Below are 144,179 nucleotides of genomic sequence, written 5' to 3'. Positions count from 1 at the left end.
ATCTTCATAAGGGTGACGAGACGCTGGCCTTAAGGTCGTTTGGATGGGAGAATTATCCCTTAATGTACGAGCGGATAAAATATGTTGCCCTCGATGCCCATGTGAGTTTCGAAATAGCTGCAAGGTCCAAAGAGCTTGTTGCGAAGCCGTCTCCCACAGAAAATGAGAAGAATAAAAAGAAGAAGAAGAAGAATAAGTAGAAGAAGCTGCACCAGCAGCAGGGCATTATGGATGGATGAACTATTTCCCCTCTTGTAAAAAAAATATTTCCTCTCTGTGTATATTGATATAGATGAACTATTTCGATGGTGTGCATGTCTTCGGAACAAGTAGCAGCGTAGGTCTGTTTGACTATAAGGAACTATTTATCCGCCTACTTTGTCTACTACTCCTTCCAGTGATCGGTATGCAATGCATGTGTCAGTAGACATGATAGCTTGTCCATGGAAGTTGAACTACGGCGACCATCACGTTTCATACACTGCCACTCGCGATTCCCACGACAACGCTCCATCCCACGGGACCACGTTCCCCGACGTGTCCCTCACCCCTCTCGGCTGCACTGCCCCTCTACCTTTGTGTGCATGACATGGGGGCCAGCTGAAATGCGGCGAGCATCAAGTTTCTACCACGGCCACAAGCGATTCCCATGACGCCGCTCGAACCCATGACACCACACGTCCCCCGACCTGTGGCTCACCCCTCTAGGCCCCACCGCCCCTCTGCCTTCGGGACCATGACATGTGGACCAGCCACATATTGGGTCCACTGAAGCTTAGTCCCGTGGGCCCTAAGAGGGAAATGTAACTCCTGCGCCAGGCCATGTGGTGCTACCGTTGCACGAACTCATGCCAAACTCGAGATTTGTTTCTTACTAGCAAGATGCCCGTGTGTTGCACGGAACATCAAGATGCATTTGTATGAGCAGTTTATCTTGTGGGAGGAAAGGATGAACGAGGGAAGGCCTTACTTGCAAATGTGGAGAGGGGTGTGGGTAGCTTTTTGCAAAATTGCCATAGTTTCCTTCCATGGACATCTACGCCTCATAATACCCCGACGTCCAGCTGTGGCACCCTTGCCACGGCCAGGCCACCACCAGCCGGTTCAACTCGAATGAGTGAGTCACGAACCCCACCGATGTCGCTTCCCTGTAGCTGACCTACGCTGGCACATGGCTGCATGCCGTTGAGCCGCGTGTCAACGTACGACGACAGGAACGCATCCAGGCTCACTGGCTCAACTATGTCGAGTACATCACATTCGCAAACCGGTATCCGTTGAGTAGGTTGCTCCCGCCCAAGCTCACGCCTATACGTATCTAGCATTCCAGCCTCGTCGCTGAGTGGTACATCCTCGGGACGGTGCAAGCGGTCGGAATCTCAAGCCCAAGTCGAGCTATGTGCCCCGGGTAGATCACTGGATCCCGCCCGAGCTCCCACCCGGCTGTCATAGCCGTCGCACCACTGACGATCGGGAGTAGCACCCTGCTGCTCATCCATAGCGCAAGCTAGTAAACATCGTGCGGAATGTCACAATAGTCAAGCACCTCGACATGCATCGGCCGGGCATAGACTTTCCTTGGCCACAAGCTCCATGGTCTCATCCAAGATCGGTGTGGTAGTGTAGTCGAACATGCGGGTAATATACTACGGGAGCAGCGGCATGTGCATGGCCCAGACATCGATGTTGGCATGGAGGAGGTGGTACTCGCTGGCGCCGCAGTGTGCTACATGGCTTAGGCAGGCTCCTATTGCGACTCTCTAGCGTTGGCACCGACATTGTCCACGCAGCTGATGATCCGGAGGAGGCCGAGCAGGAAAGGAAAGGGTCTTGCATGAGTGTATAGATTCATGCAGGAAATTATTTCCTGGAAATATGGCCTTTGTTTACCTTTCTTTGAGGCTATAAATGACCCACACGAGGAAATCTATTATAACCATTGGATGAAAATTAGTGCTGCGGGAGTACGGATCGGAGCATGGGAGGGGAGCAGGCAAGCCTCGTCCGCCGACCTGTGCCTCACCCCTCTAGGTCCCACCGCCGCTCTGCTTTCATGGGAATGACATGTGGGCCAGCCGCATTTAAGGTCCACATGTCATTGACTCATAGGCCGGTGCACTAAGCCAGTGAAGCTCGGTCCCGTGGGCCCCGAGAGGGAAAGGTAACTCCTGCGCCAGGCCTTGTGGTTCTCCCGTAGTATGAACTCATGCCAAACCCGGAATTTGTTTCTTACTTCTACCAATGTGCCATCCCATGCATTGCAATGGATCCAAAGTATCTATTTAGTGGAGTGCACTATTAACACGTTATCTATTTATTTTTCTCTAGCCTTTCCTTGCCATGCAACCAAGCCACATAAGCTTCATGGGTGCTCCCACATCATATTATTCATACTACATTGATAGAAAAAAGATAAATCACCCAAAATAAGATCTTCCCTTTTTTGTTCCTACGATGCCGTGCCGTGCATGTACCTAGTTGTAGTACAAACTTCATACTAGTAGGAGTAGTAGTACGGAGTGCTCCTACTCTATCAACGAGCCCGATCTGACACCAAATTTAATGGCTTCCGCGCTACAGCTACATCTTCCCCTCCTTGTTTCTGTTTTCCAATGTGGCGGGTGGGGTGCTGTTTGCCGATAGTCGGTTTGCTCAACTACGGTCCCATATGAAAATGAAAATGCTAGGCAACACGCCTTCCCTAGCTATGTGGCGTGCCGGACGGGCCGTGAAGTACTCCCAATTCCCGTGTGGGGGTGCGATGCGAACGTGGCAGGCCTTTTTCTTTTACTAGCAATGTGCCCGTGCATTGCGATAGATCAAAACTAGAATAGTACTTGTTCACAAACTTGAAAGGAAACACTCTTGTTTTGATATACAGATATACCACTAAAAATATATTACTTTTCACTCAAAATATATTTCTCAGGCTGTTTTGATGAGGCGAGGGAGGAATGTGGTTTCTTTCAAGATAATAAGGGTTTTCTGCAAATTGGAGCAGAGAAGTGGGCTATTGTTGCAAAAATGCCACTACTTGCCTCACAACCGTTAGATGCAGATCTAATGGTCAGAAATGGCGGATGGCAGACACACCACCATCACCAACTGAGTCTTTTATAGGAGACTAGCTAGATGCCCATGCATTGCACGAATCATCAAGATGCATTTGTATGAGTAGTTTATCTTGTGGGAGAAAAGGATGAACGAGGGAAGGCCTTATTTGCAAATGTGGAGAGGGGTGTGGGTATCTGCTACCTCTTGAGCTTGCGTTGGTTTTTCCCTTGAAGAGGAAAGGGTGATGCAGCAAAGTAGAGTAAGTATTTCCCTCGGCTTTGCAGAACCAAGGTATCAATCCAGTAAGAGACAACGCGCAAGCCACTGAATACCTGCACAAACAAACACCAACTTGCACCCAACGCGATAAAGGGGTTGTCAATCCCTTCACGGTTATTTGCAAAGTGAGATCTGATAGAGATGGATAAACGGTAAAGTAATATTTTTGGTTTATGGAACGAAAAGTAAAAGATTGCAAAGAAAGTAAATTGGAAACTAAAGTTGTAGATCAGAAACTTGTATGATGGAAAGTAGACCCGGGGGCCATAGGTTTCACTAGAGGCTTCTCTCAAGATAGAAAATATTACGATGGGTGAACAAATTACTAGCGAGCAATTGATAGAAAAGCGCAAAGTTATGACGATATCTAAGGCAATGATCATGAATATAGTCATCACGTCTGTATAGTGTAGACCGACTCCTGCCTGCATCTACTACTATTGCTCCACACATTGACCGACTCCTGTCTGCATCTAGAGTATTAAGTTCATAAGAACAGAGTAACGCATTAAGTAATATGACATGATGTAGCAGGATAAACTCAGGAAATATGATGAAAACCCCATCTTGTTATCCTTGATGGCAACAATACAATACGTGTCGGTTCCCCTTCTGTCACTAGGATCGAGCACCGCAAGATTGAACCCAAAGCTAAGCACTTCTTCCATTGCAAGAAAAAAAAATCTAGTTGGCCAAACCAAATCGATAGTTCAAAGAGACTTCCAAAGATATCAAATCATGCATATAAGAATTCAGAGGAGACTCAAATAATATTCATAGATAAGCTGATCATAAATCCACAATTCATCGGATCTCGGCAAACACACCGCAAAAGAGTATTACATGGAATAGATGTCCAAGAACATTGAGGAGAACATGGTATTGAGAATCAAAGAGAGAGAAGAAGCCATCTAGCTACTAGCTATGGACCCGTAGGTCTGTGATAAACTACTCACGCTTCATCGAGGAGGCAATGGTGTTGATGTAGCAGCCCTCCGTGATTGAATTCCCCTCCGCCAGGACACCGAAACAGGCCCCTAGATGGGATCTCACCGGTACAGAAGGTTGCGGCGGTGGAAAAGTGGTTTCGTGGTTCCCCTGGAAGGTTTTGGGGTATTTGAGAATGTATAGGCGGAAGAAATAAGTCGGTGGAGTCACGAGGGGCCCACAAGGGTGGGGGGCGCGCCCTACCCCCTGGGCGCGCCTCCCAACCTTGTGGCTGCCTCGTGGCTTTCCTGACGTGTACTCCAAGCCCTCTGGATGTCTTAAGATCATCACGGAAGTTTCATTCCATTTGGACTTCGTTTGGTATTCCTTTTCTGCGAAACTCAAAAACAAGGAAACAACAGGAACTGACACTGGGCTCTAGGTTATTAGGTTAGTCCCAAAAATCATATAAAATAGCATATTAACGCATATAAAACATCCAAAACAGATAATATAATAGCATGGAACAATCAAAAATTGTAGATACATTGGAGACATATCAAGCATCCCCAAGCTTAATTCCTACTCGTCCTCGAGTAGGTAAATGATAAAAACAGAATTTTTGATTTGGAATGCTACCTAACATATTTATCCATGTAATTATCTTTATTGTGGCATGACTGTTCAGATCTGTATGATTCAAAACAAAAAAGTTTAATATTGACATAAAAACAATAATACTTCAAGCATACTAACAAAATAATTATGTCTTCTCAAAATAACATGGCCAAAGAAAGTTTATCCCACCAAAATAATATAGTCTGGCTATGCTCCATCTTCATCACACAAAACATTTAAATCATGCACAACCCCGATGACAAGCCAAGCAGTTGTTTCATACTTTTGATGTTCTCAAACCTTTTCAACTTTCACGCAATACATGAGCATGAGCCATGGACATAGCACTTTATGGGTGGAATAGAAGGTGGTTGTGGAGAAGACAAATAGAAGGAGATAGTCTCACATCAACTAGGCGTATCAACGGGCTATGGAGATGCCCATGAATAGATATCAATGTGAGTGAGTAGGGATTGCCATGCAATGGATGCACTAGAGCTATAAGTTTATGAAAGCTCAAAAAGAAAACTAAGTGGGTGAGCATCCCACTTGCTTGCTCATTAAGACCTAGGGCATTTTGAGGAAGCCCATCGTTGGAATATACAAGCCAAGTTCTATAATGCAAAATTCACACTTGAAAGTGACAATATAGGAGACTCTCTATCATGAACATCATGGTGCTACTTTGAAGCACAAGTGTGGTAAAAGGATAGTAACATTCACTACAGGAAACAGCTATTTTGCCGTCCGCCACGGCGGACGGCAAAAGGCTCCGGCAAAGTAGGCTACGGTAAACAGCTACTTTGCCGTCTGCTTCCTGGCGGCTGATGGCAAAGCCCCTTTGCCGTCTGCAGTGGACGGCAAAGAAAGCGGACGGCAAAAATTGTGCTCTCAGTCCGTTAAGTGGCTAACGGCAGGCCTTTGCCGTCTGCCAGCGGACGGCAAATTTTCTAGTGCCTTTGCCGTCCGCTTCTGCCTCGCCCGCCGCATCGGCCGCCCCCGCTTCCGCCTCGGCCTGCGGCGCCACTTCCGCCTCGGCCGCCGCGCCGCGTCGCGTCGGCCGCCCCCGCTGAGGCGCTGCCGCCTGCCCCCCCTGCCCGCTGCCGCCTCGCCTGCCCCGCGTGCCCCGACGCCTCCTGCCCCCCGCTTCCCGCTGCCGCGCTGCCGGCTGCCGCCTCGCCTGCCCCACGTGCCCCGATGCCTCGCGGTCAACGCCGCCATCTCGTCTTCCGCACGCCGCCCTCTCGTCTTCCGCGCGCCGCCGTCTCGTCTTCCGCGCGGCCATCTCGTCTTCCGCGCGGCCATCTCGTCTTCCGCCCGCCGCCCTCTCGTCTTCCGCGCGGCCATCTCGTCTTCTGCCCGCCGCCCTCTCGTCTTCCGCGGCCCGGCGCCTCCCTGCCGCATTAAATCCCGGCGCTATAAAACCCGCCCTGCGCGGCGAGTTTGGTCACACCGGCCACCTCCTCCACCTCCCCCGGTCACTAAAAAAACAGAAAAAAGGAAAAAAGGGGTAGAGCTCACCTGAGGCAGGGCCGGTGGAGGAGGTCGCCGGTGGAGGAGGGGGCAGGGCGGTGGAGGAGGTGGCCGGTGGAGGAGAGGTGCGGGGCGGCCTGGGGCGGCGGCGCCGGGGGGCCGGGGCGACGGGGCGGCGGGGCCCCGGAGCGGTGGGGCCGGGGCGCCGGGCGGCGGCGAGTGCTGGGGGCGGCGGCGGGCGGCGGCAGTGGGGTGGGATGTGTGGTGGGATGTAGTGCGCGTCGGCGAGGAGAGAGAGGGAGAGAACAGAGAGTAACGGGCGGGGGGTACGGGCCGTTAGGTAGTCTCCTCTTTGCCGTCCGCCACTATTTGCCGTCCGCCCTTTTGCCTCTTTGCCGTCCGCTGGCAGACGGCAAAGAGGTGGGGCGTTAAGTTTTCCCCAAACGGGCAGGGGGTGGGGGCCACCTCTCTCTTTGCCGTCCGCCAGCTGACGACAAAGAATCTTTGTCGTCCGCTGGCGGACGGCAAAGAGCCCACAGATGGCAAAGAGCTTCTTTGCCGTCTGCCACTTCTTTGTCGTCAGCTTCTGGCTAGCTGATGGCAAAGAGCTTGTTTGCCGTCAGCTAGCAGACGGCAAAGAGCTGGCAGATGGCAAATTAGCTGATTCCAGTAGTGATTGTCCCTTATCTCTTTTTCTCTTATTTTTTGGGCCTTCTCTTTTTTATATTTGGCATTTTCTCTCCTTTTTTTTATTTCCACACATGGGACAATGCTCTAATAATGAAGATCATAACACTTTTATTTACTTACAACTCAATTCTAGAACAAAATAGGACTCTATGTGAATGCCTCTAGCGGTGTACCGGGATGTGCAATGAATCAAGAGTGACATGTATAAAAAATGATGAACGGTGGCTTTGCCACAAATACGATGTCAACTACATGATCATGCAAAGCAATATAACAATGATGATGTGTGTCATAATAAACAGAACGGTGGAAAGTTGCATGGAAATATATCTCGGAATGGCTATGGAAATGCCATAATAGGTAGGTATGGTGTCGGTTTTGAGGAAGGTATATGGTGGGTGTATGGTACTGGCGGAAGTTACGCGGTACTAGAGAGGCTAGCAATGGCGGAAATGTGAGAGTGCGTATAATCCATGGACTCAACATTAGTCATAAAGAACTCACATACTTATTGCGAAAATCTATTAGTCATCGAAACAAAGTACTACGTGCATGCTCCTAGGGGCATAGATTGGTAGGAAGAGACCATCGCTCGTCCCCGACTGCCACTCATAAGGAGGACAATCAAAAAATATCTCATGGTCCAACTTCGTTACATAACGGTTCACCATACGTGCATGCTACGGGACTCACAAACCTTAACACAAGTATTTATCAAATTCACAACTACTTACTAGCATGACTCTAATATCACCATCTTCATATCTCAAAACAATCACAAGGAATCAAACTTCTCATAGTATTCAATGCACTTTATATGAAAGTTTTTCTTATATCCCTGTTGGATGCCTATCATATTAGGGCTAATTTTATAACCAAAGCAAAGTACCATGCTGTTTTAAAGACTCTCAAAATAATATAAGTCAAGTGTGAGAGTTCATCAATTTCTATAAAATGAAACCATCGCTGTGCTCTAAAAAGATATAAGCGAAGCACTAGAGCAAATTTGCCTAGCTCAAAAGATATAAGTGAAGCACATAGAGTATTCTAATAAATCACGATTCATGCGTCTCTCTCAAAACTTGTGTACAACAAGGATGATTGTGGGAAACTAAAAAGGAAAGACTCAAATCATACAAGACACTCCAAGAAAACACATATCATTTGGTGAATAAAAATATAGCCTCAAGTAAAGTTACTGATAGACGAAGACGAAAGAGGGGATGCCTTCCGGGGCATCCCCAAGCTTAGGATCTTGGCATCCTTTAATATTATCTTGGGGTGCCTTGGGCGTCCCCAAGCTTACGCTCTTGCCACTCCTTATTCCATAGTCCATCAAATCCTTACCCACAACTTGAAAACTTCACAACACAAAACTCAACAGAAAATCTCATAAGCTCCGTTAGTATAAGAAAATAAATCACCACTTTTGGTACTGTTGTGAACTCATTCTTTATTTATATTAGTGTCATATCTACTGTATTTCAACTTCTCCATGGTTCATACACCCCGATACTAGCCATAGATGCATCAATATAAGCAAACAACACGCGAAAAACAGAATCTGTCAAAAACAGAACAGCCTGTAGTAATCTAGATAGTTCGCATACTTATGTAACTCCAAAAATCCTGAAAAAATAGGAGAAACTAAGAAATTTGTATATAAATATACTGTAAAATATTCAGAATTTTATCACGCTTCTATGATTTTAAACAATTCTGGGACTAAGCGCAAAAGTTTCTGTTTTTTCAGCAAGATCAAATCAACTATTACCGTAAGCTATCCCAAAGGTCTTACTTGGCACAAACACTAATTAAAACACAAAAACACATCTAACCATAGGCTAGATGAAATATTTGATGCAAAACAGTAAGGATAAATATTGGGTTGTCTTCCAACAAGCGCTTTTCTTTGAAGCCTTTTAGCTAGGCATTGATAATTTCAATGATGCTCACATAAAAGAGAAGAATTGAAGCACAAAGAGAACATCATAAAACATGTGACAAACAAATCTAAGTCTAACATAATTCCTATGCATAGGTATTTTATAAGCAAACAATTTATCAAGACAAGCAAAAACCACCATATGCAAGGAAGAAGAAAGAGATGATAGCAATCTCCACATGAAGAGAGGTAATTTAGTAACATGAAAATTTCTACAACCATATTTTCCACTCTCATTATAATTACATGTAGGATCATATTAAAATTCAACAATATAGCTATCACATAACATATTCTCAACACGATCCACATGCATGTGAAGTTGACACTCTTCCAAAATAGTGGGATTAACATTAACTAAAGTCATGACCTCTCCAAACCCACTTTTATCAAAAATTTCATAAGATTGATCGTTCTCCAAATATGTGGGATCTAAAGTTGACACTCTTCCAAACCCAGTTTCAATATTATTGAAACCATTATTATCAATGTTATATTCATCATGGGGCTTAAATAAATTTTCAAGACCATAAGAAGAATCACCCCAATCATGATCATTGCAACAAGTAGTGGTCATAGCAAAACTAGCATCCCCAAGCTTTGAGTCTTGCATATTATTAGCACAATTGATATTAATAGAATTTATAATAACATCATTGCAATCATGCTTTTTATTCAAAGACCTATCGTGAATCACGTCATAAAGTACTTCATCACAATTTTCAGATTCACGGATATCAAGCAGAACTTCATAAAGATAATCTAGTGCACATAACTCACTAGAAATTGGTTCATCATAATTGGATCTCTTAAAAAGATTAGCAAGCAGATGAGGAATCTTAGGTTCTCTGATTTGCAATAAATACATGATTATTCCAACCAAACGAGCAAATGAGCCAAGTAAGACATCAAGGCAAACGAAAAGATGAACGGAAGAAGGGCGAAGAAAAGGCAAATCTATTTGGAAATCGTTTTAGAAGTGGGGGAGAGGAAGACGAGAGGCGGATGGAAAATAATGTAATGCAAGGGATGAGAGTTTATCATGGGTACTTGGTATGTATCGGCTTGGCGTAGATCTCCCCGGCCACGGCGCCAGAAATTCTTCCTGCTAGCTCTTTAGCTTGCGTTGGTTTTTTCCTTGAAGAGGAAAGGGTGATGCAGCAAAGTAGAGTAAGTATTTCCCTTAGCTTTTGAGAACCAAGGTATCAATCCAGTAGGAGACAACGCGCAAGCCACCGAATACCTACACAAACAAACACCAACTTGCACCCAACGCGATAAAGGGGTTGTCAATCCCTTCACGGTTATTTGCAAAGTGAGATTTGGTAGAGATTGATAAACAGTAAAGTAACATTTTTGGTATTTTTGGTTTATGGAACAAAAAGTAAAACATTGCAAAGAAAGTAAATAGGAAACTAAAATTGTAGATCAGAAACTTACATGATAGAAAGTAGACCCGGGGGCCATAGGTTTCACCAGAGGCTTTTCTCAAGATAGAAAATATTACGGTGGGTGAACAAATTACTACCGAGCAATTGATAGAAAAGCGCAAAGTTATGAAGATATCGAAGGCAATGATCATGAATATAGGCATCAGGTCCGTATCAAGTAGACCGACTCCTACCTGCATCTACTACTATTACTCCACACATCGACCGACTCATGTCTGCATCTAGAATATTAAGTTCATAAGAACAGAGTAACGCATTAAGTAAGATGACATGATGTAGCGGGATAAACTCAGGCAATATGATGAAAACCCCATCTTGTTAACCTTGATGGCAACAATACAATACGTGTCGGTTCCCTTCTATCACTAGGATCGAGTACCGCAAGATTGAACCCAAAGCTAAGCACTTCTCCCATTGCAATAAAAACAAATCTAGTTTGCCAAACCAAATCGATAGTTCGAAGAGACTTACAAATATATCAAGTCATGCATATAAGAATTCAGAGGAGATTTAAATAATATTCATAGATAAGCTGATCGGATCTCGGCAAACACACCGCAAATGAGTATTACATCGAATAGATCTCCAAGAACATCGAGGAAACATGGTATTGAGAATCAAAGAGGGAGAAGAAGCCATCTAGCTACTAGCTATGGACCCGTAGGTCTGTGGTAACTACTCACGCTTAATCGGAGAGGCAATGGTGTTGATGTAGAAGCCCTTCGTTATCGAATCCCCCTCCGGCAGGACACCGGAAAGGCCCCTAGATGGGTTCTCACGGGTACAGAAAGTTGCGGCGGTGGAAAAGTGGTTTCGTGGCTCCCTTGGAAGGATTTGGGGTATTTGAGAATACATAGGCAGAAGAAATAGGTTAGTGGAGTCACGAGGGGCCCACAAGGGTGGGGGCGCGCCCTACCCCCCTGGGCGCACCTCCCGAACTTCTGGCCGCCTTTTGGCTTTCCTGACGTGTACTCCAAGCCTTCTGGATGTCTTCTCGTCCAAGACAAATCATCGCAAAAGTTTCATTACGTTTGGACTCCGTTTGGTAATCCTTTTCTGCGAAACTCAAAAACAAGGAAAAAACAGGAACTGGCACTGGGCTCTAGGTTAATAGGTTAGTCCCAAAAATCATATAAAATAGCATATTGATGCATATAGAACATACAAAATAGATAATATAATAGCATGGAACAATCAAAAATTATAGATAAGTTGGAGACATATCAAGAATCCCCAAGTATAATTCCTACTCGTCCTCGAGTAGGTAAATGATAAAAACAGAATTTTTGATTTGAAATGCTACCTAACATATTTATCCATGTAATTATCTTTATTGTGGCATGAATGTCAGATCCGTATGATTCAAAACAAAATTTTAATATTGACATAAAAACAATAATACTTCAAGCATACTAACAAAATAATTATGGCTTCTCAAAATAACATGGCCAAACAAAGCTTATCCCTACAAAATCATATAGTCTGGCTATGCTCCATCTTCATCACACAAAACATTTAAATCATGCACAACCCCGATGACAAGCCAAGCAGTTGTTTCATACTTTTGATGTTCTCAAACCTTTTCAACTTTCACACAATACATGAGCGTGAGCCATGGACATAGCACTTTATGGGTGGAATAGAAGGTGGTTGTGGAGAAGACAAAAAGAAGGAGATATCCAACACCGTCTGGAGATTATCATTGGTTCCATGCCACAGGCCGGCGTATTGGACCATCTGGCACAGCCGCTCACGCGCATCGCCGCCATGGGTCTAGAGTGAGCATTTTTTGTGCTTAGTGTAGGTGCTGAGGTGCGTACGATGTGGTAGATGCATTGGAATGGCGGGGAGCCTTTATATGAGTGCAAGCTGCGTTGCATTCACATCGCGCCGCCTCTTTTCCCCGTCCTCCTCCCATTACTTCCATCATGCATTCAGGATGCTAATTGAAGGAGGATGCATCATTGGCCATTCAACATTTCTGGAACCGCTACCCTCTCCCTCGTCTGCATTAAAGCCATATTGGGAACTGTCCTGGTTTACTATAGTAGTTGTCAATCAAATAGTACTACGCTGCACGCCCGGCTGAACACGCCTCCTCACCTCCAGCAAACGCCTCCGTTAAGCCCGCATGCAAACCGAGAAACCTACTCCGGCCACACGTCCGTTCATGAGTGGGCTGGAATTAAATGCAACGCCGACCGAGCTCCTCCCGTCCGCCCTTAGTTTAAACAAGGCCAGACGCCGGCCAAGCTCCTACCGTCCGCCCTCTATTGAAACGAGGCCAGACAGATAGCCGGTAAGAATGCACCCCTCCGCCGCTCCTCCATCTCCTCCTTCACCATTTTCTCCACTCTTCCGATGGCTTCCGAGGATCCGTTCTCCGGCATACTACCCGGCTAGGTGGCCTACCAAGCCCTCCGGATACGAGCTAGGCCGCTCGGTGCTTTACCAACCTCGCTTGGCCCGACGGAGCTAGTTGACGCCCCAAGCGGGCGCATGGTTCGGGAACTTGCCACTCCAGTTCAGCTCGATGAGGAGTGGCGAGTTGCTCCGCGTCGGCACGGCGGCGGGCACGGCAACACGGGCGTCATTGCTGCCGCGTCGTACCGTGCTACCAGTGTTTGTGATGGTCGCGCCTCCCGTGCCTACGACAGCGCCATGCAGGCAGAGACAGAATCCCATTACATGGAGAGCGATGAGTCGGTGGCCAGCTTCTCCGTGTCTGCTGCCATCATCGAGGAGAAGTAGAACACGAGAGGCCGCCGCCACTTGGGTCCCATGAAGGCCACCGCCAAGGCGACGACTGCGTATTCATGTGGTTTCTTTGCTGGTTCGTCTCTTCCGAGGACCTTCGTCGACCCCACAAGTGTCTACCGGACATGAGGAAGACAAAGGGATTCGTGGGCGGCCATTTAGATTAGGTATTAATTATACCACGAGAGCCGTATTAGCACCGCTTAGTTCATGTAAATGTAATGAAATCCACCATTTCTATATGAAGATCCGGCTTTTTTATACGAAATCCTTCATGCTTATATGAAATTAGTCCATGTTTGCACGAATTTCCCTTGGTTGGTTAGAGTTGTGAAAATATATGCCGCTGGCGTTGGATGTTGTCCTCCATGGAAGGAAGCGGGAGGAAATTTGCCTGCTGCCGTTGGAGATGCTCTTATGCTGGAAATAATAGAGTCACATCCAATCCATATGAGTTAATTGTCTGTATGGTTCTACCTCTATAAGAAGTTAATTGCATGTACAGTGTACATGACTTGCGGGGTGGCTACAACTTCGTACAGAAAGTTAAAAAGTAACAAATCCATCCTTAATCTTGTATTCTAAGTACTCTATGGGTTCCACTGTCAGTTGAGTAGCGAACGAAGTATATATTAAATAATATATAATATAAAAGTCTAAAGTTAAAGATAGAATTCGAACTCAGGCCATCGCGTTGCGAGCATCCGGCGCTAACCAGTCCAGCACATTTTCGTTGTGCACGATGCTGGAGATATATCTCTATGTCTACTCTTATACTTCCTCTGTTCCTAAATATTTGTCTTTTTCAGATTTCAAATGGAGTACCACATACGGATGTGTATATAGGCATATTTTAGAGTGTAGATTCACTCATTTTGCTCCGTGTGTAGTCATTTGTTGAAATCTCTAAAAAGACAAATATTTAGGAACGGAGGGAGTAGGTAACAGAGTTGCTGATGATGGTGTGCCTGCCATCCTACAATATAGGCCATCGGATTTATATCTAATGGATAGGAAGGAAACTATGGCAATTTTGCAAAAAGATACCCACACCCCTATCCACATTTGCAAATAAGGCCTTCCCTTGTTCATCCTTTTCTCTCACAAGATAAACTACTCATACAAATGCATCTTGATGTTCCGTGCAACGCACAGGCATCTAGCTAGTTTCTTTTAAAATAGTTACTACGGTAATTGGGTTGTAAGTGATATATTTTGTGTCTGCCCCAAATGACTCAGATTCACTAGTAGTAACAAAGAAAAGGTTGCCTTGTTAATTAACAGAAAACAGGGTGAAAACTATCACATGAGGCCGGTAAAAACAAGGCACACTGGGTTCAGCGTCATCGTCACTATAGTTGTGCGCGCGCGAGAAGTCTACATATGGAGGGGGCTATGGAGAGAAAGACGTATCGAGTGTGTGTGGGCGAGGCACAGAGACACAACTAGCATGTGTGTGTGTTTCAGAGTGAAACCAATTGATAGATTAAGATCAAGATCAAGTTGTCACCCTTCTGCTGTCATTGTTGGGGGGGGTGGGGAGGGGTGTTGTAGGGTGAAACCCTAGCGGGGATCTTTTCAGACTTGGATGGGGGAAATGGCAAGAACAGACAAGAACACGAGAGAAAATCACTCCAACAATTCCAAATGACACATCCACTAGAATAGCATCACACGATCCACAAGTTCACAAACACAATCAAAGGACAGATACAATGATAATGTTCATCCCACTCCTTAGAGATGAGGTCTTGATGGTGGTAGTCTAATCCAAGGTGGAGGTCTTGATTCCACAAGTGGATCCTCTCCTAGGAGGCCTTGATCTCCAAAGGAGGTGGGGAGAAGAGCAAAGCTCACAAATGTCTCATCTAAATCTTTTCTATCCCTCTAATGAGCTAGGTGGGGGTACTTATAGTTTAGAGACGAAATAAGAGGGGGAGAGGGATACAAGGGCAAAAACCCCATCTTGCACGCAGGAATTCGCGGAGTGGTCCAGGCACCCGGTGCAAAGGGGGCCGGGCACCCGGATCGGACAGAGACCCGGCGGAGGCAGGACCGGGCACCCGGGGGTCCTAGGCCCGGGAATCCGGGGCGGGGGCTCGTGGCTAGGTGGCCGTGGCCGGGCACCCGGGGGTCCAATGCCCGGGCACCCGGGCAGGGGCTGGCGGCTGGCGCGTAGGGGGGCGGGCACCCGGGGCTGGCTGGGGCGAGGCCCAGGTTCTGGCCGGGCACCCAGGGCCATGTTGGCTGGGCACCCGGGGTGACCAGAGGGCCTGTCCTGGGCGCGGCGGAAGGCCCGGGCACCCGGGGGCAGCGAGGGCCGGGCGCCCCGAGTGTCTAGGGCCACTTATTCTTGGCGCTTCCCGTGGCTTTCTTCCTCCTTCTCCTTGGGTGCTTGGGTCTCCGTCTTGGCCTCATCACGGTCATTTTCTTCATACCTAAAGATGCATAACATTTCCGTTTGAGGTAGGACCCAACTCTCGCGTGAATTTGAATGGAGCTCGAAGAGGAAGGAGTTAACCTCGTTCTCGATGGCGCGTGCACGTGCTCTTGTCATTGGTCCTCTCGGTGCTTGTGGTGGTGATGGAGTGTCCGAGTGGGTGGTCGAGGGATGCTCTGCATCAAGGGGGGAGAGAAATCTGTATCGAGAGTGTGCGCGTGGTAGGCATAGAGGGAGAACTAGCGAGTGTGTGTATGTGTGTATGTTTGAGAGAGAAGCCAGTAGATAGATTACTATCAAGATCGAGGTGCCACCCTACTCCTTCGGTGTCGGGTAGTATGTGTGTGTGTGTATGTGTGTTTGAGAGAGAAGCCAGTAGATAGATTAGTGTCAAGATCGAGGTGTCACCCTACTCCTTCGGTGTCGGGAAGTGTGTGTGCGTGGGTGTGGGGGGCAGTGACACTTAGATATACGGAGAAGGAGTTCGTGTGACACATATCTATACTAAGGGTTAGGTAGATAGCATGTGTGCGAGGGCTTACTTAAAGCATCACGGAGATAAACAAGCGGTGTGCATGCAAGTGCCTGAAAAAATGAAGAGAGAAACAATGTCTACGTGTGTGTGTGTGTGTGTGAGAGATAGAGAGAGAGAGAGAGAGAGAGAGAGAGAGAGAGAGCGAAATCTCAAAACAAAAGGTGCTCTGCTGGAATCCCATTGTATGTATTCATATGTTTTCGGGACTCGAGTTAACCTTAGGCATATGTGTGAGAGATATAATTATACTTTGAGACATTAGTGGCGGTGGGTGGATGGAATTAAAGGGGTGGGCGTGTTTGACAGAGAGAGCGTGTGTGTTTTTGTGTGAGAGACTTGTAGGACAGGGTAGAAAGACGAATAATAACCTTGACGGAGGGAGAGAAATACACGAAGTGCGCGTGTGTGATTCCGGTGCCCATGGAGAAATGAGATATGTATGCGTGTGAGAGAGATTGCACAATTCATTCACGTATCACTATCTAGCGATCATGGACATGCATCGCTTGAACATAAATCAATATCTACTTCGTATCATGGACAAAGATACAATATCGATTCAACGCTATAAAGATTGGACACTCACATATCACATTCTTTTTCTAAATAATCCTTTTCAATTGTGCATGCCAACGTTACAGTGATGTTTCTTCAAACAACCAATGTAGCTATCATGTACATGGACCATTGTTAGTCTTGCATTCAAATTCATTAGTCGTGGATGATTTAAGGTTCTATTATGAAGTAATATATGTAATATTCATATATGAATTCAACGGGTGCGCAATTTATGAAATGGAGCCTATGTAAACATATGAGGTAACACTTTTAAGTAGCGGACTACAATATCCATTTCTTTTGTGGGACTACAATATCCATTTCTTTTTGTGCGCCTCTACAATAACACGTCAATGCATTATGTTTAAAGTAAATAACCAATGGCACTGAATTATCTATTTACACGAGAAAAACATAGGATGAGTGTTTGATCCCTTTTTTTGTGAATGCGCCTCTACACCCGTACGATTGGCCGCGCCCGTGTGAACGTCCAAGTTATCGGTGCATCATCCCGAGTTATTGCCTTTTTTCTAGGGTGGACTTCGCACCAGTTATTAACTGCTGACGTGTGCCCCGTGTACACAGTCTCGCATGACCTTCTCGCTAGCACTGTCAAAAATTAGTTGAAACTGGATACGAACAATCTCGCGGGCATCAAAATCTCCCGCCTCCTTCTAAAATTTCCGCCACCTAGTCTTTACCATGCGAAATTCCCCTTTTGTCCTTGGTGCACGTAGAACAACAATTAAAATATGGCCCTCATTTACATAATAGGTCGGGGCTGCTTTGGTAACTTCTGGTTCCCCCCACCACACGGCACCCCCATTTCCTTTGCCCCTCCCACAAAAACGACTAACTCCACAGCACCAGAGCATCTTACATCACGCCGTCCGTACTTCATCGGCCTTTCTACCCCTCCCCTCTCGAAATCCTAGACTGCTCATCCACCGTCGTACCAGAGCCCATTCACTGCCAGCGGCGTCCACTTCGTCGGATCTGCTTCTACGGCCGCATCTACCCCTCCCACCTCCCCTAGAAACAAGTAAAATTCTTATCCACCACCATACCATAGCCCATTCAGTGCCAGCCTTGTCCAGGCACCAGATCTGATTTGTCGGTACTCTCGACAATCGCAGCGCATCTACAGCGGCTACATCGTACTTCACACCGGAGACGCTTCATCCACACCCCCCGGAGCCGCCCCACCGAGGCCCCCGTCGACGGCCTCTGATCCTCTTCGCTGACACCTTCCTCAACCCTACCGGAGCCGCTTCGCCGACACAATCGTCAACCCTACCTGAGTAGCTTCGCCTATACCATTCTCAACCCTACTGGGGCCGCTTTGCCAATGCGCAAGTCCACGGCCTCAAATCCGCTTCATCGCACCCTCGTCCAACCTACCAGAGCAGCTTCTGACGCCCCATCCATGGTCGCAAATCCGCATCATCGACACCAGCCTGAACCCAACCACCGGAGCAGCTTCACCGACGCCCTCGTCCTCGGCCTCAGATTTGCTTAGCCCACACCGTAGTCCACCCTACCGGAGCCGCTCCACAAACACCCTACTCGACGGTTCGAGATCTCCTTACCGGATCCCGACAGCCAGGGCGTCGTCATCACCCTTGATGTTTCTAACCTGATTCCCACCGCTAGCAAATGCCAAGCACGCTCCACGGCCTAGGTACATGTCACCTTTAAACCCTTCCAGCATCACCTGCCTGATGTACTTCAAATATACTAACAGGTCGCTATTACATGTTATGCAGCTGGGAAAAACTACAAGGATGATGTTTCTTCTGGATCTAACAGCTTGGCCAACCAAGATCCTGGACTGAGGCATTGCTATGATCTTGCAAGTGCGTCTCTCTCTCTTGTATTGTTGTGTGCCTGCCAGCGTGGTTTGCTAGGATTTTTGACAAGTAATCCCTTTGTGTAGACAATGATTTCTACTACTGGCTGCTAAATTAGATATGTAGATGTCATACATGATACTCCCTCCGTTCCTAAATATAAGCCTTTCTAGAGATTCCACTATAGGGTACGTGCAATGATGAATCACTCATGCCTGCTATAGTGTACATTTGGGCATCTCATACATGGCATAACCTAATACATGTGCATTTCATTATAGAATATGAAATATGCAATGTTTATGTTAGTTCATACGTTGCACATGATGTTTAAATGCCCCTTAAATCTGGTCAGTCAAGTGATGGTCTTTAAGCCTCCTTCTATGCTTCTTTTCTTGATATGTAAGATTTGCGCACACATCTGTTCAATTGCTTGTTTGTGTCAGCCAACCATACTAGGGCTGTTTGCTTTGATTACTTGTTCTTGACCTAACAGAGCTTGTCAACGTTTTAAACACTAAGGGTTGTTGTAGTGGGGGCTTGTATAACTGATAGGTGACATAAAGGTCTGGCTGTACACTAAAGTAGGCTCTCCAAGAGTACCTGGAGATCTAGTTCGAAGGTATGCCTAGTTTTTACATAATGTACACATAGTAAATGCTCATTTCATTGTGTGCAAGAGATGTGGCATGTTTCATTATGTGGTGTTATTTTGTTACAATATCATACTTTTGTGTTGTTCACAGACTGGAAAGTATGCATATTTATCTTCCAAGGAGACCAGTAACTAGTTTGTGTCACCTTGCAGAGTGGGTGCAATGAAGATAAGATTGAGGATTTCCAAGTACAAGATATTAGGAAGGAGCCTTGCAAGAGAAGGAGGAGGAGGAGCGCTAAGCCGGTTCAACCAGTTAAGGTAACTCACCCTGCATTACAATTACCATGACATCCTATTTGTCTGACATTGTGCTTGCATAGGGTTCTTCACCTGTAACCCAGTCATTGGGCCATTGATTAAAACCCCCACCACTCACTACTATATGACGTTCTAACTTTTATGTAAATCAGATGTATGTGAACACATTTTAATGTGTCTGTTCACTCATTATGATGTAGTCTACTTTTAAATATCTAAAACATATTATAGTAGTGAACAGTGTGAAACTACTTCCTGCCATGGTAGAGTTGTCGATATCATAAACGTCATAACCAAACACATATTCACATCATTAGCCTCCCTATCAATACTAGGATATTGATTACATACTAGTCGAGATACTTCATAGGGGGCAAACAATGTTACATTACTTTTTCCTTTATATAGTAAATGTAGCTAGGCCATGGATGTTATTGAGGTGTGCATGTATGCATGCTGCCAACTCAACAGTTCAATTGCTCGTTTGTTTCAGGCATAGTTAAAATTGCTCATTTCAATTTCTTTATTTGTCCTCAGTTAATGAGATTCCCAAACAATAATGCCTGATGTTGGGTACTTGTATAACTATTAGTTGACATAATTAAAGGCCTTACAATTTAATTAGTCTGGCGAAGTGTGCCTAAAGCTTTGAAGTCTATTAACCAACTATTACTGCATGAGGCTCACAATCTAGTTTATACTAGGCTAATGATTGCATAGTTTTGCTTGTTGTAGTAGGTTTGTATGAATCCCTATGCTGTTCATTATGCTCCCTAAGACTTTAATTGAGCTACAGAATGGCCAACTGCTTGCTTACTTATACGCAACATGCTGTCTAAATTTGTAACCTGCCTGTGTTTTGGATTTGGCCCCAACATCATGCTCCTCTGGTGAGCTAAGAGAGATTTCTGTATGCGGGCTACACAGACTACCATTTTTATAATTTTTAAAATATAACCTGCTTATGATTTATGACATGTAACATTATTGTTAGTCCTGTTTTGCCATGCACAAAATAGTCTGTCTTGCTTGCTTCACTGTTGTAACTATATTTTTAACCTAGTCATGTGTACTTACAGAAACATTTCAGGATGAAGTGACATCAACACACAGATCTGCGAGCAGTGCGGCATGGTCGTTACCAAATGATTATGGATTGTAATTGGAATGTGCTGATGTTCTTGAGCATCAACTAGAGGTGGCAAGACAACGTGTACATGATTCTCAACGTGCAATCAACAAGTTGAGGCTGGACTTGCAGGTATTAGATGTAGGAGTCAAAAAACGAAACGAGACACTGAGGTAACCAGGAAGGAATTGGAGATTTTGCAGACTGAAATTTGTGCTATCTGAATCTAGCCAATCTTATTTTCTAGAGAGATTATAGTTCAAATGGTAAGTTCTGTTGATGCGTGTCCATGATGTATGAGCTTTATTTGCCTAGTGTATGTAATTTGCTATTTGTGTATGCTTTATTATCACTTGTGCCGAACTATAATGCCCAGTGGGTATAATTGGCTGTAATTCTTCATTCTATAATGTAGGATTATTCTACGTTTCTATGCCTTAGTCTATTTATTGTATAGTGTATGTTTTTTAGAGGCAATAGTATAGAGTAGGATAATTCTTTGAATATGCTATATCATTGAAACGGGAGCCAACACGCCCAAACATTTCCTGGACGCCATACGAATGAACAAGCATGTGTAGTCAAAGCGGGCCTTAATTGGGCTGGTCAAAATAATATTTAGTGGATCCCAAATGATGTGGCCCACCGTAACAACGACTCTTAGCAGGCCGTTAACAGGCCGAAAGCTCGATGTGGCCGTATAAATGGAAATGGCCCACGGGCCTCTAGCAGGCCGAAATATAATGTAAATTTTGTCTCGGCTCTTTTACTTTACGGGCCAGTAAGAGGCCGAAAGTGTTATAGGCCAAAGGAGGCCCAATTTGCAAACTAGGCTTTTAACTGGCCAAAAGTCGCGTCGGACTGAAAATTTGCCCTGCGGAACATGGGCCCCTAATGGACCCAAAATTAGGTTGCGTACTCAAAGGCCCAACTATTGTGCCGGCCGTTAACAGGCCGATAGACAAAATGGGCTAGGAATTGGCCCATTTGCCGAATGGGCCAAGGACAGGCCTAAAGTCACAACGGGCTAGAAGTTTGCCCAATTGCAGAATGGGCTAAGAAAAGGCCGAAAGATGTTACAGGCCATTAACGGGTTGGAACTGACGATGGGCTGCTAACAGGCCAAAAGAAGCTCGGGCCATAATTGGGCCCAAAGACGTAGCGGGCCGTTAACAGGATGAAACTGACGATGGGCTGGAAATTGTCAAATCTAGAATGGGCCTTTGATGGGTCGATTCTGTGTAACCTGTATGGGCCGTGCTTGTGAATGGCCCTGACTCAAGTAGGCCACCAATCGGTCGGCCCGCTTATTTTGATAGACCCGGTCTTTTAACCTGAATGGGCCACTGTTGGGCCGAGACATGTGTCAAAGTATCATAGGCGCGCCCCGTCCATTCGCTGGATGACAACTGTCCGAATGCTGGGCCGACACGTGGATCTGCCTGTGAATGAGAATTTTACACATGGAAAATCCCCATTGGTCTGGGCTGTTAACGGGTTATCGGATCCAAACCGAAACCCGATGGCTTAATGACGACCCGTTATGGTGGATGCCATGTGTCGGTTACCCTTGACGAATGCACTTCTATGACGCGCGATTTATCGTCATGGAAGTTGTCGTGGAATTGTCACGGCAGATGTCCTAGGGTGAGGACTTAGTCGTGAGGCCAGCGCATCTATGTAGTAGCTTGAGAGGGGTTGAGCGGAATCGAGAGACGCAACACAAAACAAGGATTTAGATAGCTTCGGGCCCCGGGAAATATCATCCGGTAATAACCCTACATGCTGTTTGAGGCTAGATCTCATTACGCTCATGAGGGAGTTGCCGTAAACCGGCTCTCCTCTAATTGTGTCTAGCCCTAGAGATTATTGATTGTTGCCCGTCCCTCTTTGGGGAGCCCTACCCCTCCTTATATATGTTGAAGGGGCGGGTTACATGTGGAGTCCTATTAGGATTAGGACTAGTCTATCTCTAATACAAACCGGATACAAGTCCAGGTCTTAACTCCTTGTAAGACAAATATTCCTCACGCCTTTCCTTGTAAACCGGCCCACCATAGTATGAATCGGCCTTCATGAACCGCCCGTTGGGCCACCGGATTTTGTCGCTCCTTTGACCCGCCTGCCGGATTACCAATGAATCGTAAACCGCCAGGTCCAAATGGGTCGCTAGTGAATCGTCAAGTCTCAGCCGGGTCTGAAGTAAACCGCCAAGTCCGGCCGGGTTATACCTCCGGCCGGTTTACATCGCGGGGTATATCCCCGACAGAAGTGGACACTTTTGTGATGATAATTTTGGTAATGTCATGGAACACTTCTACGACATCACAGGTATGAATATCTTGATTCCGTCATAAAATCATCATGGATGTACATGCATGACAGAAAACGTGACCTACTGTGACGAACACGTATCATCATGGAAGTGGTTTTTTCGTAGTGAATCCTTGTTCCCAAGAAAGATGGTGCTTATCTCATGTGTTCCGATTGTCGTCCCATCAATGCTCTCACCGTACGTTATCGTTACCCCATTCCATGACTAGATGATATGCTAGATGAGCTTAGTGGGGCCACCATTTTCTCTAAGATTGATCTTAAAAGTGGCTATTACCAAATCCGCATACAAGAAGGTGATGAATGGGAAACCACATTTAAGACCAAATTTGGCTTATATGAATGGCTTGTTATGCCAATGGGTTTATCCGAAGCACCCGGTACTTTCATGAGAGTCATGCATTTTGTTCTTCGACCCTATATTGGTCTATTTATTGGGGTCTACTTTGACAATATCCTTGTCTTTAGAAAATAACTTAAAGATCATGTCACCCACCTTCGAACCATTTTGCAAACCCTTAGGAAAGAGCGCCTTTATGCTAATATGGACAAATGCCTTTTTGGTGCTGATAAGCTTGTTTTCTTGGGTTTTGTAGTATCTTCTAAGGGTGTGCATGTCGATGAATCTAAGATCAATGCTATTAAAACTTGGCCCCAACCAACCAACTTGCAACAAGTGCATAGTTTTCTTGGTTTAGCCGGTTTCTATCGTAGATTTGTGAAGGATTTTAGCACCATTGCATCCCCTTTACATGCTTTGAGTAAGAAGAATGCACCGTTTATTTGGGGACCATCTCAAGATACCGCATTTAATGAACTTAAGAATTTGCTCACTCATGCTCCCGTGCTTGCATTACCCAACTTTGACAAAACTTTTGACGTTCATTGTGATGCTAGTGGTAATGGCATAGGAGGTGTGTTAACGCAAGAGAAGCGCCCCATAGCTTACTATAGTGAGAAACTCTCCGGCACACAACTCAATTATCGCATATATGACAAAGAGATATATGCTTTAGTGCGTGTTTTGCGTGAATGTGAACATTATCTTTGCCCTCATGAATTTGTCATTCATACCGACCATGAAACGCTTAAATACCTTAAGGGTCAAACTAAGTTGAACAACCGTCATGCTAAGTGGAGTGAGTTCACTGAGTCATTTCCTTATGTAATCAAATACATCAAAGGTAAGGAAAATGTTGTGGCGGATGCCCTTTCCCGCAAATGCATGCTTGTTAGCAATCTTGAATTGAATGTCATTGGTTTTGAGCACATAAAGTTCAATCCCACGGTCTCTATATGCCACTTCCTATTCCATATCACCCATGGGAAGATATTAGTATGGATTTTGTGCTTGGTTTGCCTAGGACTAGAAACAACAAAGATTTCGTGTTTGTTGTTGTGGACCGATTCTCTAAAATGGCACATTTCATACATTGCAACAAGATAGATGATGCTTCACATGTTGCAAACCTTTTTTGTAGGGAAATCTTGCACCTAAATGGAGTGCCAAAGACAATTGTCTCCAACCGCGATGTCAAGTTCTTGAGCTACTTTTGGAAGACCTTATGCACACCACCCTCAAACCAACGGCCAAATGGAGGTGACGAACCAAACGCTCTCCACTCTACTACGCGTGTTGATCAAGAAGAACATGAAGGAGTGGGAGGATTGTCTGCCCATCACCGAGTACGCCTACAATCATGCAAGACATTCGACTACCAACAAGTCCCCCTTCGAGGTCGTCTACGGTTTCAACCCGTTGTCCCCATTGGATATTCTTCCTCTAACACTACAAGAGCGCATCAACATGGACGCGAGTGCCCGAGTGAACCACCTCAACAAGATGCATGAAGATACAAGGCACACCATCGAGCGCCAAGTACAACGACTCGCGACCAAGCTCAACATCAACAAGCAACCCATGGTATTCAACATTGGAGATCTTGTGTGGCTACACCTTCACAAGGACCGCTCCCCCAATGAACGCAAGTCCAAACTTCTACCACGAGCCGATGGACCCTTCAAAGTAGTTGAACACTATAGCAACAACGCCTACAAGATCGACATCCCACGTGACAAGTACTCCATGAGCGACATCTTCAACGTCAAAGATCTCTCTCCCTACCATGGTGATGAGGATTTCAATCCGAGGTCGGATCCTTCCCAAGGGAGGGGAGATGATGCGGAGCATCCCATGGTCATCCCCATGGACCTACCATCGTCTCACCAAGTGCCAACAGGACCTATGACACGAGCACGAGCTAGAGCTCTCGAGAACAAGGTGACATCTCGCCTTAGTGATATTCCATATGACCCTATCGAGGCATGGCTACTACCTAAGTCCGGAATGTTTTGCATGATCAGGTACCAAAAAGGCCCTGCCAAAGATGCACGTGAAGACGGACAAGTCCCCAAGTTCATCGATGAAGAGGAATGACGGAAGGAACCGGAGAAGCCTCCGGGAACTGGACATCCGGCCCCAAGCCCCGGACATCCGGCCCCTGGAGCATCTACCACGGCCGCCGCCCAACAGAAGCTATAGGGCCCGGACATCCGGCCCGACACCAGCCCGGACATCTGGCTCTTCCCGAGCCGCCGGACATCCGGCCTCCACCCCGGAAATTCGGACACCGTCTATCCAGAGAGCTTCAAGACCGACCCTCCCAGCCACGACATCCGGCCCCCTGCAAGGACATCCGGCTCCTCCTGAAGGCCCGGACATCCGGCCCCGCCTGTCTGCGCATAGTAAAGGGCTGTACCCCTGCGCCCACCTAGACTATATATACTCCTCCTCCTCCCTCTTTCTAGGGTTGGCAAATGATTGGCTCATTTGAGAGATAGAGCTCTGCTGATCCACTTGGTTACTTCTCCATTGGAGTCCACGACCTCTTCGGACAAGATCCCCCAAGCGGATTCAAGACCCCTCATGGGAAGACCCCCCCCCCTCAAGACCTCCTCATGGTGAAGAACTTGCTACTTGTATCGTCCCTTGTTGATTCTGGATTGTGTATCTCTTTGTGTTTCGAGGATCTAGCACATGTGTAATCAAATCTTGTTGCTTTTCAGTGATTTCTCTCGTGTTTCCCCTCATGTTTTCCCCTCGTGTTGTTCGTAGGATCCGCTCCAATCGTGAAAGATCGGCCTTAGGGTTTCCACCCTACATCAGCATTCCTTGCATCGGTCAATATGTATGTGGAAACAATATCACCACTAGGGGGGCACAAAATTTTAGGGTGGCGCGCCAGAACGCGTCACGAAAAATAAAGTTCTTTCAAGGAATGCCATATAAAGGACCGATGTTCACTAAAATTGTCATAACTTTGTCATTCAAAGTCCGTTTCAGACCCACAAGTACTCAAAATGCTCGCGAGGAGCGTGGGAATTTAGAAAATAATCCCCACTTGCACTTGGAGGTCCAGAGGACCCTCAAATTCGGCCCCTAAGCAGCAATTTTTGCCTGTGAAAGTCGAAGAACATCATTCACCACTGCTTTTCAGACAAGTTTCTGAACCCATTGACACTCCTTTGGAATGAAATCCGAGAGATTATGGTGAGTGTGAACATTAGTACGCCTGGTAGGGACAAACGTTGCATTCCAGACATGCTCTATGATCCGGGGAATCCCATTTGGTTGTAAATTCAAGAAAATACGGCGAATATAAGCCTTATTGTCCTTGTTTTTGCTGTGTGACCTACCGTAACGTACGTGTGTGACAACCAGTAACAAGAGGGCATTCCTGGCATCTATCAATATATATGTGGAAACAACATCTCCACTATGGGGGGGTAGAAATTTTCGGGGCGGCGTGCCAGAACGCGTCATGGAAAATTGAAGTTCTTTCAAGGAGTGCCATATAAAGGACGGGTGTTCACTAAAATGGTCATAACTTTGTCATTCAGAGTCCGTTTCTGACCAGCAAGTTCTCAAAATGTTCGCGATGAGAGTGGGAATCAAGAAAATGCTCCTTGCTTATGCTAGTAGGCCTAGAGGACCCTGAAATTCGGCCCCTAAGAAGTAATTTTTGCCCCTGAAAGTCAAAGAACATCATTCGCCGTTGCTTTTCAGACAAGTTTCTAAACTCATTGGCACTCCTTTGGAAGGAAATCAGAGAGGTTATGGTGAGTGTGAACATTAGTCTACCTGGGAAGGACAACGTTGCATTATGGACATGCTCTATGATCCGGGGAATCCCATTTGGTTTTAAATTGAAGAAAATATGGCGACTATAAGCCTTATTCTCCTTGTTTTCGCCGTGTGACACACAGTAATGTACGTGTGTGACAGCCAGTAACAAGTGGGCATTCCTAGCATCAGTCAATATATATGTGGAAGCAATATCTCCACTGCGGAGGACAGAAAATTTTGGGGCGGCGCGCCAGAACGCATCACGGGAAAATGAAATTCTTTCAAGGACTGCCATACAAATGAACGGTGTTGACTAAAACGGTCATATCTTTGTCAGTTGGAGTCTGTTTTGGACCCACAAGTACTCAAAATGCTCGCGAGGAGCGTGGGAATCTAGAAAATACTTGAGTATAGGCCGTTTCTAGTGCAGATTTTAGTCCATATCATATAATAGGTGTTGTGCCACCTTATTTTTGGGCCAGGCCCATGTAATTTCGAAATACTTGAGTATAGGTTGTTTTACAGTCCGAATGTGTGGGGAAACAAGAGTTAGGGTTGGTTTTGGAACCCTCCTCCAAGGGCCACGAAATTCCCCCCTCTTCCTCCATATATACAGCCCCTTTGGGTTTTGTTTAGATTAAAAGTTCGCCATAGCTACAACTTCGCATTCTTCGTTTGTGGTCAACGACTAGACCAAGACGTCACAGAACCCCACCTTGATCAATAAAGCTTTCATCTTATATTCGCAATATCCAGATTGCAATCTCAGTTTCTTCCTTGTTCCTTGTTTGCTTGCAGGAAATAGACCCTCGTGGTTAGGTTGATCATGCTCCGGTGTGGTCACTAACCTCTCGGAGTTGGTTTAGCGATTGCTAAGGCGCAACGCCCTCGCACGTTCATAGTCGGATCGTCAAAGTCTACTCTTCCGAAAATGATAATCACCATCTCAACAAAAGACGGGACACCTTTGCCTCTATCAAGTGGTATCAGATTTCCAGGTTGCTCGGTGAGATTTTATAGTTTTTCGTAGTTTAGATCGAGTCGGTTCTTCATACCTATAGCCCATGAAAAAGCCAAAAAAGATTAGGGTTTGTTCATCATATCCGAACCAATCTGAGCCTTTGCATAATCTTTTTAGAGTTTTTCTTTGTTGAATTTTCGGTTGCATCATCGTGTCGAGTTGCTAGTCTTAGCGTCTAGTTCCTTTAGAGTTCCGAGTTCTAGTCACAGGTCTTCACGACGCCGCCGCACCTTCGTCATCGCTGCCATATATCACCACCCCACCAAATCCATCATCGCTGCCATATACCACCATATCTCCGCCACTAATCCAAGTCCACATATACCACATATTCGCCATCAATCCGAGTCCACAAATACAATCATATATACGCCATCAATCCGAGTCCATATACCACGCCACCAATCCGAGTCCATATACCATGCCACCAATCCGAGTCCACATATATCACCGTCCTATACCATACCCAATCCGAGTTCTTTTCATATTAGGTTTGTTTTCGAGATCCATCTATTTTCAGATTCATGTTTCCTTGCCCGAGTAGGTTTAAAAATAAGAGTCTGGAGACCCCCGAGCAGTTTTAAGGCCAAAATTTTGAGCAGGTGAAAATATTTTTTCCCTATCCTATTTTTAGGATTTTCTGAGTCTTTTGAGACACGTGCCATCATAGTGATTTTTTATTGCACTTTTTGTTCGTCGCTACCCTGATTTCTGAAAAAATAGTCAATTGTTTTGTGCCTATCCTGTTATTTCGACTTGGGAGGAGTTTTGAGACACTCGCCATTATAGTGATTTTTCACAAAAATAAAGAGCGCCTAAAAAAGAGCGCAAAAAAAGAGCGTGAGAAAAATATATTCAGAGTGTGCTTTTCTCTTGTTTACGAGCTGGGCTGTGCTTTTGTTAGTGTTCTAGGCTCGTGTCTCTAGTACGGTCTAGACTAGGTCCAGCACAGTACTGTCGTTGAGCGTTTATTCAACTTTGCATCCCTGAATTGATTATTGCTGACATTTTTTCTACCATATCATAAGCCTTCGCAGCTCCACATATGTCGACATTGTGCGTTGGACACCACCTGGGAATCGCTCTGTCCAAGCTTTCAGAGTTTTGACTACAATGGTTGCCGATCACAACCTGCTGCTTGGTAAGAACTGGTAAGAATTTGAGATTTGCTTGACGGATTTGTGACAACCCACCTCTTTCTACTAGTCTGTAGGATCATATTCTTGTGTGTTTCTATTGCTGCTAACCATGGCAAGACCACAAGCCGAGGAGATTGACTAGGAGAACATGAAGAAGAAGGATCTTCGTGGTAAATTTCTAGAAAATGTTGAATCAACAGGAGGAAGACGTGATGGCCAACTTTGGAAAGGCACTGGAGAGGATGGATGACGTTGAGAAGAAAATTGACAACAAGTTGGATGTCAAGTTCGATGATGTACTCACGCGTCTTCCACAATCACCACCCGCATCTGCTGCACCTGTGCAACAACATCAACAACCACCTCCACGTCACCATCCAGCACACTACTAGGGAAAACCCTAGCAGTAGCGCGGGCATTTTGCCTATCAGTAGCGCGGGATGACGCGCTACTGATAAGGCGCTACAGCTAACGTGTAGCAGTAGCGCGTGTCGTCCCATGCTACTACTATACATGGATAGCAGTAGCGCGCTTTAGTGTAGAGCGCTGCTGCTAATATCTGCAGTGCTTTTTAGAAGGAAGCGCTACTGGTAAGGCAGCGCTACTGCTAACTTTGTTCCCCTCGCTACTGCTAGTTTTATTAGTTTTTTTTGCATATTTGTTTTGTATTTGAATAGGCTTTATACAATAATCTTTAGCATATCATACACATACAAATGTAATCATAGGATATACATACAACTAGTCTCATCAAATCATGTCATCATCATAATCATCATCCAACACAAAGTGGTTTCTCGTCATCATCTCGAAAATAGTGATACAAGTCTCGATTACTTGCAACTACATCGTCATCCATCTAAACAATGATATACGCGAGAAGAGCTATCACTTTGAGTGAGAGCGGAACTATGCAGTACATGAGTTCGTATCCCTCTCTCGCATTAGAGTGAACCTAAACTAACTATTGCCTGTCGCTCGGAAACCGGAAACCGGTACACCTGGGCCTGACACTCCGGCCACTCGTCGTATATATACTCCTGGCGTAGCACTTCTTCGCCATCGATGATCTATGCACGTGCATCGTCACATGAGTCGATGATATGCAACATATATAGTTGAGCAACAGAAAGAGACAGACTTGGCAAAAATAGAAGCAACATATCATAAGCATAAATAACAAAGTTGATCGTACCCAAAATGCCCTAACTAGAGTGATCGTCGCTAGTCGAGGAGGACGGTTTAATTACATCACAAATAAAGTTTCGTCGTGCATAACTCAAAGTTTCGTCATACAGAAAGTATGGACTAAACGGACACATTGTCATATATCGACAATCACTCCAACATGTCGTGCCATCCATCTAAGTCAGGAAGATAGTCCCCGAGCCTAGTGAAAGGCTTTAGGTCGAGACGCTGAGAGGCTACCCGTGTTCGGACGTCTTCCCGCGACATTTGTCTTTCTTCGTAAAACATCCCTGTTTTTCCAACAACCTCCTTCATGATGATTTGGGCAAGTTCACGCTGGATGTGATAGAACTCAGCTCAAAGTCGATCATCCTCGATATCTCCTACGTTCTTTGCCCATTGCAGAATATGGGCATCATCGGATGTAGGTGAAATGCGAAGGTTCTGGTGATCCTGTCTGTACTCCAGCGTGTGGTGTAGAACATAGAATCCATCATTAAGAGAATCACTCGGTTGCTGGATGCAGTAGAAGTCGGTCTTATGGCCGAAGGCGGGCCCGCCGTCCCTTCTCTTCTTGTCCTTGACCTCTCCACCCTGTGCGTCGTAGTAAAACATAGCACTGTAGAGAACATCCTTGATGTGGGTGTAATCCTTTTTGTTAATGTTCTTTGACGAGTCGAAGTAAAGAGCGTGGGAGTATCGAGGGTAGAGGATGATGAGGACGGCGCGCCCGCCGCTGCGCAAAATAAGTACACCTCAAATTAATTAGCCTCCACGGTGCAAATGAATGATTGAAATCGAAGGAAGGATATCCGCGCGGATGACTTATAGGGGATGATAAGGCACGAGAATTGCCTCCTTGTCCTTATTGGCGAGCATGAAATTGACGATGTATTCCCTCGCGTATTCACGGTGCTTTGCGCAGACTCCCAAGAAGCCCTCGTGCATGAAGTACGGGTCAGCGACACAGATATGAGGTATCTACTCAACCCCGATAATGTAGTTCATGTGCAAGGCATAAAGGCGGACAAACGTAAAATCCAGCTTCTTCACGTGAAACATGTCGAATATGTAATCGAATCGAAGGAAGAACTTCTCCGCGGGGAATGTGTCGACGTACGACAATTGCCGCGGAACGTTAACCACATAGAGTGGGTATCCTAGATCTTTCGAGGCGGTGAGGCCTTTCTCTATCTGCAGCACATCATCATAAAGTCTCCTTAGATCACCGAATCTGGCCCCTAGCGCTACTGCAGGTAGGATTGGTTGACTGGGGATATGCCATTTATCCGCACGGGGATATCTATACGGTCTTGAACCCGAGGCTGCTGAGGCAGCTCGATCATAGAATCAGCTTTTTTGCCTTTCCTCGGTCTCTTCCTAGACATCTTTACTACCGGAAGGTCGTCCATAATACGTTCAGCCTCCGGAGACGGCAATTCAGGCACCGGCTCATGACGCTCAAACCCTAAGTAGGCACCAGTATAGACATACTGTTGAGTGCCATCGTCATCCTCATCCTCATCTATGGCGACGTCACCAGCGACTAATGGAGCCTTTTCCTCACCCCCTCCGCTATCACCCAGCACGACAGCCGACGCTAATCGGGTAGGTGAGGTGTTGATGTTCATACCTAACTGTGTGCTCGTGGGTGTGCTCCCGGTCGCCTCCAGACGAAGCAGATTCTTTGGCCACAACAGGACCCACCCATTGCAACAATAACCAAGCCGCCGTGGGGTCTCGTCGTCATCCCCCACTAGTACCAGAGGAGGCAAATTCTCATGGCCCGGTTTGACACTGGCCACGGAAACCTTGAAGACGTTCGGGGGAATCGGCCGGCTGTGGAACAATGGTTCCTTCGGCTTCATTATTGTCGCCTTCCCCACGTCCACCTTCTAGTCGCCAATGGTGTACAATATGGTGCACGGGGTTTCGTCGGCCTGCAAAGAAAAGTATATGACGTGAGACATCCGAAAGGCAACGAAAACGGGAGATTATATATTTATTGAAGGGGGCCGGTGTGACAGATACCGTGAGGGCGTCGATCTTGATGTCTACTACGCAACCTTCTTCTTGTAGGACCTTAATTCCATTTTTTTGTAGTTTTCTTTTATAGACTAAACTAGTGATTAAACAAGAAACAAAAAGATTCGATTGCAAGATCTAAAGATATACCTTCAAGCACTAACCTCCCCGGCAACGGTGCCATAAAAGAGCTTGATGTCTACTACGCAACCATCTTCTTGTAGACGTTGTTGGGCCTCCAAGTAAAGAGGTTTGTACAGAAAGGATGATTGTGGTAAACTAAAAACAAAGACTCAAATCATACAAGACGCTCCAAGCAAAACACATATCATGTGGTGAATAAAAATATAGCCTCAAGTAAAGTTACCGATAGACGAAGACGAAAGAGGGGATGCCTTCCGGGGCATCCCCAAGCTTAGACTTTTGGTTGTCCTTGAATTATACGTTGGGGTGCCTTGGGCATCCCCAAGCTTAGGCTCTTGCCACTCCTCATTCCATAATCCATCAAATCTTTACCCAAAACTTGAAAACTTCACAACACAAAACTCAACAGAAAATCTCATGAGCTCCATTAGCGAAATAAAACAAAACACCACTTTAAGGTACTGTAATGAACTCATTATTTATTTATATTGCTGTTAAACCTACTGTATTCCAACTTCTCTATGGTTCATAACCTCCGATACTAGCCATAGATTCATCAAAATAAGCGAACAACACACGAAAAACAAAATCTATCAAAAACAGAACAGTCTGTAGTAATCTGTATCAAACGCAAACTTTCTGTAACTCAATAATTCTAACAAAATAGTACGACCTAGATAATTTGTTTATTGATCTACTGTAATTGGAATCAGTATTTTATCACGTTCTGGTGATTTTTAACAATTGTTTTCGTGAGCAGAAAGTTTCTGATTTTTTCAGCAAGATCAAATAACTATCATCCAAGAAGATCCTATAGGTTTTACTTGGCACAAACACTAATTAAAACATAAAACCACATCTAACCAGAGGCTAGATCAAATATTTATTACTAAACAGAACCAAAAAGCAAGAAACAAAAATAAAATTGGGTTGCCTCCCAACAAGCGCTATCGTTTAACGCCCCTAGCTAGGCATAAAGGCAAGAATAGATCTAGGTATTATCATCTTTGGTATGAAATCCGTAAGTAGCTCTCATAATAGATTCATAAGGTAATTTTATTTTATTTCTAGGAAAGTGTTCCATGCCTTTCCTTAACGGAAATTGGAATCTAATATTCCCTTCCTTCATATCAATAATTGCACCAATCGTTCTAAGGAAAGGTCTACCATGAATAATAGGACATGCAGGATTGCAATCTACATCAAGAACAATGAAATATACGAGCACATAATTCCTATTTGCAACAATAAGAACATCATTAATTCTTCCCATAGGTTCTTAATGGTGGAATCCGCAAGGTGCAAGTTTAAAGAACAATCATCAAATTCACGGAAACTTAACACATCACACAAAGTTTTTGGAATTGTGGAAACACTAGCACCCAAATCACACAAAGCATAGCATTCATGATTTTTAATTTTAATTTTAATAGTAGATTCCCACTCATCATAAAGTTTTCTAGGGATAGAAAGTTCTAATTCAAGCTTTTCTTCATAAGATTGCATTAAAGCATCAACGATATGTTTAGTAAAAGCTTTATTTTGACTATAAGCATAAGGAGAATTTAGCACGGATTGCAACAAGGAAATACAATCTATTAAAGAACAATTATCATAATGAAATTCCTTGAAATTCAAAATAGTGGGTTCATTGCTATGTAAAGTGTTGACCTCTTCAATCCCACTTTTACCAATTTTTTCATCAAGATCTAAAAACTCCGAATCATTGGGACGCCTTTTAACTAAAGTTGACTAATCTCCAGTCCCATCATTATCAAGATTCATATTGCAAAACAAAGATTTAATAAGGGACACATCAATAACTTTTAGATCTTCATCCCTATTATCATGAAAACTAGAAGAACACGCTTGTACAAAGCAATCTTTCTTACCACGCATCCTAGCGGTTCTTTCTTTGCACTCATCAATGGAAATTCTCATAGCTTTGAGAGACTCATTGATATCATGCTTAGGAGTAATAGATCTAAGTTTCAAAGAATCAACATCAAGAGAAATTCTATTCACTTTCCTAGCCAATTCATCAATCTTAGGCAATTTTTCTTCAAACAAAGCATTGAAATTCTGTTGAGAAATCATAAGTTCTTTAACACTAGTCTCAAAATCAGGGGGCATCTTATTAGAATTTCCATAAGAGTTGTTGTAGGAATTACCATAATTATTAGAGGAATTACTAGGATACGGCCTAGGATTAAAGTTTCCTCTATAAGCGTTGTTACCAAAATTGTTCCTACCAACAAAATTCACATCCATATATTCATTATTATTCTCAACCAAAGTGGACAAAGGCATATCATTAGGATCAGAAGAAATACTCTTATTAGCAAACAATTTCATAAGTTCATCCATCTTTCCACTCAAAATGTTAATCTCTTCTATCGTATGAACCTTTTTACTAGTGGATCTTTCGGTGTGCCATTGAGAATAATTAACCATAATATTATCTAAGAGTTTAGTAGCTTCTCCTAAAGTGATTTCCATGAAAGTGGCTCCCGCGGCCGAATCTAAAAGATTTCTAGAAGCAAAATTCAATCCAGCATAATTTTTTTGTATAATCATCCGTAAATTCAATCCATGTGTAGGGCCATTACGTATCATTAATTTCATCCTCTCCCAAGCTTGTGCAACATGTTCATGATCAAGTTCCTTAAAATTCATAATATCGTTTCTAAGAGAGATGATCTTAGCGGGAGGAAATTTTTTAGAGATAAAAGCATCTTTGCACTTATTCCATGAATCAATACTATTTTTGGGCAAAGACGAAAACCAAATTTTTGCATGATCTCTAAACGAAAACGGAAATAGCTTCAATTTAAAAATATCATTATCCACGTATTTTTTCTTTTGCATATCACACAAATCAACAAAGTTGTTTAGATGGGTAGCGGCATCCACCAAATTGATCTTTCATGACAAGATTCAGCAAAGCAGTATTAATTTCACCAGATTCAGCATCGGCAATAGGAGCAATCGGAGTGCCATGAAAATCATTGTTGTTAGTATTGGAAAAGTCGCACAATTTAGTATTATCTTGAGCCATCGTGACAAACGATCCAACACACAAATACACAAGAAGCAAGCGAAAAGAGGCGAACGGAAAAAGAGGGCGAATAAGACGGCAAGGGTGAAGTGGGGGAGAGGAAAACGAGAGGCAAATGGAAAATGATGTAATGCGAGGGATAAGAGTTTGTGATGGGTACTTGGTATGTCTTGACTTGTGCGTAGACTCCCCGGCAACGGTGCCAGAAATCCTTCTTGCTACCTCTTGAACTTGCGTTGGTTTTTCCCTTGAAGAGGAAAGGGTGATGCAGCAAAGTAGCGTAAGTATTTCCCTCAGTTTTTGAGAACCAAGGTATCAATCCAGTAGGAGACTACACGCAAGTCGCCTCGTACCTACACAAACAAATAAGAACCTTGCAACCAATGCGATAAAGGCGTTGTCAATCCCTTCACGGCCACTTGCAAAAGTGAGATCTGATAGAGATAATAAGATAAATATTTTTGGTATTTTTATGATATAGATTGAAAGTAAAGATTGCAAAGTAAAAATAGATTGGAAACTTATATGATGGAGAATAGACCCGGGGGCCATAGGTTTCACTAGTGGCTTCTCTCAAGATAGCATAAGTATTACGGTGGGTGAACAAATTATTGTCGAGCGATTGATAGAAAAGTGCATAATTATGAGAATATCTAGGCATGATCATGTATATAGGCATCACGTCTGGACAAGTAGACCGAAACGATTCTGCATCTACTACTATTACTCCACACATCGACCGCTATCCAGCATGGATCTAGAGTATTAAGTTCATAAGAACAGAGTAACGCATTAGGCAAGATGACATGATGTAGAGGGATAAACTCAAGCAATATGATATAAACCCCATCTTTTTATCCTCGATGGCAACAATAAAATACGTGTCGTTTCCCCGGCTGTCACTGGGATCGAGCAACGCAAGGTTGAACCCAAAGCTAAGCACTTCTCCCATTGCAAGAAAGATCAATCTAGTAGGCCAAATCAAACTGATAATTCGAAGAGACTTGCAAAGATAAAAAATCATACATAGAAGAATTCAAAGAAGATTCAAATATTGTTCATAGATAATCTTGATCATAAACCCACAATTCATCGGATCTTGACAAACACACCGCAAAAAGAATTACATCGAATAGATCTCCAAGAAGATCGAGGAGAACTTTGTATTGAGATCCAAAGAGAGAGAAGAAGCCATCTAGCTAATAACTATGGACCCGAAGGTCTGTGGTAAACTACTCACACATCATCGGAGAGGCCATGGTGTTGATGTAGAAGCCCTCCGTGATCGATTCCCCCTCCGGCGGAGCACCGGAAAAGGCCCCAAGATGGGATCTCACGGGTACAGAAGGTTGCAGCGGTGGAAATAGGGTTTCGTGGTGCTCCTGGATGTTTTCGGGGTACATGGGTATATATAGGAGGAAGAAGTAGGTCGGTGGAGCTGCGAGGGGCCCACGAGCATGGGGGGCACGCCCAGGGGGCATGCGCGCCTCCCTGCCTCGTGGCCTCCTCGCTTCTTTCTTGACCTCCACTCCAAGTCCTCTGGATCACATTTGTTCCAAAAATCACTCTCCCGAAGGTTTCATTCTGTTTGGATTCCGTTTGATATTCCTTTTCTGCGAAACACTGAAATAGGCAAAAAAACAACAATTTGCACTCGGCCTTCGGTTAATAGGTTAGTCCCAAAAATAATATAAAAGTGTATAATAAAGCCCATTAAACATCCAAAATAGATAATATTATAGCATGGAACAATCAAAAATTATAGATACATTGGAGACGTATCAGTCAGCCACTCGGAAGCAGGCCCATAAAAGTCGTCGAGGCCGATGTAATGTACAGTGCACCTCATTCGATCCCCTTCTTCTCTTGTTTTCCTTCTGCTCTCGATGCTTCCGCCCGCTCCGCTCGCACTCTGCTGCCATGGCGAAGGAGAAGACCGCGGCCATGGAGCGCGCAAAGAAGGCGGCGGCGAAGGGCAAGAAGACGGCTCGGGGATAGTCGTCGCGGTCTGGTCTGCCCCCTGGTTGGATCCAGGGGGACTGGATCCACTCCACCGTCGAGCAGGAGGATCTGGAGAGGCTCGCCGCAAACGGCATGATTGTTGATGGATCATGGAGGCTGCCGGAGGGCGAATCCGAGCCCCAGCCACGCGAGGGTGAGCATGTCCTCCTCACCACCCACGTCGATCGAGGTTTTTCTCTTCCCCCGCATTCGTTCTTTCGGGGTTTCTTGAACTTTTTCGGTGCTCAGATGCACAATCCCCCCCCCAACATAATCACGTATCTTGCTGAGTACATCTCGTTGTGCAAAAACTTTCTGGGATGCCAACCACACTGGGGCCTATTCAAACACATCTTCACTTGCTGTTCCCAAACGGTGAAGAAAGCAAATCCGACTGACAAAAAGACGCACGTGATCCAAATGTGCGGGGGTTTAGGGGTTCAAACCAGGGGTAGAAGCACTTTTCCTCCCATGACCCTTACCGAGTCAGTCATAGGATAGCAGTCGAACTGGTTCTACTGCCAAGATGTCCCGACTGCTGGTCAGTCGACCGACCTCCTCCCTTTCAATATGGAGCGACTCCGCCTACCTTCTTCACTGGTTGTGACCCCAGAGGAGAAAGGCGAGGTGTCCCTTTTAGTCGACCAGGTCATTTTTCCGGGAGGGTGTGACTGGCATGGATCTGATGGAGGTGTTCCTCAGTCGACGTATCCAGCCTCTCCAAGCCCGTGATCATCCGATGTGGATGTACTCGGGCCCTGAAGACACAGCTCGGGTCAACCAAGAGGAGGTTGCCAAGGAGACGGTGGCTCAGGGTTGCGGAGCATCACTGGTAACAAGGATAACCCCAGGGGGTCTAGGAGGATTCTCCCATTCGACGCTGACCACGAGACAGAAGAGGTTAGGCTCAAAAATCCAAGTGTTTTCTTCTTCTGATCTGCAATTGCTCTTGAATATGACTGATACTTGTTAAGTCACGTCTTGCAGATTTATACCAAGATGTACTCGATGCCCAACGGGGAACAACTCCAGGAGGGAGTGGAGAGCGAAGGCGGAAGTGCCAGCTGGCAATCTGAAGATGAAAGTGATGAAGACAGTGAGGATTCTGGTAGCAGTGAGGAGGCTGAATCGCCGCCCCGCTCTAAGCGGCGTTCCAAGCAGTCGCAGGATCTTGCGGGTGGGCGTGGCAAAGCAACTCCGCCAAGTGCGCAAGTTCCAAAGCGCACTCAGACGTCCACTCCTGAGCCGCCAGAGAAGGCCCCGAAGGAGGCCAAAGTTGCCGCGCCCAAACAACGGAAGGCCCTGCCTACGATCAAGGTGGTTGTTCCTGTAACCTTAGCGTGAGTGTTTCTTCTCTTTGTTTTTGTTTTGATCGTGAACTTCTGTTCTTGTTTGACTGAGTGAAGTTGGGAACTTTCAGTGCTGCTACTTCTGGGACGTCCATGGACATTGACAAGGAGCAGGATGACGCGGAAACCGCAAACATGGCCACTTCTCGGGCAGGTACAGTTCCACAACCATGCTCTTACTTCGCCAACAGTTATGATGGTCGAATGAACTCTTACGGTCGAGTGTTTTGCAGCACCAACAAATGTTATTCAACTTCCAAACAATGACGATGATGAAGAAGTGCCACAAAGGAACATAGCAAGAAGGGGCAGGACTCTGAGCAAGAAGGTGCCTGCCAGCAAAGTGTCTCACTCGACATCAGCATCAGAACCAGTCGTTCAGCAACTTGGTGATCCAGTTCAGACTTTTGTTTCTTTTGCTGATCCTTTGTCGACTGACCAGCCTTTGGCGTCGACTGCTAAAGCCCCTGCTCCGACTGTGCAACTTCAAGCTTCAGCTGCTCCGGCTACCTCGTCTATTCCACTAACCCCTCTTTTTGTTGCTCATCACGTCCCGGAGGACCATGTAGGCGCTGCCAAGGAAGCCATGGTCCAAGTAGGCTTAATGATGGACCGAATGAAGGTGGTATACAAAACCAGCAAGGCCGCCTATGATGCCAGCTCAACCCTTCAAACCAACATCCTAGTAAGTGGGATTGTAAGTTGATTCCCGATCAGCTTTTAGCTTGATCTTTACTCTGTTAGGATATGCTACTTGAAAACTGCTACTTTATTATTCGTAAGATGTCCGTGGATGAGCGTTTTGGAACCTTATGTGCATCTATCATGAGTTTGCACCTTGTATCTATACACCCACTGGGTGTTTCTCTTTTGCTTTGTAGCTCTTTCACTTGAGTCGACCAGGTCGTGTCAAGTGAACTCTTGAACCAGTGGGTCCACGCTGAGTGCACCCACTGGGTATTGTCCCCGAGACCGCCATCGAATGTTTGATTCGGCGGGGGTCTTTGCGAAATGTTTGTTTGTAGTACTTCCACTCGGTCTAGACAGGTCGTGTCGAGTGGGAACTGAACAAGTGGGGGCATGCTAAGTGTACCCACTGGGTGTAGTCCCCGAGACCGCGGTCGACTGCGGGCAGTCGGCGGTGGTTTGAGAACAGATGTTGTTGTTTTTTTACTCCTTCCACTCGTGCTGGACGAACCATGTCGAGTGGGAAATCGAACCAGTGGGGGCACGTCGAGTGCACCCACTGGGTGTAGTCCCCGAGACTGTTGTTGAATGTTTGATTCGGCAGTAGTCTTAGAACTCTTTTTGTCATAATAATCTTACCTTGCATCTTATCACTCGGAAGTGACTGATCCTTGTTTCTGTCGACTGACGTGTCTTGTTTATTGGTTGCAGAAATCCTGTGAGCTTGGATCTAAGTTTGCTGATTTGGAGAGGAAACATATTCAACTCAACCTCGATCTGGAGTTAGCCAAGGAGAACTTGAAGAAGGCCCAAGACGAAGCAGCCGTCATGGGAGGTAACAATTTGTCGACTGCTCGCCTTGTCATCTTTTCCTTTCAACCTTTAAACCGAGTGATTCCACTCGAACATATGTGTGTAGTGAAAACCATCAACTCCAAGATCGTCTGAAGAATGTTATTTATTTAGACAAAAGGAAGCAGGCTCTGGAGCAGAAGGATCTTGACCTTGCAGCAGCACAAAAGACGGCGTGGGAGAAGACTGAACTTGCCGACAAGAAGCTGGCTTCAGTCGGAAAGTTGGAAGAAGAGAACGCCAAGTTGAAAACCGTTGTTGATGAAGCAAAGAAGGAAGTCGTGCAAATGAAGGAGGAGAAGGTGGCCTTGGCAGACAGAGTTGATGTTCTCGCTCGGAAGAGAGATGAACTAGAAACTTATCTAGGAGGTCTTGCCAAGAAGATGTTCCTCATACTTGTAGGTACTTTTCTTTATCTGACTGACTTCAGAGAACTTTTCCATTATGTTACTGTCACTTCAACACCTTTTTGTGTGTGCAGAATTCTGTCAGAACTTCGAGGAAGAAACTGGGTGGATCGAGACAGGTCTGGACCCTATCAACTCTCCCGTCAAGGACAAAGCTGCAATGAACGTGCTGCGACTGGAATCTCGCATTGCCAGTGTCTTGGATTACATCGCCCGACTGAAGGTCGCGCTGTCCCGGATCGACAAGGAGTTATTGGCAGAGGATGTGCTTCTGAACGACCTCGAGTCACTGAAGACTCAACTCAACAGCATCCCGGACCAAGTGCAGGCATGGAAGAAGTCAGCTGCCCACTAGGGTACTGATGTGGCTTTGTCACTCGTCTGTGTTCATTGCAAGGAAGTCAAAGAAGAGAAGTTGGCAGCTCTTAAGGTTGCCAAGACCAAATAGCTTCAATTCCAATCCTTCATGGAAACCTTCATCGATGCAGCTACTCGCATTGCAGACGGCATCGACCTGAATAGTTTCGTTGAGCCAACAAGTCCTCCCGCCGAGTGAAAAACTTGATAACTTAACTTTATTTGCCTCGGAATGCCGAGTGATTCTCTAATCGTTAAAATCTTTTGGGCTTAACGCCCGTGTACTTCTGCTGGTGGTTCTGAACCTCCATGGATTTACCTGAACTTGGTTGCTTTATTTGGATGCAGTTTCTTTGTCCATATTGCCTTCGGATTTTTTGACTTAGGCGAATCTAGGATTGCAGCTGAGTCTCCGAGTGAGAGGATTTCTCTCCACACAGAGTAGACATTGTACTTGTGGTGCAGCTCAGAGTGCAACGAGACGTTGTACTTGTGGCGCAGCTCAGAGTGCAACCATACGTTGTACTTGTGGCGCCGCTCAGAGTGCGACCATACGTTGTACTTGTGGCGCAACTCAGAGTGCGTGGCCAAGCTTCCGAGTGAGAGGGTTGCTCTTCACTCAGAGTATGTTTTGAAACTTAGGCGAGTACGGGATCACAGCTCAACCCCCGAGTGAGAGGGTTACTCTTCACTCGGAGTGTTTTTGCAACTTAGGCGAGTATGGGATCGCAGCTAAGCCCCCGAGCGAGAGGGTTGCTCTTCACTCGGAGTGTTTTAGAAACTTAGGCGAGTACAGGATCGCAGCTAAGCCACCGAGTGAGAGGGTTGCTCTTCACTCGGAGTGTTTTTGTAACTTTGGCGAGTACGGGGTCGCAGTTAAGCCCCCGAGTAAGAGGGTTGCTCTTCACTCGGAGTTCGTTTTGTAACTTAGGCAAATCGGGTTCGCGACTAAGCACCGAGTGAGAGGGTTGCTCTTCACTCATAGTTCGTTTTGTAACTTAGGCGAATCGGGTTCGTAGCTAAGCCCCCGAGTGAGAGGGTTGCTCTTCACTCGGAGTTCGTTTTGTAACTTAGGCGAATCCGGTTCGCGGCTAAGCCCCCGTGTGAGAGGGTTGCTCGTCACTCGAAGTGTTTTTGAAACTTAGGTGAGTACGGGATCACAGCTAAGCCCCAGAGTGAGAGGGTTGCTCTTCACTCGAAGTGTTTTTGAAACTTAGGCGAGTACGGGATCGCAGCTAAGCCCCCGAGTGAGATGGTTTCTCTTCACTCGAAGTGTTTTTGAAATTTATGCAAGTACGGGATCGCAGCTAAGCCCCCGAGTGAGAGGGTTGCTCTTCACTCGGAGTGTTTTTGAAACATAGGCGAGTACGGGATCGCAGCTAAGCCCCCGAGTGAGAGGGTTGCTCTTAACTTGAAGTGTTTTTGAAACTTAGGCGACTACGGGATCGCGGCTAAGCCCCCGAGTGAGAGGGTTGCTCTTCACTCAAAGTGTTTTTGAAACTTAGGCGAGTATGGGATCGCAGCTAAGCCCCCGAGTGAGATGGTTGCTCTTCACTCGAAGTGTTTTTGAAACTTAGGCGAGTACGGAATCACAGCTAAGCCCCCGAGTGAGGGGGTTGCTGTTCACTCGGAGTGTTTTTGAAACTTAGGCGAGTACGGGATCGCAGCTAAGCCCCCGAGTGAGAGGGTTGCTCTTCACTCGAAGTGTTTTTGAAACTTAGGCGAGTACGGGATCGCAGCTAAGCCCCCGAGTGAGAGAGTTGCCCTTCACTCGGAGTTTATTTTGTAACTTAGGCCAGTACGGGGTCGCAGCTAAGCCCCGAATGAGAGGGTTGCTCTTCACTCGGAGTTCGTTTTGTCACATAGGCGAATCGGGTTTGCAGCTAAGCCCGCGAGTGAGAGGTTTGCTCTTCACTCGTTGTTCATTTTGTAACTTAGGTGAATCGGGTTCGCGGCTAAGCCCCCGAGTGAGAGGCTTGCTCTTCACTTGGAGTGTATTTGAAACTTAGGCGAGTACGGGATCGCAGCTAAGCCCCCGAGTGAGAGGGTTGCTCTTCACTTGAAGTGTTTTTGAAACTTAGGCGAGTACGGGATCACAGCTAAGCCCCTGAGTGAGAGGGTTGCTCTTCACTCGAAGTGTTTTTGAAACATAGGCGAGTACGGGATCGCAGCTAAGCCCCCGAGTGAGAGGGTTGCTCTTCACTCGGAATGTTTTTGAAACTTAGGCGAGTACGGGATCGCAGCTAAGCCCCCGAGTGAGACGGTTGCTCTTCACTCGAAATGTTTTTGAAACTTAGGCGAGTACGGGATCGTAGCTAAGCCCCCGAGTGAGAGGGTTGCCCGTCACTCAGAGTTCGTTTTGTAACTTAGGCGAATCGGGTTCGCGGCTAAGCCCCAGAGTGAGAGGATTTCTCTTCACTCGGATTTCGTTTTGTAACTTAAGCGAATCGTGTTTGCGGCTAAGCCCCCGAGTGAGAGGGTTGCTCTTCACTTGGAGTTCGTTTTGTAACTTAGGCGAATTGGGTTCGCGGCTAAGCCCCCGAGTGAGAGGGTTGCTGTTCACTCTGAGTGTTTTTGAAACTTAGGGGAGTACAGGATCGTAGCTAAGCTCCCGAGTGAGAGGGTTGCTCTTCACTCGAAGTATTTTTGAAACTTAGGCGAGTACGAGATCGTAGCTAAGCCCCCGAATGAGAGGGTTGCTCTTCACTCAAAGTGTTTTTGAAACTTAGGCGAGTACGGGATTGCAGCTAAGCCCCCGAGTGAGAGGGTTGCTCTTCATTCGGAGTGTTTTTGAAACTTAGGCAAGTACGGGATCACAGCTAAGCCCCTGAGTGAGAGGGTCGCTGTTCAATCGAAGTGTTTTTGAAACTTAGGCGAGTACGGATCATAGCTAAGCCCCCGAGTGAGAGGGTTGCTATCACAACCTGCATTTTGTAACATGTCATTTGCATTAATAAAGCATGAAAATTTGGACCAACAAAAAAAAATTTAGCATCATTTGGCTTTTATTTGGAGTTGGTTCTCTCTCTGTGATTTTCAAGTGCTCTTTAAGGTCAACATAACTTCACCTTCTATACATCATCTCCTTGACCCAAACTTCTGTCCAATGATCATGCCATGTGTATAGAACAGTATAGTATTTTCTTACAAAAATAAATTGGCCAAATAGTATTTTCAAAAATTAGTTTTCCTGAAACCCCCTGAATTGAGGTTTGCACTACAAGTACTTGATTTGGGGTATGAAAAATATTTCAAAGAGTATATTTTAAATCTATTAGATATAGGACTCCCATATACCACAAAAATATAATTTTAAAAGTTATTTTACTATTTTATTGAAAGGCTTTTTTCTTAAGGACAGAAATGGTCTTTAATAGGTTAAAATTATTTTAAAGCTTCAAAAATATTTGAGAAAAATCAGGGAAACTCAGTGGACATATATTGTCCATATATAAGAGTTTCAACACATGGTCATGTTCAAAATATTAGGCAAAACCCTCCAAAACCATTGCTGTCCATTTCAAGTATTTGCAATATTTCTACAAGAAATATTTTCCAATAAATCCGGGAAAATTCTAGCAAGTCACATATGCATAATGTGATGATATTGCAAAGTTCCATCTCAATCAAAATTGTTTTGGTTCACAAAAGTGCCCCAAAACCCTTTCTGTCCACAACAAAACTTGGCCAACTTTACATTACCAACTTCTTCCAAATTACCCCAAACCTTGTGGACATGCTCACAACCCCGAATGAGGACACTACATCAAGGGGTGCATCAAGGGGAATGATTTTGCATGACTAGATCTTGGTAAATGCATTTCTATTGATTTCTAGGGTTTACAAAAGTTGCATTGGCAACTTTGCCCAAATGAGCTCAAAATTGGTGGAAGGCCCTAATTATACGTGCCATTTCATCCTGTGGAGTCTCATGTCAAATGAAATTCATTTGCTATCCCAAACCACCAACAGACACTATCTGCCACTTTACCAAAATTCCATTTTTGACCTCTTCCACAAATCTCCACGGGCTCAACTTTTTACCACTGCTACTCCTGACCGTCTTCTACTTCCAGTAACTATGGCTGTATCTCAGCTCAATGATTGAGGGGTGAAATCACCTCATTTACCCCTCTGGACAGTCCATTTCCCCCTCTCTCTCTCAACCCCACTCCTCTCCTACTTTCTCTCTAGGGCACCCAATGGCCCTCCCCTCTTCTTTACTGCCCCATAGGGCAGCCAGACATCAGTGGTCATGCCCACAAGGCATATAAAATGCCATGGCATGCCATTTGCACGCTCCATAGCGCTACAACGCGGCCAGGCACTGTAGCCACCCCCTGCTAACCACCTCCGGCCACCTTGGGCCTCCCCAGCACACCCAACGAGGTGCCTCGGCGTCTGTGACACGCTAAACCCCTGTCCCCCTCCTCCTTCTCCCTCCTGCTGCCCCTGCTCACACGCGTGCTGGCCGCCCGAGAGCTCCAATGAGCGGCCTCACACGCGCGGCACCTCTGGTCCTCCTCTACCCTCTCTCTTCACTCCGCTCGCTCTGGACCAACCACAGGAACGCCACAGACACGCCCACACGAGCCACGTTGGCCTGCAGCGACGGCAACAAGCTCGCTGACGCATGAGTCCTCGGCGGACCGCCGCCTGTCGTGGAATTGGCACGACAGATGTCCTAGTGTAAGGACTTAGTCGTGAGGCCAACGCATCTATGTGGTAGCTTGAGATGGGTTGAGCGGAATCGAGAGACGCAACACAAGACAAGGATTTAGACAGCTTCGGGCCCCAGGAAACATCATCCGGTAAAAACCCTACATGATGTTTGAGGCTAGGTCTCATTATCATCACGAGGGAGTCGCCGTAAACCCGATCTCCTAGTTATGTCTAGCCCTAATATTACTTTCCTTTTCCTTGTCTCTCCCTCTTTGGGGAGCCCTGCCCCTCCTTATATATGTTGAAGGGGCGGTTTACATGACTAGTCCTAGTTGGATTAGGATTACTCTATTCCAAGTGGAATCCTAGTCTTGCTTCCTTTGTAAGGGAATATTCCTTGTGCTTTCCTCATAAGCCGGCCCACCATTAAACGTGAACCGGCCTTCTGGGCCTTGTGCCTCGTCATCCATCTGACCCGCCCACCGGGTTACTAATGAACCGCCAAGATCGGGCGGGTTACCCGTGAATCGCCAAGCTCCGGGTGCGTTACCAGTGAGTCTTCCAATCCGGCCAGGTTACGCCGCGGGGTATATCCCCGACACCGCCCGCCTATTTAAGGGCCTCCCCGAGCCCTCCTCTCCTCACCACTCGCTCTCTCACTCCCTAATCACCCCCATACACCACCCGCTCCTCTCCAGAAGCTCTCGAGCTCGAGATCGAGCTCGAGCTCCGCCGCGGCGGCTCGCCATCATCCGCACGGTAGAAGCTCTCCCCGCCGCTCCTAAGCCCCGATCTACAACCCCCTCACTCCATTGATCCTTTCCCCCATGTTTCCCCTCTCTGTAGCTGCCGGAAACGGCCAGAACCGCCGCCACCCGAAGCTCCTCCGACCGTGCCTCATCGTCACCGGCGAACCAGGCCACCCCGGCGACCACCAGAACAGCGACTCGATGCTGAGTCTAGTCGTGCCCTCGCCTAACCTCGTCGTGCTCTGCATCGTCGCCGGTGAGCTCGCCGGCCGTTTGGACTCAGGGTTAGGGATGACAGGCGGGCCCCGCCTGTCAGCCTCTCCTCCTCATCGCCCTCTCTCTCTTGCTGACACCTGGGCCCCGCCCGTCAGGTTTAAACCTGGCGCGCGCGCATGCACCAGTGCGCTGGGCCGCCTCTCTGGCTGGGCTTGCTGCGCTGCGGCTGTTCTGGCCCAGCAGGCACAGTGCCCCTTCTCCTTTTTCTTTTTTGTTAAACTTGCCAAAATTCCACAGGATTAAATAATAATCCAAATGCAATAATTCCTACTCCTAAATTCTTGTATTAATCCCACCTATTTCATGGTGCAATTTTAACTCTTATCAAACCAACTTTTCTTCACTTTTCAAATTTAAATTTGAATTTTAGCATTTATGCCTGTCATTGAAAATTCCTATCACTGTTTCCATGACTCCAAATCCAAAACTAGGAATTTTCTCATTCTTAGAATACACTCTAGTATTTAACAAAAATTAGTTGACTTTTTTTGAGCACTTTGTTTTTTTTGTTTTGCTATTGCCTTATTTTCTCGTTGTTATTTTGCGATGATAGATTGTGTTGCTGACGAAGGAGTTGGACTAGAAGACTTTGAAGACCCAGAAGATTTTGCTGAGCCAGGCAAGCGTCCCTTTGACCATACCGTGAAACCTTTTTATGCATGTCATATAGCACTTGTTGTTGTTGCACCGGAATCATGATGGGAGGGTACCACTTTGGTGGGTTACTCCGTTTCTTTTTCTCGTTGATACTTTCATGATGCATGACCCTACCTTTCTATGAGGTTTATGCGAGTGGGAGTAGCTAGGATGCTAAGTAGAGCTACGCAAAAGGGGATGGATATATGCATGCTGGTGGAAGCAAGATTGTTTTCAAAAACTTTTCGAAAACCCCATCGGGTGCCACTTATGCCCGAGGGAGATAATGAGTTGGGTAACCACTTGATGACGAAGTGGTGTACCGAGGCAAGTGTGTGTGTTGTTTTCAAAACGGATTGGTTTAAGTTGCGACCGTTACTCCAACCTTACATGTGTAACCACTCTACCCTTATATGGGAAAGGGCATTATTGATTACCTAGGACGATACTACCTTGGTGCCCACATTACTAGTGACGGGGGTGACATGAGGTCACTCTCGGGACGGGGTCGTGCCAGGTAGGGCGGCCATGGCTATTTTTATAGGGCACAGGACAAACCGTTGGTACCCCGTGCTTGTGGTATGTGATGAATATGGGAGCGTGGCTCCAAAATCTTAAGATGAGAAATGTTGGGTGATACGTCTCCAATGTATCTATAATTTTTTGATTGCTCCATGCTATATTATCTTCTGTTTTGGACATTATTGGGCTTTATTATTCACTTTTATATTATTTTTGGGACTAACCTATTAACCGGAGGCCCAGCCCAGAATTGCTGTTTTTTTGCCTATTTCAGAGTTTCGCGGAAAAAGAATATCAAAAGGAGTCCAAACGGAATGAAACCTTCGGGAACGTGATTTTTGGAACGAACATGATCCAGGAGACATGGACCCTAAGTCGAGGAAGCTTCGAGGAAGCCACGAGGTAGGGGGGCACGCCTACCCCCTGGGCGCGCCCTCCACCCTCGTGGGCCCCACGTCGCTCCACCGACGTACTCCTTCCTCCTATATATACCTACGTACCCCAAACGATCAGACACGGAGGCAAAAACCTAATTCCACCACCGCAACCTTCTGTACCCACGAGATCCCATCTTGGGGCCTGTTCCGGAGCTCCGCCGGAGGGGGCATCGATCACGGAGGGCATCTACATCAACACCATAGCCCCTCCGATGAAGTGTGAGTAGTTTACCTTAGACCTTCGGGTACATAGTTATTAGCTAGATGGCTTCCTCTCTCTTTTTGGATCTCAATACAATGTTCTCCCCCTCTCTCGTGGAGATCTATTCGATGTAATCTTCTTTTGCGGTGTGTTTGTTGAGACCAATGAATTGTGGGTTTATGATCAAATTTATCTATGAACAATATTTGAATCTTCTGAATTCTTTTATGTATGATTGGTTATCTTTGTAGGTCTCTTCGAATTATCAGTTCGGTTTGGCCTACTAGATTGATCTTTCTTGCAATGGCAGAAGTGCTTAGCTTTGGGTTCAATCTTGCGGTGTCCTTTCCAAGTGATAGTAGGGGCAGCAAGGCACATATTGTATTGTTGCCATCGAGGATAACAAGATGGGGTTTTTTTATCATATTGCATGAATTTATCCCTCTACATCATGTCATCTTGCTTAAAGCGTTACTCTGTTCTTATGAACTTAATACTCTAGATGCATGCTGGATAGCGGTCGATGTGTGGAGTAATAGTAGTAGATGTAGGCAGGAGTCGGTCTACTTGTCTTGGACGTGATGCCTATATACATGATCATACCTAGATATTCTCATAACTATGCTCAATTCTGTCAATTGCTCAACAGTAATTTGTTCACCCACCGTAAAATATTTATGCTCTTGAGAGAAGCCACTAGTGAAACCTATGGCCCCCGGTCTATCTTCATCATATTAATCTTCCAACACTTAGTTATTTCCTTTGCTTTTTACTTTGCCTTTATTTTACTTTGCATCTTTATCATAAAAATACCAAAAATATTATCCTATCATATCTATCAGATCTCACTCTTGTAAGTGACCGTGTAGGGATTGACAACCCCTTATCGCGTTGGTTACGAGGATTTATTTGTTTTGTGTAGGTGCGAGGGACTCGCACGTAGCCTCCTACTGGATTGATACCTTGGTTCTCAAAAACTGAGGGAAATACTTACGCTACTTTGCTGCATCACCCTTTCCTCTTCAAGGGAAAAACCAACGCAGTGCTCAAGAGGTAGCAAGAAGGATTTCTAGCGCCGTTGCCGGCGAGGTCTACGTAAAAGTCAACATACCAAGTACCCATCGCAAACCCTTATCTCCCGCATTACATTATTTGCCATTTGCCCCTCGTTTTCCTCTCCCCCACTTCACCCTTGCTGTTTTATTCGCCCTCTCTTTTTCGTTTGCCTCTTTTCCATTTTCTTGTCGTTATGGCTAGTCCTTTATCTTCTCCATTGTCTCCCGAAAATGAAGTTCTCAATTTTAAACAAAGGGAGGGAGAAAATCTAAATGACGCTTGGTATAGAATTTGCAATGCTCAAAATAGATTTTCCAGGAAGCAATCTACTTCCGTTCTTCTCCGCAATTTTTATGTAGGCGCTAATCCTTGCTATAGATATATTCTTGATACCATTACCGGAGGGAATTTCTTGGGTAGCCATACTTTTGATTCTTATAATGCTATGATAGATTTATTTGGCTCACCACCTCTTTTGGTTAATGGAACTATGTTAACTTTGGAGCATGTAATGCAAAGACTTGAAATTATTGAAAATAAAGTTGCTACCGTAGAGTTAATTGAAAATCTAGATAAAAAGATCCACAACCAAATTACCCAATATGGATCTAAGGTAGGAGTCACTTTGAAAAGTATTAAGGAGAAGGAACCAATAGTTAATGAAAGAATAAATCAGGATTCTACTAGAATCGATAAACTTGAGGGTATCATTACCAACTTGGGAACCGCTTTTTCATCTGTAAAAAATACTCCTAGTCCTCCAACGAAAATTGCCAAGCTTATGTATGTTCCTAAAAATAAGGGTGAATCCTCTAGTAAAGAAACTGCGGATCTTAAATCTGTAAGTATTCATCCCAATCTTTTTGCTATCATTAAGGAACCATTTGCTACAAATGAATTTTTCGATCTTGTTCCTAAAAGTTTGATAATTAATAGAAAGAAAGAAACTCTAAATGATGATATATGCCTTATTTAAGAATTACCTACCAAAGATGGCAATACCTAGATCTATCCTTGCTTTTATGCCTAGCTAGGGGCGTTAAACGTTAGCGCTTGTCGGGAGGCAACCCAATTTTATTTTTAGTTTTTTGCTTTTTGCTTCTGTTTAGGAATAAATATTTGATCTAGCCTCTGGTTAGATGTGCTTTTATCTTTTAATTAGTGTTTGTGCCAAGTTAGACCTATAGGATCTTCTTGGATGATAGTTATTTGATCTTGCAGAAAATTCCAGAAACTTTCTGTTCACGAAAACAATTGTTAAAACTTACCAGAACGTGATAAAATATTGATTCCAATTGTTGCTGATCAATAAACAAATTGTCGAGGTCTTCCTATTTTGGCTGATTTTTTGGAGTTCCAGAAGTTTGCGTTAGTTACATATTACTAGAGACTGTTCTGTTCTTGACAGATTCTGTTTTTCGTGTGTTGTTTGCTTATTTTGATGAATCTATGGCTAGTAAAAGAGTTTATAAACCATAGAGAAGTTGGAATACAGTAGGTTTAACACCAATATAAATAAATAATGAGTTCATTATAGTACCTTGAAGTGGTCTTTTGTTTTCTTTCGCTAACGGAGCTCACGAGATTTTCTGCTGAGTTTTGTGTTGTGAAGTTTTCAAGTTCTGGGTGAAAGATTTGATGGATTATGGAACAAGGAGTGGCAAGAGCCTAAGCTTGGGGATGCCCATGGAAACCCCAAGATAATGTAAGGACACCAAAAAGCCAATGCTTGGGGATGCCCCGGAAGGCATCCCCTCTTTCGTCTATTTCCGTCGGTAACTTTACTTGGAGCTATATTTTTATTCACCACATGATATGTGTTTTGCTTGGAGCGTCTTGTATGATTTGAGTCTTTGATTTTTAGTTCACCACAATCATCCTTGCTGTACACACCTTTTGAGAGAGACACACACGATTCGGAAATTATTAGAATACTCTATGTGCTTCACTTATATCTTTTGAGTTATATAGTTTTGCTCTAGTACTTCACTTATATCTTTTAGAGCAAGGTTGTGGATTTGTTTTATAGAAACTATTGATCTCTCATGCTTCACTTAGATTATTTTGAGAGTCTTAAATAGCATGGTAATTTGCTTAAATCCTAATATGCTAGGTATTCAAGAATAGTAAAAACTTTCTTATGAGTGTGTTGAATACTAAGAGAAGTTTGATGCTTGATGATTGTTTTGAGACATGGAGGTAGTGACATCAAAGTCATGCTAGTTGAGTAGTTGTGAATTTGAGAAATACTTGTGTTGAAGTTTGCAAGTCCCGTAGCATGCACGTATGGTAAACATTATGTAACAAATTTGAAACATGAGGTGTCCTTTGATTGTCCTCCTTATGAGTGGCGGTCGGAGACGAGCGATGGTCTTTTCCTACCAATCTACCCCCCTAGGAGCATGCGCGTAGTGCTTGGTTTTTGATGACTTGTAGATTTTTGCAATAAGTATGTGAGTTCTTTATGACTAATGTTGAGTCCATGGATTATATGCACTCTCACCTTTCTATCATTGCTAGCCTCTTCGGTACCGTGCATTGCCCTTTCTCACATTGAGAGTTGGTGCAAACTTCGCTGGTGCATCCAAACCCCGTGATATGATACGCTCTTTCACACATAAACCTCCTTATATCTTCCTCAAAACAGCCACCATACCTACCTATTATGGCATTTCCATAGCCATTCCGAGATATATTGCCATGCAACTTTCCACCATTCCGTTTATCATGACACGTTCATCATTGTCCGATTGCTTAGCATGATCATGTAGTTGGCATAGTATTTGTGGCAAAGCCACCGTTCATAATTCTTTCATACATGTCACTCTTGGTTCATTGCATATCCCGATACACCGCCGGAGGCATTCATATAGAGTCATACTTTGTTCTAGTATCGAGTTGTAATCATTGAGTTGTAAATAAATAGAAGTGTGATGATCATCATTTTCTAGAGCATTGTCCCAAGTGAGGAATAAAAAAAAGAGAGAAAGGCCATAAAAAAAGCGAAGGCCCAAAAAAATGAGAGAAAAAGAGAGAAGGGACAATGTTACTATCCTTTACCACACTTGTGCTTCAAAGTGGCACCATAATCTTCATGATAGAGAATCTCTTGTTTTGTCACTTTCATATACTAGTGGGAATTTTTATTATAGAACGTGGCTTGTATATTCCAACAATGGGCCTCCTCAAGTGCCCTAGGTCTTCGTGAGCAAGCAAGTTGGATGCACACCCACTTAGTTTCTTTTGTCGAGCTTTCATATATTTATAGCTCTAGTGCATCCGTTGCATGGCAATCCCTACTCCTTGCATTAACATCAATCGATGGGCATCTCCATAGCTCATTGATTAGCCTCGTTGATGTGAGACTTTCTCCTTTTTTGTCTTCTCCACATAACCCCCATCATCATATTGTATTCCACCCATAGTGCTATGTCCATGGCTCGCGCTCATGTATTGCGTGAAGATTGAAAGAGTTTGAGATTACTAAAGTATGAAACAATTGCCTGGCTTGTCATCGGGGTTGTGCATGATGAGAGCATTCTTGTGTGACGAAGATGGAGCATGACTAAACTATATGATTTTGTAGGGATGAACTTTCTTTGGCCATGTTATTTTGAGAGGACATAATTGCTTAGTTAGTATGCTTGAAGTATTACTATTTTTATGTCAATATTGAAGTTTTATCTTGAATCTTTCAGATTTGAATATTCATACCACGATTAAGAAGAATTACATTGAAATTATGCCAAGTCGCATTCCACATCAAAAATTCTGTTTTTATCATTTACCTACTCGAGGGCGAGCAGGAATTAAGCTTGGGGATGCTTGATCCGTCTCCAACGTATCTATAATTTTTTGATTGCTCCATGCTATATTATCTTCTGTTTTGGACATTATTGGGCTTTATTATTCACTTTTATATTATTTTTGGGACTAACCTATTAACCGGAGGCCCAACCCAGAATTGCTGTTTTTTTGCCTATTTCAGAGTTTCGCAGAAAAAGAATATCAAACATAGTCCAAACGGAATGAAACCTTCGGGAACGTGATTTTTGGAACGAACATGATCCAGGAGACTTGGACCCTAAGTCAAGGAAGCTTCGAGGAAGCCACAAGGTAGAGTGGCGCGCCTACCCCCCCTGGGCGCGCCCTCCACCCTCGTGGGCCCCATGTTGCTCCACCGACGTACTCCTTCCTGTTGGGGAACGTAGTAATTTCAAAAAAATTCCTACGCACACGCAAGATCATGGTGATGCATAGCAACGGGATGGGAGAGTGTTGTCCACGTACCCTCGTAGACCGACAGCGGAAGCGTTATCACAACGCGGTTGATGTAGTCGTACGTCTTCACGATCCGACCGATCAAGTACCGAATGCACGGCACCTCCGAAGTTCTACACACGTTCAGCTCGATGACGTCCCTCGAACTCCGATCCAGCCGAGTGTTGAGGGAGAGTTTCGTCAGCACGATGGCGTGGTGATGGTGATGATCTTCCACCGATGCAGGGCTTCGCCTAAGCTCCGCGACGGTATTATCGAGGTGTAATCTGGTGGAGGGGGGCACCGCACACGGCTAAAATATCGTATATCAAGTGTGTATAGAGGTGCCCCCTGCCCCCGTATATAAAGGAGCAAGGGGGAGGCCGGCTGCCTATGGGCGCGCCAAGGAGAGGGGGGGAGTCCTCCTCCTAGTAGGAGTAGGACTCCCCTTTCCTAGTCCTACTAGGAAAAGAAGGGGGGAAGGAAAGAGAGGGAGAGGGAAAGGGAAAGGGGGCTGCGCCCCCCTCTCCTAGTCCAACTAGGACTCCTCCTGGGAGGGGGCGCACCACCTCCTGGCTGCTGCCCTCTCTCTCCCCTCAAGGCCCACTAAGGCCCAATACTTCCCCGGGGGGTTCCGGTAACCCTCCGGCACTCCGGTTTAATCCGAAACTTCTCCGGAACACTTCCGGTGTCCGAATATAGTCGTCCAATATATCAATCTTTACGTCTCGACCATTTCGAGACTCCTCGTCATGTCCGTGATCACATCCGGGACTCCGAACAACCTTCGGTACATCAAAACATATAAACTCATAATAAAACTGTCATCGTAACTTTAAGCGTGCGGACCCTTTGGGTTCGAGAACTATGTAGACATGACCGAGACACCTCTCCGGTCAATAACCAATAGCGGGACCTGGATGCCCATATTGGCTCCCACATATTCTACGAAGATCTTTATCGGTCAGACCACATAACAACATACGTTGTTCCCTTTGTCATCGGTATGTTACTTACCCGAGATTCGATCGTCGGTATCTCGATAACTAGTTCAATCTCGTTACCGGCAAGTCTCTTTACTCGTTCCGTAATACATCATCCCGCAACTAACTCATTAGTCACAATGCTTGCAAGGCTTATAGTGATGTGCATTACCGAGTGGGCCCAGAGATACCACTCCGACAATCGGAGTGACAAATCCTAATCTCGAAATACGCCAACCCAACAAGTACCTTTGGAGACACCTGTAGAGCACCTTTATAATCACCCAGTTACGTTGTGACGTTTGGTAGCACACAAAGTGTTCCTCCGGTAAACGGGAGTTGCATAATCTCATAGTCATAGGAACATGTATAAGTCATGAAGAAAGCAATAGCAACATACTAAACGATCGGGTGCTAAGCTAACGTAATGGGTCATGTCAATCACGTCATTCTCCTAATGAGGTGATCCCGTTAATCAAATGACAACTCATGTCTATGGCTAGGAAACATAACCATCTTTGATTAACGAGCTAGTCAAGCAGAGGCATACTAGTGACACTCTGTTTGTCTATGTATTCACACATGTATTATGTTTCCGGTTAATACAATTCTAGCATGAATAATAAACATTTATCATGATATAAGGAAATATATAATACTTTATTATTGCCTCTAGGGCATATTTCCTTCAGTCTCCCACTTGCACTAGAGTCAATAATCTAGATTAAATAGTAATGATTCTTACACCCATGGAGTCTTGGTGCTGATCATGTTTTGCTCGTGGAAGAGGCTTAGTCAACGGATCTGCTACATTCAGATCCGTATGTATCTTGCAAATTTCTATGTCTCCCACCTGGACTAAATCCCGGATGGAATTGAAGCGTCTTCTGATGTGCTTGGTTCTCTTGTGAAATCTGGATTCCTTTGCTAAGGCAATTGCACCAGTATTATCACAAAAGATTTTCATTGGTCCCAATGTACTAGGTATGACACCTAGATCGGATATGAACTCCTTCATCCAGACTCCTTCATTCGCTGCTTCCGAAGCAGCTATGTATTCCGCTTCACACGTAGATCCCGCCACGACACTTTGCTTGGAACTGCACCAACTGACAGCTCCACCGGTCAATGTAAATACGTATCCGGTTTGCGATTTCGAATCGTCCAGATCAGTGTCAAAGCTTGCATCAACGTAACCCCTTACGATGAGCTCTTTGTCACCTCCATATATGAGAAACATATCCTTAGTCCTTTTCAGGTATTTCAGGATGTTCTTGACCGCTGTCCAGTGATCCACTCCTGGATTACTTTGGTACCTCCCTGCTAAACTTATAGCTAGGGACACATCAGGTCTGGTACACACATTGCATACATGATAGAGCCTATGGCTGAAGCATAGGGAACATCTTTCATTTTCTCTCTATCTTCTGCAGTGGTCGGGCATTGAGTCTTACTCAATCTCACACCTTGTAGTACAGGCAAGAACCCTTTCTTTGCTTGATCCATTTTGAACTTCTTCAAAACTTTGTCAAGGTATGTGCTTTGTGAAAGTCCAATTAAGCGTCTTGATCTATCTCTATAGATCTTAATGCCTAATATATATGCAGCTTCACCGAGGTCTTTCATTGAAAAACTCTTATTCAAGTATCCCTTTATGCTATCCAGAAATTCTATATCATTTCCAATCAGTAATATGTCATCCACATATAATATCAGAAATGCTATCGAGCTCCCACTCACTTTCTTGTAAATACAGGCTTCTCCAAAAGTCTGTATAAAACCAAATGCTTTGATCACACTATCAAAGCGTTTATTCCAACTCCGAGAGGCTTGCACCAGTCCATAAATGGATCGTTGGAGCTTGCACACTTTGTTAGCTCCCTTTGGATCGACAAAGCCTTCCGGTTGCATCATATACAACTCTTCTTCCAGAAATCCATTCAGGAACGCAGTTTTGACATCCATTTGCCAAATTTCATAATCATAAAATGCGGCAATTGCTAACATGATTCGGACAGACTTAAGCATCGCTACGGGTGAGAAGGTCTCATCGTAGTCAATTCCTTGAACTTGTCGAAAACCTTTCGCAACAAGTCGAGCTTTATAGACAGTAACATTACCATCAGCGTCAGTCTTCTTCTTGAAGATCCATTTATTTTCAATGGCTTGCCGACCATCGGGCAAGTCAACCAAAGTCCATACTTTGTTCTCATACATGGATCCCATCTCGGATTTCATGGCTTCAAGCCATTTTGCGGAATCTGGGCTCACCATCGCTTCTTCATAGTTCGTAGGTTCGCCATGGTCTAGTAACATGACCTCCAGAACAGGATTACCGTACCACTCTGGTGCGGATCTTGATCTAGTTGACCTACGAAGTTCAGTAATAACTTGATCTGAAGTTTCATGATCATTATCATTAACTTCCTCACTACTTGGTGTAGGTGTCGCAGAAACTGATCTCTGCGATGATCTACTTTCCAATAAGGGAGCAGGTACAGTTACCTCATCAAGTTCTACTTTCCTCCCACTCACATCTTTCGAGAGAAACTCCTTCTCTAGAAAGGATCCATTTCTAGCAACAAATATCTTGCCTTCGGATCTGTGATAGAAGGTGTACCCAACGGTCTCCTTTGGGTATCCTATGAAGACACATTTCTCCGATTTAGGCTCGAGCTTATCAGGTTGAAGTTTCTTCACATAAGCATCGCAACCCCAAACTATAAGATACGACAACTTCGGTTTCTTGCCAAACCATAGTTCAAAAGGCGTCGTCTCAACAGATTTCGATGGTGTCCTATTTAGAGTGAATGCAGTCGTCTCTAAAGCATAACCCCAAAACGATAGCGGTAAATCAGTAAGAGACATCATAGTTCGCACCATATCTAATAAAGTACGATTACGACGTTCAGACACACCATTACGCTGTGGTGTTCCGGGTGGCGTGAGTTGCGAAACTATTCCGCATTGTTTCAAATGTAGACCAAACTCGTAACTCAAATATTCCCCTCCACGATCAGATCGTAGGAATTTTATTTTCTTGTTACGATGATTTTCAACTTCACTCTGAAATTCTTTGAACTTTTCAAATGTTTCAGACTTATGTTTCATTAAGTAGATATACCCATATCTGCTCAAATCATCTGTGAAGGTGAGAAAATAACGATATCCGCCACGAGCTTCAATATTCATCGGGCCACATACATCTGTATGTATGATTCCCAACAAATCTGTTGCTCTCTCCATAGTTCCGGAGAACGGTGTTTTGGTCATCTTGCCCATAAGGCACGGTTCGCAAGTACCAAGTGATTCAAAATCAAGTGATTCCAAAATTCCATCAGTATGGAGTTTCTTCATGCGCTTTACACCGATATGACCCAAACGACAGTGCCACAAATAAGTTGCACTGTCATTATTAACTCTTCATCTTTTGGCTTCAACGTTATGAATATGTGTATCACTACTATCGAGATTCATTAAAAATAGACCACTCTTCAAGGGTGCATGACCATAAAAGATATTATTCATATAAATAGAACAACCATTATTCTCTGATTTAAATGAATAACTGTCTCGCATTAAACAAGATCCAGATATAATGTTCATGCTCAACGCTGGCACCAAATAACAATTATTTAGGTCTAAAACTAATCCCGAAGGTAGATGTAGAGGTAGCGTGCCGACGGCGATCACATCGACTTTGGAACCATTTCCCACGCGCATCGTCACCTCGTCCTTAGCCAAACTTCGCTTAATCCGTAGCCCCTGTTTCGAGTTGCAAATATTAGAAACAGAACCAGTATCAAATACCCAGGTGCTACTACGAGTATTAGTAAGGTACACATCAATAACATGTATATCACATATACCTTTGTTAACCTTGCCATCCTTCTTATCCGCCAAATACTTGGGGCAGTTCCGCTTCCAGTGGCCAGTCTGCTTACAGTAGAAGCACTCAGTTTCAGGCTTAGGTCCAGACTTGGATTTCTTCTCCTGAACAGCAACTTGCTTGCTATTCTTCTTGAAGTTCCCTTTCTTCTTCCCTTTGCCCTTTTTCTTGAAACTAGTGGTTTTACTTACCATCAACACTTGATGCTCCTTTTTGATTTCTACCTCCGCTGCCTTTAGCATTGCGAAGAGCTCGGGAATCGTCTTATCCATCCCTTGCATGTTATAGTTCATCACGAAGCTCTTGTAGCTTGGTGGCAGTGATTGAAGAATTCTGTCAATGACACAATCATCTGGAGGTTGAACTCCCAGTTGAATTAAGTGATTATTATACCCAGACATTCTGAGTATATGCTCACTGACAGAACTATTCTCTTCCATCTTGCAGCTATAGAACTTATTGGAGACTTCATATCTCTCAATCCGGGCATTTGCTTGAAATATTAACTTCAACTCCTGGAACATCCCATATGCTCCATGACGTTCAAAACGTCGTTGAAGTCCCGGTTCTAAGCCGTAAAGCATGGCACACTGAACTATTGAGTAGTCATCAGCTTTGCTTTGCCAGACGTTCATAACTTCTGGCGTAGCTCTTGCAGGAGGCCTGGCACCTAGCGGTGCTTCCAGGACGTAATTCTTCTGTGCAGCAATGAGGATAATCCTCAAGTTACGGACCCAGTCCGTGTAATTGCTACCATCATCTTTCAACTTAGCTTTCTCAAGGAATGCATTAAAATTCAACGGCACAACAGCACGGGCCATATATCTACAATTAACATAGACAAGCAAGATACTATCAGGTACTAAGTTCATGATAAATTTAAGTTCAATTAATCATATTACTTAAGAACTCCCACTTAGATAGACATCTCTCTAATCATCTAAGTGATTACGTGATCCAAAGCAACTAAACCATGTCCGATTAACACGTGAGATGGAGTAGTTTCAATGGTGAACATCACTATGTTGATCATATCTACTATATGATTCACGCTCGACCTTTCGGTCTCTGTGTTCCGAGGCCATATCTGTACATATGCTAGGCTCGTCAAGTTTAACCTGAGTATTCCGCATGTGCAACTGTTTTGCACCCGTTGTATTTGAACGTAGAGCCTATCACACCCGATTAACACATGGTGTCTCAGCACGAAGAACTTTTGCAACGGTGCATACTCAGGGAGAACACTTTTATCTTGAAATTTTAGTGAGAGATCATCTTAAAATGCTACCGTCAATCAAAGCAAGATAAGATGCATAAAGGATTAACATCACATGCAATCAATATAAGTGATATGATATGGCCATCATCATCTTGTGCTTGTGATCTCCATCTCCGAAGCACCGTGCTTGTGATCTCCATCTCCGAAGCACCATCATGATCACCATCGTCACTGGCTCGACACCTTGATCTCCATCGTAGTATCGTTGTCGTCTCGCCAACTTATTGCTTTTACGACTATCGCTACCGCTTAGTGATAAAGTAAAACTATTACATGGCGATTGCATCTCATACAATAAAGCGACAACCATATGGCTCCTGCCAGTTGCCGATAACTCGGTTACAAAACATGACCATCTCATACAACACATTATATCACATCATGTCTTGACCATATCACATCACAACATGCCCTGCAAAAACAAGTTAGACGACCTCTACTTTGTTGTTGCATATTTTACGTGGCTGCTACGGGCTTAGCAAGAACCGTTTTTACCTACGCATCAAAACCACAACGATAGTTTGTCAAGTTGGTGCTGTTTTAACCTTCGCAAGGACCGGGCGTAGCCACACTCGGTTCAACTAAAGTGAGAGAGACAGACACCCGCCAGTCACCTTTAAGCAACGAGTGCTCCGAACGGTGAAACCAGTCTCGCGTAAGCGTACGCGTAATGTCGGTCCGGGCCGCTTCATCTCACAATACCGCTGAACCAAAGTATGACATGCTGGTAAGCAGTATGACTTATATCGCCCACAACTCACTTGTGTTCTACTCGTGCATAGCATCAACGCATAAAACCTGGCTCGGATGCCACTGTTGGGGAACGTAGTAATTTCAAAAAATTTCCTACGCACACGCAAGATCATGGTGATGCATAGCAACGGGATGGGAGAGTGTTGTCCACATACCCTCGTAGACCGACAGCGGAAGCGTTATCACAACGCGGTTGATGTAGTCGTACGTCTTCACGATCCGACCGATCAAGTACCGAACGCACGGCACCTCCGAAGTTCTACACACGTTCAGCTCGATGACGTCCCTCGAACTCCGATCCAGCCGAGTGTTGAGGGAGAGTTTCGTCAGCACGACGGCGTGGTGACGATGATGATGTTCCACCGATGCAGGGCTTCGCCTAAGCTCCGCGACGGTATTATCGAGGTGTAATCTGGTGGAGGGGGGCACCGCACACGGCTAAAATATCGTATATCAAGTGTGTATAGAGGTGCCCCCCTGCCCCCGTATATAAAGGAGCAAGGGGGAGGCCGGCTGCCTATGGGCGCGCCAAGGAGAGGGGGGGAGTCCTCCTCCTAGTAGGAGTAGGACTCCCCTTTCCTAGTCCTACTAGGAAAAGAAGGGGGGAAGGAAAGAGAGGGAGAGGGAGAGGGAAAGGGGGCTGTGCCCCCCTCTCCTACTCCAACTAGGACTCCTCCTGGGAGGGGGCGCACCACCTCCTGGCTGCTGCCCTCTCTCTCCCCTCAAGGCCCACTAAGGCCCAATACTTCCCCGGGGGGTTCCGGTAACCCTCCGGCACTCCGGTTTAATCCGAAACTTCTCCGGAACACTTCCGGTGTCCGAATATAGTCGTCCAATATATCAATCTTTACGTCTCGACCATTTCGAGACTCCTCGTCATATCCGTGATCACATCCGGGACTCCGAACAACCTTCGGTACATCAAAACATATAAACTCATAATAAAACTGTCATCGTAACTTTAAGCGTGCGGACCCTTTGGGTTCGAGAACTATGTAGACATGACCGAGACACCTCTCCGGTCAATAACCAATAGCGGGACCTAGATGCCCATATTGGCTCCCACATATTCTACGAAGATCTTTATCGGTCAGACCGCATAACAACATACGTTGTTCCCTTTGTCATCGGTATGTTACTTACCCGAGATTCGATCGTCGGTATCTCGATACCTAGTTCAATCTCGTTACCGGCAAGTCTCTTTACTCGTTCCGTAATACATCATCCCGCAACTAACTCATTAGTCACAATGCTTGCAAGGCTTATAGTGATGTGCATTACCGAGTGGGCCCAGAGATACCTCTCCGACAATCGGAGTGACAAATCCTAATCTCGAAATACGCCAACCCAACAAGTACCTTTGGAGACACCTGTAGAGCACCTTTATAATCACCCAGTTACGTTGTGACGTTTGGTAGCACACAAAGTGTTCCTCCGGTAAACGGGAGTTGCATAATCTCATAGTCATAGGAACATGTATAAGTCATGAAGAAAGCAATAGCAACATACTAAACGATCGGGTGCTAAGCTAACGTAATGGGTCATGTCAATCACGTCATTCTCCTAATGAGGTGATCCCGTTAATCAAATGACAACTCATGTCTATGGCTAGGAAACATAACCATCTTTGATTAACGAGCTAGTCAAGCAGAGGCATACTAGTGACACTCTGTTTGTCTATGTATTCACACATGTATTATGTTTCCGGTTAATACAATTCTAGCATGAATAATAAACATTTATCATGATATAAGGAAATATATAATACTTTATTATGCCTCTAGGGCATATTTCCTTCACTTCGTAAAAATACCAAAAATATTATCCTATCATATCTATCAGATCTCACTCTCGTAAGTGACCGTGTAGGGATTGACAACCCCTTATCGCATTGGTTGCGAGGATTTATTTGTTTTGTGTAGGTGCGAGGGACTTGCGCGTAGCCTCCTACTGGGTTGATACCTTGGTTCTCAAAAACTGAGGGAAATACTTACGCTACTTTGCTGCATCACCCATTCCTCTTCAAGGGAAAACCAACGCAGTGCTCAAGAGGTAGCATTGGGCACGGGGGTTGCTACCAATCGAGTGGACTCTATGTTAGTGTCGTCTAGGGAGAGATAATGATCAGGTGCTTACCTCGGGTACTTGAGGTACCGCGGGTCGTGGATGACATGGAAGTTCCCCGGATCTTGTGGGTAAAGTGTGTAACCTCTGCAGAGTGTAAAACTATTCGAATAGTCGTGTCCATGGTCAAGGACTGTTGGGTAACCGCTCTTGGGCTGCGTCCACTTGTTTACAAACTAGTGTGTGTGTTTGGATAAGTGGGAAAAACTACTTGGGTCAAGCCAAAGGACTTGACATGATTGAGTTGGGTTGAAGCCCACTCCCTTTATATTGATATGTGTAACCAGTCCCTATAGTTACTTGAGTTCATATGATGCACGATTTACCAGTTGTTGTACATGTCATAGCATAATAAAATTAGCTTTCTACAAAAATTTACCTATGTCATGCATTGTTGTATCTTGAGCCAAAACATGGGTTGCTTGCGAGTACATTCAAAGTACTCATTGGCTTGCCACTGGTTATTTAATTGGCTAGGCATGGAACAGCAGGAATTTGAGGAAGAGTTCTTCGGAGACGAACATGCGAACTAGGACGTTGTCCCAGTCACAATGCGTGTAGGGTTAAGGCAGATGGCATGGGTTCTACTTATCTATGAAGGCTTCCGCTATTTGAGTTTATTCGATGTTCAGCCGTGAGGCTTATCTATGTAGACTTGACCATAATGGTCATAATTTGTGTAAGACGGCATGTTTGGATGTAAGACTCTTGTTATTCAGCATCTGTATGTTCAGCGAGCATTGATCTTTGGGATCACTGTACACATGCATTCGGTGATCTCGACTCATGAGTCGGGGTCCCCATAGAGCTGGTATCAGAGCCATCCTGACTGTAGGAAGCCTTAGTTAGCATGGGCGTTAGTTAAGATAAAACCCGTTTTGCAAAACCCTCTATACTCCTCTTCTTTTCTAAGCTTACCAAACCCAAGATATACTTCCATATTGATCTCTCCCATTCAACCTTGTAGATGGCTGCCGTACCCAAAGACTTCCTGACCACCGGATTTCCCATGCTTCTCGGAGATAGTCTCAAGAAGTGCCAGTTTCGCCGAGCCCCCATTTTTACCTACCGTGAGCATTGGATCAATGACACCGAGACGGAGTATCATGTGGAAGTGATCGTGAAGGCTAATGACTCTCCAACAAGCTAGTTCTTCAAGGGACCCCAGATGGCAACACTGGTTCTTGCCGTCGAGACAGCAACCCTCAATGCACTCACCCTCCTCCGAGACCTTCTACCCGAGATGGCAGACAAGTTGGCAACCCTCTTCTTGCCTTATCGGAAGGTGGGTGAGGATGAGAGTAGCACACCAGCTCCACCATTGAAGGAAGGACTTCCACTCCGATTCCAGACCTACTTCAGCCTTTGTGCCGTTAGCTTGGCACAACACTTGGCCTCGGAATCAATGGAGCTCCGAAAGGAACTTCATGAGACCAAGGCACTTCTTCGCCAAGCACAAGGGAAGAAGGATACGATCAAGAAAGAAGGTGCTCCCCCTGGACAGCCCGCCGTCACATATCGAGGCGGAAGACCCCCAAAGGATGGAGGACCCCCACAGCAACACCGCATGAGCGCAAGGGATTACCGCAAGCTCTTCGCACCACCGGCAAAGCAATGCCGTGTTGAGATCCTCCACTCCCCCACCCCTTCAAGTGAAGAGGAAAGTCAGGATGCTGATGATGAGGAGGAAGACCCAGAAAGCCAGACTACACGACCGAGCATTCCACCACTTAGGCATCATCCGAACCCGGATATGCCAGTTTGTAACCCCTACGGTAGGATAGGTCGTGTACCCCCTAGGCGAAGTCGAGTCCTTGTAATGGTTCATAAGAAACCATGTAGTGTTGTGTTTGCTTTTGATGTGTTTGATGGACGTCGTGCTTTCCTTCGGGAACTTGTAAGCGACTACATCACCCATTTGGATTTTAATGAATGTGTTGGCCTTTTTGGCCCTTGCATGAAAACAATTAGTATTATACCAACCCCCTTACTAGGCATCCCGTCTATATTGCTTTCCCTCATATTTCACAATCATGAGACCTTGACCGCTCCAACAGGATGCCTACTGTAACACGTACTGGTACCTCTACCCAGAAGCAAGAAGCCGGAGGTTCTACCGGAGCAGGAGCCAGTCAGGACCAAACCCAAGGACAAGCTCCATCACCGCCACCACCTCCAAACATGGAGATGGCTCAGCTTCTCCAGGCCTTCCGAGAGGAACGCCAAGCCAACATTGAAGCCCTCCAGATGATTGCTTAGGCTGTCAATCGCCAGCCGGCGGGGAACGGCAATGGACGTTCCACGTTGGCGGAGTTCAACAAGCATGCACCACCCACCTTCATCGAGACTGTTGAACCCCTGGATGCTGACGACTGGGTCCGTACCATTGAGGATCTGTTGTAACTAGTCGGCTGCACTGAGGACCGTGAGAATGTGGCATATGCTGCTCACTGTCTCGGGGGAACTTCCAGAGCTTGGTGGGATGGATTCAAGGTCATGCATGCTGGGCAAAACATCACTTGGAATGACTTCAAGGCAAAATTCCGCAAGGCCCAGATTCCTTCCGGAATCATGGCCATCAATAAGCGTGAATTCTGAGCCCTAAAGCAAGGAAGTGGCACAGTCAAGGAGTACATGCAGAAGTTCAGTGTTCTGTCAAGGTATGCTCCTGAAGATGTCAGCACTGGTGCTGCCAAAAGAGAGCGCTTCATGGAAGGCCTTAACCAGACTCTCCAATACTCGCTTCTTGTGTGTGACTGCCCAACCTTTCCTGATTTGGTGAACAAGGCACTCATGCTTGAGGACAAGCGACGCACTCTGGATGATACTCGTAAGCGCAAGATGACTAGCAAGGGTAGCTCCAGCAACCAGAAGCCTCGCCCGTGGCAGCCAGCCCCGGTCAAGCCAACCTATCAGCAGCTAAGAGCCCCTGCACCCCGCACCAACTATCAGCTTCGGCAGTATGCCAACCCCAGGCCAGCTTACAACAACCCTAATAACAATGCCGGCAAGAGCAACAACTCCAATCAAGTCACTTGTTTTGGATGTGGTCAGCCAGGACACTACTCCAAGTACTGCCCCAACAAGAAGCCCGATGCCCCGCGCCCCAATGCGCAGAACCCAGGACAAGGCCACAGAATGCCACCAAGGAACCAAGCTCCCCGCAACCCGCCCAACAATGGCAAGGGTCATGTGAACCATGTCACTGCAGAAGAAGCCGAGGAAGACCCGGACGTCGTGTTGGGTACGTTCCTTGTCAACTCAGCACCTGCAACCGTCTTGTTTGATTCTGGAGCCACGCATTCATTTGTCACCCAAAAGTTTGCATTAAAAAGTGGCATGACCCCTACACCCCTGAATAACCCTATGGTGGTACAAACCCCAGAGCAGAGATGAGAGCCAAGGTAGGCTGTAAGGGAGTCGAAATTGTCATTAACGGGGTAGACTTCCTAGCAGACCTTATCGTCTTGAGATCACAAGGCTTGGATGTGATCTTAGGAATGAATTGGCTCATCAAGCACCAAGGCTCGTTAGATTGTGCCAACCGGACTGTCACTGTGACCAATGACCAAGGAGTTGAAGTTAAGTTTGCTTCCAACCCCTCCTCTGCTCAAGACGCCCAAGTCAACTGTCTGACTGAAGTTTGGTTGGAGCAAGTGCCTGTAGTATGCAAATACCCCAATGTCTTTCCTGATGAGCTACCGGGAATGCCTCTTGACCGACACATTGAGTTCATCATCGAGCTCATGCCCGGAGCAGGACCCATCTATCGGAAGCCTTATAGAATGGGATCGGAGGAGTTAGCAGAATTAAAGAAGCAACTGCAAGAGCAGTTGAGGAAGGGATTTATCCGCCCTAGTGCCTGCCCTTGGGGATCACCTGTTCTGCTTGTGGCAAAGAAGGACGGTACCATCCGCTTGTGCATTGACTATCGCTCCCTCAATGAAGTTACAATCAAGAACAAGTATCCACTTCCCAAGATTGAAGATCTGTTTGATCAACTCAGTGGGGGCCAAGGTGTTCTCCAAGGTTGACCTCAGATCTGGGTAATAGCAGCTGAAAATCAGACCCCAAGATATTTCGAAGACGACATTTGTAACCAGATATGGCCTGTATGAGTGCACGGTCATGTCCTTTGGATTGACCAATGCCCAGCTTGCTTCATGTATCTCATGAATAAGGTCTTCATGGAATATTTGGACAAGTTTGTTGTCGTCTTCATTGATGACATTATTGTCTTCTCGAAGACGTAAGAAGAGCAAGAACAACACTTGAGGTTGGTCCTAGACAAGCTTCGAGAGCACCAACTATACGCCAAGTTCAGCAAGTGCGAGTTCTGGCTGCATGAAGTTGGATTCTTGGGTCATAAATTGACTGCTGAAGGATTGTCAGTAGATCCCGTCAAGATTCAAGCCGTGACTGAATGGCAAACCCAGAGCAATGTGAAGGAAGTCAGAAGCTTCCTCGGAGTCGCGGGATATTACCGCAAGTTCATTGAAGGATTCTCCAGCATTGCCTGACTCGTGACCCAGCTCTTGAAGAAGGACAAGAAGTTTGAGTGGACGCCGAAGTGCGAAGAAAGCTTCCAGGAGCTGAAGAAGAAATTGACCACCGCCCCAGTTAGGGCCTCACCTGATATTCACAAGGAATTTTGTGATATATTGTGATGCCTCACGAACTGGACTGGGAAGTGTTTTGATGCAAGAGGGCAGAGTTATAGCTTACCTTTCAAGACAACTATGGCCTCATGAAGAGAACTATGCTAGTCATGATCTTGAGTTAGCAGCAGTGGTTCATGCCCTGAAGACATGGCGACATTACCTCCTAGGGAAGCGGTGTGAGATATACACGAATCACAAAAGTCTGAAGTATATTTTCACTCAAAACAAATTGAACATGAGGCAGAGAAGATGGCTAGAATTGATCAAGGATTATGACCTCAGTGTTCAATACCACCCCGGAAAGGCTAATGTGGTAGCAGATGCATTAAGCAGAAAGGCTTGTTCCTTGAACGCTATGATTAAGGAAATGCTACCCGCCTTGTTTGAGGAACTTGAAAGCTTCGGATTGGAACTGGTTGCACCAGGATTCTTGGCCAACCTCGAAGTCAAGCCTACCCTGGTGGATGATGTTAAGAAAGCTCAGAAGGAACACGAGAGTATTGAAGGCATCAAGAGGAAGGTCAAGGAAGGCAAGGCCCCAGGATTCTCAGAGGATGAGCAAGGGATTGTGTGGTTTGGGAATCGCATTTGTGTACCCAACAAGTCTGAGCTCAAGAACTTGATCTTGCAAGAGGCTCATGACACCCCATATTCCATCCAGCCCGGAGGAACCAAGATGTATCAAGACCTAAAGGAAAGATTTTGGTGGCATGGCATGAAGAGAGAGATAGCCACTTTCGTCGCTAAGTGTGACATATGCCAGAGAGTCAAAGCTGAACATCACTGGCCTACTGGATTGTTACAACCTCTCAGGGTGCCTGAATGGAAGTGGGACAAAGTCGGGATGGACTTCATCACCGGATTACCCAGGTCTAGCAAGGGGCATGACTCCATATGGGTCATTGTTGACCATTTGACTAAAGTTGCCCACTTCATTCATGTCAAGACGACCTACAAGGGGAACCAGTTAGCCAGCCTCTACATCAACCGAATCGTAAGCCTTCATGTTGTTCCCAAGGAGATTGTGTCTGATCGAGGAACCCAGTTTACCTCAAAGTTTTGGAAGAATTTCCAAGAGGCCATGGGAACCAAGTTGTCCTTCAGCACTGCTTTCCACCCACAGACCGGAGGTCAAACAGAACGAGTGAATCAGATACTCGAAGACATGCTCCGAGCCTGTGTCTTAGCATATGGATCTAAGTGGGAAGATTGCCTACCCTTCGCCGAGTTCTCCTACAACAACAGCTACCAGTCTAGTCTTCAGATGGCACCGTTTGAGGTGCTATATTAAAACTTGGCCCCAACCAACCAACTTGCAACAAGTGCGTAGTTTTGTTGGTTTAGCCGGTTTCTATCGTAGATTTGTGAAGGATTTTAGCACCATTGCATCCCCTTTACATGCTTTGAGTAAGAAGAATGCACCGTTTACTTGGGGACCATCTCAAGATACCGCATTTAATGAACTTAAGAATTTGCTCACTCATGCTCCCGTGCTTGCATTACCCAACTTTGACAAAACTTTTGACGTTCATTGTGATGCTAGTGGTAATGGCATAGGAGGTGTGTTAATGCAAGAGAAGCGCCCCATAGCTTACTTTAGTGAGAAACTCTCCGGCACGCAACTCAATTATCCCATATATGACAAAGATATATATGCTTTAGTGCGTGTTTTGCGTGAATGTGAACATTATCTTCGCCCTCATGAATTAGTCATTCATACCGACCATGAAACGCTTAAATACCTTAAGGGTCAAACTAAGTTGAAGAACCGTCATGCTAAGTGGAGTGAGTTCATTGAGTCATTTCCTCATGTAATCAAATACATCAAAGGTAAGGAAAATGTTGTGGCGGATGCCCTTTCCCGCAAATGCATGCTTGTTAGCAAACATGAATTGAATGTCATTGGTTTTGAGCACATAAAAGACTTGTATGCACATGATCCTACTTTTGCTATCCCTTATGCAAAATGTTTGATGCATACATCTTGGGAACGCTATTACATCAAAGATGATTACCTTATTAGAGCTAATAAACTATGTATCCCAAGTCGTCTCTTTGTTTGTTACTTTTGCAAGAATCTCATGGTGGAGGACTAATGAGACATTTTGGATGGGACAAGACATTCGCTACGCTCTCCATGAACTATTTTTGACCCAAGATGTTCCGCGACGTCTCATGCTTCACCAAACGATGCTCTACATTTCGCAAAGCTAAGTCTAAAGCTCAATCCCACGGTCTCTATATGCCACTTCCTATTCCATATCACCCATGGGAAGATATTAGTATGGATTTTGTGCTTGGTTTGCCTAGGACTAGAAACAACAAAGATTTCATGTTTGTTGTTGTGGACCGATTCTCTAAAATGGCACATTTCATACATTGCAACCAGATAGACGATGCTTCACCTGTTGCAAACCTTTTTTGTAGGGAAATATTGCGCCTAAATGGAGTGCCAAAGACAATTGTCTCCAACCGCGATGTCAAGTTCTTGAGCTACTTTTGGAAGACCTTATGCGCCAAGCTCGGAATCAAGCTTTTGTTCTCTTCGGCACACCACCCTCAAACCAACGGCCGAACGGAGGTGACGAACCGAACGCTCTCCACTCTACTACGCGTTTTGATCAAGAAGAACATCAAGGAGTGGGAGGATTGTCTACCCATCACCGAGTACGCCTACAATCGTGCAAGACATTCAACTACCAGCAAGTCCCCCTTCGAGGTCGTCTACGGTTTCAACCCGTTGTCCCCATTGGATATTCTTCCTCTAACACTACAAGAGCGCATCAACATGGACGCGAGTGCCCGAGTGAACCACCTCAACAAGATGCATGAAGATACAAGGCACACCATCGAGCGCCAAGTACAACGACTCGCGACCAAGCTCACCATCAACAAGCAACCCATGGTATTCAACATTGGAGATCGTGTGTGGCTACACCTTCACAAGGACCGCTCCCCCAATGAACGCAAGTCCAAACTTATACCAATGTTGGGGATATCGCTTATCGGGAACTTATCGGTTGACCAATGATAAGGCGTAAATCGACCTATTTATCGGCATAACGGCTGATTTATCGCCATATCGGCTGATTTACCGACCGATTTATCTTATCGGTCAGACAACGGTAAGTGAGCAATTGGCCGATTTATCAGAATATCGGAAGATATCTTGAACAGTGACTTCTAGCACGAGCCGATGGACCCTTCAAAGTGCTTGAACGCTATAGCAACAACGCCTACAAGATCGACATCCCACGAGGCAAGTACTCCGTAAGCGACATCTTCAACGTCAAAGATCTCTCTCCCTACCATGGTGATGAGGATTTCAATCTGAGGTCGGATCTTTCCCAAGGGATGGGAGATGATGCGGAGCATCCCATGGTCACCCCATGGACCTACCATCGTCTAACCAAGTGCCAAGATGTAACAGCCCCAAAATTGGGTTATCAATTTTTGTGTTGTTATTCTCTCCTCGCACTCACTTTCAAAATTTTCTCCTGAGTTTGCTGGATGACCCTGAGATTTTTTTTCCATTTCCAACCTTTCAAAATCTTGCTCATGTCTTTTTCAGTGGGCAAGACCTCGTTTGCATCAGCTCAATTCCTCTTAAACCCTAATTCCAAATTTTTGGAATTTGGATATGCCCTTGTGATTACAAAGGAGCCACCATTTTCCTTGTTCTGTTGATCCTCCCAATTGATCCCAGAGATCATCCTATCTTTCTTAACCTTGGATATGCAAAAATATTGCTAAGTCCAATGCAATATTTTTGAATTATGATTTATTCCTTTTCTTGCCTTTCTGAGGAATAAAATCCAAAGGCATATCTAGCCATCTCCTAAATTCATGAGAATTGGTGGAGTTGATGCTTATGCCAAATGCAAGCTCTGGCAAGTATATTGGCCATAATTAAATAAGGAAAATTGCCTTTTCCTATTTAATGCCGATATTGCATTTCTGCCAATTTCCAAAGGAACTACTATTTTTATAGCAGAGAAAATTCCCACATAAATTGTGGAGCTTGTCCTTGCTATATAATCACTAGTTACATCCTAATATCATGATTCCACAATTCAAAATTTGGCACATGATCCAATGCAAGTTTCTGCCTTCTCTGAAATTTTGCAAAGGAAGTGCTTTATTGCTAAGTCGAATTGAGCTGCAATTTGGCAGGGTGTTTAACACTGTTAAATAACCCATGGATACCAAAGATGAGATCAATCCATTCAACCTAGCTCCCTGTGCAATTTTTGAAAGTTTCTGACCAGAACACAAGTTTGTGAAGGAAGTACCTTCATAGTGTTTCCAAATGGGATGAAACTTTTCCATCCTCTCAAGTATCTCAAATCATTATCCTCCACCCAAATTCAGTTCATTTCATTGAACTATGTGAGCACAGGAGCAATTCTTGTTTTCTGTCCAAATTTTTAGTTTGTGAAGCAAGTGTATTTTATCTTGCTCCATTATGGCTGATAATTTTTCTAGGCCTTCTCCTACTCATATAACCTATCTCCACAAGATTGTGGCTCATTTCACTTGACCAATTGCCCTGAGGATTTTTCTGAAGTTGTTGGACAGAAATGATAGCTGTGAAGGAAGTACCATTTTGGTGGGTCCATTTGGTATGAACTTTTTACAGCATCATGGTATGTTCAAATCATCAGGCTTTGCCAAGTTATAGCCCAATCCATCACTCCTAGTGAGTGTTTCATCATGATTCAGTTTCTGGGTCAGTTTTGGTGGTTGTACAGCAACTATGGTAAATAGTTGTCCTTTTTTACCTCAAAACTCCCAGGACCGTAGTCCTTTCTACCCTAAGCCTCCCAGACAACCAGTTTACCTTTTACCCTCTCTGGTTTAATCTCTAGGATGTTGCCAAGTTTGCAACGGCAAACTTGTGGAGCTTGTTTCACTCATCTCCATTTGTCTCTGCCCGATCTTTCACCATGGTAACACTCCACGCTGGAAGGACTTTGCGGTAGACATGAACTTACATCAGTAAAAACCCCAGAGCGCGCCATGCCAGTGGTGACTACGTGGGCAGCCAGCCAAAACGGTGGTCTAGCCACTGTTCGCGTCGGCATCGCTGCTCCGACCGGCTCTGGCCTCGCCATTAATGCCCAACAGCTCCCCCTCGACGTCGTCTTCCCTCTGGACCTCTGGCCCCCTCCGTTCTCTTCTCCGGCGAGCCATGCCAAGGACCAAACAGTGAGCTACTGTAGCCATCGTCGCCTTCCTCGCTCATGTCCTCTTCTCCGTTCGTCCGCGAGCTTTGCTCGATTCCGTGAGCCTCCGGCGCTCGTCCGCACCCTCCTCGTCGCCTTCCCGCCGCTTCCCGTGAGCCTTGGCCATGCCTGCCGACACTGCGCCCCTCGCCGGTGCGCGGACATGTCTCCTGCCGCGTGCCACCTCCTCCCCTCCTTTGCCCGGCTATAAATAGCCCGCGCTCGAGCCTCTGGAGATCATCAGCAGCCTCTCCCCACCTCTCTACGCCTCCCCATCCCCTCCTCTCGTCCCCGGAGTCGCTCCTCGACCTCCACTGTCGCCATAGCCGCTGCCTCGGGTCTCGCCTGATTCCAGTGCTCCTGAGCTCCCCTCGCCGTTCCTCCACCACCACTTCATCCCCCATGCTTCGGCGAGACGCTCCGTAGCCTCGGCCTCCCATCTCCCCCACCGGAGCGCCCTCTTCGCCGGCGACCGAAGCTCCCCTCCGCCGCGGGCCTTGCTGCTCTCTCTGCAGCGCCTCTCGTCGGCAACCGAGACCGCCATCCGATGCGTCTCTCCGCCCTGATCTTCTTGGTAGGTCGTGCGCCTCGAGAGGTGGCCGGACGCACCGGCAATCGCCGTCGAGGCGATCTCCTCCCTCGGCCTCGCTCGCTCCCGAGCCGGAGGTAGAAGACGCCAGGGCCAGGCGGGCCCCTTCCCGCGCGGCCCCACCTGTCGGCGACCGAAGGGCCTGGCCCAGTGCCACGTCAGTTAAGTGGCGGCGCCTCGGGCCGTTTTCCGCTTTCGCTACCCCGAAGGCGTATTCCGTGGAGTGCGCTTTCCCTTAGCCGAAAGTGTATTTCTCCTCTTCTTCGGGCCAGAATGCGCTTTCCTCTCTGGAAAGTGTATTTCTGAGAAAGACGCGATCTGTTTTTCTGCCAGGGCCTAGTTTGTAATGATTTTCTTTACCGATAGGTCCCTAGTAGTTAAACAGTCATATCTTTTTACCCGTAGCTCCGAATCAGGTGATTCCAAAGCCCACGTCTTCGTTTCGTCGAGCCTGTTCCGTTGATATCATTTTCATAATGTTTTCACATAGTGAAAATGACCATTCTGCCCTTGCCCGTAAACAGCCCCCTTCGAGAGAGAACTGTTTCCGGCAAATCTTTTCACGATCGTTTCCCACTTCTTCCCGGAGTATTTGTCGACCCCCAGGCAAGCCAACCTCTTATAATGAGCCCCGAACTTGCATGTTGACTTTGCTTGCACCTTGTGTGTGTGTGTATGTAGTTGCAGTTGTTTTATATCGTTTTCATCGGCAGTTATTTCTTTATGCCTATCTTGCATGCTTGTGTTTCATGATACCTTTGCCATGTTAATTAGAATGTTATTATTAATAATGCCATGCCACTACTCTACTTTATTTGCATGTCATCGTTATAAACTCTTATGAGGATTGTAATGCGCCGTTGATATACTATTGTCGTGTCCTTTATGTTATAGTTGTGCACTTGAGGAGTTCAATATTTTGCTCGTGCATTTGTATGCGGCATGTTGGACTCATGTTAAATATGTTCATGATGATGGAGAAGGAAATAAAATGATTTAATAATAACAAACCTCCTCCGTCATCGATGGGATCGAGTCATAGTGCCGCCAAACCAAACTTTTTCAGTGCAGCCACATTTGTCTTATGGGAGGCCTTAATGCGAGCTATTGTCGTGACCTCTCGCCGGTGCCTCCCACTAGGGAAGGTTATGGGCGTTCTTACCCTGATCAGGTAAGCAGACATAACCTTGTGTGCTCGTTTTTGAGATTTTTGGTACCAGTCCCCGAGTGGGAGTGTCCCCGAGTGGGAGTTGACCACGACGGTGGTAGGGGTGTCTTTGGTAGACACGGGGCCACCCAGGACCAGCCCGTTGGGGATTGGGTCGGAGTGGCCGGGAGAGCGTCATGGCAGTAGGTTGGTTTCGTCGGAATGCCGTTGGTCCACCCGAATGGGATGACGAGGCCATGGGTTACGTGGTGTGGGTACAGTGTGCTACCTCTGCAGAGTGTATATAATGTCTATCGATAGCAACACAGTTCGTAGTAGGTCCCACTATCAGGTCTTGGTCGAAATGGAGGACAAACCGAAATAATTAAGTTGGTAAATAAATATGTGATAACAAGAATATGGTAATTTGAACTATGAGATAGTCATGAGGAGTCACGACGATATTTTGATGATGAGATAAGTGGTTGTGATCGCCGTAAGGATCACGGGCCAAATATTGGTCGTGGATGTGATCGCCGTAAGGATCACGGTTGGAGACCAAGTGTTGGTCGTGGTTGTGATCGCCGTAAGGATCACGAGTTGTTCTTGAGAAAGACCACTTTGGTGGTGTGTCACGACCGGATTTTTGGGATATTAATTTCCCAGAAAAACGGCCTTTGTGCTCACCAGCCCCAGGATTACTGTTAGTTGATGAGGCACCAACTTGATACAAGAATTCCAAGCAAGGTACAAAATATGTAGTACAAGACCATTGTGGCCTAGGAGTACAACACTTGGTTTCTAATGGTTGATGGCGGAAGCGGTTTGTGCTTCATCTGCGTCTATGGGACTCCATTTCCCACAAGAACAGCTGACCAGGATAACTCCTATCTTCGCGAGGCTGCTATCACCATTGCGTAGGTTCCGGGGCTGTCGTCGTAATGCTTATCTCCAAGCAAGGAATCTGGCCAAGACAATAGCCAGGGACAAGCCAGTGAGTACGTTTGAATGTACTCGCAAACATTAAGAACACGGGTATAATATAACAAGGGGGTAATCATGCTCTGAAATATTTATGATCATGACGTCAGTCCCGAATTAAACGAAAAGCTGTGATGCACACATGCGGGAAAAATATGAACATGCAATACGGGAGTAGGAATAGAATGCACTGACCGAGTGTCTGAAATGACTCCTCGAAAAGGTGCAAATAAATTAACAATGCCGCAGTCGGGCGTCTGAGCGACACCACATAAAGGGCTTATAAAGAAATAAGTAAATAATAAGCATGCCACAGTCGGGCGTCTGAGCGACACCACATAAAGGGCTTATAAAGGATGAATAAATAACAAACATGCCGCAGTCGGGCGTCTGAGCGACGCCACATAAAGGGCTTATATAAGAATAAAAGAATAGTAAACATGCCGCAGTCGGGCGTCTGAGCGACGCCACATAAAGGGCTTATATAAGAATAAACAGAGTGAATATCCAGGAGGTAGAACCGTCCCAAGGATACTCAATAATTCAAATAATGTAAATGGTTAGTCCATAATAATAATAAACATAATCCTCATATGTCACAGGTCATAAACAAAATCTAGTCTAGCCGTTTCTCCATCCGATGACCGTCACTAGATCCAGTTAACCATTTTCCATCCGAATACCGTTACTAAGATTTAGTTAACCGTGTCTCCATCCGAAAACCGTCACTAGATCCATCTCAGTCTGTAGTCCTTACCCATGTACATGGCTATCGAAAAAGATATGACCTCTGCAGAGGGTGTACTCTTTACCCACGAGTAGTGGATTTATTTAGTCCATCGGGACTAATTCCGCCTACGGACTTTTAATTGAAAACACGCCTGACCTGCACACACAAGCTTAGCTTACCGGTGTCTGGAATCACCCACAACAACTGTCGAGCCAAACTCTAAGTGGGGAGGCTACAACCTCGACGTAGCATGGGATCAAATTTATATACGCGCGCTCTAAGGGGTGCCCCCCTCTCGGTCCCAACCGGAAACACCCATGCCCCCGGACCAGGTGGCATGCCTACCGGAGGCCTCCGGTATCTTCCACCATGGCCTCTCTGTACGGTGTGTGCTTTGGTAAGGGGTTGTCGACTTACTGAACCGTACCCCGACTCAGGTGGTAGTACAAAACAAATAGGGAAGTCACTGAACAAGACTCGACCTACGACCGACTCAGGTGGTCCAAGTATTCTCCGAAAGATTAGCATAACCAAAATGTTTCCAATCACAGACAGAATCACCGCTCACCAAGCCTCATCATGCCATACCGGACACACTCGTCCCGACGAGGAACTAGGGACAAGCTCGTGTCTACCCAAGACCACGACTCTCCCGGCTTCCTGCCGGTATGCATGAAAAGCTCGCGAGAATGATCACTATCACCAGCATAACCATTTCTAACAGTAAAGCATCTCCAAAAAAATGCACTCCTGCGTGTGACTTTACCGTTACATAATAATAACATAAGCTCCAAGTCAAGTGGTGTTGTAACTGTATCAAAACACCACACAAAAATGTTATGCCAGAGTTCAGAAATGCTTGCCTTCAAGAGTATGCAAAGGGTGCACTTTTTTGAAAGCATTCTCTTCTCTCCAAAATCTTATTTTGAGAAATATTCAAATAACAAATATTTCAAACATAGTACAAAAAGTTGTCTCAAACATTTTTGAAATAAATCTTATAATAAACTAGATGAAATTTGAGAGAGGTAGGAAAAAGAATCAACTCATTTGGAGTTTTATTTTGTAAGTTATAGCCAGTCAAAGATCATTCAAACTTCTGTTTTTAAATAAAACCAGATAAGAAAACGTTTCGGGAAAAATACGCTTTCGCAGCAGAGGAGACGTACTCGGGAATTTGCGCTATCACTTAACCAGAGAAGACGGGCGCGCGGGTCACTGACAGTGGGTCGAGAGGGCCCACTGGTCAGGTTTGACCATTCTTCCCTCTCCCTCATCTTCTCTGCCGAACGGGAGCGGGAGTCCGGCGATCGCCGGCGACAGACGGCGGCTCCTCGAGGGCACCTGAGGGCAAGGATGGACCCGCCAGACCGGGGCGGTCCTCTCGGTGGTCGCTGGGTCGACGGTGGTGGGAGGAGTCGCCGGCGATGAGCTCCGCGGCGGAGGGTCTACGGGTGAGAAGTGGGTTTTGGGCTCCGGTGGTCTCCGATCGAGGCTGAGGCGCTGGGCAGCTCCGCAAGGACAAGAGGAAGCGAGTGGTGGCGCTGGATGGGCGGGGGAGTGGCTGGTTGCGACGAATGGCACCGGAATGCAGCGGCGGCCGAACCGGCCGGAGTTTGGGGAAGATGGCCTCTCCCGGCCAATCCACTGCTTGGGGAGCTCTAGAGGGAAGGCTGGAGGTCGCATGAGGTCTTGAACGAGTTTGGGGATCCCTTAAATAGGCGCTGGAGGCTGGACCGCGGCGGCTGTGGATAAGAACGCCGGCGACAGCCGTGCTGTAGCTGCAGAGCGACGTGGCGGTGACGAGCGCGTGCCGACGAGCTTCGGGATAAGTTTGAGTTGTTCATAGGGGCAGCTGGCGCGCTGGTGTGGTTTGGGCGGCGCCGTCCATGGCAGAGGCTCGCTGCCGATGCCGGCGTGCCGCCAAAAGCTCTGCCAGCGGCGCTGTAGGGCGCCAGAGGTGGCGTGGAGAGTGGGCGGGGTAGTGCGCGGTTCAGCGGGCGAGCAGGGGCCAGGGACGGGACGCGAGGAGTGCGGCAGTGCGACGCGGCGGCTCAGTGCGTGCGCGTGCAAAACATGCGCTCTGGGCGCGCCCAGAGCACGCACGGGACATGCTCGACGAAATGCCAGGGCGGCCTAGAGTGCGAGGGTGAGGCTGGCAATTAACAGGACTAGGATAGGGATAGCCAGGAGTTTACTGGACAAGGTTGCTGGGTCAGTGGAACAAGATCATAGTGCAAACTAGGAAGCATGCCCAAAACTGACTGTGCACACCAAGTGTTCGACATAATGCTAGGTGCATTTAGGCAACTCTTGGAGTGGCCAAAATCTCCAGATCAGGGTCTCTCTAGATGTAGATGATGCTGGCAAGCTCAATTGAGAAAGACCAGAAACTTGCTAGTGCAAGTTTTGCAAAATTACAGTTTTGGACAGAAGGAAAGAGGTCTCATTGCATGCACTTAAAATCCTCCATTTGGTCCACTCTCCTGGACTTAATGGTTTGGCAGGGAGGGCTTTAAGTAGGAAAAAGCTCAGGGTCACTAGAGCAAAATAAAGTAGGGTTGCAGTACAAATCATCAAATTGGACCAGAATGAAAAAGAGGTTGATTCACTCAAAAGTTTCAAAGAACATCACTGGTTTTTGGTAGTTGAATTATATGCATCTACTGACATCTCCAAACACTTGGAAGAATTTTTAAAAGAATATTTAAATAGGTTGTAGTGCAAAAATGCCTACTGGACCAGATTGGAAAAGTTGGTGTAGAGCTCAAAATCTCCAATGACCAAAAGATATTTTTGCATAAAAGTGATGTGGAGATATAACATGACATCCCCAAATTTTGGTGGAAATTTTAAATGCATTTGCCAAATGGTTGAAGTGCAAACAGGCTCCAAATTCATGAAAAATCATTTTAAAAGAATAAAGCTCAGGGAAAGGCAAACCTTGCAATTAAATCTACTGAATAAGAATTGTTTTATAGAGAGAGCATGCAAGTCCAACAATATTTTTGGAAAGTTTTCACTTGAGGTAAAAACCCTTAAAATAAAAGGGAAAAACTAGCCAAATGGAAAAGTTTAATTTCCTGTCAAAATTTTAATCAATAAAACAAGCTCAAAATTTTGGGGTGTCACAACACTACCCCCCTTAAGAAAAATCTCGTCCTCGAGATTTGTTAAAAGTAGTTTTGAACAAACATTGCTCTTACTAAAAGAAATCATTCAATTGTGCAAAAAAACAAAGCGGCTACAGTGAGAGGACAATAAGTGGTGTAAACCACAGTGTGGTACACTGGCCTAGCATGGAAAAATCCATGGGTGGGGGAAAACGAGATATTTCTACGTGGATACAGTAATTCAGAATAAATTCTAAATTACTAAAACACGCTGGTCGTACCCGAGAGCACAGTACTCTCTCTGGCTGACAGGTGGACCCGGGGTCCACTGTCGGCCTCTTCTTCTACCTCTGGCTCTCTCTTCTCCCTCGCGTGCTCTCCCGCGCTCCCTCCACCGGCGACGCCTAGCGCGTAGGGCATCTAGGCCGTACTGCGGTAGTGCGCGGCGTGCTAGCTGCCGGTGCAGCGTGCACTCACCTCCCGGGCCAGTGCACTGTCGGCACTGCTCGCGGACTTGCCTCCGAACACCGGCGATCGGGCGACGAGTGGCGCTGGTGGACCTCGCCCACCGTACACCGATCTCGTGCTATAAAATGGTCGCGGTGCTTCCTTCTTCTTCCTCACACCTGGCCTCGCTTCTACTTCTCCCTCCTTCTCCTCCATTGCTGTTAGCAGGAGCTCGAGACGAGGCTCTAATGGCGGAGGCGATGCCGGACTGGTATGTGGTCCCGGTGTGCGGAGGTTTGGCGGTGCTGCTAGGGTTATCCGTGCTCTTGTGCGCGATGATCCTGGATGATCGTCGTGATGCTGCCACTCGAGTGCTAGCTCTTCGCGGTGGCGACGATCACGAGGATTAGGTGCGGTGTCGAGTGCTGACTGCTGTCGGTGTGCTGGGGCAACTCGCGCCCTAATGATTACTCGCAAATCTCTCTTACTGAGACTGCGGTGTCCTCGAGTGTGATCAGTTAGGTGCAAAAAAAATGTGTACGAGGATTTGGAAATAGCGCACGAGGTCGAGAGGTTGCGATTGTGAGTCTGCTGTCAGGGTGCTGCACGAATAAAAATCTATGTCGTGAAGATAAATACGCTGCAGCAACTCGGGGAAAGAAAAACTCACTACAAAATTTTTATCGCGAGCGAAAAAAATTTAGTTAAAACAAAATCAATAGCAGCAAAATTGCCCACATAATTGAAACCAAAAATCCGATCCGTAGCACAAATTTGGGTACCACGCACAAGTTACAACACGTAAATAAACACTGGGACAACAAACACAGCGGTGACGTTTACAAAGAAAATGGCAAAAGGACAGGGTCCTGAGAAAACGCCTCTGGCACTGGGGCACACTCTTCTTCTATCGGGGGAAGCGGGTTGACCAGTCGATGAATGCGCCTCTCCTGGTCAGGCCTCAGTGGTCTGCCAATAGCGATCCGAGGATTTAAATCAGCGAGGCTCTGGAGATAACCCATTACTCGCTGAGTCAAACGCTCCTGGGCGATAACGTACTGAGCAAGGTCGGCCAGTACTGGATCTCTCTCAATTCGTCCACCGGGAAAAGATGCAACTTCTCCGGGTGCTGCACGACTCGGAAAATAATAATATCCTCGTTCGCTGGCATAGGGCACCGCGAAACGGAGACGAGCGAGCGCCTCGTACGCAGCAGCTTCTATGGCCATATGCGGAGTCGGCATGGAATTTCCCACGAAGGAAACTTCCGTTGGGTCTTGGTTTGGGTATGCGGGAGGGATGTGCACCACTGCCCAATACTTCGAGGTGGATGGGGTGATCCTCGATTTGAGCAACTCGTACTGGGGTGGATGGGTGGCACTCATGGTACTGCTGGTAAAGTCCCACAATAATCTAACAAAACTACCCGGGGTTGCATCTGGGGTTCTCAGGTAAATACTGGGGGTCAGCATGGCAAGGAAATGGCTGTGAGCGTTGGGCACAATGTGAGGGGTACTCGGCAAGGTCACGAGGTGGCCTTTATATAGCATTGGGGCTGGGTTATCCACCGTGGTGAAGGGTAACTGGATGTCGATCCTGTTCTCGGGTCAAAGCCACAGATATACATATCACATAAATGTGACGCATTACTGTGGGTGCCGTCGGGGTTGGCCTTGGTAGCTGCGCCCGAAATTTAAAAATGCAACTGTACGCTAACGTACATATGCATAGCTACTACTCCAAAAAAAATAGGGACGCACAAGCAGACAGCATTAAATAAAAGCGATACAAGGTCACACCGTTACAAGCGGAGGTAAACTAAGGCTCGATACTACTCGAGCGACTTAGTCCACTTCGTTAATGTCTAAGTGGGCTGGCCTGGCGGATGCCGAGGTTTCTCCACGGTTTTCACCGTCGGGATTAGCTGGTAGGGGTTGAGGGGCTGCAGGGTCGGGGAAGTGGTGATGACAATCGCGGGGGTTGCTGGCCACAATCCCGTTGGAACGAGTTCCCAAAAGACGTCGAAGTGCTTCTGGGGACACCAAAGCACTCTGGTTGATGGCTGGGGCAGACCTCAAGGGATCGATCGGGTGTCCGAACAGCACGACTGGGTTGTCGGCGTCAGGCTCCATTTCTCCTCTCGTCGGGGCTCGGCGAACCAGTTCTCCACGAGCTGCGATCAGATCAAGGGTGACTTGATCGAACAGTTGCTCTAGTGCGCTTACATAGCGCACCAGGTGCAATAGTGCAGGGTCTGTCTCGTGATCTCCGTTGGCAACCTGGGGCGGCCTACCATACCCGTCATGACTGGGGTAGTAGTAGAACGAGCGACAGTTAACTCTGGGCGACAAGTGCCGGAGTTGGACTATAGCTTCTCGGGCTGCCAGTTGGATGGCTTGTGGCTCAAAGGAAGTTGTCCTTCCAGTGAACCTGTAGGGGTGTTCTGGCGACAGACCCCTACTGTAAATGTGCACCGTGGCCCAGTACTGACGGCTCTCACCGTACATGGGTCCTTGGTACACAACATATTCAGGAGGCTCTTCTAAAGCATAGGCACGACGGGTGAGGTTTGCGAGCACGGTCACAAAACCTCCAAGGTTGGTCGATGTGGTCTCATTGTGAACAATGGGGCCAGGCATCGTGGCTTGGTTTGGGGAAAGGGATGTGCTGTGCTGTGTTGAGGCTAGCGTGCCCTTTTTATAGGAAAAGGGGACGGAGTCTTCCTTCGCACGCTTGCGAATGAGATGGGTTGGGTGTCGGTCACTGGCGCGTGATCGACGGGCTAGGCTGATAGGTTGGGCACCGTCCGCCGAAAGGCGTCGGGTCACTGTGGGGCTAACTTACGCGAGAAGCTTGGCCGGGGCTAGGTTAAGGTCTGGTGGTTTGGTTAACCTAGGTTTATTGACCTGGCTAAGATAGGATTAGCCAATGGTCAGCCTGGCTCTGATACCAAGTCTGTCACGACCGGATTTTTGGGATATTAATTTCCCAGAAAAACGGCCTTTGTGCTCACCAGCCCCAGGATTACTGTTAGCTGATGAGGCACCAACTTGATACAAGAATTCCAAGCAAGGTACAAAATATGTAGTACAAGACCATTGTGGCCTAGGAGTACAACACTTGGTTTCTAATGGTTGATGGCGGAAGCGGTTTGTGGTTCATCTGCGTCTATGGGACTCCATTTTCCACAAGAACAGCTGACCAGGATAACTCCTATCTTCACGCGGCTGCTATCACCATTGCGTAGGTTCCGGGGCTGTCGTCGTAATGCTTATCTCCAAGCAAGGAATCTGGCCAAGACAATAGCCAGGGACAAGCCAGTGAGTACGTTTGAATGTACTCGCAAACATTAAGAACACGGGTATAATATAACAAGGGGGTAATCATGCTCCGAAATATTTATGATCATGACGTCAGTCCCGAATTAAACGAAAAGCTGTGATGCACGCATGCGGGAAAAATATGAACATGCAATACGGGAGTAGGAATAGAATGCACTGACGGAGTGTCTGAAATGACTCCTCGAAAAGGTGCAAATAAATTAACAATGCCGCAGTCGGGCGTCTGAGCGACACCACATAAAGGGCTTATAAAGAAATAAGTAAATAATAAGCATGCCACATTCGGGCGTCTGAGCGACACCACATAAAGGGCTTATAAAGGATGAATAAATAACAAACATGCCGCAGTCGGGCGTCTGAGCGACGCCACATAAAGGGCTTATATAAGAATAAAAGAATAGTAAACATGCTGCAGTCGGGCGTCTGAGCGATGCCACATAAAGGGCTTATATAAGAATAAACACAGTGAATATCCAGGAGGTAGAACCGTCCCAAGGATACTCAATAATTCAAATAATGTAAATGGTTAGTCCATAATAATAATAAACATAATCCTCATATGTCACAGGTCATAAACAAAATCTAGTCTAGCCGTTTCTCCATCCGATGACCGTCACTAGATCCAGTTAACCGTTTTCCATCCGAATACCGTTACTAAGATTTAGTTAACCGTGTCTCCATCCGAAAACCGTCACTAGATCCATCTCAGTCTGTAGTCCTTACCCATGTACATGGCTATCCAAAAAGATGTGACCTCTGCAGAGGGTGTACTCTTTACCCACGAGTAGCGGATTTATTTAGTCCATCGGGACTAATTCCGCCTACGGTCTTTTAATTGAAAACACGCCTGACCTGCACACACCAGCTTAGCTTACCGGTGTCTGGAATCACCCACGACACCTGTCGAGCCAAACTCTAAGTGGGGAGGCTACAACCTCGACGTAGCATGGGATCAAATTTATATACGCGCGCTCTAAGGGGTGCCCCCATCTCGGTCCCAACCGGAAACACCCATGCCCCCGGACCAGGTGGCATGCCTACCGGAGGCCTCCGGTATCTTCCACCATGGCCTCTCTGTACGGTGTGTGCTTTGGTAAGGGGTTGTCGACTTACTGAACCGTACCCCGTCTGCGACAGGGACAAGTGGTAGTACAAAACAAATAGGGAAGTCACTGAACAAGACTCGACCTACGACCGACTCAGGTGGTCCAAGTATTCTCCGAAAGATTAGCATAACCAAAATGTTTCCAATCACAGACAGAATCACCGCTCACCAAGCCTCATCATGCCATACCGGACACACTCGTCCCAACGAGGAACTAGGGACAAGCTCGTGTCTACCCAAGACCACGACTCTCCCGGCTTCCTGCCGGTATGCATGAAAAGCTACCGAGAATGATCACTATCACCAGCATAACCATTTCTAATAGTAAAGCATCTCCAAAAAAATGCACTCCTGCGTGTGACTTTACCGTTACATAAAAATAACATAAGCTCCAAGTCAAGTGGTGTTGTAACTGTATCAAAACACCACACAAAAATGTTATGCCAGAGTTCAGAAATGCTTGCCTTCAAGAGTATGCAAAGGGTGCACTTTTTTGAAAGCTTTCTGTTCTCTCCAAAATCCTATTTTGAGAAATATTCAAATAACAAATATTTCAAACACAGTACAAAAATTTGTCTCAAATATTTTTGAAATAAATCTTATAATAAACTAGAGGAAATTTGAAAGAGGTAGGAAAAAGAATCAACTCATTTGGAGTTTTATTTTGAAAGTTATAGACAGTCAAAGATCAGTCAAACTTCTGTTTTTAAATAAAACCAGATAAGAAAACGTTTCGGGAAAAATACGCTTTCGCAACAGAGGAGACGTACTCGGCACTTTGCGCTATCACTTAACCAGAGAGGACGGGTGCGCGGGTCACTGACAGTGGGTCGAGAGGGCCCACTGGTCAGGTTTGACCATTCTTCCCTCTCCCTCCTCTTCTCTGCCGAACGGGAGCGGGACTCCAGCGATCGCCGGCGACAGACGGCGGCTCCTCGAGGGCACCTGAGGGCAAGGATGGACCCGCCAGACCGGGGCGGTCCTCTCGGTGGTCGCTGGGTCGACGGTGGTGGGAGGAGTCGCCGGCGGCGAGCTCCGCGGCGGAGGGGGCTACGGGTGAGAACTGGGTTTTGGGCTCCGGTGGTCTCCGATCGAGGCTGAGGAGCTGGGCAGCTCCGCAAGGACAAGAGTAAGCGAGTGGTGGCGCTGGATGGGCGGGGGAGTGGCTGGTTGCGGCGAATGGCACCGGAATGCAGCGGCGGCCGAACCGGCCGGAGTTTGGGGAAGATGGCCTCTCCCGGCCAATCCATTGCTTGGGGAGCTCTAGAGGGAAGGCTGGAGGTCGTCTGAGGTCTTGAACGAGTTCGGGGATCCCTTAAATAGGCGCTCGAGGCTGGACCGCGGCGGCTGTGGATAAGAACGCCGGCGACAGCCATGCTATAGCTGCAGAGCAACGTGGCGGCGACGGGCGCGTGCCGACGAGCTTCGGGATAAGCTTGAGCTGTTCATAGGGGCAGCTGGCGCGCTGATGTGGTTTGGGCGGCGCCGTCCATGGCAGAGGCTCGCTGCCGACGCCGGCGTGCCGCCAAAAGCTCTGCCAGCGGCGCTGTAGGGCGCCAGAGGTGGCGTGGAGAGTGGGCGGGGTAGTACGCGGTTCAGCGGGCGAGCAGGGGCCAAGAACGGGACGCGACGAGGGCGGCAGTGCGACGCGGCGTCTCAGTGCGCGCGCGTGCAAAACGTGCGCTCTGGGCGCGCCCAGAGCACGCACGGGACATGCTCGACGAAATGCCAGGGCGGCCTAGAGTGCGAGGGTGAGGCTGGCAATTAACAGGACTAGGATAGGGATAGCCAGGAGTTTAGTGGACAAGGTTGCTGGGTCAGTGGAACAAGATCATAGTGCAAACTAGGAAGCATGCCCAAAACTGACTGTGCACACCAAGTGTTCGACAGAATGCTAGGTGCATTTAGGCAACTCTTGGAGTGGCCAAAATCTCCAGATCAGGGTCTCTCTAGATGTAGATGATGCTGGCAAGCTCATTTGAGAAAGACCAGAAACTTGCTAGTGCAAGTTTTGCAAAACTACAGTTTTGGACAGAAGGAAAGAGGTCTCATTGCATGCACTTAAAATCCTCCATTTGGTCCTCTCGGTGGTCGCTGGGTCGACGGTGGTGGGAGGAGTCGCCGGCGGCGAGCTCCGCGGCGGAGGGGGCTACGGGTGAGATGTGGGTTTTGGGCTCCGGTGGTCTCCGATCGAGGCTGAGGCGCTGGGCAGCTCCGCAAGGACAAGAGGAAGCGAGTGGTGGCGCTGGATGGGCGGGGGAGTGGCTGGTTGCGACGAATGGCACCGGAATGCAGCGACGGCCGAACCGGCCGGAGTTTGGGGAAGATGGCCTCTCCCGGCCAATCCCCTGCTTGGGGAGCTCTAGAGGGAAGGCTAGAGGTCGCATGAGGTCTTGAACGAGTTCGGGGATCCCTTAAATAGGCGCTGGAGGCTGGACCGCGGCGGCTGTGGATAAGAACATCGGCGACAGCCGTGCTGTAGCTGCAGAGCGACGTGGTGGCGACGAGCGCGTGCCGACGAGCTTCAGGATAAGCTTGAGCTGTTCATAGGGGCAGCTGGCGCGCTGGTGTGGTTTGGGCGGCGCCGTCCATGGCAGAGGCTCACTACCGATGCCGGCGTGCCGCCAAAAGCTCTGCCAGCGGCGCTGTAGGGCGCCAGAGGTGGCGTGGAGAGTGGGCGGGGTAGTGCGCGGTTCAGCGGGCGAGCAGGGGCCAGGGACGGGACGCGACGAGGGCGGCAGTGCGACGCGGCGGCTCAGAGCGCGCGCGTGCAAAACGTGCGCTCTGGGCGCGCCCAGAGCACGCACGGGACATGCTCGACGAAATGCCAGGGCGGCCTAGAGTGCGAGGGTGAGGCTGGCAATTAACAGGACTAGGATAGGGATAGCCAGGAGTTTAGTGGACAAGGTTGCTGGGTCAGTGGAACAAGATCATAGTGCAAACTAGGAAGCACGCCCAAAACTGACTGTGCACACCAAGTGTTCGACAGAATGCTAGGTGCATTTAGGCAACTCTTGGAGTGGCCAAAATCTCCAGATCAGGGTCTCTCTAGATGTAGATGATGCTGGCAAGCTCAATTGAGAAAGACCAGAAACTTGCTAGTGCAAGTTTTGCAAAACTACAGTTTTGGACAGAAGGAAAGAGGTCTCATTGCATGCACTTAAAATCCTCCATTTGGTCCACTCTCCTGGACTTAATGGTTTTGCAGGGAGGGCTTTAAGTAGGAAAAAGCTCAGGGTCACTAGAGCAAAATAAAGTAGGGTTGCAGTACAAATCATCAAATTGGACCAGAATGAAAAAGAGGTTGATTCACTCAAAAGTTTCAAAGAACATCACTGGGTTTTGGTATAAAGTTGAATTATATGCATCTACTGACATCTCCAAACACTTGGAAGAATTTTTAAAAGAATATTTAAATAGGTTGTAGTGCAAAAATGCCTACTGGACCAGATTGGAAAAGTTGGTGTAGAGCTCAAAATCTCCAATGACCAAAAGATATTTTTGCATAAAAGTGATGTGGAGATATCACATGACATCCCCAAATTTTGGTGGAAATTTTAAATGCATTTGCCAAATGGTTGCAGTGCAAACAGGCTCCAAATTCATGAAAAATCATTTTAAAAGAATAAAGCTCAGGGAAAGGCAAACCTTGCAATTAAATCCACTGAATAAGAATTGTTTTATAGAGAGAGCATGCAAGTCCAACAATATTTTTGGAAAGTTTTCACTTGAGGTGAAAACCCTTAAAATAAAAGGGAAAAAACTAGCCAAATGGAAAAGTTTAATTTCCTGTCAAAATTTTAATCAATAAAACAAGCTCAAAATTTTGGGGTGTCACATGGTGTGTTTGTGATCCAGAGATGAACACAGTTGATAAGAGAGTCCGAGGGACTCGGTGCACAAGTTTGGTTGCATTGCTGGAATAATATATAATTATTTGCATTTAAAGAACCATGATAGAACAGAAGATGATTGCATAATGTTAACATGCTATGTCTGCATTGGATATTATTGGTAGTTTATTTTCAGCATAGTTTCTTGATGCCATGCAATGCTTTGATTAACATGTTAAGTTATGCCATGATAGAGATAAAATTCTATGTTTTGCTATTACAATGTTATAATCATGTTCTGATATGCCATGTCATTGCCATGTTAGTAGATGTTACGATTTTGTTCATGCTTAGTTGATTTTTATCATGCCATGTTTAGTAATTGATATGAGATAGGGTGTTGCATGCGCTCGGTTCTTGCTTTGTCTGCAGCTTGTTTGGATGCTATGTATTTGGTTGTCTTGCAAGTACATTCAACATACTGACCTGGCGTGTCATGCCAATTTTGTAGGTCGTACCCGTATTGCTCGCTTGATCCGTCGTGCTAGGCCGTAATCTTGCCAGTCCTGTGAGTTGTGGAGCCCAGCCAGAGTTGTTATGCTGCCAAACCAAGACTTCCGCCGCCATTTTTATCAGACTTCCGTTGTCATTTAATAGCCTTAGGGTTATGCCAGATAATTGTATTCATCAATGATGTAATCTCATATACATGTATTTGATGAATATTTTTGTACCTGGAATGCTGTATTATGGACCTGTCGTGCATCAGGTGTTATCCTGGGCTGACGTGCGAAGGCCCCCTGCTCCATGCGGATCGGGGTGCCACACAAGAGGACCTATGACACGAGCACGAGCTAGAGCTCTCGAGAACAAGGTGACATCTCACATTAGTGATATTCCATATGACCCTCTCGAGACATGGCTACTACCTAAGTCCGGAATGTTTTGCATGATCAGGTACCAAGAAGGCCCTGCCAAAGATGCACGTGAAGACGGACAAGTCCCCAAGTTCATCGATGAAGAGGAATGACGGAAGGAACCGGAGAAGCCTCCAAGACCTGGACATCCGGCCCCAAGCCCCAGACATCCGGCCCCTGGAGCATCTACCTCGGCCGCCGCCCAGCAGAAGCTACAGGACCCGGACATCCGGCCCGACACCAGCCCGGACATCTGGCTCTTCCCGAGCCACCGGACATCCAGCCTTCACCCCGGAAATTCGGACACCGTCTATCCAGAGAGCTTCAAGACCGACCCTACCAACCACGACATCCGGCCCCCTACAAGGACATCCGGCACCTCCTGAAGGCCCGGACAACCGGCCTCGCCTGTCTGCGCATAGTAAAGGGCTGTACCCCTGCGCCCACCTAGACTATATATACTCCTCCTCCTCCCTCTTCTACGGTTGGCAAATGATTGGCTCATTTGAGAGATAGAGCTCTGCTCATCCACTTGGTTACTTCTCCATTGGAGTCCACGACCTCTTCGGAGAAGTTCCCCCAAGCGGATTCAAGACCCGTCATGGGAAGACCCCCCCCCTCAAGACCTCCCCACGGAGAAGAACTTGCTACTTGTATCGTCCCTTGTTGATTGTGGATTGTGTATCTCTTTGTGTTTTGAGGATCTAACACATGTGTAATCAAATCTTGTTGCTTTTGAGTGATTTCTCTTGTGTTTCCCCTCATGTTTTCCCCTCGTGTTCTTCGTAGGATCCGCTCCAATCGTGAAAGATCGGCCTTAGGGTTTCCACCCTACATTAGCATTCCTTGCATCGGTCAATATGTATGTGGAAACAATATCACCACTAGGGGGCACAAAATTTTAGGGTGGCGCGCCAGAACGCGTCACGGAAAATAAAGTTCTTTCAAAGAATGCCATATAAAGGACCGATGTTCACTAAAACGGTCATAACTTTGTCATTCAAAGTCCGTTTCAGACCCACAAGTACTCAAAATGCTCGCGAGGAGCGTGGGAATTTAGAAAATAATCCTCACTTGCGCCAGGTGGTCTGGAGGACCCTCAAATTCGGCCCCTAAGTAGCAATGTTTGCCCGTGAAAGTCGAAGAACATCATTCACCGCTGCTTTTCAGACAAGTTTCTGAACCCATTGACACTCCTTTGGAATGAAATCAGAGAGATTATGGTGAGTGTGAACATTAGTATGCCTGGTAGGGACAAACGTTGCATTCTGGACATGCTCTATGATCCGGGGAATCCCATTTGGTTGTAAATTCAAGGAAATACGGCGACTATAAGCCTTATTGTCCTTGTTTTCGCTGTGTGACCTACCGTAACGTACGTGTGTGACAACCAGTAACAAGAGGGCATTCCTGGCATCTATCAATATATATGTGGAAACAAGATCTCCACTATGCGGGATAGAAATTTTTGGGGTGGCGTGCTAGAACGCGTCATGGGAAAATGAAGTTCTTTCAAGGAGTGCCATATAAAGGACAGGTGTTCACTAAAATGGTCATAACTTTGTCATTCGGAGTCCGTTTCTGCCCCACAAGTTCTCAAAATGTTCGCGACGAGAGTGGGAATCAAGAAAATGCTCCTTGCTTATGCTAGTAGGCCTTGAGCACCCTCAAATTCGGCCCCTAAGCAGGAATTTTTGCCCCTGAAAGTCAAAGAACATCATTCGCCGTTCCTTTTCAGACAAGTTTCTAAACTCATTGGCACTCCTTTGGAAGGAAATCGGAGAGGTATGGTGAGTGTGAACATTAGTCTGCCTGGGAAGGACAACGTTGCATTATGGACATGCTCTATGACCGGGGAATCCCATTTGGTTGTAAATTCAAGAAAATATGGCGACTATAAGCCTTATTCTCCTTGTTTTCGCCGTGTGACACACCGTAATGTACGTGTGTGACAGCCAGTAACAAGTGGGCATTCCTAGCATCAGTCAATATATATGTGGAAAAAATATCTCCACTGCGGAGGACAGAAAATTTTGGGTCGGCGCGCTAGAACCCTTCACAGGAAAATGAAGTTCTTTCAAGGACTGCCATACAAATGAACGGTGTTGACTAAAATGGTCATATCTTTGTCATTGGAGTCCGTTTTGGACCCACAAGTACTCCAAATGCTCACGAGGAGCGTGGTAATCTAGAAAATACTTGAGTATAGGCTGTTTGTAGTGTAGATTTTAGTACTTTGAAGCCTCCTTGATGACGTACAAGGACATGGATGAAATATACAAGATGCCCTTTCATGAATTTCGTCCATATCTTATAATAGGTGTTGTGCCACCTTATTTTTGGGCCAGGCCCCTGTAATTTTGAAATACTTGAGTATAGGTTGTTTTAGAGTCCAAATGTGTGGGGAAACAAGAGTTAGGGTTGGTTTTGGAACCCTCCTCCAAGGGCCATGAAATTCCCTCCTCTTCCTCCATATATACAGCCCTTAGCGCGTCGTTTAGACTTTGGGTTTTGTTTAGATTAAAAGTTCTCCATAGCTACAACTTCGCGTACTTCGTTTGTGGTCAACGACTAGACCAAGACGTCACAGAACCCCACCTTGATCAATAAAGCTTTCATCTTATATTCGCAATATCCAGATTGCAATCTCAGTTTCTTCCTTGTTCTTTGTTTGCTTGCAGGAAATAGACCCTCGTGGTCAGGTTGATCATGCTCCGGTGTGGTCACTAACCTCTCGGAGTTGGTTTAGCGATTGCTAAGGCGCGACGCCCTCGCACGTTCATAGTCGGATCGTCAAAGTCTACCCCTCCGAAAATGATAATCACCATCTCAATGAAAGACGGGACACCTTTGCCTCTATCAAGTGGTATCAGATATCCAGGTTGCTCAGTGAGATTTTATAGTTTTTCATAGTTTAGATCGAGTCTGTTCTTCATACCTATAGTCCATGAAAAAGCCAAAAAAATTTAGGGTTTATTCATCATATCCGAACCAATCTGAGCCTTTGCATAATCTTTTTAGAGTTTTGCTTTGTTGAATTTTCGGTTGCATCATCGTGTCGAGTTGCTAGTCTTAGCATCTAGTTCCTTTAGAGTTCCGAGTTCTAGTCACAGGTCTTCACGACGCCGCCGCACCTTCGTCATTGCTGCCATATACTCACCAAATCTGTCATCGCTGCCATATACCACGATATCTCCGCCACTAATCCTAGTCCACATATACCACATATTCGCCATCAATCCGAGTCCACATATACAATCATATATACGCCATCAATCCGAGTCCATATACCACACCACCAATCCGAGTCCATATACCACGCCACCAATCCGAGTCCACATATATCACCGTCCTATACCATACCGAATCCGAGTTCTTTTCATATTAGGTTTGTTTTCGAGATCCATCTATTTTCAGATTCATGTTTCCTTGCCCGAGTAGGTTTAAAAATAAAAGTCTGGAGACCCCCGAGCAGTTTTAAGGCCAAAATTTTGAGCAGGTGAAAATATTTTTTCCCTATCCTGTTTTTAGGATTTTCTGAGTCTTTTGAGACACGTGCCATCATAGTCATTTTTTATTGCACTTTTTGGTCGTCGCTGCGCTTATTTCCAAAAAAATAGTCAATTTTTTTGTGCCTATCCTATTATTTTGACTTGGGAAGAGTTTTGAGACACTCGCCATTATAGTGATTTTTCACAAAAATAAAGATCGCCTAAAAAACAGCGCAAAAAAGAGCATGAGAAAAATATATTCAGAGTGTGCTTTTCTCTTGTTTACGAGCTGGGTCGTGCTTTTGTTAGTGTTCTAGGCTCGTGTCTCTAGTACGGTCTAGACTAGGTCCAGCACAGCACTGTCGTTGAGCGTTTATTCAACTTTGCATCCCTGAATTGATTATTGCTGACATTTTTGCTACCATATCATAAGCCTTCCCAGCTCCACATATGTCTACATTGTGCATTTGACACCACCTGGCAATCGCTCTGTCCAAGCTTTCAGAGTTTTGACTACAATGGTTGCCGATCACAACCTGCTGCTTGGTAAGAACTGGTAAGAATTTGAGATTTGCTTGACGGATTTGTGACAACCCACCTCTTTCTAGTAGTCTGTAGGATCATATTCTTGTGTGTTTCTATTGCTGCTAACCATGGCAAGACCACAAGCCGAGGAGATTGACTGGGAGAACATGAAGAAGAAGGAGCTTCGTAGTAAATTTCTAGAAAATGTTGAATCAATAGGAGGAAGACATGATGGCCAACTTTGGAAAGGCACTAGAGAGGATGGAATACGTTGAGAAGACAATTGACAACAAGTTGGATGTCAAGTTCGATGATGTACTCACACGTCTTCTACAATCACCACCCGCATCTGCTGCACCAGTGCAACAACATCAACAACCACCTCCACGGCACCATCCAACACACTACTAGGGAAAACCCTAGCAGTAGCGCGAGCATTTTGCCTATCAGTAGCGTGGGACAACGCGCTACTGATAAGGTGCTACAGATAACGTGTAGCAGTAGCGCATGTCGTCCCACGCTACTGCTATACATGGATAGCAGCAGCGCGCTTTAGTGTAGAGCGCTGCTGCTAATATCTGCAACGCTTTTTAGAAGGAAGCGCTACTGGTAAGGCAGTGCTACTGCTAACTTTGTTCCCTCGCTACTGCTAGTTTTATTAGTTTTTTTCTGCATATTTGTTTTGTATTTGAATAGGCTTTATACAATAATCTTTAGCATATCATACACATATAAATGTAATCATAGGATATACATACAACTAGTCTCATCAAATCATGTCGTCATCATAATCATCATCCAACACAAAGTGGTCTCTCGTCATCATCTCGAAAATAGCGATACAAGTCTCAATTACTTGCAACTACATCGTCATCCATCTGAACAATGGTATATGCGAGAAGAGCTATCACTTTGAGTGAGAGCGGAACTATGCAGTACATGAGTTTGTATCCCTCTCTTGCATTAGAGTGAACCTAAACTAACTACTGCCTGTCGTTCGAAAACCGGAAACTGGTACACTTGGGCCTGACACTCCGGCCACTCATCATATATATACTCCTGGCGTAGCACTTCTTCACCATCGATGATCTATGCACTTGCATCATCACATGAGTCGATGATATGCAACATATATAGTTGAGCAACAGAAACAGACAGACTTGACAAAAATAGAAGCAACATATCATAAGGATAAATAACAAAGTTGATCGTACCCAAAATGCCCTAACTAGAGTGATCGTCGCTAGTCGAGGAGGACGGTTTAATTACATCACAAATAAAGTTTTGTCATGCATAACTCAAAGTTTCGTCATACAGAAAGTATGGACTAAACGGACACATTGTCATATATCGACAACCACTCCAACATGTCGTGGCATCCATCCAAGTCAGGGAGATAGTCCCCAAGCCTAGTGAAGGCTTCAGGTCGAGACGCTGAGAGGCTACCCATGTTCGGACGTCTTCCCGCGATATTTGTCCTTCTACGTAGAACATCCATGTTTTTCCGACGACCTCCTTCATGATGATTTGGGCAAGTTCGCGCTGGATGTGATAGAATCAGCTCGAAGTCGATGATCCGCGATATCTCCTACGTTCTTTGCCCATTGCAGAATATGGGCATCACCGGATGTAGGTGACATGCGAAGGTTCTGGTGATCCCATCTGTACTCCAGCATGTGGTGTAGGACATAGAATCCATCATTAAGAGAATCACTCGGTTGCTGGATGCAGCAGAAGTCGGTCTTATGGCCGAAGGCGGGCCCGCCGTCCCTTCCCTTCTTGTCCTTGACCTCTCTACCCCGTGCATCGTAGTAAAACATAGTATTGTAGAGAACATCCTTGATGTGGGTGTAATCCTTTTTGTTAATGTTCTTCGACGAGTCCAAGTAAAGAGCTTGGGAGTATCAGGGGTACAGGATGATGAGGACGGCGTGCCCGCCGCTGCGCAAAATAAGTACACCTCAAATTAATTTGCCTCCACTGTGCAAATGAATGATTGAAATCGAAGGAAGGATATCCGCGCGGATGACTTACAGGGGATGATAAGGCACGAGAATTGCCTCCTTGTCCTTATTGGCGAGCATGAAATTAATAGTGTATTCCCTCGCGTATTCATGGTGCTTTGCGCTGACTCCCAAGAAGCCCTCGTGCATGAAGTACGGGTCAGCGACATAGATATGAGGTATCTACTCAACCCCGATGATGTAGTTCATGTGCAAGGCATAAATGCGGACAAACATAAAATCTAGCTTCTTCACGTGAAACATGTCGAATATGTAATCGAATCGAAGGAAGAACTTCTCCGCAGGGAATGTGTCGACGTACGACAATTGCCACGGAACATTAACCACGTAGAGTGGGTATCCTAGATCTTTCGAGGCGGTGAGGCCTTTCTCTATCCGTAGCACATCGTCATGAAGTCTCCTTAGATCGCCGAATCTGGCCCCTAGCGCTGCTGCAGGTAGGATTGGTTGACCGGGGATATGCCATTTATCCGCACCGGGGATATCTATACGGTCTTGAACCCGAGGCTGTTGAGGCGGCTGGATCATAGAATCAGCTTTTTTGCCTTTCCTCGGTCTCTTCCTAGACTTCTTTACTACCGGAAGGTCGTCCATAATACGTTCAGCCTCCGGAGACGGCAATTCAGGCACCGGCTCATGACGCTCAAACCCTAAGTAGGCGCCAGTATAGACATACTGTTGAGTGCCATCGTCATCCTCATCTCTGGCGACGTCACCAGCGACTAATGGAGCCTTTTCCTCACCCCCTCCGCTATCACCCAGCACGATAGCCGACGCTAATGGGGTAGGTGAGGTGTTGATGTTCATACCTAACTGTGTGCTCGTGGGTGTGCTCCCGGCCGCCTCCAGACGAAGTAGATTCTTTGGCCACAACAGGACCCACCCATTGCAACAATAACCAAGCCACCGTGGGGTCTCGTCGTCATCCCCGACTAGTACCAGAGGAGGCAAATTCTCATGGCCCGGTTTGACACTGGCCACGGAAACCTCGAAGACGTTCGGGGGGATCGGCCGGCTGGGGAACAATGGTTCCTTCGGCTTCATTATCGCCGCCTTCCCCACGCCCACCTTCTAGTCGCCGATGGTGTACAATATGGTGCACGGGGTTTCGTCGGCCTGCAAAGAAAAGTCTGCGACATGAGACATCCGAATGGCAACAAAAACGGGAGATTATACATTTATTGAAGGGGGCCGGTGTGACAGATACCGTGAGGGCGTCGAGCTCAGCCAAAGACGAAGCATCGCCGAGCACGTTCGGTGCCGGAACCGGTCCCGGAGCAGGTGCGGGAGCAGGTGCTGGTGCAACGCTAGTCGAGCTGCTCCCCAAGAAGTTGGCAAGGGGAAAGTCCGCTGCATTTTTTTCTGGATTTTGCCTGGTCTAGTTGAAAACGGCCGGAACCAAGGAAGTAGACATATCTACAACCACTTGTTTTGCGGCAGCTACCGCTGTTGCGACTGTGAGATGATTTCTTCTCAACCGCAATCTCAACCTTCTTGTCGATGTTTTCTTCAGTTAACCTCCATCTTTCCTTTCTCTCCTCCGTGGTCTCACGGTAGTACTTCTTCGACGTGGCGCCCTCTCCGATACCGTGCACGCGTCCATACAACGGTCGAGTCTCCACCGGGAGTTGTTTCAATATGTTCAACGCCCGGTTGAATCGAGTGTCCCACTTGGGCCTCGCCAACGCCTCAGACGGCGGTGAGGCTAAGGGCGGCCTCGGGCGGCGGCGGTGAGGATGACAGTGGCCTTGGGGGCGGACGGTGAGGTTGCGGGCGTCCACGCCGGCAGGAGATGGTGGCGAAGTGGGGCGACGGCGAATTAGGGAGACGGCGACGAGGGCGAGGGATTTGGGGGAGAAGTGGTGGCCGGGGGGTGGGAAACCGCTGTTTAAGTGAAATGTAACGGTAGCGCGTTCCTGAAAACGCGCTATAGCTAAGTTAGCTACAGCGCGTTTCCTGAAACGCGCTACTGCTATTTCTTTCTCCTTTTTTCCCTTTTTTCATTTATTTTTCTTTACATTTTATTTTTTTCCTTTCTCCTTTTTCTATTTCTTTCATTTTCATTTACTTTTCTACTTGTTTTTCATTTTATTTTCGTTAGCAGTAGCGCCTTACACATAAACGCGCTGCTACAACAAAATTAACGGCAGCGCTGTTTCTAAAAGAGCGCTACTACTATGTGTAACTGATCGGCTTAGTGGTGGGAATTTTTGTAGTAGCGCTTTAACAAAGGGACGCGCTACTGCTATATGTGTATCTGCAGCGCGGTTATTTCACGCGCGCTACTGCTGTCTAGCAGTAGCGCCCTTTTTTAACATGCGCTACTGCTAAAGTTCTGTGTACAGGCTTTTCCCTAGTAGTGGCAGGTCGAGTGTAGCGTGTTCCTCTTGAGCCAGGACAAACTTCTGGTGCTGTTGCTACTGCTGTTGATGCTTCTATAGCTCCTGCTGCTACTGCAGAGGGGGACTATTATGAGGATGAGGTTGATCAAAATCGGAATTACATGCAACCACCAGCACCACGACAACCAGGTCATCCTCATGCATATAATCGCAATGGTAGGGCTGCAGCACCACCTCAGGTAAAAATTTATGACCATATTCCCAAACTAAAATTGAATATTACATCATTTGAGGGTAGATACATTCTTATGGATATCTTACTTGGGAGTTAGAAACTGAACAACGTTTCACATGCTTACAATATCCTGAGGATAGACGTGTTGCTGCTGCTGTTTGTGAATTCACTAGTTTTGCTTCTATTTGGTGGTCTAAACATTGTAGATTATATCATGATAATATCCCTACTACTTGGGCTACTTTGAAAATGGCTATGCGTGCTCATTGGGTTCCACCATATTATCAACGTGAATTACTTCAAAAACTGCAGCGTTTAAGACAAGGAAATAATTCTATAGAGGAGTATTATCAGGAATTGCAAACTGGCATGATTAGATGTGGCATTGTTGAGGATAATGAGGCTATGCTTGCACGTTTTATGGGTGGATTAAATAGAGAGATTCAGACCATTTTTAAGTATAAGGAGTATAACAATATCACTCGTTTATTCCATCTTGCTTGCAAAGATGAACGTGAAGTGCAGGATCGACAAGCATTGGCGAAAACTAACTTTTCTGTAGGTCGACCTTCATCATGGACACCGCATGCATCCTCTACTTCTACACATTCTGCTACATCGGCACCTCCGTCAACTACCACCTCCAACTGTGATACAAGAAAGCAGGCACAATCACGACTATCTGCCAAGAGCACACCTTCTAGGCATGCACAGAGCTCTTCTTCATCCATGGCATCAACAGGGCAAACACATGATATTATTTGTCGTCGTTGCAAGGGTGGAGGTCATTATGCAAGAATGCCCATCTAAGCGTGTGATGATTGCTACCGTGGATGGTGGGTATGAGTCTGCTAGTGACTATGATGAGGAGACTTTGGCTCTTATTACAAGTGAAGAACACGGTGGAGATGATTCTGAACAAGAGACGTAATACATGGCTACTGAAGACGCTGACAGGTATGAAAGTTTAGTTGCTCAACGTGTTTTGAATGTGCAGGTAACACAAGCTGAGCAAAACCAGAGGAATAATTTGTTCCATACAAAGGGATTTTTGAAGGAACGTTCTGTCTGCATCATCATTGATCGAGGGAGTTGCAACAACTTGGCTTGCATGGAGATGGTGGAGAAGCTCTCTCTCACCACAAGACCACATCCGCATCCTTACTACATCTTATGACTTAACAACAGCGGCAAGGTTAAGGTAACACGTATTGTTAGTGTGCATTTTAGTATCGCTACATATGCTGATTTTGTTGATTATGATGTGGTACCCATGCAAGCATGTTCCTTATTACTTGGTAGACCATGGCAATTCGATAAAAATTCTGTACACCATTGTAGAAACAATCAGTATACTCTTGTTCATAAGGATAAACATATTACTTTGCTTCATATGACTCCTGATTCCATTTTGAAAGATGATACTAATCCAGCTAGTAAAGCAAAATAGGAGCAAAATAAGAGTGAAAATTAGATAGTGGCAAAAGAATTTGAGCAACAAATGAAACCTAATAATAAACCATCTAGTGTTGCTTCTGAAATTAAACTGAAAAGTGGATGATTACTTGCCACCAAATCTGATATTGATGATCTAGATTGCAGCAAATCTGTTTGCTATGCTTTTGTGTGCAAAGAGGCATTATTTTCATTCGGGGACGTACGTTCCTCTTTGCCTCCTACTGTCACTAACATTTTGTAGGAGTTTGCTAACGTCTTTCAGAAGACGTGCCACCGGGATTACCACCTATTCGAGGGATTGAGCATCAGATAGTCTTAATTCCCGGTGCATCACTACCCAACCGTGCACCATACCGTACCAATCCAGAGCAGACGAAGGAGATTATGCGTCAAGTCCAGGAGCTGCTCAACAAATGTTATATACGTGAATCCCTTAGTCCTTGTGCTGTTCCTATTATTCTAGTGCTGAAAAATGATGGTACATCGCGTATGTGTTTTGATTGTCGATGCATTAATAATATTACTATTCGTTATCGTCATTCTATTCCTAGGCTAAATGATATGCTTGATGAATTGAGTGGCTCTAAAATATTCTCCAAAGTTGATCTGCGTAGTGGATACCATCAAATTCGTATGAAATTGGGGGATGAATGGAAAACAACATTTAAAACTAAGTTTGGATTATATGAGTGGTTAGTCATGCCTTTTGGGTTAACCAATGCACCTAGTACTTTCATGAGATTAATGAACGAAGTTTTACGTGCTTTCATTGGTCAATTTGTGGTAGCCTATTTTGATGATATACTGATTTATAGCAGATCTTTGGAGGAACATTTGGAACATTTACCTGCTGGCTTTATTGCTCGATGTGATGCACGTTTGTTTGGTAACCTTGGGAAGTGCACGTTTTGCACCGACCGAGTGTCTTTTCTTGGCTATATTGTTACTCCACAGGGAATTGAAGTTGATAAAACCAAGATTGAGGCTATTTAGAGTTGGCCACAACCCAAAACAGTCACACAAGTGAGGAGTTTTCTTGGCTTTACTAGTTTCTATAGGCCTTTTGTGAGAGATTTCAGCATCATTGTAGCACCTCTCAATGAGCTTACAAAGAAGGATGTGCCTTTTGTTTGGGCTATCGCACAGGAAGAAGCCTTCACGGTATTGAAAGATAAGTTGACACATGCTCCTTTACTCCAACTTCCCGATTTTAGTAAGACTTTTGAGATTGAATGTGATGCTAGTTGAATTGGATTAGGAGGTGTGTTATTACAAGATGGAAAACCTATTGCATACTTTTTTGAAAAATTGAGTGGGCCTAGTCTGAACTATTCTACTTATGATAAAGAATTACATGCTCTTGTTTGGACCTTAGAAACATGGCAACATTATTTATGGCCCAAAGAATTTGTTATACATTCTTATCATGAATCTTTGAAACACATTAAAAGTCAAGCAAAACTGAACCGTAGACATGCCAAATGGGTTGAATTCATTGAGACTTTCCCTTATGGCATTAAACACAAGAAGGGTAAAGAAAATGTTATTGCTGATGCATTGTCTCGTCATTATACTATGCTTTCACAACTTGACTTTAAAATATTTGGTTTGGAGACCATGAAAGATCAATATGTGCATGATGCTGAATTAAAGATGTATTACAGAATTGTAAAGAAGGGATAACATGGAACAAGTTCGTCGTTAACGATGGATTTGTGTTTCGTTCTAACAAGCTATGCATTCCAGCTAGCTCCATTCGTCTTTTGTTGTTGCAGGAGGTGCTTGGAGGAGGATTAATGGGCCACTTTGGCATCAAGAAGATGGAGGATATACTTGCTACACATTTCTTTTGGCCAAAGATGAGACGGGATGTTGAGCGTTTTATTGCTCGCTGCACTACATGTCAAAAAGCTAAGTCACGACTCAATCCTCATGGTTTATATAAGCCTTTGCATGTACCTAGTGTTCCTTGGGAGGATATATCTATGGATTTTGTTTTAGGATTACCTCGAACAAAGAATGGGAGGGATAGCATATTTGTTGTGTGGGTAGATTTTCGAAAATGGCACACTTTATGCCATGTCATAAAAGCGATGATGTTGCTAATGTTGCTGATTTGTTCTGTCGTGAAATTATTCACTCGCATGGTGTGCCAAATACTATTGTTTCAAATCGTGATACTAAATTTCTTAGCCACTTTTGGAGATGTTTATGGTCGAAGTTGGGGACTAAACTGCTTTTTAGTACTACTTGTCACCCCCAAACTGATGGACAAACTGAAGTATCCAATAGAACATTCACTACTTCAGGATGCTGTTAATGCGACACTATGATTAGAGACCCTTTGACGAAACTGTGTGCGATGCATTAAGCGCAAACGATGATGTAAAATAATCGTAAAAAAAGATGCAAAACATTTGCGATGAAGGATACATCAAACACAGTTTAGATTTTAGTTGCGTGTGCAATGCAAGGCATACGGTTCAGTTCAATGAACTGTTTGCGATGAGGCAGAACACAAGAAATGGGCAGGCAGATGAAGGCGTGTGCGATATACGACATACAATTTACTCGGATAAAATGTTTGTGATGAGGCGGAACAACAGAAACAGGCAGCCAGATGAAGGTGTGTGCGATATACGGCATACAGTTCACTCGGATGAACTGTTTGCGTTGAGACAAGAGAACATAAATGTTCAACTTAACAAGATGTGTGTGATACGCGGCAAACAGGTTTGTAATCAAAAACGTGTGGGAAGACCGATAACAACACAGACGATTCCTGTTAACAAGCCATGTGTATTGTGAGGAAACGATTGCTGGTATACAATTGTCAGTGATTGATGAAATCATCACCGACGGGTTCCATTGTTTAGTCCGTGTGCGATGTGATTTGCTCTGTCTACAAACCATCAACATATACACTTAAAAGATAGCATTGCAAAACCAAATTAAGCATAAAATTACACAAGTGACTACACACATAACATTTCCACACACCAAAGTAAGCAATTACATGCATACTAAACTAGCAGAAACGAGGATCTAATCATCTACTTATTGTTGCGACGACGCTTGCCATTGCTCTGCTTCCTGCTGGATCCCTGGCCGTTTTGGGGAAGGAGGCACTTCCTCATGTCAACGATCTACATGTACATGTCTTAGCTCGTGTACGCCTCCTTGGCCGCGTACACGACGTGGGCTTTGTCTAGTTTCTCCATCCAGGCCGAGTGCCAGGCATGCTTGTCCTTGTTGCAGGAATCCTTCATGTCTCTGTAGTAGGGGTCGATGATGGCATCGACGAGGTGAACCAGTGAGTCCTTCTCATGCTCCTTGCTTCCCCAGATCTTGTATTAGCCCTGGATGTCGACCAGATTCTGGCAGGTGTTGCCCGAATTCTTGAGCACCTTGACATCGTTGGTGATGTCCACCATAGAGAACATGTAGTGGGGGCTATTGACGAACCTGGCGAAACACTCGCAAGGCCTTGTGGCCAGGTAGTAGTGGTAGACGAGGACGTGGTTGTGCATGCACATCTGGGCGACGACGACCTTGGGACGAGACCCGACACGAGCGCGGGTGTACTCGAGCTTGAACCCGACCACCTTGTAGTTCTCCTCAGCAAGCAACAACTCCATGATGTGGATGGAGTGCTCCACCCAGACCGGGTTGTTGGTGTACACCACGACATGCATGCTGAACTGCCGCTCATCGTTAGTAGCCACTCGGAGCGCCATTAGAGCTGCGCAGGATACCCTCTAAGAATTTGTCTTGATGGGTGTGCTTCTTGCAATGGTGGGGTGCGGTCTGATACGTCTCCAACGTATCTATAATTTCTGATTGTTCCATGCTATTATATTATGTGTTTTGGATGTTTATGGGCTTTATTATACACTTTTATATTATTTTTGGGACTAACGTATTAACCGGAGGCCCAGCCCAAATTGCAGTTTTCTTGCCTATTTCGGTGTTTCGAAGAAAAGGAATATCGAACGGAGTCCAAACGGAATGAAACCTTCGGGAGAGTTATTTTTGGAACGGAAGCAATCCAGGAGACTTGGAGTAGACGTGAGGGAAGCTTCGAGGTGGCCACGAGGCAGGGAGGCGCGCCCCCCACCCTCGTGGGCCCCTCGTGGCTCCCCTGACCGACTTCTTTCGCCTATATATATCTATATACCGTAAAATCATCGGGGAACAGAATAGATCGGGAGTTCCGCCTCCGCAAGCCTCTGTAGCCACCAAAAACCAATCGGGACCCTGTTCCGCTCCCTGCCGGAGGGGGATCCCTCACCAGTGGTCATCTTCATCATCCCGGCGCTCTCCATGACAAGGAGGGAGTAGTTCACCCTCGGGGCTGAGGGTATGTACCAGTAGCTATGTGTTTGATCTCTCTCTCTCTCTCTCTCTCTCTCCCTCTCTCTCTCTCTCTCTCTCGTGTTCTTGAGGTGGTACGATCTTGATGTATCACGAGCTTTTCTATTATAGTTGGATCTTATGATGTTCCTCCCCCTCTACTCTCTTGTAATGGATTGATTTTTCCCTTTGAAGTTATCTTATCGGATTGAGTCTTTAAGGATTTGAGAACACTTGATGTATGTCTTGCATGTGCTTATCTGTGGTGACAATGGGATATCACATGATCTACTTGATGTATGTTTTGGTGATCAACTTGCGGGTTCAGTGACCTTGTGAACTTATGCATAGGGGTTGGCACACGTTTTCATCTTCAGTCTTCGGTATAAACTTTGGGGCACTCTTTGAAGTTCTTTGTGTTGGTTGAATAGATGAATATGAGATTGTGTGATGCATATCGTATAATTATGGCCACGGATACTTGAGGCGACATTGGAGTATCTAGGTGACATTAGGGTTTTGGTTGATTTGTGTCTTAAGGTGTTATTCTAGTACGAACTCTATGATAGATTTAACGGAAAGAATAGCTTCGTGTTATTTTACTACGAACTCTCGAATAGATCGATCCGAAAGAATAACTTTGAGGTGGTTTCGTACCCTACAATAATCTCTTCGTTCTCCGCTATTAGTGACTTTGGAGTGACTCTTTGTTGCATGTTGAGGGATAGTTATATGATCCAATTATGTTATTATTGTTGAGAGAACTTGCACTAGTGAAAGTATGAACCCTAGGCCTTGTTTCAACACATTGCAATTCCGTTTACGCTCACTTTTATCATTAGTTACCTTGTTGTTTTTATATTTTCAGATTACAAAAACCTATATACCATCCATATTGCACTTGTATCACCATCTCTTCGCCGAACTAGTGCACCTATACAATTTACCATTGTATTGGGTGTGTTGGGGACACAAGAGACTCTTTGTTATTTGGTTGCAGGGTTGCTTGAGAGAGACCATCTTCATCCTACGCCTCCCACGGATTGATAAACCTTAGGTCATCCACTTGAGGGAAATCTTCTACTATCCTACAAACCTCTCACTTGGAGGCCCAACAACGTCTACAAGAAGAAGGTTGTGTAGTAGACATCAAGCTCTTTTCTGGCGCCGTTGCAGGGGAGGTGAGTGCTTGAAGGTATATCTTTAGATCTTGCAATCGAATCTTTTAGTTTCTTATTTTATCACTAGTTTAGTTTATAAAAGAAAACTACAAAAAAATGGAATTGAGTTTGTCTCATATGCTTCATCTTTTTAATATCTTTCGTGAGAATGATGGAAAGGAAAATTGTGCTCAAGTGCTAGGAGAAGAAATCTATAAAATGTTTGGAACTAGATCTTTGAATGATGAGCATGATTGCAATGTTGTTAGTATGAAATCCTTGAATATCCATAGTACTAATGATGATTGCACTAATCATGATGAAAATGTCTCTTATGAGCATGTCGATTTTTGTGGAGTGCATAGAGTTTGCAAGTACATACCAAACAGGGAAGATAGATTTTGCAAGAGGCATAAGTATTTGCAAACTAAATGGTTGCAAGAAAGGCTAGATGTTTGTGCTGAAAATTTAAACTTTCTTAGCCGTACTTGTGAACTTTGCAATGAACGTGATCATTTCAGTACCCAATGCAAATTGTTTCATGATCGTATCATGTCCAAAAATTGTGATGACTTGATTTCCCTTGCACATCATAATGAACTTAATTTACTCTTGGGTTATGAAGAAATGAAACGTATAACTAAGATTATTCCGGAATTTGCCCTTGATAGAGTTCTTAATTTTGATCTAGAAGAAATTTATATGTATTGTGCAGTGAATTGCATTGAAAATCCCTATATTGCCAATTACATAAAGAAAAGAAAGAAAATAGAAGATGAAGAGAATACTAATGAAAGGGAAGAGACTTCCCAATATCCTCCTATTATTTCTGATGATGAATAAGGTAACGAGGAGGAGCCTTCTATTCAACCAATCTCATTAATAAGGAGCTCAAAAAAGAGGGTTAAACCCACACATGATGTGAAGAAGAAAAAGAAAAGACGGAGAAGCAAAGGTAGAAAGGTATCCCTCTCAAATTATGTTGCTCCTATTACTCATAGTGATGATGATAATTGCTATACTACTGGTGCTATCCATACTATTAATGATGAGAGTGATTATGCTTATGATATGAAAAGGCCCAAGCTTGGGGATGCTATGTTTGATGAAGATGATGTTTTTGAGAATATATTTGCTGCAATTAATGTTTGTCTCAAGCTTGGGGATGCTACGTTTAATGAAGATGATATTTTTAGTCTCCCAATTTTTGATATGCAAATTTATAATGATGGTAACATGCCTCCTACTTATGATGATTATATTGATGAAAGTGGGTTTGGAAGAGTGTCAACTTTAGGAAGTAATGATCCCACTATTTTGGAGGATGTTGAATCTTATTATGATAATTATGAAAGTGGATTTGGAGGGGTCATGACTTTATTTAGTAATGATTCCACTATCTTGGAAGAGGTTTCAATTGATTATGATGAGAACAAAGTTGCTACTTATGATGATTATTGTGATGAAACATATGCTATAAAAAGTAGTGATGATTATGTTTATAAAACTTGTCATGATTATGATTACCCTTTTTCTGAACATTACCCTTTTAATGTGGAAACAATTTATAGTATTCGAGTTTCTTATGATACTCCCACTATCCAGAATGAGAAGAATTTTGCTCATGTGGAGAGTAGTAAAAATTATATGCCTGTAGATCATGAAAATAATGCTTTATGTGATAGTTATATTGTTGAATTCATTCATGATGCTACTGAAAATTATTATGAGGGAGGAATATATGCTTGTAGGAATTGCAATGATATCAAGTTTCCTCTCTATGTGCTTAAATTTTTGAAGTTATGCTTGTTTTGCCTTCCTATGCTAGTTGATTATTGTTCCCATAACTTGTTTGCTCACAAAATCCCTATGCATAGGAAGTGGTTAGACTTAAATGTTCTAGTCATATTCTTCATGATGCTCTCTTTATGTTTCAATTCTTATCTTTTATGTGAGCATCATTGAAATCATCATGCCTAGATAGGGGCGTTAAACGTTAGCGCTTGTTGGGAGGCAACCCAATTTTTTTTAGTTTTTTGCTTTTTGGTTCTGATTAGGAATAAATAATTCTTCTAGATTCTGTTTAGATGTTTTTATGTTTTAATTAGTGTTTTTGCCAAGTTAAACCTATAGGATCTTCTTGGATGATAGTTATTTGATCTTGCTGAAAATTCCAGAAACTTTCTGTTCATGAAAACAATTGTTAAAAATCACCAGAACATGATAAAATACTGATTCCAATTGCAGTATATCAATAAAAAAATTATCTAGGTCGTCCTAGTTTGGTAGAATTTTTGGAGTTCCAGAACTTTGCCTTAGTTACAGATTACTACAGACTGTTCTGTTTTTGACAGATTCTGTTTTTTCGTGTGTTGTTTGCTTATTCTAATGAATCTATGGTTAGTAAAAGAGTTTATAAACCATAGATAAGTTGGAATACAGTAGGTTTAACACCAATATAAATAAAGAATGAGTTCATTACAGTACCTTGAAGTGGTGTTTTGTTTTCTTTCGCTAACGGAGCTCACGAGATTTTCTGTTAAGTTTTGTGTTGTGAAGTTTTCAAGTTTTGGGTAAAGATTTGATGGATTATGGAATAAGGAATGGTAAGAGACTAATCTTGGGGATGCCCAAGGCACCCCAAGTTAATATTTAAGGACAACCAAGAGCCTAAGCTTGGGGCTGCCCCGGATGGCATCCCCTCTTTCGACTTCGTTCATCGGTAACTTTACTTGGAGCTATATTTTTATTCACCACATGATATGTGTTTTGCTTGGAGCGTCATTTTATTTTATTTTGTTTTGATTGCTGTTTGAATAAAGTATCAAGATATGAAATTAATAAATTGGAGATTCTTCACATAGCTAAATAATTATTTAACTACTCATTGATCTTCACTTATATCTTTTGGAGTAGTTTGTCGTTTGCTCTAGTGGTTCACTTATATCTTTTAGAGCACGGTGGTAATTTTATTTTGAAGAAATAGATGAACTCTCATGCTTCACTTAAATTATTTTCAGATTCTTAAACACCGTCGTAATTTCTTTGGTTATGAAACTAGTCCTAGAAGTGATGAACATCCAAGATAGGTATAATAAAAACTTTCATATAAAGTGCATTGAATACTATGAGAAGTTTGATTCCTTATGATTGTTTTGAGATATGAAGATGGTGATATTAAAGTCATGCTAGTTGAGTATTTGTGAATTCAAGAATTACTTATCTTAAAGTTTGTGATTCCCGTAGCATGCACATATGGTGAACCGTTATGTGATGAAGTCGGAGCATGATTTATTTATTGATTGTCCTCCTTATGAGTGGCGGTCGGGGACGAGCGATGGTCTTTTCCTACCAATCTATCCCCCTAGGAGCATGCACGTAGTACTTCATTTCAATAACTAATAGATTTTTGCAATAAGTATGTGAGTTCTTTATGACTAATGTTGAGTCCATGGATTATACGCACTCTCACCCTTCCACATTGCTAGCCTCTCTAATACCGCACACCTTTCGCCGGTATCATACACGCACCATATACCTTCCTCAAAACAGCCACCATACCTACCTATTATGGCATTTCCATAGCCATTCCGAGATATATTGCCATGCAACTTTCCACCGTTCCATTTATTATGACAGGTTCCATCATTCTCATATGGCTTTGCATGATCATGTAGTTGACATCGTATTTGTGGCAAAGCCACCTTTATAATTCATTCATACATGTCACTCATGAGTCATTGCACATCCCGGAACACCGCCGGAGGCCATCATATAGAGTCATATCTTGTTCTAAGTATTGAGTTGTAATTCTTGAGTTGTAAGTAAATAAAAGTGTGATGATCATCATTATTAGAGCATTGTCCCAGTGAGGAAAGGATGACGGAGACTATGATTCCCCCACAAGTCGGGATGAGACTCCGGACGAAAAATAAAAAAAGGAAAAAAAGAGGCCATAAAAAAAGAGAAAAGGCCCAAAGAAAAAAAAAGAAAAAAATATGAGAGAAAAGAGAGAAGGGACGATGCTACTATCCTTTTACCACACTTGTGCTTCAAAGTAGCACCATGATCTTCATGATAGAGAGTCTCCTATGATATCACTTTCATACACTAGTGGGAATTTTTCGTTATGTAACTTGGCTTGTATATTCCAATGATGGGCTTCCTCAAAATGCCCTAGGTCTTCGTGAACAAGCAAGTTGGATGCACACCCACTTAGTTTCTTTTTGAGCTTTCATACACTTATAGCTCTAGTGCATCCGTTGCATGGAAATCCCTACTCACTCACCTTGATATCTATTGATGGGCATCTCCATAGCCCGTTGATACGCCTAGTTGATGTGAGACTATCTTCTCCTTTTTGTCTTCTCCACAACCACCATTCTATTCCACCTATAGTGCTATGTCCATGGCTCACGCTCATGTATTGCGTGAAGATTGAAAAAGTTTGACAACATCAAAAGTATGAAACAATTGCTTGGCTTGTCATCGGGGTTGTGCATGATTTAAATATTTTGTGTGATGAAGATAGAGCATAGCCAGACTATATGATTTTATAGGGATAGCTTTCTTTGGCCATGTTATTTTGAGAAGACATGATTACTTTGTTAGTATGCTTGAAGTATTATTATTTTTATATCAATATTAAACTTTTATCTTGAAACTTATGGATCTGAATATTCTTGCCACAATAAAGAATTACATGGATAAATATGTTAGGTAGCATTCCACATAAAAAATTCTGTTTTTCTCATTTACCTACTCGAGGACGAGCAGGAATTAAGCTTGGGGATGCTGATACGTCTCCAACGTATCTAGAATTTTTGATTGTTCCATGCTATTATATTATGTGTTTTGGATGTTTATGGGCTTTATTATACACTTTTATATTATTTTTGGGACTAACCAATTAACCGGAGGCCCATCCCAAATTGCTGTTTCTTGCCTATTTCAGTGTTTGGAAGAAAAGGAATATCAACCGGAGTCCAAACGGAATGAAACCTTCGGGAGAGTTATTTTCGGAACGGAAGCAATCCAGGAGACTTGGAGTAGACGTCGGGGAAGCTTTGAGGTGGCCACGAGGCAGGGAGGCGCGCCCCCCACCCTCGTGGGCCCCTCGTGGCTCCCCTAACCGACTTCTTTCGCCTATATATATATATCATAAAAACATCGGGGAACAGAATAGATAGGGAGTTCCGCCGCCGCAAGCCTCTGTAGCCACCAAAAACCAATCGGGACCCTATTCCGGCACCCTGCCAGAGGGGGATCCCTCACCGGTGGCCATCTTCATCATCCCGGCGCTCTCCATGACGAGGAGGGAGTAGTTCACCCTCGGGGCTGAGGGTATGTACCAGTAGCTATGTGTTTGATCTCTCTCTCTCTCGTATTCTTGAGGTGGTACGATCTTGATGTATCCCGAGATTTGCTATTATAGTTGGTTCTTATGATGTTTCTCCCCCTCTACTCTCTTGCAATGGATTGAGTTTTCCCTTTGAAGTTATCTTATCAGATTGAGTCTTTAAGGATTTGAGAACACTTGATGTATGTCTTGCATGTGCTTATCTGTTGTGACAATGGGATATCACGTGATCTACTAGATGTATGTTTTGGTGATCAACTTGCGGGTTCAGTGACCTTGTGAACTTATGCGTAGGGGTTGGCACACGTTTTCGTCTTGACTCTCCGGTAGAAACTTTGGGGCACTCTTTGAAGTTGTTTGTGTTGGTTGAATAGATGAATCTGAGATTGTGTGATGCATATCGTATAATCATACCCACGGATAGTTGAGGTGACATTGGAGTATCTAGGTGACATTAGGGTTTTGGTTGATTTGTGTCTTAAGGTGTTATTCTAGTACGAACTCAATCATAGATTGAACAGAAAGAATAGCTTCGTGTTCTTTTACTACGGACTCTTGAATAGATCGATCCGAAAGAATAACTTTGAGGTGGTTTCGTACCCTACAATAATCTCTTTGTTTGTTCTCCGCTATTAGTGACTTTGGAGTGACTCTTTGTTGCATGTTGAGGGATAGTTATATGATCCAATTATGTTATTATTGTTGAGAGAACTTGCACTAGTGAAAGTATGAACCCTAGGCCTTGTTTCAACACATTGCAATTCCGTTTACGCTCACTTTTATCATTAGTTACCTTGCTGTTTATATATTTTCAGATTACAAAAACCTATATCTACCATCCATATTGCACTTGTATCACCATCTCTTCGCCGAACTAGTGCACCTATACAATTTACCATTGTATTGGGTGTGTTGGGGACACAAGAGACTCTTTGTTATTTGGTTGAAGGGTTGCTTGAGAGTGACCATCTTCATCCTACGCCTCCCAAGGATTGATAAACCTAGGCCATCCACTTGAGGGAAATTTGCTACTGTCCTACAAACCTCTGCACTTGGAGGCCCAACAACGTCTACAAGAAGAAGGTTGTGTAGTAGACATCACGGTCGAAAGGTTGAAGAGACACAAGGGTTAAATGGCCGCCATAATAAATGGAGGCCGGCCGGCCTGTTATCGTCACGTCTTGTCACAACGTTCATAGCAGAGGATTCTAGTGCACGCTTGACAACACCGCACCGCACGCGTTTCGTTTGACCACGCGTGGGTTCGAAGAGGCGCCAAATGTATCGTCGGTGAGCCTGTTCCCGCGCTACCGTGCAGTTTACTGTGTAAGCTTCCCGCCCGGCTAGTTTGGCCATGCGTCGGCTAGAAGAGGGACAAATCATGGGAGTTTATTAGCAAAAGGCTTTGTAAAAACAAGGTGCGTGGAATGACTTCGGTCATAAGTTTACCCATGGGTGATGTGGTCGAAGTTACACTGAAGGGTGATGATGGACACTTGAGTGCGATAATTAATTCTGCGCTCTACAGGGCACACGGTTGAAGAAACCAACTGTGTGCAATAATGTCGAAGATCGCAGTCGACTTCGCTATACAAATTGTGTGCTATGAGACCGACAAGGTAAACAAATTCGAGAATGGTTAATAAAATCCAAGTCCATTGCATATTAAGGTCAAAATAGTGCTACCAATATACGAGTCTCATACGATGCCATTTCAACGATTGTACCACAAAAGCTCAAAATATTACAAGGTTCAAATTCCAGAGTTATATGGCTCAAATTCGAAGATTACAAGGTTCATACTGATATTAGAAATGAAATTCAGTTCATCAGCTGCAAACGCTCGCACTGATCCGCTGAACATGGATATCAGAGAGGTTCAAACTGATATTACCACTTCTAAGTCTTGTTTCAGAACCTCATACTTTTTGCAAAGGGGTTAGCCACTGAGAAGTCATGTAATGGGTTGACACGATGACTTCCTATTACTGTATCATCTGAAGTTCCAAAATGAAATTCAGCATTTTCGGAGCATATTCCATTCTGCCGCAGCCACCGGCATTGATCAACAAACCATTCATTTTTGCGATATAAATGTAGGGCAAACCTCATTACCTTCAGCACCCTTGCTCTGACAACAAAGAACCTGGTGAATATAATCTCGAGTAAGGTCCCTCGGTAGGAGTTCAAAGTAATTTCTGAGAGATGCAGATCTAGGCATTCGACGTGATTGTTATATTGTATCACATTATCCACCACTAGGCCTAATCTTATCTGCAAAAGAAGAAAACGTGTTAGTGCTTACATGCAGTTTGAACACTACTATAGGCCTATTTGGTTTGTAGGATTTGTAAAATGCACTAACATGCCATCTTCGATCCGACATGATTAACATGGTCATTTGATTACAATCTAGAAAAATGTAGCCTTCTTCACAAGAGGTTGGAGTGGATGAAAAGATCCCTAAGAAAGCTAGTACAGATGAATCCCAAGAGAAATGCTTATGGATCAAGCAACCAATATGGGGGGGGACATGTTTGTACTGAAATCCTCCAAAAAATCCTTCAGAAATCATAGTACATTGTCACTGTAAACTTGGAAAAAGGTCTCCCAAATTGAACCCCCTTATGGTTAATGTTTAACAGGAAAGGAACATCACCTCGATATATAGCTTCTCCAGGCGCGGAAAGCATCTCAGGAAACTGACAACTTGCTCCAGGTTGGGGCCAATAGATTCTAGTGCCAAGACCTTCACTGTGCGTAGTTTCGGGGTCAAGCTTGTCGGAATCATTTTCTAGATGATAGACGAACATACATCTTCAAAATTAGAAATAATGTTAATTTCTAGAAGGAGAGGTAGAAGGCAGCTGTTGTACCTGAACGGTTGTGGATCCAATAACAAGTTCGGAGTATTTGTTAGATGAGTAGCCCACCACTGTCAATTTTCGCACAGAAATGGCATTGATTCTTGTTGGACCTTCTTGATCAACTACAAGTAATCTCTCAAGTGAAGGTGTGTCCTCAATGACTATACCTTGGTACACATCTTGTGATGTCTTCTTGCCACACCAGCAACACACATAATAGTCCGGAGAGTCATGGAGGTGATGTGGAAGCTACTCAACCCATTGATCACGTGAAGACGAAGGTACTCGAGTGCAGTAAAGCCACGGAGCAGGCGCTACATGTCACCATTTGGGAGGCAGACGGCGACGAGCTCGAGGTGCTTCAGTCATGGTCGAATAAGAGTGGGCGCGTCATTAAGGGGGATGGGAGTTCCTGAACTTGACGACACGTAGAGTTGGTGCGAGGCGGAGCGCGGACATTGGTAGCGAGCGCATATGCCCATCATCAAAAAGTGAGCTCCTCGAGCTGATCTAGGGCGGGGGATCGGAACCAGTCGTCAAGCTTGGTTCGGTCCTTGCCGTTGGAATGGAACTTGCCCATTCAACGGAACTTGCCCATTCTAAGGCCTCTGGTTGGGCCAGAGTGACTGCCGAGGATCTTGGGGAACGCATCCAAGCTTTTGCGATAGCCATGGTAGAGCTCGTGGGTGTCGATGAGGTCGAGAGGGGTGGAGTTCCATAGGGGCGCCACCGCCGGGAAAGGACGGTTGTCCGCGCCCCATATTTGATTGGGAGGAGGGAGATGATGACTGTCAACATATCACCAGGGAGGCTGCTGATGAAGTCTAGGCCTGTTGGAGTCGATTGTGGTTCTTGCTCGCCCCGCCTCCGGTTGTTGGCAGCCCCGTTTTCCACCTCCGGAGTCTCCTTGCCAGCGGCGCTTTTTGATAGAAGTGGGAGTATAGGGAATATTTAGTTAAAACAGGGCAATAGAAAAGTGTATTGGTAACTATAAGTTAGTACGTAGGAATATAGTAAGAAAATGGAATAACAATTGGTTGCTTAAATACTACACAATTCATTTGATATTGCTGGGTAAGTCAACATGCAGGTGCTTGAAAAGAAAACTTACTTTGAAAAAAGTCTGGACGGATGATATCGTTGGGTAAGTTAGCATATATCTCATGACCAGGCTCTTTTATGTGCAGTGCAATTTTAGTGCCAACTTTCAGTACATAAAACTTAGAAATTTCATCCCAAAGGCCTGGTCATTAGATATATGCTAACTTCCCCGATGATATCATCCGTCCAGACTTGTTTGAGTTCAGTATGACTCCTAGTTTTATGCAAAAATAGGAGTCACCACGTTCATCAAGTCTTACAGTAGCAACGATTCTAAATCCATTGTTTGTGTTCAGTATGACATCCCTGCAGTCTTGATTTATGTAAAGGGAAAGATTGTGCACTACAGATTTTTCTGTTGCATGGAAGGGGACGCGCTGCAGAAAATGGTATGATTGTTAAAGAAAATATGGTAACATGCAAATATGGGCCCAAATTAAAAGAACTGTACAACAATTGAAATCAAAGGACAAAAATCTATAATTAAACATATAGGGTAAACATGATGTCATGGAAACATGAGAGTAATCGAAAGAACAATACATCATTAATTTGCCTAATGTAGAAAGAAGAGGGAAAAAATCCCCTTTGACGTATATGGTGCATGTGGCACCTTTTATGCAAATGTAGCAATATTTAGTATATGTTCAAGAAAGTAGGCCATGCCAACCGATTTAGGGAGAGATTGAACATACCGCTCGCATCCTCAAGTCATCTGGTACGGTGAGATGGAACTCCATGGATGTCTGGCGGAGGCCGCAAAGTCCTGATGTGTCCGCGCACTGTACACTCTATGAATGAAAGAAAACCCTCAAATCAGCTCGAATAAGAATGAATTCATGATGAGCAGGGTGATTAAAGGAGGTAGATGAACTGGGATAAGAGATGACATAATATCTCATTAAATTAGTTATCTTGTTTTCCATGAGAAAAAACCCACAGTACGGCAGATTCCCCAATCGGGCGGAGCTGGGTCAACCGCGAGCAGCGTCGAGAAAGTCGATGGCGATAGGCGGCGGCAAGCGAAAGTGGTGAAATGCGGTGGGGTTTGCCGGCAGCCTAGCGGCGGCGGCCATCGAGGTAAGTGGTTGCCGCCGCGATAGGTGGTGCCATGTATAGACGCGGAGGATCTTGTGCAGGTGTGAATGGGGACCGGAGGGGGTGGCGGGCGGGGTGAGGGTTTTTGTGACATGGGGATGGGGTGGGTTTTATTTTTTCTTTTGTGAATTGGGTGGTGATGGTTTTCTGTGCCACAAAGAGTTTTGGAGGCAACGGTTTTCTAGAGCCAACCGTGTGTGATTGAAGTAACAAGCAAAATCAAAGTCATCGCACACGGTTCCAATTTTGGGAACCATGTGTGATTGACGTCCTGGTTTATTGGCCCCCTTTGTAATTTGTAGCAAATTTTGAGCAAATATTTAACTAATAAATGTTTATGCACGTCCCCAAAAATTATATTATTGAACACTCTATTCAAATACGCTAACATTTTGATAGTTAAAACTTTGATCAAAATTTAACACAAATTACAAAGGGGACCAATAAACGAGGACGGAGGTAGATTCCATCAACCGAACTGATTGCATCCGTATCCCACATTTAGACATAAGTAAACATAGATTAAACATACTCAGACATCGATAAAAAGCGTAAACAAGCATAGTTCAACCATAAGTGCATAGTTCAACCGTCATTAAGACACTACATAGCCATACATAGTTCAATCCCACATCTCATATCATCTACCGGCACGATCCTGAAGCTTCTCCGGGTACTCGGCGTACGCGCCGTGTGTCATGGGAGTAAGTCTGACAGTAAGAATAGGGGGTATGTAGGAGGAGGCAAGGCCCTAGCTACGGCAAGGTTGTACACGCGAGTTTATGAGTTCAGGCCCCTTTCGAAGGAGGTAACAGCCCTACGTCTCGGTGCCCGGAGGCATGTCGACTGAAATAAGCATGTGAGTTACAGGGGTTCGAACCCTTGTGCCTGAGGAGGGGGGTGGCTTATATAGAGTGTGCCAGACCCCTCCGGCCCTCAGCTACGTAGGGTTCAATGTAAGTTAAGACAGGGGCGTTATTAGTAACGCCCGCTATAAATGACTATTAATGACCTTTAAGACTACGGAGTGAATGCCTGACCGTTGCCATCTTGGGGTGGCTTTAGAAGTTCTGTACTCCGAGTGATTCTTCGTATGGTCGAGTGACTCTATCTTGGTCGAGTGGAATTGGGGTATCCGAGTGGGATAGCTGGTCGACTGGATTGCACTCCAAGGTGATTTCAGTCGGTATCTTCTGTTGTACTTTGAATGTTCTTGACTCTAGGGCAGTGTCCTTGGGTAGGGCATCTCGGTCAGGCCTATGACCCTACCCTAGGTACATGTTATCGTCATTAGCCCCCGAATGGACTGAGGTCCGAGTGAAGAAGGGTTGAAGTTGGTTCCGACTCGATTCCATGCTTCGGAGGCATTTCACTGGAGTCTAGAAGTCATGCTGAAGCTTCATCCTCGTCTCAGTCGCCTTGATCAATTCAAAGGTCGTCATGTGAATCATGTTGGTCATCTTCGACTAAATTAGAGTGTAAAATCTTTGGTGCGATTGATTGCTCTATGGTTCCCGGATCTCACGGGATTCGAAAATTTGGAGAAGCGCGCGGGATGGGGCGTGCCGTAGTAAATGGAGCGAGTAGATAGGGGTGTCTCGATATCTGTGCCATCATTTTTGCCATGTATTGGGAGAGTGTCTGTTGCGGGATGCGATAAGATTGCTCAGGCCCACAGTTCAGTGCTACCTCTTGAGCTTGCATTGGTTTTTCCCTTGAAGAGGAAAGGGTGACGCAGCAAAGTAGCGTAAGTATTTCCCTCAGTTTTTGAGAACCAAGGTATCAATCCAGTAGGAGACTACACGCAAGTCGCCTCGTACCTACACAAACAAATAAGAACCTTGCAACCAACGCGATAAAGGGGTTGTCAATCCCTTCACGACCACTTGCAAAAGTGAGATCTGGTAGAGATAATAAGATAAATATTTTTGGTATTTTTATGATATAGGTTGAAAGTAAAGATTGCAAAGTAAAAATAGATTGGAAACTTATATGATGGAGAATAGACCCGGGGGCCATAGGTTTCACTAGTGGCTTCTCTCAACATAGCATAAGTATTACGGTGGGTGAACAAATTACTGTCGAGCAATTGATAGAAAAGTGCATAATTATGAGAATATCTAGGCATAATCATGTATATAGGCATCACGTCCGCGACAAGTGGACCGAAACAATTTTTCATCTACTACTATTACTCCACACATCGACCGCTATCCAGCATGCATCTAGAGTATTAAGTTCATAAGAACAGAGTAACGCATTAGGCAAGATGACATGATGTAGAGGGATAAACTCAAGCAATATGGTATAAACCCCATCTTTTTATCCTCGATGGCAACAATAAAATATGTGACGTTTCCCCTGTTGTCACTGGGATCGAGCAACGCAAGATTGAACCCGAAGCTAACCACTTCTCCCATTGCAAGAAAGATCAATCTAGTAGGCCAAACCAAACTAATAATTTGAAGAGACTTGCAAAGATTACAAATCATACATAAAAGAATTCAGAGAAGATTCAAATATTGTTTATAGATAATCTTGATCATAAACCCGCAATTCATTGGATCTCGACAAACACACCGCAAAAAGAATTACATCGAATAGATCTCCAAGAAGATCGAGGAGAACTTTGTATTGAGATCCAAAGAGAGAAAAGAAGTCACCTAGCTAATAACTATGGACCCGAAGGTCTGTGGTAAACTACTCACACATCATCGGAGAGGCCATGGTGTTGATGTAGAAGCCCTTCATGATCGATTCCCCCTCCGGCGGAGCGCCAGAAAAGGCCCCAAGATGGGATCTCACGGGTACAGAAGGTTGCGGCGGTGGAAATAGGGTTTCGTGGTGCTCCCAGATGTTTTCGGGGTACATGGTTATATATATGAGGAAGAAGTAGGTCGGTGGAGCTGCGAGGGGCCCACGAGGGTGGGGGGCGCGCCTCCCTACCTCGTGGCCTCCTCGCTTTTTTCTTGACGTCCACTCAAAGTCCTCTGGATCACGTTTGTTCAAAAAAATCACTCTCCCGAAGGTTTCATTCCGTTTGATATTCCTTTTCTGCGAAACACTGAAATAGGCAAAAAAAATTTGCACTGGGCCTTCGGTTAATAGGTTAGTCCCAAAAATAATATAAAAGTGTATAATCAAGGCCATTAAACGTCCAAAACAGATAATATAATAGCATGGAACAATCAAAAATTATAGATAAGTTGGAGACGTATCAAGCATCCCCAAGCTTAATTCCTGCTCATCCTCGAGTAGGTAAACGATAAAAACAGAATTTTTGATGTGGAATGCTTCCTAACATAATTTTTCAATGTAATTTTCTTTATTGTAGCATGAATATTCAGATCCGAGAGATTCAAGATAAAAGTTTAATATTGACATAAAAATAATAATACTTCAAGCATACTAACAAAGCAATTATGTCTTCTCAAAATAACATGGCAAAAGAAAGTTCATCCCTACAGAATCATATAGTTTGGTCATGCTCCATTTTCGTCACACAAGAATGCTCTCATCATGCACAACCCCGATGACAAGCCAAGCAATTGTTTCATACTTTAGTAATCTCAAACTTTTTTCAACTTTCACGTAATACATGAGCGTGAGCCATGGATATAGCACTATGGGTGGAATAGAGTATGATGATGGGGATTGTGTGGAGAAGGAAAAAAGGAGAAAGTCTCACATTGATGCGACTAATCAATGGGCTAGGGAGATGCCCATCAATTGATGTCAATGCAAGGAGTAGGGATTGCCATGCAACAGATGCACTAGAGCTATAAATGTATGAAAGCTCAACAAAAGAAACTAAGTGGGTGTGTATCCAACTTGATTGCTCACGAAGGCCTAGGGCATTTGAGGAAGCCCATTGTTGGAATACACAAGCCAAGTTCTATAATGAAAAATTCCCACTAGTATATGAAAGTGACGAAACAAGAGACTCTCAATCATAAAGATCATGGTGCTACTTTGAAGCACAAGTGTGGAAAAAAGGATAGTATCATTGTCCCTTTTTATTTATTTTCTCTTTTTTTGGGCCTTTCCCTTTTTCTTATTTGGTCGTTCTCTTTTTTTGGAACAAGGCTCTATTAATGATGATCATCACACTTCTATTTATTTACAACTCAATGATTACAACTCGATACTAGAACAAAATATGACTCTATATGAATGCCTCCGGCGGTGTACCAGGATGGGCAATGAATCAAGAGTGACATGTATGATAAATTATGCATGGTGGCTTTGCCACAAATACGATGTCAACTACATGATCATGCAAGGCAAGATGACAATGATGAAGCGTTTCATAATAAATGAAACGGTGGAATGTTGCATGGCAATATATCTCGGAATGGCTATGGAAATACCATAATAGGTAGGTATGGTGGCTGTTTTGAGGAAGATATAAGGAGGTTTATGTGTGATAGAGCGTATCGTATCACGGGGTTTGGATGCACCGGCGAAGTTTGCACCAACTCTCAAGGTGAGAAAGGGCAATGCACGGTACCGAAGAGGCTAGCAATGATGGAAAGGTGAGAGTGCGTATAATCCATGGACTCAACATTAGTCATAAAGAACTCACATACTTATTGCAAAATCTACAAGTCATCAAAAACCAAGCACTACGCGCATGCTCCTAGGAGGATAGATTGGTAGGAAAAGACCATCGCTCGTCCCCGACCGCCACTCATAAGGAAGACAATCAAAGAACACCTCATGTTTCAAATTCGTTACACAACGTTTACCATACGTGCATGCTACGGGACTTGCAAACTTCAACACAAGAATTTCTCAAATTCACAACTACTCAACTAGCACAACTTTAATATTACCATCTCCATATCTCAAAACAATCATCAAGTATCAAACTTCTCATAGTATTCAATGCACTCTTTATGAAAGTTTTTATTATACCTATCTTGGATGCCTATCGTATTAGGACTAATTTTATAGCCAAAGCAAACTACCATGCTGTTCTAAAAGACTCTCAAAATAATATAAGTGAAGCATGAGAGATCAATAATTTCTATAAAATAAAACCACCGCCGTGCTCTAAAAGATATAAGTGAAGCACTAGAGAAAAATTATCTAGCTCAAAGATATAAGTGAAGCTCATAGAGTATTCTAATAAATTCGGATTCATGTGTGTCTCTCCCAAAAGGTGTGTACAGCCAGGATTATTCTGGTAAACTAAAAACAAAGACTCAAATCATACAAGACGCTCCAAGCAAAACATGTATCATGTGGTGAATAAAAATATAGCCTCAAGTAAAGTTACCGATAGACGAAAACGAAAGAGGGGATGCCTTCCGGGGCATCCCCAAGCTTAGACTTTTGGTTGTCCTTGAATTTTACCTTGGGGTGCCTTGGGCATCCCCAAGCTTAGGCTCTTGCCACTCCTCATTCCATAATCCATCAAATCTTTACAAAAAACTTGAAAACTTCACAACACAAAACTCAACAGAAAATCTCATGAGTTCCATTAGCGAAATAAAACAAAACACCACTTTAAGGTACTGTAATGAACTCATTATTTATTTATATTGGTGTTAAACATACTGTATTCCAACTTCTCCATGGTTCATAACCTCCGATACTAGCCATAGATTCATCAAAATAAGCGAACAACACACAAAAAAACAGAATCTATCAAAAACAGAACAGTCTGTAGTAATCTGTATCAAACGCAAACTTTCTGTAACTCAATAATTCTAAAAAAATAGGACGAGCTAGATAATTTTTTTATTGATCTACTGCAATTGGAATCAGTATTTTATCACGTTCTGGTGATTTTTAACAATTGTCTTCGTGAGCAGAAAGTTTCTGATTTTTTCAGCAAGATCAAATAACTATCATCCAAGAGGATCCTATAGGTTTTACTTGGCACAAACACTAATTAAAACATAAAACCACATCTAACCAGAGGCTAGATCAAATATTTATTACTAAACAGAACCAAAAAGCAAGAAACAAAAATAAAATTGGGTTGTCTCCCAACAAGCGCTATCGTTTAACGCCCCTAGCTAGGCATAAAGGCAAGAATGATCTAGGTATTATCATCTTTGGTATGCAATCCGTAAGTAGCTCTCATAATAGATTCATAAGGTAATTTTATTTTCTTTCTAGGAAAGTGTTCCATGCCTTTCCTTAACGGAAATTGGAATCTAATATTCCCTTCCTTCATATCAATAATTGCACCAATCGTTCTAAGGAAAGGTCTACCAAGAATAATAGGACATCTAGGATTGCAATCTATATCAAGAAAAATGAAATATACGGGCACACAATTCCTATTTGCAACAATAAGAACATCATTAATTCTTCCCATAGGTTTCTTAATGGTGGAATCCGCACGGTGCAAGTTTAAAGAACAATTATCAAATTCACGGAAACCTAACACATCACACAAAGTTTTTGGAGTCGTGAAAACACTAGCACCCAAATCACACAAAAGCATAGCATTCATGATCTTTAATTTTAATTTTAATAGTAGGTTCCCACTCATCATAAAGTTTTTTAGGGATAGAAACTTCTAATTCAAGCTTTTCTTCATAAGATTGCATTAAAGCATCAACGATATGTTTAGTAAAAGTTTTATTTTGACTATAAGCATAAGGAGAATTTAGCACAGATTGCAACAAGGAAATACAATCTATTAAAGAACAATTATCATAATTAAATTCCTTGAAATCCAAAATAGTGGGTTCATTGCTATGTAAAGTTTTGAGCTCTTCAATCCCACTTTTACCATTTTTTCATCAAGATCTAAAAACTCCGAATCATTGGGACGCCTTTTAACTAAAGTTGACTCATCTCTAGTCCCATCATTATCAAGATTCATATTGCAAAACAAAGATTTAATAGGGGACACATCAATAACTTTTAGATCTTCATCCCTATTATCATGAAAACTAGAAGTACACGCTTTTACAAAGCAATCTTTCTTAGCACGCATCCTAGCGGTTCTTTCTTTGCACTCATCAATGGAAATTCTCATAGCTTTGAGAGACTCATTGATATCATGCTTAGGAGCAATAGATCTAAGTTTCATAGAATCAACATCAAGAGAAATTCTATCCACGTTCCTAGCCAATTCATCAATCTTAGGCAATTTTTCTTCAAGCAAAGCATTGAAATTCTGTTGAGAAATCATAAGTTCTTTAACACTAGTCTCAAAATCAAAGGGCATCTTATTAGAATTTCCATAAGAGTTGCTATAGGAATTACCATAATTATTAGAGGAATTACTAGGATACGGCCTAGGATTAAAGTTTCCTCTATAAGCGTTGTTACCAAAATTGTTCCTACCAACAAAACTCACATCCATATATTCATTATTATTCTCAATCAAAGTGGACAAAGGCATATCATTAGGATCAGAAGAAATACTCTTATTAGCAAAAAATTTCATAAGTTCATCCATCTTTCCACTCAAAATGTTAATCTCTTCTATCGTATGAACCTTTTTACTAGTGGATCTTTCGGTGTGCCATTGAGAATGATTAACCATAATATTATCTAAGAGTTTAGTAGCTTCTCCTAAAGTGACTTCCATGAAACTACCTCCCGCGGCCGAATCTAAAAGATTTCTAGAAGCAAAATTCAATCCAGCATAATTTTTTTGTATAATCATCCGTAAATTCAATCCACGTGTAGGGCAATTACGTATCATTAATTTCATCCTCTCCCAAGCTTGTGCAACATGTTCATGATCAAGTTGCTTAAAATTCATAATATCGTTTCTAAGAGAGATGATCTTAGCGGGAGGAAAAAATTTAGAGATAAAAGCATCTTTGCACTTATTCCACGAAACAATAATATTTTTGGGCAAAGACGAAAACCAAATTTTTGCATGATCTCTAAGCAAAAACGGAGATAGCTTCAATTTAACAATATCATTATCCACGTGTTTTTTCTTTTGCATATCACACAAATCAACAAAGTTGTTTAGATGGGTAGCGACATCTTCGCTAGGAAGGCCAGCAAATTGATCTTTCATGACAAGATTCAGCAAAGCAGTATTAATTTCACCAGATTCAGCATCGGCAATAGGAGCAATCGGAGTGCTAAGAAAATCATTCTTGTTGGTATTGGAAAAGTCGCACAATTTAGTAGTGTCTTGAGCCATCGTGACAAACGATCCAACACACAAACACACAAGAAGCAAGCGAAAGAGGCGAACGGAAAAAGAGGGCGAATAAGACGGCAAGGGTGAAGTGGGGGAGAGGAAAACGAGAGGCAAATGGCAAATAATGTAATGCGAGGGATAAGAGTTTGTGATGGGTACTTGGTATGACTTGACTTTTGCGTAGACTCCCCGGCAATGGCGCCAGAAATCCTTCTTGCTACCTCTGGAGCTTGCGTTGGGTTTTCCCTTGAAGAGGAAAGGGTGATGCAGCAAAGTAGCATAAGTATTTCCCTCAGTTTTTGAGAACCAAGGTATCAATCCAGTAGGAGGCTACACGCAAGTCGCCTCGTACCTACACAAACAAATAAGAACCTTGCAACCAACGCGATAAAGGGGTTGTCAATCCCTTCACAGACACTTGCAAAAGTGAGATATGATAGAGATAATAAGATAAACATTTTTGGTATTTTTATGACATAGATTGAAAGTAAAGATTGCAAAGTAAAAATAGATTCGAAACTTATATGATGGAGAATAGACCCGGGGGCCATAGGTTTCACTAGTGGCTTCTCTCAACATAGCATAAGTATTATGGTGGGTGAACAAATTACTGTTGAGCAATTGATAGAAAAGTGCATAATTATGAGAATATCTAGGCATGATCATGTATATAGGCATCACGTCTGCGACAAGTAGACCGAATTGATTCTGCATCTACTACTATTACTCCACACATCGACCGCTATCCAGCATGCATCTAGAGTATTAAGTTCATAAGAACAGAGTAACGCATTAGGCAAGATGACATGATGTAGAGGGATAAACTCAAGCAATATGATATAAACCCCATCTTTTTATCCTCGATGGCAACAATAAAATACGTGTCATTTCCCCTGCTGTCACTGGGATCGAGCAACGCAAGATTGCACCCAAAGCTAAGCACTTCTCCCATTGCAAGAAAGATCAATCTAGTAGGCCAAACCAAACTGATAATTCAAAGAGACTTGCAAAGATAACAAATCATACATAAAAGAATTCAGAGAAGATTCAAATATTGTTCATAGATAATCTTGATCATAAACCCACAATTCATCGGATCTCGACAGACACACCGGAAAAAGAATTACATCGAATAGATCTCCAAGAAGATCGAGGAGAACTTTGTATTGAGATCCAAAGAGAGAGAAGAAGCCATCTAGCTAATAACTATGGACCCGAAGGTCTGTGGTAAACTACTCACACATCATCGGAGAGGCCCTGGTGTTGATGTACAAGTCCTCCGTGATCGATTCCCCCTCCGGCGGAGCACCGGAAAAGGCCCCAAGATGGGATCTCCCGGGTACAGAAGGTTGCAGCGGTGGAAATAGGGTTTCGTGGTGCTCCTGGATGTTTACGGGGTACATTGGTATATATAGGAGGAAGAAGTAGGTCGGTGGAGCTGCGAGGAGCCCACGAGCATGGGGGCTGCACCCAGGGGGGCAGGCGTGCTTCCCTGCCTCGTGGCCTCCTCGCTTCTTTCTTGACATCCACTCCAAGTCCTCTGGATCACGTTTGTTCCAAAAATCACTCACCCGAAGGTTTCATTCTGTTTGGATTCCGTTTGATATTCCTTTTCTGCGAAACACTGAAATAGGCAAAAAAACAACAATTTGCACTGGGACTTCGGTTAATAGTTTAGTCCCAAAAATAATATAAAAGTGTATAATAAAGCACATTAAACATCCAAAATAGATAATAAAATAGCATGGAACAATCAAAAATTATAGATACATTGGAGACGTATCAGTCAGGCACTCGGAAGCAGGCCCATAAAAGCCGTCGAGGCCGATGTAATGTACAGTGCACCTCATTCGATCCCCTTCTTCTCTTGTTTTCCTTCTGCTCTCGATGCTTCCGGCCGCTCCGCTCGCACTCTGCTGCCATGGCGCAGGAGAAGACCGCGGCCATGGAGCGCGCAAAGAAGGCGGCGGCGAAGGGCAAGAAGACGGCTCGGGGATCGTCGTCGCGGTCTGGTCTGTCCCCTGGTTGGATCCAGGGGGACTGGATCCACTCCACCGTCGAGCAGGAGGATCTGGAAAGGCTCGCCACAAACAGCATGATTGTTGAAGGATCTTGGAGGCTGCCTGAGGGGGAATCAGAGCCCCAGCCGCGCGAGGGTGAGCATGTCCTCCTCACCACCCACGTCGATCGAGGTTTTTCTCTTCCCCCGCATTCGTTCTTTTGGGGTTTCTTGAACTTTTTTGGTGCTCAGATTCACCATCCCCCCCCCCAACACAATCACGTATCTTGTTGCGTACATCTTGTTGTGCAAAAACTTTCTGGGATGCCAACCACACTGGGGCCTATTCAAACACATCTTCACTTGCCGTTCCCAAACGGTGAAGAAAGCAAATCCGACTGACAAAAAGACGCACGTGATCCAAATGTGCGGGGGTTTAGGGATTCAAACCAGGGGTAGAAGCACTTTTCCTCCCATGACCCTTCCCGAGTCAGCCATAGGCTAGCAGTCGACCTGGTTCTACTGCCAAGATGTCCCGACTGCTGGTCAGTCGACCAACCTCCTCCCTTTCAGTATGGAGCGACTCTGCCAACCTTCTTCACTGGTTGTGACCCCAGAGGAGAAAGGCGAGGTGTCCCTTTTAGTCGACCAGGTCATTAGTCCGGGAGGGTGTGACTGGCATGGATCTGATGGAGGTGTTCCTCAGTCGATGCATCCAGCCTCTCCAAGCCCGCGATCATCCGATGTGGATGTACTCGGGCCCTGAAGACACAGCTCGGGTCGACCAAGAGGAGGTTGCCAAGGAGACGGTGGCTCAGTGCTTGCGGAACATCACTGGGAACAAGGATAACCCCAGGGGGTCTAGGAGGATTCTGCCATTCGACACTGATCACGAGCCAGAAGAGGTCAGGCTCAAAATTCTGAGTGTTTTCTTCTTCTGATCTGCAATTGCTGTTGAATCTGACTGATACTTGTTAACTCACGTCTTGCAGATTTATACCAAGATGTACTCGATTCCCAACGGGGAACACCTCCAGGAGGGAGAGGAGAGCGAAGGCGGAAGTGCCGGCTGGCAATCTGAAGATGAAAGTGATGAAGACAGTGAGGATTCTGGTAGCAGTGAGGAGGCCGACTCGCCGCCCCGCTCTGAGCGGCGTTCCAAGCAGTCGCAGGATCTTGCGGGTGGGCGTGGCAAAGCAACTCCGCCAAGTACGCAAGTTCCAAAGTGCACTCGGACGTCCACTCCTGAGTCGCCAGAGAAGGCCCCGAAGCAGGCCAAAGTTGTCACGCCCAAAGAACGGAAGGCCCTGCCTACGATCAAGGTGGCTGTGCCTATAGCCTTAGCGTGAGTGTTTCTTCTCTTTGTTTTTGTTTTGATCGTGAACTTCTGTTCTTGTTTGACTGAGTGAAGTTGGGAACTTTCAGTGCTGCTACTTCTGGGACATCCATGGACATTGACAAGGAGCAGGACGATGCGGAAACCGCAAACGTGGCCACTTCTCGGGCAGCTACAGTTGCACAACCATGCTCTTACTTCGCCAACTGTTCTGATTGTCGAATGAACTCTTACGGTCGAGTGTTTTGCAGCGCCAACAAATGTTATTCAACTTCCAGACGATGACGATGATGAAGAAGTGCCACAAAGGAACATAGCAAGAAGGGCAGGACTCTAAGCAAAAAGTGCCTACCAGCAAAGTGTCTCACTCGACATCAGCATCAGAACCAGTCGTTCAACAACTTGGTGATCCAGTTCAGACTTTTGTTTCTTTTGCTAATCCTTTGTCGACTGACCAACCTTTGGCGTCGACTGCTGAAGCCCCTGCTCCGACTGTGTAACTTGAAGCTTCAGCTCCTCTGGGTACCTCGTCTGTTCCACCAACCCGGAGGACCAAGTAGGCGCTGCCAAGGAAGCCATGGTCCAAGTAGGCTTAATGATGGACCGAATGAAGGTGGTGTACGAAACCAGCAAGGCCGCCTATGATGCCAGCTCGACCCTTCAAACCAACGTCCTAGTAAGTGGGATTGTAAGTTGATTTCCGATCGACTTTCAGCTAGATCTTTACTCTGTTAGGATATGCTACTTGAAAACTCCTACTTTATTATTCGTAAGATGTCCGTGGATGAGCGTTTTGGAACCTTATGTGCATCTATCATGTGTTTGCACCTTGTATCTATACACCCACAGGGTGTTTCTCTTTTGCTTTGTAGCTCTTTCACTTGAGTCGACCAGGTCGTGTCAAGTGAACTCTTGAACCAGTGGGGGCATGCTGAGTGCACCCACTGGGTGTTGTCCCCAAGACCGCCATCGAATGTTTGATTCGGCAGGGGTCTTTGCAAAATGTTTGTTTGTAGTACTTCCACTCGGTCTAGACAGGTCATGCCGAGTGGGAACGGAACAAGTGGGGGCACGCTAAGTGCACCCACTGGGTGTAGTCCCCGAGACCGCGGTCGACTGCGGGCAGTCGGCGGTGGTCTGAGAATAGATGTTGTTGTTTTTTACTCCTTCCACTCGTGCTAGACGGACAATGTCGAGTGGGAAATCAAACCAGTGGGGGCACGTCGAGTGCACCCACTGGGTGTAGTCCTCGAGACTGCTGTTGAATGTTTGATTCGGCAGTAGTCTTAGAACTCTTTTTGTCATAATAATCTGACGTTGCATCTTGTCACTCGGAAGTGACTGATCCTTGTTTCTGTCGACTGACATGTCTTGTTTATTGATTGCAGAAATCGTGTGAGCTTGGATCTAAGTTTGCTGATTTGTAGAGGAAACAGATTCAACTCAACCTCGATCTGGAGTTAGCCAAGGAGAACTTAAAGAAAGCCCAAGATAAAGCAGCCGCCATGGGAGGTAACAATTTGTCGACTGCTCGCCTTACCATCTTTTCCTTTCAACCTTTAAACCGAGTGATTCCACTCGAACATATGTGTGTAGTGAAAACCGTCAACTCCAAGCTCGTCTGAAGAATGTTATTTATTTAGACAAAATGAAGCAGGCTCTGGAGCAGAAGGATCTTGACCTTGCAGCAGCACAAAAGACGGCGTGGGAGAAGACTGAACTTGCCGACAAGAAGCTGGCTTCAGTCGGAAAGTTGGAAGAAGAGAACACCAAGTTGAAAACCGTTGTTGATGAGGCGAAGAAGGAAGTCGTGCAAATAAAGGAGGAGAAGGTGGCCTTGGCATACAGAGTTGATGTTCTCGCTCGGAAGAGAGATGAACTGGAAACTTATCTGGGAGGTCTTGCCAAGAAGATGTTCCTCATGCTTGTAGGTACTTTTCTTTATCTGACTGACTGCAGAGAACTTTTCCATTATGTTACTGTCACTTCAACACCTTTTTGTGTGTGCAGAATTCTGTTAGAACTTCGAGGAAGAAATTGGGCGGATCGAGACAGGTCTGGACCCTATCAACTCTCCCGTCAAGGAAAAAGCTGCAATTAACGTGCTGCGACTGGAATCTCGCCTTGCCAGTGTCTTGGATTACATAGCCCGACTGAAGGTCGCACTGTCCCGGATCGACAAGGAGTTATGGCCAGAGGATGTGCTTCTGAACGACCTCGAGTCACTGAAGGCTCGACTTGAAGTGTTTTTGAAACTTAGGCAAGTACGGGATCGCAGCTAAGCCCCCGATTGAGAGGGTTGCTCTTCACTCGGAGTGTTTTTGAAACTTAGGCGAGTACGGGATCTCAGCTAAGCCCCCGAGTGAGAGGGTTGCTCTTCACGCGGAGTGTTTTTGAAACTTAGGCGAGTACGGGATTGCAGCTAAGCCCCGAGTGAGAGGGTTGCTCTTCACGCGAAGTGTTTTTGAAACTTAGGCGAGTACGGGATTGCAGCTAAGCCCCGAGTGAGAGGGTTGCTCTTCACGCGAAGTGTTTTTGAAACTTAGGCAAGTACGGGATCGCAGCTAAGCCCCCGAGTGAGAGGGTTGCTCTTCACTCAAAGTGTTTTTGAAACTTAGGCGAGTATGGGATCGCAGCTAAGCCCCCGAGTGAGATGGGTGCTCTTCACTCGAAGGGTATTTGAAACTTAGGCAAGTACGGAATCGCAGCTAAGCCCCCGAGTGAGAGGGTTGCTCTTCACTCGGAGTTCGTTTTGTAACTTAGGCGAATCGGGTTCGCAGCTAAGCCCGCGAGTGAGAGGGTTGCTCTTCACTCGGAGTTCATTTTGAAACTTAGGTGAATCGGGTTCGCTGCTAAGCCCCCGAGTGAGAGGGTTGCTCCTCACTCGAAGTGTTTTTGAAACTTAGCCGAGTACGGGATCGCAGCTAAGCCCCCGTGTGAGAGGGTTGCTCTTCACTCGGAGTGTTTTTGCATCTTAGGCGAGTATGGGATCGCAGCTAAGCCCCCGAGCGAGAGGGTTTCTCTTCACTCGGAGTGTTTTAGAAACTTAGGCGAGTACTGGATCGCAGCTAAGCCACCGAGTGAGAGGGTTGCTTTTCACTCGGAGTGTTTTTGTAACTTAGGCGAGTACGGGGTCCCAGTTAAGCCCCCGAGTGAGAGGGTTGCTCTTCACTCGGAGTTCGTTTTGTAACTTAGGCAAATCGGGTTCGCGGCTAAGCCCCTGAGTGAGAGGTTTGCTCTTCACTCGTAGTTTGTTTTGTAACTTAGGCGAATCGGGTTCGTGGCTAACCCCTCGAGTGAGAGGGTTGCTCTTCACTCGGAGTATGTTTTGAAACTTAGGCGAGTACGGGATCACAGCTCAGCCCCCGAGTGAGAGGGTTGCTCTTCACTCAGAGTGTTTTTGCAACTTAGGCAAGTATGGGATCGTAGCTAAGCACCTGAGCGAGAGGGTTTCTCTTCACTCGGAGTGTTTTAGAAACTTAGGCGAGTACTGGATCGCAGCTAAGCCACCGAGTGAGAGGTTTGCTTTTCACTCAGAGTGTTTTTGTAACTTAGGCGAGTACGGGGTCGAAGTTAAGCCCCCGAGTGAGAGGGTTGCTCTTCACTCGGAGTTCGTTTTGTAACTTAGGCAAATCGGGTTCGCGGCTAAGCCCCCGAGTGAGAGGGTTGCTCTTCACTCGTAGTTCGTTTTGTAACTTAGGCGAATCGGGTTCGTGGCTAAGCCCTCGAGTGAGAGGGTTGCTCTTCACTCGGAGTTCGTTTTGTAACTTAGGCGAATCGGGTTCGCGGCTAAGCCCCCGTGTGAGAGGGTTGCGCGTCACTCGAAGTGTTTTTGAAACTTAGGTGAGTACGGGATCACAGCTAAGCCCCCGAGTGAGAGGGTTGCGCTTCACTCGAAGTGTTTTTGAAACTTAGGCAAGTACGGGATCGCAGCTAAGCCCCCGAGTGAGATGGTTGCTCTTCACTCGAAGTGTTTTTGAAACTTAGGCAAGTACGGGATCGCAGCTAAGCCCCCGAGTGAGAGGGTTGCTCTTCACTCGGAGTGTTTTTGAAACTTAGGCGAGTACGGGATCGCAGCTAAGCCCACGAGTGAGAGGGTTGCTCTACACTCGGAGTGTTTTTGCAACTTAGGCAAGTACGGGATCGCAGCTAAGCCCCCGAGTGAGAGGGTTGCTCTTCACATGGATTGTTTTTGAAACTTAGGCGAGTACGGGATCGCAGCTAAGCCCCCGAGTGAGAGGGTTGCTCTTCACTCGGTGTGTGTTTGAAACTTAGGCTTGTACGGGATCGCAGCGAAGCCCCTGAGTGAGAGGGTTGCTCTTCACTCGGAGTTCATTTTGTAATTTAGGCTAGTACGGGGTCGCGGCTAAGCTCCCGAGTGAGAGGGTTGCTCTTCACTCGTAGTTCCTTTTGTAACTTAGGAGAATCGGGTTCGTGGCTAAGCCCTCGAGTGAGATGGTTGATCTTCACTCGGAGTTCGTTCCGTAACTTAGGCGACTCGGGTTCGCGGCTAAGCCCCCGTGTGAGAGGGTTGCTCGTCACTCGAAGTGTTTTTGAAACTTAGGTGAGTACGGGATCACAGCTAAGCCCCCGAGTGAGAGGGTTGCTCTTCACTCGAAGTGTTTTTGAAACTTAGGCGAGTACGGGATCGCAGCTAAGCCCCCGAGTGAGATGGTTGCTCTTCACTCGAAGTGTTTTTGAAACTTAGGCAAGTACGGGATCGCAGCTAAGCCCCCGATTGAGAGGGTTGCTCTTCACTCGGAGTGTTTTTGAAACTTAGGCGAGTACGGGATCTCAGCTAAGCCCCCGAGCGAGAGGGTTGCTCTTCACATGGAGTGTTTTTGAAACTTAGGCGAGTACGGGATCGCAGCTAAGCCCCCGAGTGAGAGGGTTGCTCTTCACTCGGAGTGTGTTTGAAACTTAGGCGAGTACGGGATCGCAGCGAAGCCCCTGAGTGAGAGGGTTGCTCTTCACTCGGAGTTCATTTTGTAATTTAGTCTAGTACGGGGTCGCGGCTAATCTCCCGAGTGAGAGGGTTGCTCTTCACTCGTAGTTCCTTTTGTAACTTAGGAGAATCGGGTTCGTGGCTAAGCCCTCGAGTGAGATGGTTGATCTTCACTCGGAGTTCGTTCCGTAACTTAGGCGACTCGGGTTCGCGGCTAAGCCCCCGTGTGAGAGGGTTGCTCGTCACTCGAAGTGTTTTTGAAACTTAGGTGAGTACGGGATCACAGCTAAGCCCCCGAGTGAGAGGGTTGCTCTTCACTCGAAGTGTTTTTGAAACTTAGGCGAGTACGGGATCGCAGCTAAGCCCCCGAGTGAGATGGTTTCTCTTCACTCGAAGTGTTTTTGAAACTTAGGCAAGTACGGGATCGCAGCTAAGCCCCCGATTGAGAGGGTTGCTCTTCACTCGGAGTGTTATTGAAACTTACGCGAGTACGGGATCTCAGCTAAGCCCCCGAGTGAGAGGGTTGCTCTTCACTCGAAGTGTTTTTGAAACTTAGGCGAGTACGGGATTGCAGCTAAGCCCCGAGTGAGAGGGTTGCTCTTCACGCGAAGTGTTTTTGAAACTTAGGCGAGTACGGGATCGCAGCTATGCCCCCGAGTGAGAGGGTTGCTCTTCACTCGATGTGTTTTTGAAACTTAGGCGAGTATGGGATCGCAGCTAAGCCCCCGAGTGAGATGGTTGCTCTTCACTCAAAGGGTTTTTGAAACTTAGGCAAGTACGGAATCGCAACTAAGCCCCCAAGTGAGAGGGTTGCCCTTCACTCGGAGTTCGTTTTGTAACTTAGGCGAATCGGGTTCGCAGCTAAGCCCGCGAGTGAGAGGGTTGCTCTTCACTCGGAGTTCATTTTGAAACTTAGGTGAATCGGGTTCGCGGCGAAGACCCCGAGTGAGAGGGTTGCTCTTCACATGGAGTGTTTTTGAAACTTAGCCGAGTACGGGATCGCAGCTAAGCCCCCGTGTGAGAGGGTTGCTCTTCACTCGGAGTGTTTTTGCATCTTAGGCGAGTATGGGATCGCAGCTAAGCCCCCGAGCGAGAGGCTTGCTCTTCACTCGGAGTGTTTTAGAAACTTAGGCGAGTACTGGATCGCAGCTAAGCCACCGACTGAGAGGGTTGCTTTTCACTCGGAGTGTTTTTGTAACTTAGGCGAGTACGGGGTCCCAGTTATGCCCCCGAGTGAGAGGGTTGCTCTTCACTCGGAGTTCGTTTTGTACCTTAGGCAAATCGGGTTCGCGGCTAAGCCCCCGAGTGAGAGGGTTGCTCTTCACTCGTAGTTTGTTTTGTAACTTAGGCGAATCGGGTTCGTGGCTAACCCCTCGAGTAAGAGGGTTGCTCTTCACTCGGAGTTCGTTTTGTAACTTAGGCGAATCGGGTTCACAGCTAAGCCCCCGTGTGAGAGGATTGCTCGTCACTCGAAGTGTTTTTGAAACTTAGGTGAGTACGGGATCACATCTAAGCCCCCGAGTGAGAGGGTTGCTCTTCACTCGAAGTGTTTTTGAAACTTAGGCAAGCACGGGATCGCAGCTAAGCCCCCGAGTGAGATGGTTGCTCTTCACTCGAAGTGTTTTTGAAACTTAGGCAAGTAGGGGATCGCAGCTAAGCCCCCGAGTGAGAGGGTTGCTCTTCACTCGGAGTGTTTTTGAAACTTAGGCGAGTACGGGATCGCAGCTAAGCCCACGAGTGAGAGGGTTGCTCTTCACTCGGAATGTTTTTGCAACTTAGGCAAGTACGGGATCGCAGCTAAGCCCCCGAGTGAGAGGGTTGCTCTTCACTCGGAGTGTTTTTGAAACTTAGGCGAGTACGGGATCGCAGCTAAGCCCACGAGTGAGAGGGTTGCTCTACACTCGGAGTGTTTTTGCAACTTAGGCAAGTACGGGATCGCAGCTAAGCCCCCGAGTGAGAGGGTTGCTCTTCACATGGAGTGTTTTTGAAACTTAGGCGAGTACGGGATCGCAGCTAAGCCCCCGAGTGAAAGGGTTGCTCTTCACTCGGAGTGTGTTTGAAACTTAGGCGAGTACGGGATCGCAGCGAAGCCCCTGAGTGAGAGGGTTGCTCTTCACTCGGAGTTCATTTTGTAACTTAGGCTAGTACGGGGTCGCGGCTAAGCCCCCGAGTGAGAGGGTTGCTCTTCACTCGTAGTTCCTTTTGTAACTTAGGAGAATCGGGTTCGTGGCTAAGCCCTCGAGTGGGAGGGTTGATCTTCACTCGGAGTTCGTTTCGTAACTTAGGCGACTCGGGTTCGCGGCTAAGCCCCCGTGTGAGAGGGTTGCTCGTCACTCGAAGTGTTTTTGAAACTTAGGTGAGTACGGGATCACAGCTAAGCCCCCGAGTGAGAGGGTTGCTCTTCACTCGAAGGGTTTTTGAAACTTAGGCAAGTACGGGATCGCAGCTAAGCCCCCGAGTGAGAGGGTTGCTCTTCACTCGAAGTGTTTTTGAAACTTAGGCGAGTACGGGATCGCAGCTATGCCCCCGAGTGAGAGGGTTGCTCTTCACTCGAAGTGTTTTTGAAACTTAGGCGAGTACGGGATGGCAGCTAAGCCCCGAGTGAGAGGGTTGCTCTTCACGCGAAGTGTTTTTGAAACTTAGGCGAGTACGGGATCGCAGCTAAGCCCCCGAGTGAGAGGGTTGCTCTTCACTCGATGTGTTTTTGAAAGTTAGGCGAGTATGGGATCGCAGCTAAGCCCCCGAGTGAGATGGTTGCTCTTCACTCGAAGGGTTTTTGAAACTTAGGCAAGTACGGAATCGCAGCTAAGCCCCCAAGTGAGAGGGTTGCTCTTCACTCGGAGTTCGTTTTGTAACTTAGGCGAATCGGGTTCGCAGCTAAGCCCGCGAGTGAGAGGGTTGCTCTTCACTCGGAGTTCATTTTGAAACTTAGGTGAATCGGGTTCGCGGCGAAGCCCCCGAGTGAGAGGGTTGCTCTTCACATGTAGTGTTTTTGAAACTTAGCCGAGTACGGGATCGCAGCTAAGCCCCCGTGTGAGAGGGTTGCTCTTCACTCGGAGTGTTTTTGCATCTTAGGCGAGTATGGGATCGCAGCTAAGCCCCCGAGCGAGAGGCTTGCTCTTCACTCGGAGTGTTTTAGAAACTTAGGCGAGTACTGGATCGCAGCTAAGCCACCGACTGAGAGGGTTGCTTTTAACTCGGAGTGTTTTTGTAACTTAGGCGAGTACGGGGTCCCAGTTAAGCCCCCGAGTGAGAGGGTTGCTCTTCACTCGGAGTTCGTTTTGTAACTTAGGCAAATCGGGTTCGCGGCTAAGCCCCCGAGTGAGAGGGTTGCTCTTCACTCGTAGTTTGTTTTGTAACTTAGGCGAATCGGGTTCGTGGCTAACCCCTCGAGTGAGAGGGTTGCTCTTCACTCGGAGTTCGTTTTGTAACTTAGGCGAATCGGGTTCACAGCTAAGCCCCCGTGTGAGAGGGTTGCTCGTCACTCGAAGTGTTTTTCAAACTTAGGTGAGTACGGGATCACATCTAAGCCCCCGAGTGAGAGGGTTGCTCTTCACTCGAAGTGTTTTTGAAACTTAGGCAAGTACGGGATCGCAGCTAAGCCCCCGAGTGAGATGGTTGCTCTTCACTCGAAGTGTTTTTGAAACTTAGGCAAGTACGGGATCGCAGCTAAGCCCCCGAGTGAGAGGGTTGCTCTTCACTCGGAGTGTTTTTGAAACTTAGGCGAGTACGGGATCGCACCTAAGCCCACGAGTGAGAGGGTTGCTCTTCACTCGGAATGTTTTTGCAACTTAGGCAAGTACGGGATCGCAGCTAAGCCCCCGAGTGAGAGGTTTGCTCTTCACTTTGAGTGTTTTTGAAACTTAGGCGAGTACGGGATCGCAGCTAAGCCCCCGAGTGAGAGGGTTGCTCTTCACTCGGAGTTTTTTTGAATCATAGGCGAGTACGGGATCGCAGCTAAGCCCCTGAGTGAGAGGGTTGCTCTGCACTCGGAGTTCATTTTGTAACTTAGGCTAGTACGGGGTCGCGGCTAAGCCCCCGAGTGAGAGGGTTGCACTACACTCGTTGTTCGTTTTGTAACTTAGGAGAATCGGGTTCGTGGCTAAGCCCTCGAGTGAGAGGGTTGATCTTCACTCGGAGTTCGTTCCGTAACTTAGGCGACTCGGGTTCGCGGCTAAGCCCCCGTGTGAGAGGGTTGCTCGTCACTCGAAGTGTTTTTGAAACTTAGGTGAGTACGGGATCACAGCTAAGCCCCCGAGTGAGAGGGTTGCTCTTCACTCGAAGTGTTTTTGAAAGTTAGGCGAGTACGGGATCGTAGCTAAGCCCCCGAGTGAGATGGTTGCTCTTCACTTGAAGTGTTTTTGAAACTTAGGCATGTACGGGATCGCAGCTAAGCCCCCGATTGAGAGGGTTGCTCTTCACTCGGAGTGTTTTTGAAACTTCGGCGAGTACGGGATCTCAGCTAAGCCCCCGAGTGAGAGGGTTGCTCTTCACTCGAAGTGTTTTTGTAACTTAGGCGAGTACGGGATTGCAGCTAAGCCCCGAGTGAGAGGGTTGCTCTTCACGCGAAGTGTTTTTTAAACTTAGGCGAGTACGGAATCGCAGCTAAGCCCCCGAGTGAGAGGATTGCTCTTCACTCGAAGTGTTTTTGAAACTTAGGCGAGTATGGGATCGCAGCTAAGCCCCCGAGTGAGATGGTTGCTCTTCACTCGAAGGGTTTTTGAAACTTAGGCAAGTACGGAATCGTAGCTAAGCCCCCGAGTGAGAGGGTTGCTCTTCACTCGGAGTTCGTTTTGTAACTTAGGCGAATCGGGTTCGCAGCTAAGCCCGCGAATGAGAGGGTTGCTCTTCACTCGGAGTTCATTTTGAAACTTAGCTGAATCGGGTTCGCGGCTAAGCCCCCGAGTGAGAGGGTTGCTCTTCACTTGGAGTGTTTTTGAAACTTAGCCGAGTACGGGATCGCAGCTAAGCCCCCGTGTGAGAGGGTTGCTGTTCACTCGGAGTGTTTTTGCATTTTAGGCGAGTCTGGGATCGCAGCTAAGCCCCCGAGCGAGAGGCTTGCTCTTCACTCGGAGTGTTTTAGAAACTTAGGCGAGTACTGGATCGCAGCTAAGCCACCGAGTGAGAGGGTTGCTTTTCACTCGGAGTGTTTTTGTAACTTAGGCGAGTACAGGGTCCCAGTTAAGCCCCCGAGTGAGAGGGTTGCTCTTCACTCGGAGTTCGTTTTGTAACTTAGGCAAATCGGGTTCGCGGCTAAGCCCCCGAGTGAGAGGGTTGCTCTTCACTCGTAGTTTGTTTTGTAACTTAGGCGAATCGGGTTCGTGGCTAACCCCTCGAGTGAGAGGGTTGCTCTTCACTCGGAGTTCGTTTTGTAACTTAGGCGAATCGGGTTCACGGCTAATCCCCCGTGTGAGAGGGTTGCTCGTCACTCGAAGTGTTTTTGAAACTTAGGTGAGTACGGGATCACATCTAAGCCCCCGAGTGAGAGGGTTGCTCTTCACTCGAAGTGTTTTTGAAACTTAGGCGAGTACGGGATCGCAGCTAAGCCCCCGAGTGAGATGGTTTCTCTTCACTCGAAGTGTTTTTGAAACTTAGGCAAGTACGGGATCGCAGCTAAGCCCCCGATTGAGAGGGTTGCTCTTCACTCGGAGTGTTTTTGAAACTTAGGCGAGTACGGGATCTCAGCTAAGCCCCCGAGTGAGAGGGTTGCTCTTCACTCGAAGTGTTTTTGAAACTTAGGCGAGTACGGGATTGCAGCTAAGCCCCGAGTGAGAGGGTTGCTCTTCACGCGAAGTGTTTTTGAAACTTAGGCGAGTACGGGATCGCAGCTATGCCCCCGAGTGAGAGGGTTGCTCTTCACTCGATGTGTTTTTGAAACTTAGGCGAGTATGGGATCGCAGCTAAGCCCCCGAGTGAGATGGTTGCTCTTCACTCAAAGGGTTTTTGAAACTTAGGCAAGTACGGAATCGCAGCTAAGCCCCCAAGTGAGAGGGTTGCCCTTCACTCGGAGTTCGTTTTGTAACTTAGGCGAATCGGGTTCGCAGCTAAGCCCGCGAGTGAGAGGGTTGCTCTTCACTCGGAGTTCATTTTGAAACTTAGGTGAATCGGGTTCGCGGCGAAGACCCCGAGTGAGAGGGTTGCTCTTCACATGGAGTGTTTTTGAAACTTAGCCGAGTACGGGATCGCAGCTAAGCCCCCGTGTGAGAGGGTTGCTCTTCACTCGGAGTGTTTTTGCATCTTAGGCGAGTATGGGATCGCAGCTAAGCCCCCGAGCGAGAGGCTTGCTCTTCACTCGGAGTGTTTTAGAAACTTAGGCGAGTACTGGATCGCAGCTAAGCCACCGACTGAGAGGGTTGCTTTTCACTCGGAGTGTTTTTGTAACTTAGGCGAGTACGGGGTCCCAGTTATGCCCCCGAGTGAGAGGGTTGCTCTTCACTCGGAGTTCGTTTTGTACCTTAGGCAAATCGGGTTCGCGGCTAAGCCCCCGAGTGAGAGGGTTGCTCTTCACTCGTAGTTTGTTTTGTAACTTAGGCGAATCGGGTTCGTGGCTAACCCCTCGAGTAAGAGGGTTGCTCTTCACTCGGAGTTCGTTTTGTAACTTAGGCGAATCGGGTTCACAGCTAAGCCCCCGTGTGAGAGGATTGCTCGTCACTCGAAGTGTTTTTGAAACTTAGGTGAGTACGGGATCACATCTAAGCCCCCGAGTGAGAGGGTTGCTCTTCACTCGAAGTGTTTTTGAAACTTAGGCAAGCACGGGATCGCAGCTAAGCCCCCGAGTGAGATGGTTGCTCTTCACTCGAAGTGTTTTTGAAACTTAGGCAAGTACGGGATCGCAGCTAAGCCCCCGAGTGAGAGGGTTGCTCTTCACTCGGAGTGTTTTTGAAACTTAGGCGAGTACGGGATCGCAGCTAAGCCCACGAGTGAGAGGGTTGCTCTTCACTCGGAATGTTTTTGCAACTTAGGCAAGTACGGGATCGCAGCTAAGCCCCCGAGTGAGAGGGTTGCTCTTCACTCGGAGTGTTTTTGAAACTTAGGCGAGTACGGGATCGCACCTAAGCCCACGAGTGAGAGGGTTGCTCTACACTCGGAGTGTTTTTGCAACTTAGGCAAGTACGGGATCGCAGCTAAGCCCCCGAGTGAGAGGGTTGCTCTTCACATGGAGTGTTTTTGAAACTTAGGCGAGTACGGGATCGCAGCTAAGCCCCCGAGTGAAAGGGTTGCTCTTCACTCGGAGTGTGTTTGAAACTTAGGCGAGTACGGGATCGCAGCGAAGCCCCTGAGTGAGAGGGTTGCTCTTCACTCGGAGTTCATTTTGTAACTTAGGCTAGTACGGGGTCGCGGCTAAGCCCCCGAGTGAGAGGGTTGCTCTTCACTCGTAGTTCCTTTTGTAACTTAGGAGAATCGGGTTCGTGGCTAAGCCCTCGAGTGGGAGGGTTGATCTTCACTCGGAGTTCGTTTCGTAACTTAGGCGACTCGGGTTCGCGGCTAAGCCCCCGTGTGAGAGGGTTGCTCGTCACTCGAAGTGTTTTTGAAACTTAGGTGAGTACGGGATCACAGCTAAGCCCCCGAGTGAGAGGGTTGCTCTTCACTCGAAGTGTTTTTGAAACTTAGGCGAGTACGGGATCGCAGCTATGCCCCCGAGTGAGAGGGTTGCTCTTCACTCGAAGTGTTTTTGAAACTTAGGCGAGTACGGGATGGCAGCTAAGCCCCGAGTGAGAGGGTTGCTCTTCACGCGAAGTGTTTTTGAAACTTAGGCGAGTACGGGATCGCAGCTAAGCCCCCGAGTGAGAGGGTTGCTCTTCACTCGATGTGTTTTTGAAAGTTAGGCGAGTATGGGATCGCAGCTAAGCCCCCGAGTGAGATGGTTGCTCTTCACTCGAAGGGTTTTTGAAACTTAGGTAAGTACGGAATCGCAGCTAAGCCCCCAAGTGAGAGGGTTGCTCTTCACTCGGAGTTCGTTTTGTAACTTAGGCGAATCGGGTTCGCAGCTAAGCCCGCGAGTGAGAGGGTTGCTCTTCACTCGGAGTTCATTTTGAAACTTAGGTGAATCGGGTTCGCGGCGAAGCCCCCGAGTGAGAGGGTTGCTCTTCACATGTAGTGTTTTTGAAACTTAGCCGAGTACGGGATCGCAGCTAAGCCCCCGTGTGAGAGGGTTGCTCTTCACTCGGAGTGTTTTTGCATCTTAGGCGAGTATGGGATCGCAGCTAAGCCCCCGAGCGAGAGGCTTGCTCTTCACTCGGAGTGTTTTAGAAACTTAGGCGAGTACTGGATCGCAGCTAAGCCACCGACTGAGAGGGTTGCTTTTAACTCGGAGTGTTTTTGTAACTTAGGCGAGTACGGGGTCCCAGTTAAGCCCCCGAGTGAGAGGGTTGCTCTTCACTCGGAGTTCGTTTTGTAACTTAGGCAAATCGGGTTCGCGGCTAAGCCCCCGAGTGAGAGGGTTGCTCTTCACTCGTAGTTTGTTTTGTAACTTAGGCGAATCGGGTTCGTGGCTAACCCCTCGAGTGAGAGGGTTGCTCTTCACTCGGAGTTCGTTTTGTAACTTAGGCGAATCGGGTTCACAGCTAAGCCCCCGTGTGAGAGGGTTGCTCGTCACTCGAAGTGTTTTTCAAACTTAGGTGAGTACGGGATCACATCTAAGCCCCCGAGTGAGAGGGTTGCTCTTCACTCGAAGTGTTTTTGAAACTTAGGCAAGTACGGGATCGCAGCTAAGCCCCCGAGTGAGATGGTTGCTCTTCACTCGAAGTGTTTTTGAAACTTAGGCAAGTACGGGATCGCAGCTAAGCCCCCGAGTGAGAGGGTTGCTCTTCACTCGGAGTGTTTTTGAAACTTAGGCGAGTACGGGATCGCACCTAAGCCCACGAGTGAGAGGGTTGCTCTTCACTCGGAATGTTTTTGCAACTTAGGCAAGTACGGGATCGCAGCTAAGCCCCCGAGTGAGAGGTTTGCTCTTCACTTTGAGTGTTTTTGAAACTTAGGCGAGTACGGGATCGCAGCTAAGCCCCCGAGTGAGAGGGTTGCTCTTCACTCGGAGTTTTTTTGAATCATAGGCGAGTACGGGATCGCAGCTAAGCCCCTGAGTGAGAGGGTTGCTCTGCACTCGGAGTTCATTTTGTAACTTAGGCTAGTACGGGGTCGCGGCTAAGCCCCCGAGTGAGAGGGTTGCACTACACTCGTTGTTCGTTTTGTAACTTAGGAGAATCGGGTTCGTGGCTAAGCCCTCGAGTGAGAGGGTTGATCTTCACTCGGAGTTCGTTCCGTAACTTAGGCGACTCGGGTTCGCGGCTAAGCCCCCGTGTGAGAGGGTTGCTCGTCACTCGAAGTGTTTTTGAAACTTAGGTGAGTACGGGATCACAGCTAAGCCCCCGAGTGAGAGGGTTGCTCTTCACTCGAAGTGTTTTTGAAAGTTAGGCGAGTACGGGATCGTAGCTAAGCCCCCGAGTGAGATGGTTGCTCTTCACTTGAAGTGTTTTTGAAACTTAGGCATGTACGGGATCGCAGCTAAGCCCCCGATTGAGAGGGTTGCTCTTCACTCGGAGTGTTTTTGAAACTTCGGCGAGTACGGGATCTCAGCTAAGCCCCCGAGTGAGAGGGTTGCTCTTCACTCGAAGTGTTTTTGTAACTTAGGCGAGTACGGGATTGCAGCTAAGCCCCGAGTGAGAGGGTTGCTCTTCACGCGAAGTGTTTTTTAAACTTAGGCGAGTACGGAATCGCAGCTAAGCCCCCGAGTGAGAGGATTGCTCTTCACTCGAAGTGTTTTTGAAACTTAGGCGAGTATGGGATCGCAGCTAAGCCCCCGAGTGAGATGGTTGCTCTTCACTCGAAGGGTTTTTGAAACTTAGGCAAGTACGGAATCGTAGCTAAGCCCCCGAGTGAGAGGGTTGCTCTTCACTCGGAGTTCGTTTTGTAACTTAGGCGAATCGGGTTCGCAGCTAAGCCCGCGAATGAGAGGGTTGCTCTTCACTCGGAGTTCATTTTGAAACTTAGCTGAATCGGGTTCGCGGCTAAGCCCCCGAGTGAGAGGGTTGCTCTTCACTTGGAGTGTTTTTGAAACTTAGCCGAGTACGGGATCGCAGCTAAGCCCCCGTGTGAGAGGGTTGCTGTTCACTCGGAGTGTTTTTGCATTTTAGGCGAGTCTGGGATCGCAGCTAAGCCCCCGAGCGAGAGGCTTGCTCTTCACTCGGAGTGTTTTAGAAACTTAGGCGAGTACTGGATCGCAGCTAAGCCACCGAGTGAGAGGGTTGCTTTTCACTCGGAGTGTTTTTGTAACTTAGGCGAGTACAGGGTCCCAGTTAAGCCCCCGAGTGAGAGGGTTGCTCTTCACTCGGAGTTCGTTTTGTAACTTAGGCAAATCGGGTTCGCGGCTAAGCCCCCGAGTGAGAGGGTTGCTCTTCACTCGTAGTTTGTTTTGTAACTTAGGCGAATCGGGTTCGTGGCTAACCCCTCGAGTGAGAGGGTTGCTCTTCACTCGGAGTTCGTTTTGTAACTTAGGCGAATCGGGTTCACGGCTAATCCCCCGTGTGAGAGGGTTGCTCGTCACTCGAAGTGTTTTTGAAACTTAGGTGAGTACGGGATCACATCTAAGCCCCCGAGTGAGAGGGTTGCTCTTCACTCGAAGTGTTTTTGAAACTTAGGCAAGTACGGGATCGCAGCTAAGCCCCCGAGTGAGATGGTTGCTCTTCACTCGAAGTGTTTTTGAAACTTAGGCCAGTACGGGATCGCAGCTAAGCCAACGAGTGAGAAGGTTGCTCTTGACTCGGAGTGTTTTTGAAACTTAGGCGAGTACGGGATCGCAGCTAAGCCCCCGAGTGAGAGGGTTGCTCTTCACTCGAAGTGTTTTTGAAACTTTGGCGAGTACGGGATTGTAGCTAAGCCCCATGTGAGAGGGTTGCTCTTCACTCGAAGTGTTTTTGAAACTTAGGCGAGTATGGGATCGCAGGTAAGCCCCCGAGTGAGATGGTTGCTCTGCACTAGAAGTGTTTTTGAAACTTAGGGAAGTACGGAATCGCAGCTAAACCCCCGAGTGAGAGGGTTTCTCTTCACTCGGAGTGTTTTTGAAACTTAGGCGAGTACGGGATCGCAGCTAAGCCCCGAGTGAGAGGGTTGCTCTTCACTCGGAGTGTTTTTGAAACTTAGGCAAGTACGGGATCGCGCCTAAGCCCCTGAGTGAGAGGGTTGCTCTTCACTCGGAGGTCATTTTGTAACTTAGGTCAGTACGGGGTCGCAGCTAAGCCCCCAATGAGAGGGTTGCTCTTCACTCGGAGTTCATTTTGTAACTTAGGCGAATCAGGTTCGCAGCTAAGCCCGCGAGTGAGAGGGTTGCTCTTCACTCGGAGTTCATTTTGTTTAGGTGAATCGGGTCCGCGGCTAAGCCCCCGAGTGAGAGGGTTGCTCTTCACTTGGAGTGTTTTTGAAACTTAGGCGAGTACGAGATCGCAGCTAAGCCCCCGAGTGAGAGGGTTGCTCTTCACTCGATGTGTTTTTGAAACTTAGGCGAGTACGGGATCGCAGCTAAGCCCCCGAGTGAGAGGGTTGCTCTTCACTCGAAGTGTTCTTGAAACTTGGGCGAGTACGGGATCGCAGCTAAGCCCCCGAGTGAGAGGGTTGCTCTTCACTCGAAGTGTTTTTGAAACTTTGGCGAGTACGGGATTGTAGCTAAGCCCCATGTGAGAGGGTTGCTCTTCACTCGAAGTGTTTTTGAAACTTACGCGAGTATGGAATCGCAGCTAAGCCCCCGTGTGAGATGGTTGCTCTTCACTAGAAGTGTTTTTGAAACTGAGGGAAATACGGAATCGCAGCTAAGCCCCCGAGTGAGAGGGTTTCTCTTCACTCGGAGTGTTTTTGAGACTTAGGCGAGTACGGGATCGCAGCTAAGCCCCGAGTGAAAGGGTTGCTCTTCACTCGGAGTGTTTTTGAAACTTAGGCAAGTACGGGATCGCGCCTAAGCCCCTGAGTGAGAGGGTTGCTCTTCACTCGGAGGTCGTTTTGTAACTTAGGCCAGTACGGGGTCGCAGCTAAGCCCCCGAATGAGAGGGTTGCTCTTCACTCGGAGTTCGTTTTGTAACTTAGGCGAATCGGGTTCGCAGCTAAGCCCGCGAGTGAGAGGGTTGCTCTTCACTCGGAGTTCATTTTGTTTAGGTGAATCGGGTCCGCGGCTAAGCCCCCGAGTGAGAGGGTTGCTCTTCACTCGATGTGTTTTTGAAACTTAGGCGAGTACGGGATCGCAGCTAAGCCCCCGAGTGAGAGGGTTGCTCTTCACTCGAAGTGTTCTTGAAACTTAGGCGAGTATGGGATCGCAGCTAAGCCCCCGAGTGAGAGGGTTGCTCTTCACTCGAAGTGTTTTTGAAACTTAGGAGAGTACTGGATCGCAGCTAAGCCCCCGAGTGAGAGGGTTGCTCTTCACTGGGATTGTTTTTGAAACTTAGGCGAGTACGGGATCGCAGCTAAGCCCGCGAGTGAGACGGTTGCTCTTCACTCGAAGTGTTTTTGAAACTTAGGCAAGTACGGGATCACAGCTAAGCCCCCGAG

This window comes from Aegilops tauschii, chromosome 7, assembly GCF_002575655.3.
Source record: "Aegilops tauschii subsp. strangulata cultivar AL8/78 chromosome 7, Aet v6.0, whole genome shotgun sequence".
Lineage (NCBI taxonomy): Eukaryota > Viridiplantae > Streptophyta > Magnoliopsida > Poales > Poaceae > Aegilops > Aegilops tauschii.
The sequence above is the reverse complement of the archived record's forward strand: the minus strand, read 5'-3'. Positions refer to the sequence as shown.